General features: G+C 41.3%; 7 protein-coding genes and 1 pseudogene across 16 annotated transcripts in view; 6 read left to right on the top strand and 2 right to left on the bottom strand.

The window, feature by feature from the left end:
- Positions 1-5,200, top strand: part of LOC125084601 (interferon-induced protein with tetratricopeptide repeats 3-like) — a 12,276-nt gene extending 7,076 nt beyond the window's left edge. The window contains exon 2 of the mRNA XM_047702116.1: positions 3,282-5,200. Within this exon, the coding sequence (XP_047558072.1) occupies positions 3,282-4,725 (1,444 nt within the window). The 3' untranslated portion in view covers positions 4,726-5,200. The remainder of the gene's footprint in view (positions 1-3,281) is intronic.
- LOC125084603 (interferon-induced protein with tetratricopeptide repeats 1B-like) overlaps positions 1-12,858 on the top strand; it is a 19,932-nt gene extending 7,074 nt beyond the window's left edge. Inside the window, exon 2 of the mRNA XM_047702119.1 lies at positions 10,222-12,858. Within this exon, the coding sequence (XP_047558075.1) occupies positions 10,222-11,641 (1,420 nt within the window). The 3' untranslated portion in view covers positions 11,642-12,858. The remainder of the gene's footprint in view (positions 1-10,221) is intronic.
- Positions 12,859-24,596: 11,738 nt separating this feature from the next.
- On the top strand, positions 24,597-37,181 carry LOC125084602 (interferon-induced protein with tetratricopeptide repeats 1-like). The gene is made up of 2 exons (XM_047702118.1): positions 24,597-24,784; positions 35,126-37,181. Exons 1-2 carry the CDS (start codon positions 24,780-24,782, stop codon positions 36,567-36,569), a joined length of 1,449 nt encoding a protein of 482 aa, XP_047558074.1. The 5' UTR covers positions 24,597-24,779; the 3' UTR covers positions 36,570-37,181.
- A 10,321-nt stretch (positions 37,182-47,502) lies between these two features.
- On the top strand, positions 47,503-50,196 carry LOC125084605 (interferon-induced protein with tetratricopeptide repeats 5-like). The gene has a single exon (XM_047702121.1). It carries the CDS (start codon positions 47,592-47,594, stop codon positions 48,630-48,632), a length of 1,041 nt encoding a protein of 346 aa, XP_047558077.1. The 5' UTR covers positions 47,503-47,591; the 3' UTR covers positions 48,633-50,196.
- On the top strand, positions 49,139-53,594 carry LOC125085062 (interferon-induced protein with tetratricopeptide repeats 1B-like). The gene is made up of 2 exons (XM_047703193.1): positions 49,139-49,143; positions 51,710-53,594. Exons 1-2 carry the CDS (start codon positions 49,139-49,141, stop codon positions 52,578-52,580), a joined length of 876 nt encoding a protein of 291 aa, XP_047559149.1. The 3' UTR covers positions 52,581-53,594.
- Positions 53,595-56,346: 2,752 nt separating this feature from the next.
- ZNF248 (zinc finger protein 248) lies at positions 56,347-80,801 on the bottom strand. 7 transcript variants are annotated; one of them, XM_047703270.1, is made up of 7 exons: positions 80,663-80,801; positions 79,861-79,932; positions 79,049-79,150; positions 78,907-78,948; positions 68,087-68,213; positions 67,680-67,775; positions 56,347-63,178 (listed from the first exon to the last, which is right to left on the bottom strand). In XM_047703270.1, exons 4-7 carry the CDS (start codon positions 78,919-78,921, stop codon positions 61,683-61,685), a joined length of 1,734 nt encoding a protein of 577 aa, XP_047559226.1. In that variant the 5' UTR covers positions 78,922-78,948; positions 79,049-79,150; positions 79,861-79,932; positions 80,663-80,801; the 3' UTR covers positions 56,347-61,682. The 7 variants fall into 7 exon arrangements, with proteins under 7 accessions (XP_047559226.1, XP_047559230.1, XP_047559228.1 ...); XM_047703274.1 differs by lacking the exon at positions 68,087-68,213; XM_047703272.1 differs by lacking the exon at positions 79,049-79,150.
- A 4,243-nt stretch (positions 80,802-85,044) lies between these two features.
- Positions 85,045-110,434, top strand: LOC125085093 (zinc finger protein 33B-like; annotated as a pseudogene).
- Positions 110,435-127,136: 16,702 nt separating this feature from the next.
- On the bottom strand, positions 127,137-143,415 carry ZNF25 (zinc finger protein 25). 4 transcript variants are annotated; one of them, XM_047703278.1, is made up of 7 exons: positions 143,275-143,412; positions 141,143-141,218; positions 140,926-141,041; positions 132,159-132,285; positions 131,791-131,886; positions 129,362-129,425; positions 127,137-128,904 (listed from the first exon to the last, which is right to left on the bottom strand). In XM_047703278.1, the coding sequence occupies exons 3-7, from the start codon at positions 140,938-140,940 to the stop codon at positions 127,854-127,856; spliced, it is 1,353 nt and encodes a 450-aa protein (XP_047559234.1). In that variant the 5' UTR covers positions 140,941-141,041; positions 141,143-141,218; positions 143,275-143,412; the 3' UTR covers positions 127,137-127,853. The 4 variants fall into 4 exon arrangements, with proteins under 4 accessions (XP_047559234.1, XP_047559233.1, XP_047559235.1 ...); XM_047703277.1 differs by lacking the exon at positions 141,143-141,218 and having other exon boundaries at positions 143,275-143,415; XM_047703279.1 differs by lacking the exon at positions 141,143-141,218 and having other exon boundaries at positions 140,926-140,977.
- Between the last annotated feature and the right edge of the window lie 764 nt (positions 143,416-144,179).

Below are 144,179 nucleotides of genomic sequence, written 5' to 3'. Positions count from 1 at the left end.
TCAGATGGTTAAGCATCTGCCTTCAGCTCAGGTCATGATCTCAGGGTCCTGGGATCGAGCCCTGCATCGGGCTCTCTACTCAGTGGACAGTCTGCTTCTTCCACTGCCTCTGCCACTCCCCCTGTTTGTGCTCACTCTATCTCCTTTCTCAAATGAATAAATAAAATCTTTTTTTAAAATGTAGTCTGATAAGATCTCTCTGGTTTACTGATATGTCAGCCTGCATCACCTCCACAGGGGGAAAAGAAAGAAAGAAAGAAAGAGTGTGATCCAACTGGCAAAGTGGCTCCTGGTTTTGTGGCGGCAAAGACCTCCAAAGTCTCTTGCCCTTCTCTAGGCTCACTGAGAAGTTGGATGAACACTCTCTACCAATCCTTAGAATGGTCAACCTATTATTTCCAGGGCACCTATATCTACAGATACATTGTACTGATCTGAAATTGCCACCTGCCTTCCTCTCTCTAAATGTCCTAACTGGGCGATCAGCACAGGTAACCAGTGTCCAAACACGGAAATACCTTTATCACTTTATCAATACCTTGATCGCGTAACAGTTACAAATATATGTGTTCAGTGAGCATCTTCGTAACTTGCCCTTAGTATTTATTTTCTAATAATTGCTACCCTGAGTTATGATCTGTAGTCCTTCACACAGGGCAGCTAGAATCACCAGATGAAGCCAAATTGGAAAACCCTAGAATGGAGACAAAAAGACATTGGCATTGTGGGGCTCTAGCCAGGGACCCAAGGAATGGGAAAGATTGCCAAGAACAGAGGCCCACACCTGAAAGGCTATCTAGAGAGACAGCAGCCTCCCCCTCTTCCCTGGGCTTGGCTCGATTCCCTCGCCTCTGCGTCTCTCACTATAAAGCATTTTGGCTGCAACCATATCAGGTCAGCAATGGCTCAGCTAGGACTTACTGGAGACAGAAGCAGCTAGAACAGAGCACTCGCAGCCGTGCACGTGGGCTGGTGCTGGTCCACACGGGAAACTGCAAATAAACTCAGCAGCTCCTCACTGAGTAAAAATTATATTTTGACTAAAGAACTTCCCTTGATTCTGATTTTATCTTTCTTCCTTCTTCAGTAATGGTAAAAATGCTTCTTTTCTTCCTCTTTGTTTTAATACAGTATTGGTAAGCATAGGTGGTTGGTGTCTTTGGGGTTACGTTTTTCCCCCCAGTGAGTTGGCAACTCTATTTGGCTCATAACTTTTTTCTGATACTGTGCTACTCCGTGGAATCCGAGACTATCGACAATAACTGGGTTTCATGATTTCTGGAAGTTCTTTCCGAGCTCATGGAATCTACTGGTAGGAAAGAAGGAACACAAACTCAGTAAAACACCCACCTAAGCCCCAGGCAAATATCGACATGAGAACACACTTTGAGAACTCCGAAACTTACTGAACTGAATAAGGCAAATGATCTCCCTTGGTATCTTCCAAACAAACAGTTTTGTTTGTTTCTCAAAATACATTGGTTCTGTCTGGGGATCTGGCCTGTGTCAGGGACTGTGTCTCAGTGAGACTGACCCGGAGCCTCTGGGGATCTGTGTGTGTGATGTGGGGAGAAGTTGGAGCAGCTGAAGGGAAAGATTCGGTCGCACAGCATGGTAGCAAACACCCCTGGGCTTTCGATTCTTTACATGGCTCCTTCTAACCAGTCTGGGAGCTCGTAGGCCGAAGAGGGCCAGGATATCTAACCTTGATTGTTCTTAGCATCCTTTTAAACTAACCAAGTGATGCAAAGGCATAGCCCTGTAAAGGGTCATGGGATGGCTGAATCAACCTTGCCCAGAATGTGAGGACTCAGCCCGACTTCTAGCGGAGCAGGACGAGAGATCCCATCTCCTGTCCTCCCATCCATGTCTGCCCACACGGTGGAGGCACCTGCTCCGTGGATTCTTGTACAGACCACAGCTAGAGGAGATGAAGCCAGGAAGCAAGAGGGAGGAGGGCACCTCCTCTTCTGTCTAGAAAAATGTAGGGTGTGGAGTGCGCAGGGCTCGCCAGAGAAACAGAACTGGTGGGAGATACATATACGTACATAGAAGCTGCTGGGTGATGCCAGGCCCCACCCACCAAGGCTGCGGACAGGTAGCAGGCATTTGCTAAAGGGACTTGTTCCAGGTTCTTCCCTGTGTTTGCTCACCGAGAAGTAGACAACTCTGAGCACCATAATAGAGGAAATTCAGTCAGCCCACTCCAGAGCTCAGGCTTCACTAAGGGCTTTTAGTTCAGGTTCTACTTGAAGGTTAAGACAGGATGGACTCCGGGATGGAGAACACTTGGCTGTCCTGCCATCAACTCAGCCTTGCCCTGGAGCCATCAACTTCGCGCAGATCGAAAGTAGGCAGGTACAAATAGTGAACTCACAGCATTTGACCTCAACTGGTTTTTCTGTCACCTTGTATATTTGTCAACAGCAGAACCAAACTGGATCTTCACAGCTTTATTCCCATTTCTTGCAAGAGAGGAGCCTTTATACAACTGGCCATAGTTTTTGGTTTCCCTCACTGAGAATTTTAACCCTCTTTTTTAATGCATTCTACAATAACTTCTAAGCATACTTATTTTTACCTACTTTTTTTCCTACTCTCCAGTAAAATCAAGGTTAAAATAAAGATCCTCACCTACTGATGCTTTAAAAAAATATGTATGTGTGTGTATAGTACATATATGTTGTATACTATATATAAAATGTATATATGGTATATAATATATATACACACAAACACAATGAAAAAGAGACAGATTTATTATCAGAAATTGACTCACACGATATGGAAACTGAGGCTCATAACCACAGTCCACTGGCCACAAGCTACAGACCCAGGAGAGAGCAGGAGCGTGATTCCAGTCAGAGTCCAAAGGCCCGAGACCTGGAGGGATAAAGCCAGAGGCTCCGGTCCGAGTCTGAACGCCTGAGAACCAGGAACGCCAATGACATAAGCTCCAGTCCAAGGAGAGGAGAAAGCCAGTGTCCAGCTCACAGACAGACAGACAGACAGAATTCACACTTCCTCTGCCTCTGGGTTCGACTGGGGCCCTCAGCAGACGCGCGAGACCCGTCCACACCGGGGGAGGGCGGTCTGCTTTCCCTGCCCACCGAGTCAGCGGCTCATCTCTCCTGGGGACACCGTCACACACACCCAGACCTATCGTTTAATGAGAGCTCGGGCACCTCACAGCCTGGCGAGCTGACACAACCTGTCACCACGTCCCAGGGGCAGTGCCTCGCAGGTGCGTGTCCCAGTGACCGTGTTTATTTTCTCCACAGTGAGGTCAACAAGGATTCTCTGGAGAAAACCCTTGCACAGCTGAAATGCCATTTCACGTGGAACTTACCTAAGGAAGATGGTGTCTTAGGCGATCTAGAAGATAGAGTGTGTCACCAGATCGAATCGGTAAACTCTGAGTGCAAAGCTACGATGTCCAATTTCTTGGCCTACATAAAACACCTGCGTGGTCACCACGAGGAGGCGCTGGAGTGCCTGCGGCGGGCGGAGGAGCTGATCGGGCGGGAGCACCCGGAGCAAGCGGACATCCGAAGTCTGGTCACCTGGGGCAACTTCGCCTGGGTCTCCTACCACCTGGGCAGACACGCAGACGCTCAGATGTATGTGGACAAGGTGAGACGAGTCTGCGAGAAGTTTTCAAACCCATATAGTGTGGAGTGTCCCGAGCTTGACTGCGAAGAAGGGTGGACATGGCTGAAGTGTGGAGCACAGCACAGCGAGAGGGCCAAGGTGTGTTTTGAGAAAGCTCTGGAGGAGAAGCCCAACGACCCGGAATCCTCTTCAGGGCTGGCCATCGCGACGTACTATCTGGATAATAAACCACAGAAGCTGTGCTCCGTGGACGCTCTGAAGCAGGCCCTGGAGCTGAATCCCGACAATCAGTACGTCAAGGTGCTCTTGGCTTTGAAGTTGCAGAAGATGAATGGAGAAGCTGACAGCGAGCGGTTGGTCCTGGAGGCCCTGGAGGACATGCCTCGCCAAGCAGATGTCCTTCGCAGTGCAGCCACGTTTTATCAAAAAAAAGGGGATCTAGACAAAGCTATCGAACTGTTTCTAAAGGCATTGAAATCCATTCCAAACGATGGTTACCTCTGTCACCAGATTGCGTGCTGCTATAGGGCAAAGGTCAAACAAATTCAGAATACAGGAGAATCCGAAGCTAGTAGGAATGGAGAGAAGATTGGAGAACTAAAGAAGTGTGCTATTGACTATGTGATTAAAGCTATTGAGAAGGGAGTAGATCCACTGTATGCATATTCTGATGAGCCCCTGGAAACAGAAGACTACCATCAGCTAGCTTGCAGTAAGGAGCTCCCCGGCACCCGGAGGCAACAACCCCCCCAGCACTATCGCAACTTTCAGGGGAGTCATGCGAAGTCAGAAGACACTGCTACCCAACGTGATTTTGAAGGTTTGCCCACAAGTGCAAAATCAACGGAGGAAGGAAAGACAAAATACCCACCACAGAACTTGGCTGGAAATCAGCCTCCGCAAAACGTACCGAATTCTTGGTATCTCCAAGGATTAATCCACAAGCTGAATGGAGAGCTGCTGCAGGCAGCCGAATGTTACGAGAAGGAGCTGGGCTACCTCTTAAGGAGCAGCCCCACAGGCATAAGCAGCTTTTTCCTGCCGCTGGCTGAGCTTGATGAAGGCGGTGAGGCCTCGGGCACAACCCCACTCCCAGAGCTCCCGGAAGCCTGAGCGGAAACGCAGCAGAGGGCCAGGAGCACAGTCAGGGAACCCGGGACGCCCCGGGATTGCTTTAGGGTATATTTGTAGGGTTGCTTCCTCGTATCTGCTTCCCATTTCCATCTCAGCCACAAACACTCCTCTAGCCTATGGGCCTTACAGTGCAATCACCTATGGACGCAGGGCTTCAGGCCTGCGTGGGACTGGCTGTTTCTCAGTTCACGCTCTGTTCATCAGCTCTCCCTGCTCCAACCTCCTCACCGAGGCTCACCGCTGGTTGCTGCCTGCCAAAGGCTCTCCCGGCCTCTGCCCCACTGCCATCTCGCCTTCTGGAGCCCCTGAAAGACCACCTTTGGACTAACCCTAGAATATTCCTTATCTTCCTCTTGGCTTCAGCCCTGTGTTTATATATATTCTCGATCGCAATACTCCAGTAAATATGTGTTCTTGATAGTGATGTTATAATAAATTTTTTTTTTAATTTCGACTCAGGATTGAAGTAAGTGTGTGGTTTGTATGTGTGACTAAGGGTGACACTCCTTTCCCAAGTTTCTCTTCAGGACAGTATCTAGGGACAGTGGATAAATGATACAGTCGTACCGTACTATTTTCAGCATGCCCGGGGTAGGTCTGAGGAGGAGCTGGCCTGCCCTTGACCCTGTTCCAGGCCAGGCGCTGAGCCCAGGGCCCAGTCAGCAGCTGCTGCTACTGAACAGGGTGGTTCTTCACCCAGAAATATGTGGGCAGTGGCCTCCCTGACTGTGTGTAAGGGGCACTAGTACGAGGCTGGAGGGGGACAAAGATCTTCACCCTCCTGAGTGAATGAAAATATTCAAATAGTCACCTCCCAGCTGGGAAGCCCATAGTGTCGTCCTCCATGCAGCAACCGTCCGGCTCTTCTCACCCACTCCAAGGCCCACATTCGTACGCTTTCCTCGTGGTCTCATCCGATTACCTGTGTGCAGAGGAAGACTGTTGGCTATGCCAGTACCCAGACAAGACAGAGGGCCTGGCATTCCCATCTCCTTTGTGAGTGGAGGGTCAGAAACTTGAGTCTCTCCTCATGCAGAAGGGGAATTCTGGGAAGGCGTTTCATAAGCTACATTGGCTATAAAAGCAGCAGACTTCAGTGAGGTGCCCCCTGCCAAGCCCTGAATTGTCTGCTGGTTCCCGCAAGGCTGAGGGTGCAGCTGGGTGCCCAGCACTGAACTGTTGACTCCTGGCCAGCCTTGGCCTGGAGTAGCACTGTCTCTTGTGTCCAGTTTCAGAGGAGTGGCTGGGCCCAAATAAAGACTATTGCCATGGAAACCAACATTGAGAGCGTGAAAGAGCATGGGGTTAGGGGCAAGGTGGGGACTGCTACCGCTACCTCTGCGGGGCAGTGTGGTGTGGAGTGGCCCGCCATATGCAAACACACACGCTCAAGGACCCAGATTCTAAATAGCGGTGGCGATCAGGGAGATTGGAGGTTTCCCCAGCAGGGGTTACCACCCAGGCTGTCCTTCTATGCTTCGAGTCCCATCCACCTTCTAGACAGTGTTGAGGCTCCCGGAATTTCTATTGACTGGTCCTGACCTACACATGTAAGCTGTGATGTATTTTGCTGCTGGACAATTTTATTGAAAAGATGCCTCTCCATCTACCGTCTACCGTTGTCTGAGGGAACACCCCCAGTCTTTCTGGTGTGTGAGCCTGACCTCGCAAAACTCTACCCCTGGAGACCCAGAGGGAGTAACATAAACTGTTGGTTTCCACTGACATCCTCTCTTCCTTACTACCTGGGGCCATACCCAACCTCACCCAGCCAGGAACCCAGTGGGTATTTTGAGCTCCGAGACCCAAGCCATTTTGCTACCGAGGCTGTGGGGCAGGCTCGACTGGTGACCACACAGCATGTCCCAGCAGATTCCTGGGCTGTCCACGAAAGAGATAATTGGAGGAGCGCGGGGAGGTGGGAGGTGCCAGTCTTCCCAGGGGAAACCATGGGCTCCTCCCCTCAAGCTTACCAGCTCCGAGGAGGCAGAGACTCTAAGTCCTCTGCTCACAACTGTATGCCCGTCCCCAGCCCCATAGTGCCTGGAATGAACAAGGCTCTCAAAAAATTTTGAAGAATATAGGAACACATTGTCTCCACTGAGAACTATGACACTGCCATTATCAGGAGCTCAGGGATCACATCTTCCACAACGACTTCCCTGAATCCTAGAGGAGGGTGCTGGGAAGAGAAAACAGTAAGTGTCCTAAGCTACAAAACAGTAACAATGAAACAAGAGCAGGTTGACATGCTGGCCTCTGAACTACTTTCCAGGATCTGTGCTCCATCCGTTACTAGCATCTAAAATCCGGTGTGGAAGGTAGGAGGCTCAGAAAGGTTGGCTAACTTGCCTGACACTGCACAGCTAGGGAGAGGTCTGACTGGCACTCGAGCCCGTAACTGTATGAAACCAAAGCACTCTGCTCCCGTGTATTTCTGTGCATTCTGAGATGCTATGTCCTGATTCTGCTGGCACAAGCCGAGAGGTTTCAGGCTCTCCTACAAGGGCAGCTCAGAGCCCCGATTTGTGGATTTCTACTAGACTCTTTGCCTGTCATTTTCTCCACTTAGCCCAAACTCCCCACCCTCACATTGACTCCCGTGTGTGATTCCTGAGTGTTCTGACTTTCCATCTTCCTCCTCCTTCTCACCGTCTTTTGCAATCTAGTCTCGGGTTTTTAAATTCATCCTGATCCGGCCAATTCACAGGACCCTGACAGTGGTAATGCTCCTCAAGCTACATGCAGAGAAATTTAGAATTATGTCCGTGCCGGGTGGGAGCAGCCCCTCCAGAACCACCAGCAGCTGACATGGGGAGCTCCATTTTGTCAAAGTCATTCACATCTCAGGAAATACTAGCCTTGGCCTCTAGGATTTTCCTCTGTGGTTCATTTTTGGTTCATTCTCATAGGAAATTGGGAAAGGTGGAGACAGACTCACACTCAGCAATTCTTGGCCTGTCTTCCCTGTCCTTTGCTCCGCTGGATGGAATTACCATTCCCTAATAGGCTGCTACATTGTGTTTTCCAATGAGAATACTAGGGAGTTGGCATCAGGAGTCCCCAAGACACACCTCTGGGTCTGGTGATTCACTCGAAAGACTCACAGGACTCAACATATAATCCTGCTCGTGCATTAGACTTATTACAACAAAAGCAAACTCAGCACAGGGAAATAGAACATGGCGGTGAAGGCAAGAGAAACTCAGGCGCAAATTCCCCAGAGTTCTGTCCCAGTAGAATCCTACAGGATGTGCTTAATTCCTCCAGCATTGAATGTGACCACACCTCTGAAGCTAGTTGGAGCCTCAGTGCCCAAGGGTTTTACTGGGGACCCATCACACGGGCACCCTCTGCTTATTAGCACATATCAAAATTCCAGCTCCCAGGTGGAAAGCAGGTGTCAGCGTTAACCACATTGTCTGCATGAACATCTTGGGCACGGTAATCCAAACTAACCGGTTAGGGAATGGTGAGAACATTCCAAAAATCCAAGTTGCCAGATGCCAGCCAAGGGCAAACCTCGCAGGAGGGTCTTTCTAAGGATCGTAGTCTAGGCCTGATGTGTCAGCTCTTTTCTGCAGCCCCTCCCCTTGGTGTCTGCCGCCAATGACTGCACAGCCACCAGTACCCCTTCTTCCTTCCTTTTCCCAAACAGTGGTCTCACCATGTTCTGGTGAGTGCGGGTCCTTCAAGCATGGAGTGAGGGGACTCACGACCCCCCTCAGGTTTGTCAATATGCTAAAAAGACTCACGTGCTCAGCACGGCGTCAGAATCGCTGGTAAGTTTTACGACAGTGTAAGGGAGGAGAAGAAATCTTTTTCCCCTACACTCCTGGCCTGTCATCCTACCAATTAGGCTGACAAGAGAAAGACCGGCAAGAGAAAAACAGCTGTTTATTAACTGGGACATCCACCCGTACACATGGGGGAGCTCAGGGATGCGTTACTCAAAGCGGTGGCTGGAAGTGAGCTTATATAGTGCAGGCAAGCAAAAGTCTTTCTCCTTCGAACCCACTTTCAGTGGCTGGGCCCATGAATCCAACCGATCAGAGCCAGGTGAACAAGAGAAAAATAGCTTGAATTATATACATCAATGGATTTTTCCTCTTTTCATTTTTTTAAGGGTTTATTTGAGAGAGAGCGTGCACAAGCCTGGGGTGGGGGGCAGAGGGACAAGCAGACAGACGCCCCGCTGAGCATGGAGCCGGACATGACATGGGGTCCTGAGATCATACCTGAGCAAACTCAGATATCCCCCTCCACATAAAGCAATGTTTGGCTGAAAGCCACTCTTCCCTTTAAGTGAACGTCTGCTTCCACTGTGGGCCCTCTTGGCCCTGGTTCCCTTCCTTCTGCCCCCTGGGTACTCCCACTCTCCATTTCCATGCTCCCATTTTGCTAAAAGAGCTTTACTGCTACTTCTATCATCAGAGCATACTTAGGGAGTGGGACTGGGCTTCTCTATATATGGGCAGTCTTGAGACGTGCTGAGTTTGGGAGGAACACACAGATCCAAACCATTTCCTGTGCTTATAAGATGTTAAGAGGGCCTACATTGTTCCAGGAACTAGGAATGGGCAAATGTGGTCTACTGCAAATTGCCCAAGTCCCTCCCTCGATGAGAGATAGAAAGATGTCTTAAACTCATCCAGAGAGAGATCTTATACTATGTTCCTTCTGAAGCATACACTTTTCCTAAAAAAAAAAAAAAAAAAAAACCTTTATACTGGAATGCATGAAATAGACACATTTCCTGTTCGATATTCTTTTTCTGGGTAATCCTTCTTGTCTATATAACCTTCAACTTAAGAAATGTCAGGACACCCCTCTGTGTGCTGAAGCCACAATGTAGAAGTTCCCTGAAGAGAAAGAAGAGCGAGCCCCCACACCTGGGAGCCAGCCCCACACCATCAGCTAGGCCCTGGTGTTGCTGGACAGTGACCCACAGCAAGAACCAATGTCCTCCCACAGCACCTACGCATGACATCAACACTAGATTGGGAACCCTGACACCAGGACAGATCACGACAACCAGGCCACTCCACAAACATGTCTGAACGCAGACAAAAATATGAAGGCCATCCAGCAGGGTCCAAAAATGGCCCAACACAGGGGGACGCTATCTCCACTTTTCTTCAGATGGGCTTAGGGATGTATCAAGCAATGTTAAGAGGGGGCAGAGGGACAGAAGGGTTTTGTAGTGTTGAGGGTGGGGCTAAAATGATGTTGACATTAGCAGAGTTAACCTCTTTCAAGTTGCTTCTAGAGAACACATACCCTACCTGTTGGCACCATGAAGGAATTAGCATTTCCTCAGGCTTTCATGTCAATGACCACAGAAGGCAGAAAGGCAACAGATACTGGGAAGGAAAGAACAGTGGGGGGTAGTACTTGACCAGTCAAAGTGATGGCTTCGTTTCCATTACACTGAGCGCTCCTAAAATTGCAAATAATTGTCGTCTATGTTTTCAGTGACAAATCCCAAGGGAATCTCCTTGAAGAGAGCCTGGTTCAGCTGAGATGTCACTTCACGTGGGAGTTGCTAGTGGAAGCCACCGAGCTGCCCGATTTAGAAAACAGGATCTTGGATGAGATTGATTTCCTGGACACCAGATACAACGCGGGGATCCACAACCTGCTGGCCTACGTGAAACACCTCAAGGGCCAGAACCAGGAAGCCCTGGGGAGCCTGCGGGAAGCAGAAGCCTTGATCCGGCAGGAACAGGCCGCCCAGTCAGAGGCGAGAAGTCTGGTCACGTGGGGCAACTACGCCTGGCTGCATCACCGCATGGGCAGGCCGCAGGAAGCCCAGGCTTACCTGGACAAGGTGGAGGACGCCTGCAAGAAGCTCGGGGCTTCCTCCCGCTACAGCGTGCAGTGTCCCCAGATGGACTGCGAGGAGGGGTGGGCCTTGCTGAAATGTGGGGGGAAGAACTATGAACGGGCCAAGGCCTGCTTTGAGAAGGCTCTGGCAGTGGACCCAGAAAGCCCTGAATTCAGCACTGGGTATGCGATCTCCACCTACCGCCTGGACGGCTTTAACAAAACAACACAGGTTAGCGAGGCGTTGTGTCTGCGGCCCCTGAGAGAGGCCATCAGGCTGAACCCAGAAGATGCGTATGTTAAGGCTCTCCTTGGCTTGAAGCTCCAGGACGTAGGTCAAGAAGCTGAAGGAGAAAAGTACATAGAAGAAGCACTAGGCAACACGTCCTCGCAGACCTACGTCTTGCGGTACGCGGCCAAGTTTTACCGAAGAAAAGGCTGTCTGGATAAAGCTCTTCAGCTCCTAAAAATGGCCCTGCGGGCCACCCCGTCCTCTGCCTTCCTGCACCACCAGGTAGGGCTTTGCTACAGAGCACAAATGATCGCAATCAAGAGAGCCGCCAACTGGCAGCCCCGGGGACAGGACAGAGAAAATGTCCGCAGGTTGGTTCACTTGGCTATAGGTGAAATTCAAAAGGCTTTGGCGATAAAGCCCACATTTGAGTTGGCTTACATCGACCTGGCTGACCTGTATGCAGAAATCGGCCGATACGCAGAGGCGGAGGACGCTTTTCAGAAAGTGCTGTGCAGGGAGAACACCAACGATCAACTACAGCAAATGATTCATTACCACTACGGCCATTTCCAAGAGCTTCACAAGAGATCTGCAGATAACGCAATCACCCATTATTTAAAAGGTCTCAAAATCAAAACAGCCTCCCACACCAGCGAAAAGATTCTCACTGCCTTAGAGAAGCTGGCAAAGAGATGTGTTCGTCAGGATGTCCGTGTGGTGGAAAGTTTGAGCATCCTTGGATTCATCCACAAATTGAAAGGGGAAGTGAGCGAAGCCTTGCAGTGTTACGAGAAGGCTCTCAGGCTGGCCACCGACCTCAATGCTGTGAGTTGAACTGGAGGTCACCATTACCTGTTTAATGTGTTCATAGGAAATAGAACAAACATTTTTGCTGATCACCGCTTTCAGAAACCTAGAACATGCTGAAATACAGAACAGTTGATAGAACACAGACTCAGCTGTCTGCTGACTCCCCTCTTTCTTCCCTCCCCGATCCCCTCTCCCCTTTCTTTCCCCTTCCGTCCATGTGCCTTTGAAAGGAGCGTCCGTTCTTCTGTAACACACCGCTGTACTCATTAGCCAAGACTGATGAATGCTGCTTGGGGCACCTGTGACCTGCTAGACCAACAAGAGCCTTTTTCCTTCTGGCTTTGCATTTGGAACAAGCGGCTTCCATCCTCAGTCTGCCTGGTCTCCTGCACAGAGGAGTCTTAAACAGCGAAGATTTCAGTCCCTCCTCGGCCTGCACACCAGTCACATGCAGGTGTAGCTGCGTGCGCACTCCCGTGTATCTGCAGGCACGCACACACAGGACGCCCATGCATCCATCCAAAGACCCTCCCGTGGCTTGGTTCACACACTCAAGGCGTGAATTCCCAGAGACTGTGATCCTGAACCAAGGGCAGAGGCTGCTCCTGTGCACATGCCTCACGCATCTCTCTCCACACACCCTGACTCCGGAGCTCACACAGGCACACTCCTGCATATTTGTGCATGTATGCATTCTGTATCTGGAAGATATCTGACCATCCACTCAGAAGTTAAAAAGCATAGAAAACAGAAAACAAAAACAGAAAGGATTTCTTTTTCATTGTGGCCAGGGGCACTGACCTACCAGATCGGAAGGCAAAGCGAAAGAGAAAAGATGAGAAAGAAAAAAGGAGAAGGGACTGCAGGGGGTCACTGCCATGTTCCGGCCCCAGGGCCCTTTTCCCAGGGCCCTCCTGCAGCCAAGACCCCCTGCTCAGGAGGCCAAGTCTCTAACCTCAGAAGAAACTCAAACCCTGCTGTATACGGTTATCCAGCCACCGGCAGTCACAGAGGATCTCTGTGCTCCAGACATGCGGCTGGACATGACCTCACATGTACGAAAAACTAAAGTGTACTGCAGGAAAGACAAATAAGGGAAAAGCCTATTTCTGAGTCGCCAGCTAAACATGACAAATACATGAAGGTTTTAACGGCTGTGTGGGGCAGGATATAATCTCCCGTTTCTAACCAGAACATTCTCTCCCAAAACATTCAGTAAAATAAACCTGTTGATAAGCTAACAAAGCTTTGAGTGCATTTTGTGGATGAGATTTTTTTAAAAGATGTATATCCTATGTTTGGGTGGAAGTTGAAAAACACAGAAGCAACCTCTAGAGCAGAAGAAGGTCAGACGTGGGAGAAGCCTTGGGAATACAAACACTACCGAGAATCTTTTTTAAATATTCTACAGGCCACGGAACTGTAAGGTTGGTATTTTCCTGAGAGCTGGAACTGACTGGTGTGGGGGGTGGTCACTTAGGGGACATCCACGGAACAGACAACACGTCATTATCACCCTTTTCAACTTTGTTGCTCTAAACAAAGAACGGGTTTATTATATTTAACCTGCCAAAAACTACTAGAGCAGAAATACTTTCTTTTTCTTGTAAACAAGATGGGACTGAAGTCATCACGGTATGCACACTGATGTGTTTTATCAGCTAATGGTACTGACTGCTTTCCCACACAACAAAAACGAAGATAAACTAATAGAGAACTGATGGGTGAAAACATATGGAATCAAGCAAATTCAGTCAAATGTTACCATAGAATCTAGGTGCTGAGTGTACTGGTGTTTGCTGTAAAGTTCTCTCAGCTTTTCTCTGTTTGCTGATGCTCAAAACAAAACCATTAGGATAGAAAGGTTTAAAAAGGCCCTATCTAAAAGGGACACAAAAATGAGGCAAGGGAACTGAAACATACATGGGCTAGAGGATAAAAGTGCATGGAGAGAAAAGAGCCCAAGTGATTTGGTTGAAGCGCCGGGTGTTTCTCTTCCCCGTGTGTGGAACTTCGCAGGTTCATACCACAAACCACACACAGGCGTCGGCACCCCGGGACAGAGCCGCACCCCTGGCTCTCAGCCCTCAGCCTCGTGGCGCCAGACGGGAGAAGAGGATGGCTTCTCTCTCCTGCTCTCATTGAGGACCGAGGGGACCCGCAAGCAAACTCCACCACCCCTCCCCCCTCCCAACCAAGAGAAGCCACCTTGGTCCCCTGTGTCATGCTAACCATGACGACAAGCGGAGAAAGGAGAGGCCTGTCCCAACTATTACAGGGCAAGGGGTAAAGATAAAGAAGGGGTATGGTTTGGATTAGGCCATGAGAGGGGGCAGGTGAACCATCCAGAAGCAGGTGCAGTTTGGGGGGGGCAGTGGGGTGCACAGTAAGAGGGTCTCTGAGCTATGCTGTCCCTGGCTGAGCAGGAAGAGTGGGGAAGCAGATGGGGTGCAGTTTGTCATGGATGCTGTCTCCCCGTTTGGGCTTGAGGAAGCCGCCCACAGCCGGCTGGCTTGCCAGCTCCTTGCAGCTTGCTCCCGTCCCGGGACCTCCACAGATAAATGCGACACTCCGAGCCACGGCATTGGGCACGTGAGACTCAAGCCAGCCCTGGAGCGTTCCATGTACTTCCTGTGGCAGTCTGACCAGTACCTGTAGCCCAGATGGGCTCATAGGCCTGGACAACCTTGCTCCAGTTCTTTGCATTACCTATGGTGGCCTTGGTTTGCTCAAAAGTGTCCTACTCAGTGATGCCAGATTCCCTCTCATGCAGCTTCTCCCAAGTGCAGGCGATTATGTCCCTTGGCAAGGGTGTGGGCCCCTTTCTGCCCTTTCTGCTCATCTGACTCCCCAGAGACAGGCCTTTCTTCCAAGCACCCCAGGACGGCCAGCGGTGATCACCCGGGGAAGGCCCCGTTTGTCGCTGGGCACCAGTTCTCCCAGCCACCACAGTGCTGGGATCTTGCTTCTGCCAGCCCAAGTCCATGTGACGGTGGGGGACACACAAACTTCCTAGGTGTCTGCCCCAGCTTGGCGGCATTCAGGGTTGTGATGCGTTTCCCCAGACTCTTCTTACAGTTCTCCCCACCACAAAGAACTTTCTGAGGGCACCATGGCATTGGAACCAACACACTAAAGGTCAGTATCACATCCCCCCCCACCTCCAGTGAGTTTTCAGTACTCAACAATCAGACACTATTTTTAGAAGGATCTATCTTATGGACAAAAAGCAAAGCAAAAAAAAAAAAAAAAAACAAAACAAAAAACTTAAACTCTACTCAGCCGTGGTTTTGAAGGTTGTTTTGTTGATTTCCTTACTCTGAGGCTGTTGTAGTGCATTGTGGAATAGATAGTAAGAACATGAGCATCACTTAGACATTCTGGATCAGGAGAAAAAATTCATAATTAGATTAAGTAAAAATCTCAAAAACTTTAATTTGTAAGATGAACTCATAACCTATTTTATCTTTAAAATATACACACAGTGTTGGGGGCACCTGGGTGGCTCAGTGGGTTAAGCCTTTGCCTTTGGTTCAGGTCATGATCTCAGGATCCTAGGATCGAGCCCCGCATCGGGCTCTCTGCTCAGCAGAGAGCCTGCTGCCCACTCTCTCTCTGCCTTCCTCTCTGCCTACTTGTGATCTCTCTCTGTGTCAAATAAATAAATAAAATCGTTAAAATATATATATATATACACACAGTGCCAATGTCACTTCCCTGGTTTTGACCCTGTACTATAGTCATTTGGAGTTAGCCATTGTGGCGGGGGGGGAGTTGAAGAAAAGGCATACAAGTCTCTTCCTACAACTTCCTGTGAGCCTGTAACAATTTCAAAATAAGCCTGAAATGTCAAAAAGGCAATGATAAAAATTCAGTTAGTACTTGAAAATGTTGGAATAGGCCAAACTGGGGGTCAAGGTGGACTGAAAGGACACATGAAGAGCCAAAGATGTGAAATCCATCAAACCATTCACAGCAAAGGATTTCTGTGTCTTTGAGTTCTTCTCCACAGATGTGATTGCAAGTACGTGAGAATAATCCCAAAAGCCAAGAACATGCTTTTCATGTAGTGGTCCAGACACTCAAAATTCCATTCTTCTTCCATGCCATCCTGTGGACCGGGAAGACTGTGGAGTTAATTGTCCACTGTGCAGATGGGGAAATAAGGCACAGAGTAATGAAGACACTGAATCTGGGCCACACAGAACAGGAGGCAGGTCCGGGATGGAGTCCCAGGTCCCTCAGAGAAGCTCAGTTATACAGTAGATTGCAGGGATCATCTAGGCCCTGCTTCCTGCCCAGATATTCATCAAAATCACCCCTGGATTTCTATTTAACACAGACACGGTGGTGGGGGCCCATTCCCAGACATGTACTCAACTAGCCTGGAACAGGGCCTAGTTAGCATTATTTCTTTTTTTTTTTTTTCCCCAAAGATTTTTAAATTTATTTTTGCAAGAGTGAGCGAGAGAGAGAGAGAGAGAGAGAGAGAGAGAGAGCACAAGGGGGGGGAGGGGCAGAGGGAGAAACAGGTTTCCTATTGATCAGAGAGCCCAATTCAGGACTTGATCCTAGGACCCTGGGATCATGACCTGAGCTGAAGACAGACATTTAACCCACTGAGCCACCCAGGCACCCTAGTTAGCATTCTTTCTTTTTTTTTTTTTTTTAAGATTTTATTTATTTGGGGCGCCTGGGTGGCTCAGTGGGTTAAGCCGCTGCCTTCGGCTCAGGTCATGATCCCAGGTCCTGGGTTCGAGCCCCACATCGGGCTTACTGCTCAGCAGGGAGCCTGCTTCCTCCTCTCTCTCTGCCTGCCTCTCTGCTTACTTGTGATTTCTCTCTGTCAAATAAATAAATAAAATCTTAAAAAAAAAAAGATTTTATTTATTTATTTGACAGAGAGAAATCACAAGTAGGCAGAGAGGCAGGCAGAGAGAGAGAGAGAAGGAGGCTCCCCACGGAGCAGAGAGCCTGACGCAGGGCTTGATCCCAGGGCCCTGGGGTCATGACCTGAGCCGAAGGCAGAGGCTTTAACCCACTGAGCCAGCCAGGCGCCCCCCCCGATTGGCATTCTTCTTAAAACTCCGTAGATGTTTCTAGCGTGCAGGGAGGGCGGAGATCCAATCATCTATTCCAAATCCCTGTTTACCAGCACAGGAGCCTGAGGCTCATGGAGGTGAAACGACTCATCCCAACGGGTCAGTCACTCAGGACTCAGGGAGCTGGTCCGAGACTCCTGGTAATGGACTCACCACCTAGTGATGAAATTTCATTTTCTGAAAGTTTCGTTTTCTCCAGCTCTTGTTTTCTTTCTCAACTGTAAACACATACACACACACACACACACACACACACACACACACACACAAACACTCTCGGGCGTTTATGCGTGTGTCCTTTGTTAGCTGTTTCCTCTCCGCTCTCTCTAATGTCACTCACGGGCAAGAGCCTGAAAATCTGTTCATTCTGAGCCAAAGCCTCTTAGAACTGGGACCGCTACCAAACTCACAATAATGACAAACATTCTGTGTGCTTCTCTGCATGCTATCCGGTGCATATGGAAAATTACAAACCCAGTTGCTTTTCTTTGCAAGAATTCCAAAGACACTTGTTTCCCAAAACAGGAGAGCTTTTGTAATTTGTGTGTTTTGGAATTTGCTTATGGCCTGAGCATTTGTCAGAACACATGGATAAACCCATCTCAGGTATTGAAAAGTATTTATTTGCACAGAACTTTCTGGCTAGTTTAGAATGCCTCTGAGGAAGCTTAGATGGGCGGTGAGCTGGGCATTCTTATGTCAAACCACAACACTTTGATCTTAACTCCTGCCCAAGTGCTCAGGGATTAAAGGGCTTTCTTGATATTTGGCTCATTTCCTTCATTCCTCAACCCAGTGGCTTGTTTATTTCTGTCAGGCTGAAACCAAAAGTAAACACCAGAGTCCTGACCATTTCAGTAAAAGTGGGGTTTTATATATTACAGTCGATTCCTTCTATAGTTAGGAGGCTAAGTGACAATGGGGCTGCCTCCTTTAATCCTTCCTTCCATACACAGCCATCTAGAATCCAGTCACCAACCTCCATGACAGGCAACAATGGGCTGAAGCTCTCCTATAGGGTGTGAGGCAGATCTGGCAGTTACTGAGTTTTCACACCACTCGGAACAACCCTCATTACAGTGCCAAGTCCACAGCCATTGGTAATCTGGTTTCATTTAACTCTGTACTCACATGGAGACCCCACAAGATACTGCACACAGTCCCTATCCCTTGACTCTGAATGGTGAAGCTGTGGATGAAAGGCATCAGGACCTTCAACCTCTTACCTCAGTTCTCTATTCTATTATCTCAACCACTTCCTGTTCTTCTCTCTCAATAAGCTTCTTCCTTTTTATTATTTTCAGACCACATGAAAAAACATGGCTGACACTGCTACCCAAATGCCTATGTTACAGGTCCGACATCCCCAGATTTAGCTTTCCAGGGAAGCAAGTCTAACTGTGTCCTCTTAACAAAAAGTTTCTTAAGATTTTATTTATTTATGAGAGAGAGAGCGTGAATGAGCCTGAGTCATGGGGAAGGATAGAGGGATAAGCAAAATCCCAGCTAAGCAGGGAGCTTGATGCAGGGCTCAATCTGAGGACCCCAGGATCACGACTTGAGCCAAAAGCAAACGCTTAATAGACTGAGCTACCCAGGTGCCCTTCCTCTTAACAAATTCCAAGCTGATGGGAGAAGAGAGGTATTTATCCATCATAGGAAGGCTCATTTCTGGTATGTCATGGCCCGCAGAGGAGAAAAAGAGGTGTATGCAGGAGTTGTTGTCCGAAGGACAGTGGCCACATTTGAGCAACAGGGAGACTCAGGGAAGTGGATTTTGGGCTTTGTCCTTAGCCAGATGTATCAGCTGGTCAGCTGAGGAAAGATATTCAGGAGGGAAGGCTTGGCCAATCATTTCCGGTGTCTGAGCTACCATATGAATATTTTGGGAAGAAACAGCAAAAAGGAATAAAATGCATGACACGAATAGTTTGAAGATGCTAAATAAGGCACAAATTAAGACTATGATTAATAGCACAAAAATTTGTAATCCTGAGTCCAATAAGGAAGTCAGCTTAAAATAAATTAAAATCACACCATTTTGATGTAACATGTGGATGTCTCTTTAAGGATTTAACTCATCTGAGGAGTTTAGGGGTTCTGCTTCTACCTGTGAAGAAGTGTTTATCCTCGTACAACATGAAGTGTTAGCAATGGCACAGACCCTTACCTGAGCTACAGATAAACAGTCCAATGCTATTCTATCATCAAGGATCACTTGGGCTAGGGAATCTAAAGATTTTTGCTGGGTCTTAATGATTCAGGCAGTGGAGCGAGCTCTTCTGTTAACAGCTCTTATAATATTTTTCATCAGAACTTCTAAGTCAGCCGTGAATTTATGATCCCGAGGTATAGGTTAAACTGATCCCCAGAATATCTGGAAGGAAGGTCACAGTCTTGGCTATGACCACAGCTATTGTCTTCATATTCCAAAAGTTCCTCATCAGGGTAACCATCTATTATTGATAGAGCCCTTTTCCTTCTTGAGTGAGATTCAGGATTAGTGGTTGTAGCCATTTTGAGAAAGTTAAAGAGGATGTTAGATGCCAAACACACACACACACACACACACACACAAAACAAACAAACAAACAAAAAAAAAACAGGAAAAACACATGCCAACAAGGCCTTCTAATTATCAAGACATTCATAAACCTAAAACTGGCAATCATATCCACAAACAAAAATATAGCCCTTGGGTGCATACATCAAACCAATCTAGAGTCATTAACAGGCAATGAAGGGAGCTGAGCTCAAGCCAAAGGTCATTTTGGGGGAGTGGCCCACGAGTTTCATTGGGCTGGCAAGCTTAGGGATGGGCAGCCATAGGAGGAAGGTTGGATATACGTAAAGATAGGGAGGGAAAAACAATAAGTATACAGATACCTTTAAGATTTAATTACCACCAGTGAAGTCCTACTGAGTGTAAAACAGCAAAAATCATAAGAATTCCTATACAAAGAAACAATAGTCTCAAGATCTCGGTGAGATTAGGAACTTCCATTAAAGTGTGACAATTATGAAAGAGTTATTGTACTGGTTTGGTCCTGACTCTTGGGAGAGTATATTCAGATGTCACCTGCTTCTTTTTCTAGGATGTGGTCAGCTTGAGGTTTTCTTTTTTTCTTTTCTTTTTTTAAATTTTGTTTATTTATTTGACAGAGAGAGATCACAAGTAGGCATAGAGGCAGACAGAGAGAGGGAGAAGCAAGCTCCCTGCTGAGCAGAGAGCCCGATGTGGGACTCGATCCCAGGACCCTGAGATCATGACCTGAGCCCAAGGCAGAGGCTTAACCCACTGAGCCACCCAGGCGCCCCAGCTTGAGGTTTTCAATTGATTTGATCATCCAGTTGGATGTTGGAGCCTTTTTAGAATGAGAAACATGAATCCATGAGTCAGTGCCTTCTAATTTTGTGCCGCTGGATGAAGTCTTTGCGAAGATGTCTTCTCCAATAAACCACATCTCCAGATTGGAGGCTATGATGTTCAATGTCTTCATCTCCAGGGGGAACAATGTGGAAAGGCTATTCTACCAAAGTAGGATTATCCTCTATGGATTTGATTAAGCTTTTGTAAAATTGAAGCATATCCCTTTTTATCAGCTGTGGATCAAAGGAAGCAAGGCAAGCTACATCGAGTGTCCTGCTACAAGAACAGTCTCTCATTTAGCTGCTGTCAGAATGTTAGGAATTGGGGCACCTGGGTGGCTCAGTGGGTTAAATCTTCTGCCTTCAGCTCAGGTCATGATCTCAGGGTCCTGGGATTGAGCCATGCATCAGGCTCTCTGCTCCGCAGGGACCTTGCTTCCCCCTCTCTCTCTGCTTGCTTCTCTGCCTACTTGTGATCTCTGACTGTCAAGTAAGTAAATAAAATCTTTAAAAAAAAAAGAATGTTAGGAATTTCATATAATGTTTTTGGAATATTACATTAACATACTTCATGCAAATACAACATAAAGAAGTCTTAGCATTACTGTTTTCTTTTTTCAAAGTAGGCTCCACGCCCAGGGTGGAGCCCAATGCAGGGCTTGAACTCCTGACCTTAAGATCAAGACCTGAACTGAGATCAAGAATCAGATGCTTAACCGATGGAGCCACCCAGCTGCCGAGGAGTACTTTTTGACAATGCTTCCCATGTAATTTAACATATCAGATAAGACTAATTGATTTAATAGATCACTGTCATGCTCCAGGGACCCTCTTTGAAAAAAAAAATCCCAAGGGGAGCCTGGGTGGCTCAGTTGGCTAAGCTGCTACCTTTGGCAGCCGTCGTGAACCCAGGGTCCTGGAATCGAGCCCCACATTGGGCTCCCTGCTAAGCAGAGAGCCTGCTTCTCCCTCTCCCTCTGCCAGCTGTTCTGCCTACTTGTGCTCTCTCTCTGTCAAATAAATAAATAAAATCTTAGAAAAAAATCCCAGGGGCACCTGGGTGGCTCAGTGGGTTAAAGCCTCTGTCTTCAGCTCAGGTCATGATCCCAGGGTCCCGGGATTGAGCCCCGCATCAGGCTCTCTGCACAGCGGGAAGCCTGCTTCCTCCTCCCTCTCTCTATGCCTGCCTCTATGCCTACTTGTGATCTCTGTCTGTCAAATAAATAAAATATTTTTTTAAAAAATCCCAAAGTTTCTTCCAGGTCAAAAAGACTTCATTTAGAATTTGATTTGGGGAGGTTTATAAAGAATATCAAAAGGTTTGGACACATGGCTAAATAGGATCACAGAAAATTACGAGACGATACTTATCAATTCAACCAAAGTGACAAAAGGATTTCATGGACAATCTTGAAGAAGAAGGAGGAGCAGGGGAGGGGGAGGGGGAGTGGGGAGAAGAAAAGAAGGAAGGAGAAGAAGGAGGAGGAGGAGGAGGAGGCAGAGGAGGAGGAGATATAGTTACAAAAGCCTTACCTCTTTTTGAGGAGACAAGACTTAAATTTTTCTAAGTAATCAATGAGGTAATAAAGATGAAACCCAGATGAAACCCAGGCAGATTATATTAGGGATAAAGAAACCTTGCTTACAGTTTCTTACTAAGAACAGACCTACAGGGGCGCTTGGGTGGCTCAGTTGGTTAAGTGTCCAACTTTTGATTTCAGCTCAGGTCATGATCTCAGGGTCGTGAGATCAAGCCCCACACTGGTTGCTTGTGTTCAGCATGGAATCTGCTAGAGAGTCTCCTTCTCCCTCTCCCTCTCCCACTACTCACGTGTGTATGCATCCTCTCTCTCTCTCAAATAAACAAAGTCTTTAAAAAAAAAAAAAAGAACAGACCTATAATCTAAGAAAATGTTGTTCACCATTGGTAGTTTTATTTTTACATATATTAATTAGAATTTCTAACTCTTAGAATTCTTATTTCCTAGTGAAAACTAAGAAAGCAATAATCCTGGCCTGGAAAATTTATAAACACATTTCATAACTTCTAGAAGTATAGTCCTCCTCATAGTAATTTTAATTATTTTGTCATAAAACCTATTTATTGGGGTGCCTGGGTGGCTCAGTGGGTTAAAGCCTCTGCCTTCGGCTCAGGTCATGATCCCAGGGTCCTGGGATCGAGGCCTGCATCGGGCTTTCTGCTCAGCGGGGAGCCTGCTTCCTCTTCTCTCTTTGCCTGCCTCTCTGCCTGCTTGTGAACTCTGTCTGTCAAATAAAAACAAACAAAAAAAACTATTTATTAATAGACCTGAATATATATAAAGTCTACATACACACACACACACACAATCTCTCTGTAAAAATTTAAAAACCAAGAGAAAATAAACTTACATAGAGACTATATATATAGCAAAAAGTAAAAAGCCAAAAGCAAAAAAATTTATGCTCAATGTCTCAATGTATTATCCTATTAAGAAATGACTTAATGGGCTCTCTGCTCAGCAGGGAACCTGCTCCCTGCCCCACCGCCTGCCTCTCTGCCTACTTGTGATCACTGTCTGTCAAATAAATAAATAAAATCTTTTAAAAAAAAAGAAATGACTTAAATATTTAATAATTACATCATCTAATTTAACTCAGCAAAACTCTAAGGTTTTAAGTTACCAAAAAAGACTTGGGGACACTATTTCTGAAGACATTACTCTTGTTGGGAGATTAATTTATAAACTTTATCTTACAACTATTTAATTCACTTGTTCTTAATAATTATGTTTAGATGAGTCTTGAACATTTCACAAGACATTAAACAGCTAACTGTTATCTTTAACACATCTTTCTTGCTGACAAATTCTGTAACAGAGGTAATATGACCTTATATGATTAGTAAACCCAGGTAGAAGAATTTGTTTATCTGTATTACAACTAATGCTGGTAACTCTGAAAACATGCTTCTTTTAATTAAATCAGTTAGTTTTTATTCATTAAAGATTTACCGTAGGGACGCCTGGGTGGCTCAGTGGGTTAAGCCACTGCCTTCGGCTCAGGTCATGATCCTGGGGTCCTGGGATCGAGTCCTGCATCGGGCTCCTTGCTCGGCAGGGAGCCTGCTTCCTCCTCTCTCTCTGCCTGCCTCTCTGCCTGCTTGTGTGTACTCTCTCTCTGACAAATAAATAAAATCTTTAAAAAAAAAAAAAAAAGATTTACCGTAGTGGGACCTGGGTGGCTCAGTTGTTTAAGTGTCTGACTTTGGCCTGGGTTCCCTCATTTTGTGCTCTCTCTCTCAAATAAATAAATTCTTAAAAAAAAAAAAAGGTGAACCTTAGTGTACATGAACTTGAAAATTATTTAGATTAATTGCTATTATATTTTTGAGAGTCGTTACGAATACTAAGTCTATATAAGCACTTAATATTCTTTTTTAAGATTTTATTTTTATTTATTTGACAGACAGAGATCACAAGTAGGCAGAGAAGCAGGCGGGGGGAGAGGGGGAGCAGGCTCCCTGCTGAGAAGAGAGCCCGATGCAGGGCTCGATTCCAGGACCCTGAGATCATGACCTGAACCGAAGGCAGAGGTTTTAACCCACTGAGCCACCCAGGCGCCCCTTAATATTCTTTTTTAAAAAGATTTATTCATTTGTTTGTTTTAGAGAGAGAGAGAGAGAACACGAGCCGGAGGGGCAGAGGAAGGAAAGAGAATCTCAAGCAGACTTGAGATTCGATGTGCATGGAGCCCGACGTGGGGCTCGATCTCACCACTCTGAGATCACAACCTGAGCCGAAACCAAGAGCTGTATGCTAACCCAACTGCACCACCAGCTGCCTTAGCATCTATTATTCTGTAAGCCAATTAATCAGAGCCACAGGCACCTAGAGAACTTGACAGAACTGGACAGGGCTCCTGCCAGCTCTGAGAGTCAGGTCTAAGAAAAAGAACACTTTAGACCACCAACCTGGAGAGCATTAAGGTCTACTGTGTTCTGTTTGAAGTCTCAAGATGCTAGCACAGACATTCTCCCTGTTCCAATGAACAAGGAAGAGGTTGGACACAGGCCCTTACTGTCACTGGCCATTCTTAGGAAGGGTATGCAAGACAAACGCAGAGTAGAATTAGTGAAACACAACCTCTTGGATAAGTGCAGCAAGTCTGGGTTAAGACTCCAGTTTGGAGATATATATGCAGAATTTTATACTATGGAAGGGACACTTTCTTTCCAGATGAGCCACCAGAGGCACAGATCTGGGGCATGAGCTTGGCAAGTTTGCACAAGCCGATGTTCACAAGCATCCCCGGCTCTGGGCTCCGTGGACTCTACACGCCCGGCATCACCCCCTGCCCACTCCCCACAAGGCCATGTGGAGCCTGAAGGAGGAATTGGGGTTATCAGTGAAACTGCTTTCACCAGCCTCTTCTCAATCCGGTTTTTCAAACAGAACAAAGAAAGCAATCCTTGTTTCATTTTCCCCAAGCAGGAACTCTGCTAACTAGTTTCAGTTTCCACTTTCGGTTTTTATCTTGGTTTCCAGTTTAACTTGGTAACAACACGCCCACAGTTGACACCATTAACGGTTTATCTGATAGAACCCTGTGTTGGGACTGAGTGCAGAACATCCTCAAGACTCGCAGGAATCTCAGAAGAGCCCATCAGCTCAGCAGAACACTGCAGAACCGTTGTCTGACTCATCGCAGCCATGAGGTAAGGATTTCTCTGCTTTCCCGCCTTTCAGTATAAAGTTTTAGAAAAATGTTAATCAAAACCATCTCAAGAGACTTCGTTCAGTAATGTTAACTTTCCTCAGTCTTCTCTCTGAGCATCTGCTTGTGGACTGAGTGTTCGCTAATTCAGGCGAACTCTTTTTTCCTTTTTTCCTTTGTGTTAGCATCAAGCTTACCTCATAATAAAGCCCAAAGAAGCAGAGGGATGCAGTAAAAGAGTTTCTTTGGAAGGGAGAAGATGACCCCCAATCTCTGAAATTTTTTTCCCTAAACTCAGTACTGTCTGACCTAGGGAAGGAAGGGACATTTGGTCTGAAAAGAGACAGTGCTTTCTGCTGGCTCCTCACTGTGGGGGAAGAGTGGGACCCACACAGCTCTATGAGCCACAGCCCTGGGTTCTCTCAGATTCTTGAGGAAAATGCTGTGGGCATGGGGTCGCAGAAGCTCACAGCCTAGAGAACAAGATATTTCTCACTGTACTGCTGGGTTCCCATGGCAGGTCTTCTCAATCTGACTGGATTTAAGATGAGCAGATTAGTTCTCCCCTAGGGAAGCCAGTGCTCCGCAAATCCCTGATATCCTCCGGGCCGTGGGGTTTAACCAGAGTTGTGCTTGGGAACATCCACATCTCCCATAGCTAAAGGCCCTCATGTGGGAATTTCTATGTTGTCCAAACTGAATCTTGATTTAAATCACCTTTAATATCAACAGACTAAAAAATTTTAATTAATATCAACTTGCAAATTTCCCCTCAGTGCTCCAGTGGACAAAATGTGAAGTGACGGAAGTTCCATAAAGTGCATAATTACAAGCCTATGATCAACCCTCCTCCCTGGTCCATAGACAGATGGAGGGGGTAATCACTGATAAAGGAAATAATAATAATAATAATGATAATATAGAAGTAGCTATCACTTCCTTGATGCTTATTAAGTACCAGCCTGGCTTCTAAAAGTATTATGCAAACTATTATATTTAATACTCAACAGACAGCAATGAGGCAGGTACTCAGATCATACTGATTTTGCAATAATGAATCTCAGACTTAGAAACATTAAGGATCATACAGATAATAAATGACAGAGCTGAGACATGAACCAGAATTCCTATTCAGTGATACCTTATTAAACTTTTAAACCAATGTTTTTTTTTTCTTAGATTTGTTTATTTATTTTAGAGAGGTGGGGGAGGGGCAGAGGCAAAGAGAGACTCTCAAGCAGACTCCGTGCTGAGTGCAGAGCCCAGTGTGGGGCTCCATCCCAGGACCCTGAGATCATGACCTGAGCTGAAGACACAGACGCTTAACTAACTGAGCCACGCAGGCACCCCTAAACCAGTATTTCTTAAAGTGTACCAGTGGGGGGGGTTCATGAGATCATTTCAGACTGCATACTTACCAGTTTTTATGTTTTAGTGCTTTTGTGTTTATTTCAACATGTACTAGAGAAAAATATGTATATACCACTTGTAGAATTTCTCTTGGGTGAGTAGCATGATTTCTTTGTGATAACATATATGTATGGTAAAATTAGCCACTGTCACTTATTTTCGAGTGTATGATTTTGTGGCATTTAGTACATTCATGACATTGTCCAACCATCACCAGTATCGCCTTCAAGAATATTTTCATGGCTCTGAGGAGAAACCCCACACCACTTAAGGAGTCAATTTCCACTCATCCTTCGCTCCAGGCTCTTGCAACCATTAATCTACTTTCATTCTTTGGATTTGTCTACTGTGGGTATTTCATATCAATGGACGTATGCAAGAAGTGGCTTTCTGAGGCTGCCTTATTTCACTCAGCACAATGTCTTCAAGGTTCATCCATGTTGTAGCAGGTGTGAGAACGACCTTTTCCATGTTCAGGCTGAACAATATTCCACTATATATAGACTCCATTCATTCCTTGATGGCATTTAGGTTGCTCCCACCCTTTGACTGTTGTGAACAATGCTGCTATGAATGTAAGCATGTAAATATCTGTTCAAGTCTCTGTTTTCACTTGTTTTGGGTATACCCCAAAGTGGCACTGCTGACTCATATGACAAATCTAATTTTTTGAAGAACCATTTTCCACAGCAACTGCCCCATTTATATTCCCAGAAATAATGTACAACAGTTCTAATTTTTCCACATCCTCAACACTTGCTTTTTTCTCTTTTGCTGATAGTAGTCATCCTAATGGATGTAAAGTGGTATCTCATTTTACTTTTTTTTTTAAAGATTTTATTTATTTATTTGATGGATAGAGATCACAAGTAGGCAGAGAGGCAGGCAGAGAGAGAGAGGAAGAAGCAGACTCCCCGCTGAGCAGAGAGCCCGATGCGGGGCTCCATCCTAGGACCCTGAGATCATGACCTGAGCCGAAGGCAGAGGCTTAACCCACTGAGCCACCCAGGCGCCCCGTCATTTTACTTTTGATTTGCATTTCTTTCATGTGTTTAAGGCAACCTGTGTATCTTCTTTGGAGAAATGTTTAATCCTTTGCCCATTTTTTAGTCAGTTGTTGTTTTTTCTTGTTAGAGATTTATTTGAGAGAGAGAGAAAAAGCATGAGTAGGGGGAGGGGTAGAGGGAGAGGAGGAGAGAGAATCTCAAGCAGACTCCCCAAAGAGCGGGGAGTCCAATGGGGGATTCAATCCCAGGACCCTGAGATCATGACCTGAGCCAAAATCAGGAGTCAGATGCTTAACCAACTAGGCAACTCAGTCGCCCCTGTTGTTTGGTTTTTTTGTTGTTGAGTTACAAGAGTTGTTTATGTAGTCTGGATATTAATCTCTTATCAGATATGTGATTTGCAAATAATCTCTCCCATTTTGTGGGTTGTTTTTTCATTCTGTCAGTAGTTCCCTTTGATATACAAACATTTCTAATTTTGACGAAATCCAATTTATCTCTGTTTCCTTGTGTTGCCTCTGCTTTTGGTGTCCTAACCAAGACAGCCAAATCCAACATCATAAGGTTTTTTTCCTATTTTCTTCTAAGATTTTTGTAGTTTGGTCCATTTTGAGCTTATTGTTTTGTTTTGTTTTAGTGTGTAGTATAAGGGTCCAACTTCATTCTTTTGAATGTGGCTATCCAGGTTTCCCGGCACTATTTGTTTTTTTGCGGGGGGGAGGGTTGTTTTTTTTTTTTTAAGATTTTATTTATTTGAGAGAGCAAACAAGCACAAGGGGCAGGGGAAGGAGGGGAAGAGCAGACTTCCTGCTGAGCAGTGAGCCGGATGGACATAGGATCCTGAGATCCTGACTTCAGCCGAAGGTAGATGCTTAACTGACTGACCGGCCCAGATGCCCCCTGGCACCATTCGTTAAAAAAATCTTTCTCCATTAAATAGTCCTGGCACACATATTAAAAACCATTTGGCCGTTGTTATGGAATGAATTGTGTCCCTCTGGTCATATGTTGAAGGGTGGTTGTCATATGGGTGACCATCATAAAGGTGGTCTAACGCCCAGTGTGACTGTATTTAGAGATGGGGCATGTGAGGAAGTACTAAGGGTTAACTGAGGTCATAAGGGCCCACCCTTATGGAAGAAGAGGAAGTGCACTCACTCTCTCTCAATCCATGCACCACAGAGGAAAAGTCATGTGGACACCAGTAAGAGCCCTTATCAGGAAACAAATCAGTAGGCACCTTGATTGGGGCCTCCCAGCCTCCAGAACTGTAAGAAAATAAATATCTGTTGTTTAAGCCAGTCAGTCTGTGGTACTTCATTATGGTAGCCCTAGAAGACAAATGCAACCTTATACTGAGTGTTTGTTTCTGGGCTCTCTATCCTGTTCCACTGGTCAATATGTCGTTCTTTATGCCCATACCCCCGTTTTGATTATTGTAGCTTTGTTGTAAGTTTTGTATGAGACATCCAACTTTGTTCTTTTTCAAGATCATTTTGGTTCTTTGTGATCCCTTGAGATTCCATCTGAATTTTCAGATGGATTTTTCTATTTCTACAAAAAACAAAAACAAACAACAACAACAACAACAAAAAAAAACCACACACACACACACACAAAACGCCATTAGGATTTTGATATGGATCGCACGGAGTCTGTGGATTGCTTTGGGTGGTATTGACATCTGAACAGTATTAAAGCTTCCCGGCCATGGACACAGGATGCTTCTTACTTTATTTGTATCTTCCTTACCTTCTTTCAGCAGTGTTCTGTAGTTTCCAGTGTACGAACCTTCCACCTCCTTGGTTGACTTTATGCCTAAGTATTTAATTCTTTTTGATGCTATTATAAAAAAATTGTTTTCTTAATTTGCTTCCTGGCTTGTTTATTGTTAATGCACAGAAACACAACTGATTTTTACATGTTGATCTTGCATGCTGCAATTCTGCCGAAATCATTTCTTAGTTCTAACAGGGTTTGTGTGAAATCATTAGGACGTTCTATGTACAAAATCATGTTATTTGTAAACATAGGTCATTTTACTTCTTCTTTTCCAACTTAGAATGTATTTTATTTCTTCTCTTGATTGACTGCTCTGGCTAGGACTTCCAGAACTACATTGAAGAGAAGTGGCAAAAGTGAGCACCCTTGCCTTGTTCCTAATCTTAACAGAGAAGCTTTCAGTCTCTCACCATTGAGGGTGATGTTAGCTATGGAATTTCCTTTTTTTTTTTTTTTTTTTAAAGATTTTATTTATTTATTTGACAGAGAGAGATCACAAGTAGGCAGAGAGGCAGACAGAGAGAGAGGGGGAAGCAGGCTCCCTTCTAAGCAGAGAGCCTGATGGGAGCTCGATCCCAAGACCCTGAGATCATGACCTAATCCACTGAGCCACCCAGGCGCCCTGGATGTTGAGGAAGTTTCCTTCTATTCTAGTTTGTTGAGTGTTTTTATCATTAAAGGGTGTTGTGATCCTGTCAAATGCTTTTTCTACATCAATTAGACGATCATATGGGTTTTTTTTCCTTCATTCTGTTAATGTGGCATATTAAAATGATTGATTTTCCTACATTGAATTATTCTTGAATTCCAGGAATAAATCCTACTTGGTCATGGTGTATAATCCTTTTCATATCCTGTTAAGTTCTGTATGCTAGTATTTTGTTGAGGGTTTGGCATTAATATTCACAATGAAAATTGGTCTGTAGTTTAGTTTTGTGTTTTTGTCTTATTTGATCTTGGTATCTCTGCCATATTGGCCTCATAGAATTTATGAATTGGAAAGTGCAGTGTTTTTCCTCTTTCACTTTTTTGGGAGCATTTTAGAAGAATTGGTGTTAGTCTTTTTTTTTTTAAGATTTTATTTATTTATTTGACAGACAGAGATCACAAGTAGGCAGAGAGGCAGGCAGAGAGGGAGGGGGAAGCAAGCTCCCTGCTGAGCAGAGAGCCCAATGTGGGGCTCGATCCCAGGACCCTGGGATCATGACCTGAGCCGAAGGCAGAGGCTTTAACCCACTGAGCCACCCAGGCGCCGCGGTGTTAGTCTTTTTTTATGAGTCTTCCAACTCCTGGTTAAATCTCCATATGTGTCCTGCCAGACAAAGGCTTCCCCTGACAGGCCTCGTGAGAGACGGCTGCCTCCCTTACCCCAGACATTGCACAGCCAGCGAAGTGCAGTCTCTGAAGGGAGCTGCTGTCCAAAACGCACACAGGGCCTCTCTGGCTCATCATCTCTTCACGTGTTTGCAGTTCCTAAGCTAGGACCCCTCATTCCGTGGTCTCTTTCTCTGAGGCCTTGGGTGGAGGTCCTCCTCACATACCTCTGCTGAGACAATGTGACAGGAGGGTGGAGAGGGAAAACTGGAAGACACGTCTCCCCACTCAGACTCAGTACCCAAAACATGAGATGATGATCTAGGTGACAATAGGTATGTGCCTCCATAAAATGTAAAAACTCTGCCAACAAAGAAAAGTTCAGGACCAGATGGCTTCACTGGTGAATTCTACCACACTTTTGAAGTGTCAGGAGCAAGGTGGAGATACCAGATATCAAGGGAGCTAACACGGATGGGCCCACATTTTTACCAAGTAAAAGGCCACTGTTTTGGACTTGGACTTGTTGAGCGTCTTCTTCTCAATTCTCGTTCCCTGATGCTGAAGGCCTGTTGGGCAGGGCTGGCCTGTGCGAGATGCTCTTGGCTGTCTTGTCCAAACACCAGCAGGATCAGTTCAGTATCGCGAGTCAGATCAATGCATCCCCACATCCCCCAATCCAACTCTACCATTTGAAACCTTGGTTGGACCTCTCTATTCTGGAGGTCCATGCGTATCCTACAGAGAAAGAGTAAGAGGACGTGTCCTTCCCCTCACCTAACAAAAGAAATTGCCTTACCTACCGACCAAACAGAGAACACAGGGAAAGAACTCATGAACTTGAAGATAGAATGATAGAAATTATCCAGTCTCATACTAATTTTAAGTAGCTGTGTAAACACCAAAAAGGATGAACCTAAAGAAATCCAAGACATAATGCAGTGAAATTTTTGAAAACTAAAGACAAAGTAGTGGACAGAAATGATGCCTTAACTTTGTGCAGGGGGGGGGGGGAATCCATAATTCTCATGCCAGCTAATTTCTCATTAGAAACCATGGAGTCTAGAAAAAAGAGGCACACCATTTTTCCAGTGCTGAAGGAAAAGAACTTCCAGCCCAGACTCCTATATCCAACAAAAATATCCTTCTAGAATGAAGATGAAATCAAGACATTCTCTGATGAGGGGCACCTGGCTGCCTTAGTCAGTGGCGTGTGCAACTCTTGATCTCAGGGCTGTGAGTTTGAATCCCACAAATTTCTGTCGGGTGCAGAGATTACTTAAAAATAAAAATAAAATAAATAAATAATAATAAATAAGTAAATAATAAATAAATAAATAAATAAATAAATAAATAAATAAATAAATAAAATCTTTAAAAACAAAAAACATTCTCAGATGAAGGGAAACTAAAAGATGTCACCAAAGATTTACCCTAAAGGGATACATAAAGGAAGTTCTTCTCCAATAAGCAAAAAAGAGGAAGTAAAAGGCATATAGCTCAGAAAGGAAAAATAAAACTGTCACTGTTTACAGATGCCATCATGGTCTACTTAGAAAATCCCATCTATAAAACAACTCCTAGAACTAATGAGTGAGCCCATCAGGGTAGCAGAGTGTAAGACTGATGTACAAAACCCAATTGTATTTAGGTATACCAGCAATGAACATGTGGAAATTGAAGTTAAAATACAACAGAATTTTAGGTTGCTTCAAATAAATATTTAATAATAAATATAACATAAAATATATAGGATTTGAATGCCTAAAACTACAAAATGCTTATGAAAGGAATCAAAGAAGGTCTAAATAAACAGAAATACAGCATATTCATGGATTAGAAGACTCAACATACCAAAACTGTCAATTCTCCCTTAATTGATATAAAATTCCTATTAAAATTCCAGCAATGGGGTGCCTGGGTATCTCAGTCAGTTAAGTGTCTGCCTTCAGCTCAGGTCGTGATCCTGGGGTCCTGGGATCAAGCTGCAGACAGGCTCCCTGCTCAGCGGGGAGTCTGCTTGTCCCTCTCCCTCTGCCCCAGCAGATGTTCTGTTGCACGCACACACGATTGCTCTCTCTCTCCCCCAAATAAATAAAGTCTTTTAAAAAAGAAATATTAAAAAATCTCCAGCAAGGTATTTTATAAATATAGACAATATTAATCTAAAATTTATATGGAAAGGCAAAGGAACTAGAATAATGGTTTTTAAGAAGAATAAAGTGAGAGGAATCACCCTACGCAATTTTAAGACTACAGTAAGTGAAATTATATGGTATCGGTGTAGGGATAAAAACATAGCTCAGGGAAACAGAATAAGGAACCCAGAAATAACCCCACATAATTTTTGCCAACTGACTTTTCACAAAGGTACAAAAGCAATTCAATGAAGAAAGAACAGTCTTTTCAACAAATTGTGATTGGAACAACCAGATACCCATAGGCAGAAAATGAGCCAGCAAATTAATCTTCATACATTATGCAAACATTAACTCAAAATGAATCATAGATAGTATGTAAAAAGTGAACCTATAAAATGTGTAGAAGAAATCACAGGCAGGGCCCCTGGGTGGCTCAGTCAGTTACATGTCTATCTTCGGCTCAGGTAATGATCTCAGGGTGTTGGGATGGAACCTCCTGTTGGGCTCAATGCTCAATGGGGAGTCTGCTGCTCCTTCTACCTCTGCCACTCCCCCGCTTGCTCATTCTCTCTTGCTACCTCTGAAATAAATAAAAATCTTTAAAATAAAAAAATTAATAAATTAAAGGGACGCCTGGGGCGCCTGGGTGGCTCAGTGGGTTAAGCCTCTGCCTTCAGCTCAGGTCATGATCTCAGGGTCCTGGGATCGAGCCCTGCATCGGGCTCTCTGCTCAGCGGGGAGCCTGCTTCCTCCTCTCTCTATCTCTGCCTGCCTCTCTGCCTACTTGTGATCTCTGTCAAATAAATAAATAAAATCTTTAAAAGAATAAATAAATAAAGGGACGCCTAAGTGGCTCCATTGGAAAGCATCTGCCTTCAGCTCCAGTCATGATCCCAGGGCCCTAGGATTCAGTCCCATGTAGGGCTCCTTGCTCACCTGGGAGTCTGCTTCTCCCTCTCCTCTGCCACCCGCCCTGCTTGTGCTCTCCCTCTCTGACAAATAAATAAATAATATATTTTTAGAATTAATTAATTAATTAAAAGAAAAAGAAATCATAGGAGAGAATCTTCAGGACCCAGTGCTTGCTACAGAGTTCCTGGACATGATACCAAGAGCATGATCCATGAGAGACCAAAAAAAAAAAAAAAAAATCAATAAACTATAGTTCATCAAAAGTAAAAACTTGGATGCCTGGATGGCTCAGTCGTTAAGCGTCTGCCTTCAGCTCAGGTCATGATCCTGGGGTCCTGGGATCGAGCCCCGCATTGGGCTCCCTGCTCAGTGGGAAGCCTGCTTCTCCCTCTCCCCCACTGCTTGTGTTCCCTGTCTCACTGTATCTCTGTCGAATAAATAAAATCTTAAGAAAAAAAGTAAAAACTTTTGCTCTTCAAAAGACCTTATTAAAGGAAGAAAAGACAGGCTACACCCCAAGAGAAATATTTGAAAACCACACACCTCACAAAGGACTCCTATCTAGAATCTATAAAGAATTCTTGAAACCTGACAATGAAAAAACAAACAATCCAAATAGAAAACAGGCAGAAGATATGAAGAGATATTTTGCCAAGGAGGATGTGTGGGTGGTGAAGGAGCTCAGGAAAAGATTTTCAACAGCACTAGCCCTTAGGGAAGGGAAATTAAGCCCACAATGAGATATCCTATTAAGAGAGCTAAGAAAAAAACATTTTTAAATGAAAATTCCAAATGCTGGTAAGAATGCAGAGAATGGATCCTTCATACATTCTAGTCAGAATGGAAAATGATATGGTCACTGTGGGAAATAGTTGGGCAGTTAAAAACATAAGCACATACTAACCATATAACCTATATACCACTCCTGGGCATCTATCCCATGGAAATGAAAATGAATGTCCACACAAAAGTCTGTGCACAGCTCTTCATAGCACCTTGATCTGTAATAGGTCCCAAACCGAAAATTCTAGGAAACATCCTAGAATAGATGCATAGGTAAACCAACTGTGGCATGCCCATGCCGCGGGATATCATCCCCCAGTAAAAAGGAATGAACCATAGATAAGCTGAACAATGGATGGATGTCAGGGCATTATGAGGAGTGAAAAAAAAAAAAAGGCAATCTCAAAATGTCACCTACTGTATCATTCCATGATATGACATTCTTGAAGTGACCAAATCATAAAGAAGAAAACAAGTGACCGGAGGCTAGGGATGTTTGGTGAGGAGAAGAAAGGGGAAGAGGTGTGATTCTGAATAGTATGAGGGCGGCATTTGTGATGATAAAGTAGTTCTGCATCTTGACTGGGTCGCAGTTCCATGGATTTACTCACGTGGTGAAATGATGCAGAACTGACAGATATTGTCTCACTGTCAGTCATCTTTGCTCTGGTACGATCATTCAGTAAGGTACAATCTCCGGAAGAAACTGGGGGGAAGGCACGCCGGACCTCTGTACTCTCTTTGCAAATATCAGCCAATCTATAATTATTTCCAAGTAATAAGTGCAGAAAAAGACTTGGTTGAACAAATATCATCCCTTCTAGGTGGTCTTCATTTCTTGCAAAATCTACAGACTAAAGTCCTGAAGTAAATAACAGATACTGGGAAGGAAAGAACAGTGGGGGGTAGTACTTGACCAGTCAAAGTGATGGCTTCGTTTCCATTACACTGAGCGCTCCTAAAATTGCAAATAATTGTCGTCTATGTTTTCAGTGACAAATCCCAAGGGAATCTCCTTGAAGAGAGCCTGGTTCAGCTGAGATGTCACTTCACGTGGGAGTTGCTAGTGGAAGCCACCGAGCTGCCCGATTTAGAAAACAGGATCCTGGATGAGATTGATTTCCTGGACACCAGATACAACGCGGGGATCCACAACCTGCTGGCCTACGTGAAACACCTCAAGGGCCAGAACCAGGAAGCCCTGGGGAGCCTGCGGGAAGCAGAAGCCTTGATCCGGCAGGAACAGGCCGCCCAGTCAGAGGCGAGAAGTCTGGTCACGTGGGGCAACTACGCCTGGCTGCATCACCGCATGGGCAGGCCGCAGGAAGCCCAGGCTTACCTGGACAAGGTGGAGGACGCCTGCAAGAAGCTCGGGGCTTCCTCCCGCTACAGCGTGCAGTGTCCCCAGATGGACTGCGAGGAGGGGTGGGCCTTGCTGAAATGTGGGAGGAAGAACTATGAACGGGCCAAGGCCTGCTTTGAGAAGGCTCTGGCAGTGGACCCAGAAAACCCTGAATTCAGCACTGGGTATGCGATCTCCACCTACCGCCTGGACGGCTTTAACAAAACAACACAGGTTAGCGAGGCGTTGTGTCTGCGGCCCCTGAGAGAGGCCATCAGGCTGAACCCAGAAGATGCGTATGTTAAGGCTCTCCTTGGCTTGAAGCTCCAGGACGTAGGTCAAGAAGCTGAAGGAGAAAAGTACATAGAAGAAGCACTAGGCAACACGTCCTCGCAGACCTACGTCTTGCGGTACGCGGCCAAGTTTTACCGAAGAAAAGGCTGTCTGGATAAAGCTCTTCAGCTCCTAAAAATGGCCCTGCGGGCCACCCCGTCCTCTGCCTTCCTGCACCACCAGGTAGGGCTTTGCTACAGAGCACAAATGATCGCAATCAAGAGAGCTGCCAACTGGCAGCCCCGGGGACAGGACAGAGAAAATGTTGACAGAATGGCAAGATTAGCCATATCTCATTTTCAGTTTGCTCTGGAACAAAAGCCCACGTTTGAAGTTGCTTACATACACCTGGCAGGCATGTACACAGAAGTCGGCGACTACGGGAGAACGGAAGACACGTACCAAAAAGTGCTCTGCTTGAAATCACTCGAAGAAGAAAAACTGCAAGAGATCTATTTCCACTATGGTCAGTTTCAGGAATTTCAAAAGAAATGTGAGATCAATGCAATTATCCATTATCTGAAAGCAGTAAAAATAGAGAAGGCATCACTGTTAAGGGATAAAAGTATCAATTCTTTGGAGAAATTGGCTTTAAGGAAACTTCGTAGAAATGCATCAGATGTAGAAAGCTTGAGCATTCTCGGGTTCATCTATAAAGTCAAAGGAGAGATAAATAAGGCCCTGGAGTACTATGAGCGGGCCTTGCGGCTGGCTGCTGACTTTGGGAACTCTGAGACAGAATCCCTAGCCGTGGAAATGTGAACCTCGTTCACATTCTGTTTGACTTTTAGGTAACCCTGAACCTAAACTCTAAACTCTAGTCATTTTTTCTGCTTGCTATTTTCAGAAACATATTAAGTAATTAAGTAATCTGCTATAGTGATAGACATTTTTAACATTTATACTCAAACCTGATAAAATATTGTTTGTAGTCAGTAGTGAAGAGTGAGACAGATATACACACATTTCTGTATGTGAGAGTGAGAGGAACCATTTCTCTGTGAATGTTATCGAGCAGAAAAGCAATTTTTTAAGTAGATTTGTAGCAAATAAAGCAGTGGATTTACGTAAAATAAAATGTTTAATTCATTCATTTTTATCAATAAATCGTTTTCAGTGTTAGATACCGAATATGGTGATGTGGGGGAGGAAAAAATCTTTTTACTCTACCCATCTTAGGTTCACTGGCCAGGACCCCATAGTGAGACTGGTAAGGACAGATGAACAAGAGAAAAACAGATTTAACAACACATGCATCTCACATACACACGGGAGCGCCCAGCAATGAGTAACTCAAAGGGTGGTTTGAACCTGGACTTCCGGGGCACCTGGGTGGCTCAGTGGGTTCGGCCTCTGCCTTCGGCTCAGGTCATGATCTCAGGGTCCTATGATCGAGCCCTGCATCGGGCTCTCTGCTCAGCAGGGAGCCTGCTTCCCAACCCCTCTCTGCCTACTTGTGATCTCTCTTTCTGTCAAATAAATAATAAAATCTTAAAAAAAAAAAAAAAACCTGGACTTCCAGAGCATTCAACAAATGAACATTACATTTAGAGAAGGGATAAGAAAAAGGAAAAGAACCTTGAGTTTCTAGTGTGGCAAACTGTAGGAAGGTAAATATATGGGGGAAATTAATGGAAAATAAGAGCTAGTTAATAATGTCTGTTGTGTAGATTTCTCCAGTAGTGACTCTGCGCTGATAAAGGCCTAGAGTTGTCTCAGGCAATCAACTTCTCTCTCTGGGTGGAAGGGTAGAGAGGGTAAGGGGACACCTTTACAAGGGTATGTACTGCATTTAGGCAGATAGGGGATTGCAGAAAGTTTTCCTTACATCTGCTTCTTCTCAGTTGCCTTCAGTTGAAAATAACCCACATGCCAAGTGCCTCGGTGGCTTAGTCTCTTACGCATTTGCCTTTGGCTCAGGTCATGGTCTCAGGGTCCTGGGATTGGACCCACATCAGGCTCCCTTCTTCCCCCTCTCCCTCTGCCTCTCCTCCTGCTCATGTGCGTGCGCATTCCCTCTCTCACTCTCTCAAATAAATAAAGAAAATCTTTAAAAATAGAAACAATAATCCATATGCCAACGGGATCTATTTTAGGATGGCATATGCTGCTGTCCTGCAGTGAAGAAAGCAGACATTTTCCCAAACCTCCTGAAGTTCACAATCCAGACAGAGAAACAGTAAAACAAGTACACAGTCAAGTCAAGGTCAATTTTCTCCATGAAGTTAATTTATTGCCAAATTGTCCCAAGCGGCTTCTCTTGTTTTATGCTTTATGAAGCACTATTTATTCAGTCATTTTCTGGTCTTGATCAAGAAATTGGAAAAGGATACTAAATGATTTGAGAGACCATCAGTAACAATCACCTTTGAGTATGACATTTAATGAAAGCGGTTGCACGCTGAGCAGTATTTTTAAGAAGAAAAAAAAATAAGGAAACCACGTGATTTTTTTCATTCTTATATTTATTTTGGGGGGAGGATATATTAATTTCACATTGCAGCTGTAACCAGTAAGTAAAACTTGGTGGCTTAAAATCACAGAAATGTATTGTCTTACAGTCCTGGAGGTCAGAAATTTGAAATGGGTTTTGTTGGACTGAAATCAAAGTGTTGGCACAGCCACGCTGCCTCCTGAGGTTCTTGGGGACAAGCCCTCTTGTACCTTTTCCAACTATGAGAGGCTGCCTGCATTTCTTGCTGGGGACCCTGATCCACAAGAATACAAGTCCTCAAGGAATTCACAAACAGACTGCACAGGCCTTTGGATTTCTACCAGAATTCTACAGGAATTGAAGGGATAGAATTTTTATCATCGAAGGGCAGGCATCAGAGTTACAGAGGTGCAATCTTCCCCACTCACTTGTAACTAAAACCAGAGATTTAGAAGAGCGAAAAAATGGCATCTTATAGTGCCTATATATTTGGGGTAGGAGCCAGGTGGTGCTAAAAATGAGTTTGACCACTGCCAACTCTCCCAGACGAGAAATTCTCAGTGTAAAGAACTGTTGGATAATTGGCTGACTCTCGACTAGGCAACCCTTCCCAGGTATTTCTATCCATTGTTTGCTGCCTGAAAACAGAGCTCATTCATGCAAAATAAGTGTCCGGATTATGTGATGTGTTTATGTGAAGTGTGCTTGACAGTCTGCAGAGACCACAGTTATTAGAGTGTCTTATAACCGAATACCATCTCTCTAACTCCTCCCTCCTTACTCTGAAGGAGGTCTCTGCACCCTCAGGGCTCCGTAGCTCTAACCCGGGGAAGAGCCTGGATGTTTGCGGAGAAAAACAACAAGCAGCAAATCCAGAAAAAGAGATGCTTTTTGGTATTGAAAACGCTATTGCCAAAATTACACGTGACCATCTCCATGCATTACCAAGAAGTCTCTAAATTGACAGCTGACTTCTAGAAGCTAGCTACTCCCATGGAAATGACTGGCAGAACCTTAGCTGGTGTGCTCGTTTAGAGTTTCCAAAATTTCTCCAAGTGCCTAGGGAATATCTCTCACATCCCCTAAATCACACCAAGCCACAGCTCCTGCCATTCACTACTGCGAAGGTGCCCCACGCCAGATCTTTGCTACTACTGTCTACACACTACGGCAAGCTTCAGTTCCTTGGGGACCCTCCTGGCCACCGATGTCTCCATTCGCCTGCTGCTGCTCATGCGGGAACTGCATTGGGAATGGGGACCCCCACCCCGTAGCCTGCCTCAGCTTGAATGTCCCACCCTCAGTCTGCATCCACAGCTCTGTGGCTTGTCCCCAGCCACACCAAATGTGCTAATAGCCACCACCACTCTGGAGTCCCATGTGGAAGGGAACAGGCCTTCTCTGACATTCCCTTGATGTCCACGCTTTCACCCAGGCCTCTTCTTGAACTCCAGGGCCATCCCCAACGGCTCTTCATCTGTGGTGAGCTCTCCTCTCCTACCTGAAATCCAGCTCGCTCTCTCTCAGGTTGTGTTGCGAGGATGAACTCAAATGAAGTCAAACAAACACACAAGGGTATTATTTATGGGACTGATTCTCAAGGAGGGAGGTGTGAGGGGAGAAGAGAAAGTTGCCTTGGGGGGTGCGGGGGCGTTGCTTTCGGCAACTTACCATTTCGACTGTTGCAACTGCAGGGTGCTACTAGCATCTAGTGGGCACATGGAAGGATGCTGCTTCCGTAGCTCACGATGCTGGGCAGCTTCCCACAAAACAGAATTACCCAGCCCAAATGGCAGTAGCTCCAATGTTGAGAAACCCTCTCCTACACCTTTCTCTTCCTTCTTTTTTTTTTAAAGATTTTATTTATTTATTTGACAGAGAGAGATCACAAGCAGGCAGAGAGGCAGGCAGAGAGAAAGGAGGAAGCAGGTTCCCTGCGGAGCAGAGAGCCCGATGCGGGGCTCGATCCCAGGACCCTGGGATCATGACCTGAGCCGAAGGCAGCGGCTCAACCCACTGAACCACCCAGGCGCCCCAAATTCATTTCTTTTAATGATAATTATATCTTTGATAATTAAGATCATTGCCCTTCCTTCAGATCACTTTTTAATAAAGATTTTATTTATTTGACAGAGAGAGAGTACAGCAGGGGAGTGGCAGGCAGAGGGAGAAGGAGAAGCAGGCTCCCCCCTGAGTAGGGAGCCCAATGAGGGGCTCAATCCCAGGACCCTGGGACCATGACCTGAGCCGAAAACAGACACTTAACGGATTGAGCCACCCAGGCGCCCCCAGATCACTTTTAATACCTATTTACCTAGCTCTTTAATTGTTTGAGGGAGCCCTAATCATGCTTAAAGAAATAAACACCTCTGCCACTTCTTATCTGAAGCACTCCGTACTGCAAGTCCTAGTGAGAAGTGGCTCCATCTCAAGCAAGCGCAACAATGTAGAATGTTGGGACTTTGCACTGAGGCTTGTATTTGAAACCATTACTTTATTAACCTGAGACCTTTAAGTACTTGGTTTGTCCCTCCCCCCCGGGCAGCCACACAGGAACTGCACCACCAGAAACAGAATTCTCATTCTTAAGAGAACCCTAGGGACGCTGGATCTCTCCAGAGTTCCAGAATGGAGACAGTCCCAGAAAGGGAGAGAACCTGGCTTGTCCTTCCCCCTGGGCGGCCACACAGACCTCTTAGCTGTTCTTTCAGCTGCTCTAAAACCCCTTCCCGTTGTCTTTTTAGGTCCTCCCCAGGCAAAATGAATTTTTAATACATTACATATATCCTATATTTTAAAGTAAACTACTCAAAAAACAACTTCCAATATTTATGTTAAAGAGGTAGTAGGGCGCCTGGGTGGCTCAGTGGGTTAAGCCGCTGCCTTCGGCTCAGGTCATGATCTCAGGGTCCTGGGATCGAGTCCCGCATCGGGCTCTCTGCTCAGCAGGAAGCCTGCTTCCCTCTCTCTCTCTCTCTCTCTGCCTTCCTCTCCGTCTACTTGTGATCTCTCTCTGTCAAATAAATAAATAAAAATCTTTAAAAATAAAAATAAAAAAAAAAGAGGTAGTATAACATTATGGTTGGAAGACATTAGCTTAAAAAAAAAGGAAAGAAAGAAAGACATTAGCTTTAAACACAGTCAGGCAGAATGAGGTCTGAATCTGTGCTCGGCCACTTTATAGCTGAGTAAACTCAGACGTGTAATTTAATCTCTGCCCCCCAGTCCTCATCCATACAACTGTGAAAATAATAAAATGTTATAAAAATTAAATGTCATTTGGAAGTGCTTGGCACACTGCCTGGCATGCATTTAAACTAGCAATGAAAGGCAGCGTCTGGTTTTATTGGGGTTTCTTTTGTTTTGTTTTGTTTTTTGAGTACTCATCTGCTTAATTCTGGATAGAATATTATAAATGGTGCAGCATCTACATTATTGAACCAACTCTGCAGTGAGCCCAGGTCATATGTACAAAGTTGTTTTTTTAAATCTAATCTTGATTTGCCATTTAATTTAGCTCTTCACCTTGAATAAAATAGCAAACAGTTTTAAGTTAAAGGAGAGCTCTAACCTGTCGTGCTGGAGACCCAGGCCCAGTGTCTCCAGAGTTCTGTCTCATACAGGAGCCACAAGTCATATGTGGTTATTTAAATTAATTAAAAGTAAATAAAATTTAAAATTCAGTTCCTCAGCCACCGTACCAAAATTTCTAGCGATCAGTGGTCACTTGTGGCTAGTATCCTTTGTATTGGACAGCACAGATAAGAACATTTCCATCATGGCAGGAAGTTTCTGTTGGCAAGTCTGGCCTAGAACCTACAGTCACTAAAAGGTGGCACTTGTAGATAAGTGCATGTGTATATCTTTTTAAAAGATTTTATTTATTTTTATTTTTTATATTTTATTTATTTATTTATTTATTTATTTATTTTGATACTGGATCATTCCCACTGGCATATCATTAAGTCATTAAAAATTTCATGGTTAAAACTTTTTATTTTTATTTTTATTTATTTAATTCTATTTATTTATTTATTTATTTATATTATTATTATTTTATTATTTTATATATATTTTAAATTTATTTTTATTTATTTCTTTAGAGAGAGAGAGCGCCCAAGTGTGTGAGAGAGGAGAGGTGCAGAGGGAGAGAGAGAGACTCTCCAGGAGACTCCCTGCTGGGTGCAGAGCCCGACATGGGGCTGGATCCCACGACCCTGAGATCATGACCTGAGCCAAAACCAAGAGTCAGTCATTCAACCGACTGAGCCACCCAGGCACCCCTATTTTGAGTTTTTGTGTATAGTATAAGAAAGTGATCCGGTTTCATTCTTTTCCAAGTAGCTGTCCAGCTTCCCCAGCACCATTTGTTGAAGAGACTCTTTCTCCATTTGTATATCCTTGCCTCTTTCATTGAAGATTAATTGACCACGTAAGCATGGGTTTATTTCTGAGCTCTCTATCCTGCTCCACTGATCTCTGGGTCTGCTTTGTGCCAGTGCCAGACTGTTTTATGACTCCGGCTTTGTAGTAAACCTTGAGATCTCGTTTTGTGGATAGCCAAGGCTACTCAGGGTCTTTGTTGGTTCCATACACATTTTATTATTATTTGTTCTAGTTCTGTGAGAACTGTTGGTATTTGGGTAGCGAATGCATTAAATCTGAAGATTGCTTTGGGAAGTATGGACATTTTAACAATATTGGCTCTTCTCATGATACCAGTGCTTTCCAGCCCCCACACTCATTGCTCCTGCTTGGCCTCCTTTCCTGCTCCTACTCTGCTTGACCTGGAGTGTAGTACGGCTTCGTTTTGACCTTCTTCTCTGCCTAGGTGCTCACTCCCAGGGTAATTTCATTCTAGAACTCACGGTTTTACAGTTGATGTGCACACCGGCGACTCCCCATTTTATATCCCTAGTTCTAACTCCCCTCTCTTCATCCCTATTATTTTCTTCATTAATATCCAAGTTCATACATGACCTCTTCCCTTCCAGGTCTAACTGACATGTCAGAATTAACATTTCCAAATAGCCCTCTCCAGTTACCCACTCAGTTTCTAAAGTCAGAGTGTTAAGAGTTACCCTGGATTCCCTCTTCTCCTTCTGTTCTATCCCCCACCCAACCCGTTAGAAAGACCTGTCAGCTCTGTCTCACACACAACCACCCAGACCTCCCTAACCCTCCGCTGCAGCCCCAGCACCAGCTGCCTGGCTCTCCCCTCGGATCCCCCTCAATAGCTGCTTTCACGCTTTTCAGGGAGATTGCTCTGGCCAAGCTATTTAAATGTTAATGACCTATCTGATCCCCTGCCAGCCTCCCCTTTCTCCTTTCCTGCTTTATTTTCTCCCTTATTACTTCTTACCCATCTCACATACTCTATATTTTCAACTATTTGAAAATAGTTCTTCTATTAGACCTATTATAATAGGTCTTCTTATGGCACATCCTCCCCACCCCTGGCCCCTCATTAGAATGTAAGATATATGAAGTCCGGCCTTTTTTCCCTTTTTTTTCTGTTCTGTTCACCGCTGTATCCCAACACTTAAAACAGTGCCCCGATGGGACGCCTGAGTGGCTCAGTGGGTTAAGCCTTTGCCTTCAGCTCAGGTCATGATTTCAGGGTCCTGGGACTGAGCCCTATGTCGGGTTCTCTGCTCAGCGGGGAGCTGGCTTCCCCCTCTCTCTACCTGCCGCTCTGCCTATTTGTGATCTCTGTCAAATAAATAAATAAAATCTTAAAAAAAAGAAAAGAACAGTGCCCTGAATAAATGCTCTGGATAAGTATTTGTTGAATACACACTTCTCTGTCGGATTCCCAACTTCCTTTCTTGAGCCCCCCCTATTGTCCATTCTCCACAGAGCAACCAGAGGGATGTATTTTTAAGACTGTATCAAACATTCTCATTTCCCTAGTGGTTTCCCATTATAGTGAGAGTAAAATTAATATCCCTTATCACGGACTGCAAGCCCCACACCTCTGTCCCCGCTGCCGCCGTGCCTCATCTTCCACTCTTCCCCTTCACCATGTATGCCATGCACTTGCCTTCCTTCGGTCCCCTGAACACGTGGCGGCTGTTCCCACCTCAGGGCCCCTGCACCCACTGGTCCCTCAGCCCAAACCAGGGTTTCTCAACCTCAGTATGACTGACATTTTGGGCTCGATAACTCGTGGCGGTTGGGATCTCCCTGTGTGTGAATAAACTATTTAGTAGCATCCCTGGCCTTGACCCAGTGGGTGTCAGTAACATTCCTCCAGTGTGATGACCACAGTTGTCTCCAGACATCAGCAGATGTCTCCAAGCAGGCTAAAGCACCCTGGCTGAGAAGCAGTGGCTTGGACCATCCTGCCCTCAGGTTTTAGGATTGCCTCTGTTCCGCTGTTGAGATCTATTTCAATTGCCCCTTTCTACATGGGCTGTTCCTTCACAATCTTAACTCTAGTACTTCCCGCCACCCCCCCCTTGTTATACCATTACTCTGATTTTTTTTTCTTTTTAACACTCCTCACTATTACACTGTCCATTTGTTTCCATATTGATTTGTTTCCATACTTCTTTTCTTTCAATTCCTTTTGTTTCCTCCTCTCCCAGAATGAAATTACCATCAAGAAAGGGCATTTTTCGAACTTACTTGCTCACTACTTTATCCACTTCAAGTAGAATATTGCCTGACATGGATGACATGACACGGTCGATAAATGTTTTGATGGAAGTAGTACTACAGTTCCCATAAGCATTCACATGAATACGTGTCGGGATGGGGATCCGTGTGGAAAGGGAAACATGCATGCACGTTCTCACACAGTATATCCTGTTCATCATATAAGCAGGGCACTTCTCTGTTTGAAAGAAGCCTTAAGGGATTTTTTTTTCTGTATATTTCTTAATTGTGGCCAGTGGGAGATTGAGAAAGTCTGCCTCGCCACCACCATCAACAAAACAAACAAGTAAAAGGAGGAGTATTAATCTGGACTTTGTCCATTGCAGATAATAGACACCTAATTCAAACTAGCTTAAACAAAGAAAGAGAGAGTTATTTTTTCAGGTGAAGAGAAGTTCAGGAGTAGACAGGGTGATCCAGGCAAGGCTGTTAAGTCACTATCTTGGGCATCCTGACCTTCTGCCTGTCGAAGCTCCACTTTCCGCCCTGTCAGATTCCTTCTCAGGCAGGCTGTCCTCAAGTTTAGAAAGATGCCCACCAGCAAATCCAAACTGATATTCTATCAGCTTAAAATTTTTAGAAGGAAGAGACATAGTTCTAGCAAAGTCCCATTTCAGCAAAATGATATTTTAATGGGACTATCTCTGAGTAAATCACTGGGACCAGGGAATAGCAGGAAAAACCTGTACCTTCCCAGACTGGAGTGAATGGTGGACAGCCCATCTCAAATCATATGCACCGAGAGTAGAGGGAGAGGATGTTGCAGAAACGAAATCCAAGAGAAGAGATCCTCACCAAATCAAAGCCATTGATGTCCACAGCCCTGGACTGTGTACACTTTCTGGGTCACTTCCATGGACCTTGGCTGAAATGCTGAGTTGTCAGTGACGATGTATGTATAAGCTCTGTACAAGCAGGGCTTTGTCTCATTCAGGGTTCCATCCCCAGTGTTATTTAGAAGACCTTGCACATAGAAGGCCATCCGTAATAAATAAATATTTCCATTCCCTTCCTTTCCCCTTCATCTTCCGAGCTTCAGAGATCTGGTTTCCAGTAGACTCTGCAGAAATTATACTGGGTCTCGCACAAAGGGAGCTCGGCAAATATATGTGAAGTGAATATTAAGGGCACTGATAAGTTCGTAATAGGTCTTAGCCTTTACTCCTGACCACAACCCCAGAGGACAGAAGGACACGGCACTTATAGCAAAGCCTATGGAGCTGGTGTGCCTGGGTGGCTCAGATGGTTAAGCGTCTGCCTTTGTCCTCAGTCATCATCTCAGGTTCCTGGGACCATCGACTCCTGGCTCAGCGGGGATCTGCTTCTTCCTCTCCCTCTGGCCCTGCTTGTACTCTATTTTTCTCTCTCAGATGAATAAATAAAATCTTTTAAAAAAATACCCTACTGAGCTTATTACTCAGCCTCCTTTTGCCTTTTCCTTATCTTCTTTGAAATCTGTTACTCTCCTTTTTACCTACCTCCAACTTCTGCTTTCCCCATTTCTTGGTAGACCTGTTCCTGTTTCTGAGGCTTCTCTCTCTGTGGGGTTTCCTTCCTCCCTCAGCAAAAATGATATATTGGTGCAGCTTCCATATCTCTGTCAGTGTGTTTATTTTCTTATTTCTCACTGTTCTTCTTTCCCTTCCTACTCATAATACAGAAATGGAACTTTTATGTTTGTTATTGACTTTTATGTTTGTTTATAGATCTATGATTCTTAATTTTCAAGGCTATTAAACAAAACATTTAAATTTCTCTCCATAAAAATAGGTGGTATTTGGCAGTTAGTGACTGCCAAAAGGAAACTGATACCCTGCCATCTTTCCGGAACTGGTTTTGCAATAAATAATGAGAATTTAATGAAATACTTCTAGGATACAGGTGTACGCAGAGGAAACTAATATAAAGTTAGAGGGGCCTAGTGCTTCAACTGTAAATTTCGATTTCCAATCGAAAATCAGTTTGGTTGCTGAGCAGAGAACAATTGTTTAAGGTTTAAAAATGGACTTATTTCTTCAAAACTTTAAAAAGGATTTTATCTTCGACAGTGAAATTCCCAAGGACCCCTTGAAGGCCATTCTGTTGGACTTGGAATGTCACTTTATGTGGAATTTACTTAAGGAAGACATTCTGTTTGATGTGGAAGATACAATTGAGCAGCAGCTTGAATTCGTCACCACAGAATCCAGACTTACTCTTTATAACCTACTGGCCTACATGAAACACCTAAAAGGCCAAAATGAAGATGCCCTAGAATGCTTGGAACAAGCAGAAGACATAATGCAGCAAGAGTGCTCGGAAAGAGAAGAAGAGCGACGTCTGGTCACTTGGGGAAACTATGCCTGGGTGTATTATCACATGGATCAGCTTAAGGAAGCTCTGAAGCATTTATTTATTTATTTATTTTTTAATTTAAAGATTTTTTTTTAAGGATTTTATTTATTTGACAGACAGAGATCATAAGTAGGCATAGAGGCAGGCAGAGAGAGAGAGAGAGAGGAGGAAGCAGGCTCCCCGCTGAGGAGAGACCCCGATGTGGGGCTCGATCCCAGGACCCTGGGATCATGACCTGAGCCGAAGGCAGAGGCTTTAACCCACTGAGCCACCCAGGCGCCCCAGCTCAGAAGCATTTAGACAAGATAGGGACTGTCTGTAGGAAACTGTCCAGTCCTTCTGACTACAAGTTGGAAATGCCTGAGATTGACTGTGAGAAAAGGTGGGCACTCTTGAAATTTGGAGGCAAGTATTACCACAGGACAAAAGCGGCTTTTGAGAAGGCTCTGGAAGCAGAACCTGACAATCCAGAATTTAACATCGGCTATGTCATCACAGTGTACTGGCTGGACGATACTGACCGACACAGGTGTATAAAGAGCTTTTCTCTGGGCCCACTGAGGAAGGCTGTCACCCTGAATCCAGGTAATGCCTACATTAAGGTTTTACCGGCGCTGAAGCTTCAAGATGTACAAGCAGAAGATGAAGGGGAAAAGTATATTGAAGAAATCCTGGACCAGGTATCTTCCCAACCTCATGTCCTTCGTTACACAGCCAAATTCTACAGGAGAAAAAATTCCTGGGACAAAGCTCTTGAAGTTTTGAAAAAGGCCTTAAAGGTGACACCAATGTCTTCGTTCCTGCATCACCAGATGGGACTTTGCTATAGGGCACAAATGACTGAAATCAAGAAGGCTACAGACAACAGACCTACAGAGGAGGATAAACTGAGAATGGACAGGCTTATTACAACGGCTGTATCTCATTTCGAAGTAGCTGTGCAACGAGACTCCAAGTTCCCATTTGTCTACACGGACCTGGCCAGCATGTATGTGGAGGCAGGCCAGTGTAGCAAAGCTGAAGAGGTATTCCAGAAAGCCCTTCATCTGGAGAACATAACCAATGATCACAAACATCAGATCCACTACTACTATGGCCGCTTTCAGGAATTTCACTATAAATCAGAAAGTACTGCCATGCGCCATTATTTAGAGGCCTTAAAGATCAGTGACCAGTCATCCCTCCATCCCAAACTGATAAGTGTTCTGAAGAAACTGGCTGTAAAGAGACTTGGTCATGATGCATCAGATGTGCAGAGTTTAAGTGCCCTGGGGTTTGTTTACAAGCTGGAGGGAGCCCGGAGGCAAGCTGTTGAGTACTGTGAGCAGGCCCAGAGGCTAGATCCAGAAAATGCAGAGTCCCTTGCTGCTCTCTGTGAGCTTCGACTTTCTATTTAAATACATGCTCTAGGAAATTGCTTTTAAGCTTTTCTTCCCTTGTGGGGCTCATATATTTTTATTGTTAATTATGGAGGCAATTTTTGTTGAATGTTTACTGTAGACCAGGCATCATCCTAAATGGGATGAACCTTTGGATTTTTTTTTTTAATTAAAATGATGTAATCCATTTGGAAACAAAAAAATCCCAGATGTTGTGTCTTTCAAAAATGGTATGGCCATTATTACTATATCCCCTTTATCTCTGCTATTTATAGTAATTTTCTCATTAGGGGCACTTGGGTGGTTCAGTCAATTAAGTGTTTGACTCTTGATTTCAGCTCAGGTCATGATCTCAGGGTCACAGGGCTGAGTCCATGTCTGGCTCTGAGTTCAGCTCAGACGGAGTCTGCTTGTCCCTCTCCCTCCCCTTCTGCCCATTCCCCCCACCCCCATAAATAAATAAAATCTTTAAATAATAATAATTTTCTGATTAAATTTTGTCAAATTTCCCATATTGCTCACTTATGCAGTGAGCATAATTCTGCATAAGCCTTTGACCCCTAGGTCAAGAACCCTCTTTCAGGAATGCAAAATTATATTAGTAAAGCTCAACTATATAACTTGCAAAAGATGGATCCTATGGGTTCTGACTCTGATGAGGATATTTAACCATTAGCCTGATAGTAACTTAAAGATTCCCTTTTGTTGAAAGAAAAAGTTCGTAACAATAAAGAGTCTGCCATCTATGATGACTTCAATAAAAGGAGAAAAAAACTAAAAGAGGGGGAAAAGTATTTCTTTAAATATAGGACTTTAGGGACCCATGAGAAATCAGAGATATTATCTCCCCAAAATGTTCACTGCGTAACTAGAAACAGTTTTGAGAAAAAAATGAACAATGGAAAATCATTGTCTCAAGATTTTCTGGTCTTTTAACTAGAAGAATAAACCTAACCTAAATGGAACTCATTTTATTCCAACTAAAACTGCAGAATTTTTAGGTTAAAATTAAGACAGAAAGCAGATTAGAAAGCTGATTGAGAAATTGCAAAAAATTATTTTAAAAAATGGGTAAAGTAGATGTCCCCATTCTACATCCATAGATTACTAAGGTTTCAGTGATTTGGTTTTGGGTCTGGGCTGGGTGGTTCTCGTACCCCTAATTTCTGGCCTTTGGTTAACTCCTATAGTACCCCAAACTACTTCTGTGTAGCTTTTTCTTTTGCCTAAAGGTTTCAGACGAACAAGATCTTCCAGGAACAGTTAGATCTTCCAGGAACAGTTAAGCCCTGCTTTTGGTTTGAATATCCACCTTGGAGGGCCTACTGCTTAAGAGCGCTTATGCCTGGGGGGCTTTTTAAATTGAGATCCTACTGAAAGTGGTGTCTCTGCCGTTGTTTCTTTGATCATCATCTACAATTATATTTACCACCACAGTATTAGTGGAAAAGTGGACCATGTGACTTGATTCTCCACACTGCCACTGCCTTGATGCTATTATGTATGTATATTTTTTATTTATTGTTACTACTTTTATTTTAAAATTTCTATGGTTATATTACAAAAGTGATGAATTCTCATTGTAAAAATTTTTTTTTAAGATTTTATTTATTTATTTGACAGAGAGATCACAAGCAGGCAGAGAGGCAGGCAGAGAGAGAGGAGGAAGCAGGCTCCCTGCTGAGCAGAGAGCCCGATGCGGGGCTCGATCCCAGGACTCCGAGATCATGACCTGAGCCGAAGGCAGCGGCTCAACCCACTGAGCCACCCAGGCGCCCCACTCATTGTAAAATTTTAAACAAACAGAAGCATATGGATTTAAAAATAAGAGCACTTCTCCTCACCCTAATCCAATTCCACACCCTCATGGCAACCTGTTAACAGTTTAATAAGTATCCCTCCAGGTATGTTTTCTATGCATATTCAAACATACATCCATACTGCAATGTATTTCATGAATTAAATTTTTTTAAATTTTATTTATTTATTTGTCAGAGAGAGAGAGGGAGAGAGAGCAAGCACAGGCAGACAGAATGGCAGGCAGAGGCAGAGGGAGAAGCAGGCTCCCTGATGAGCAAGGAGCCCGATGTGGGACTCGATCCCAGGACGTTGGGATCATGACCTGAGCCGAAGGCAGCAGCTGCTTAACCAACTGAGCCACCCAGGCGTCCCAAATTTTTTTAAATGTTTGCTTTACTTAAGTCTCTGCTGTTTTGGTTTATTTTACTAATTTTATTTGCTCATTCAAGAGGGAAGAACAGGAAAGGGAATGATCTTTACTCAAGTATTTTTGGAATTCAAGACTGAAGTCCTAACCTGTCAGAAGAAGCATCTGTGGGGCACCTGGGTGGCTCAGTGGGTTAAAGCCTCCGCCTTTGGCTCAGGTCATGATCCCAGGATCCTGGGATTGAGCCCCGCATCAGGCTCTCTGCTCGGCACGGAGCCTGCTTCCTCCTCTCTCTCTGCCTGCCTCTCTGCCTGATTGTAATTTCTGTCTGTCAAATAAGTAAATAAAATCTTAAAAAAAAAAAAAGCAGCATCTGTCACATTTTGCAGCACATATTTTATTTTGCACAAGTCATTTTCCCCCATTGGGAATAACGTAATTAAGGTTATGTTCCCAAGTAGGGACTCTACACACAATAAAATACAATTATGATATCAAAACAATAATATAGTTATAAGCCTCTATATTTTTTAAGATATTATTTATTTGTCACAGAGAGAGAAAGAGAGGGAGGAAGGGCACAAGCAGGGGAAGCTTCAGGCAGAGGAAGAAGCAGGCTCCCCACTGAGAAAAGAGCCTGATGTGGGACTCGATTCCAAGACCCCAGGATCATTACCTGAGGAGAAGGCAGATGCTGAATGGACTGAGCCATCCAGGCATCCAAGCCTCTATATTTAAATATTAGACTTTATAGTCTATTAAACAACTTTAAAATTCACTAGATATTAAAACACTGAAGAACTGCCTCGCACGATATGGAAGCTGAGGCTCATAACCACGGTCCACTGGCCACAAGCTACAGACCCAGGAGAGAGCAGAAGCGTGATTCCAGTCAGAGTCCAAAGGCCCGAGACCTGGAGGGATAAAGCCAGAGGCTCCGGTCCGAGTCTGAACGCCTGAGAACCAGGAACGCCAATGACATAAGCTCCAGTCCAAGGAGAGGAGAAAGCCAGTGTCCAGCTCACAGACAGACAGACAGACAGAATTCACACTTCCTCTGCCTCTGGGTTCGACTGGGGCCCTCAGCAGACGCGCGAGACCCGTCCACACCGGGGGAGGGCGGTCTGCTTTCCCTGCCCACCGAGTCAGCGGCTCATCTCTCCTGGGGACACCGTCACACACACCCAGACCTATCGTTTAATGAGAGCTCGGGCACCTCACAGCCTGGCGAGCTGACACAACCTGTCACCACGTCCCAGGGGCAGTGCCTCGCAGGTGCGTGTCCCAGTGACCGTGTTTATTTTCTCCACAGTGAGGTCAACAAGGATTCTCTGGAGAAAACCCTTGCACAGCTGAAATGCCATTTCACGTGGAACTTACCTAAGGAAGATGGTGTCTTAGGCGATCTAGAAGATAGAGTGTGTCACCAGATCGAATCGGTAAACTCTGAGTGCAAAGCTACGATGTCCAATTTCTTGGCCTACATAAAACACCTGCGTGGTCACCACGAGGAGGCGCTGGAGTGCCTGCGGCGGGCGGAGGAGCTGATCGGGCGGGAGCACCCGGAGCAAGCGGACATCCGAAGTCTGGTCACCTGGGGCAACTTCGCCTGGGTCTCCTACCACCTGGGCAGACACGCAGACGCTCAGATGTATGTGGAGAAGGTGGGACGAGTGTGCAAGACGTTTCCACATCACAACTGTACTGAGTGCCCACTGGTTTCTTCAGTGACCAGAACTGCCTGGGGCCTCTGCAGGGCGGGGGTCCCTGGGAACTATGGTCGTACCGCCATGTGCTGACACTGGTAGCTCCTGCTCGTCCTTGTTCCTAGCCATCCATACATGCTTTAGCTTTGCCAGTGTCTGGGTGGAGCAAAACCAAAGGAGGTCCTTTGCCTGGGGACCTGGAAGGCTCAGAAAGCTGGGTGCTCACCTGGCTCTTCCTTTCCCAGAGAGAACCCTTTCTGGCTGGGAGTTCCCTGTGGGCACTGAGCAGCACCAGCCAGGGCAGGTGGGATCAGGGGGCAAAATGAAGCTGTCCTCCTCTTTTTGACAGTTATTCTCAGGGTTGTTTTGGTTTGTTTTTGTTCCACTGTTGCTGAATTTTGGTAAGTGGACACCTGAGCTTTGCTGGAGCTATTTTTATTCATGAATAAAGTATGTAACTGTGGATCTCACCTGGGGTAGGTGGGTTCCCCTACTTCACCATCTTGGTCACATCACTCTCCAACAGAGTTTTGTGTTTCATTTTCAAATAACTCCTAATCAACTGCAAAACCGTCTGATTCACATCTATTGATTGATAAATGAACTTACGTATTTTATTTTTAAATCTTACAACAACCCCATAAAGTAGTTACTGCTGTCATTCACTTTTTAGTGAGGGAGAAATTTCCGTGGTTAAGTCACCTGTGTAGACCCACAAATGTGCTGAGTGGTAGAGTCTGGACGTGTATGCAGACCAGACTGACCCAAGTCCACACTCCTTGACGGTGTCTCACCGTAAAGACCCCGCAGCCCCAGCTCCTATCGGACAGCCTTTAACAGCTCTCCTCAGTCACAGTCATGGGCCTCACTCCCTGGCAGATGCAGCTGAAGAAGAGACTTTCTGGGATGGAGGCCCATACATTTTACTGCATATGGGGAGCTCTCCTCAAAGAAAGTGACAGAGGCAATCACAGCTCATCTCCTGCTGGGTGCCAGTCCTCATCCTCTCCCGTGCACCTTTCCCTCCACCTTGAAACAGCAGACACATGGCACAGCCTATCCTCAAAGGCCTTTCTCTGAGGGTAAGTCCCGGGCAGGCTCAAAACTACACATACTCATATGCCCAATTGAGAAGCATTTGGAGATTGTGAACATGGCCCACTGCAATCCAATTACAATTCTTTTTCTTTCTTTCTGACTACCAAATTCCATAGAACCCAAAAGAACACAAACTTTCTTTCTAGTTCTCTGTCCAGAACCAGGTGTCCAAAGGATAAAGGCCAGAGCCTCCCAGCTCAGGAGGCTGGAGACAACATGGAACCGCACATGTACAGAGCAAAGAGCTGTGCCTTACCTTCCTGGTGTCATCAGAGGTCCCATTCTTTACAGTTTTAGATTCAGTGCCCATTAGCCTCAATGGCCCCTCCTTCTGAGCTGCCCAAAACAATCTCTTCTCCCTGGAGGTGTTGTTTTTACAATCCCTAAGGACAGGGTTTAAAAGTGGGCTTTAATCATAGCCTGTGTCTGTACTGACATAAAACTACCACAAACAAATGTATATCACAGATATATAATTTATGAACATAGGTAAAACATTTAAGAAAAGCTAAAAACAGAGGCCAACAATTTAAAAATGTCATATCCATGATCATCAAGATTTCTCTTGGGCTGCAAAATACGTTTGCTTGGGAAAATTATATAAACATTAAAAATGGAAAAACTCTAAAAATATAATCCAAAAGAAGACCCCCTCCTCTTGGAGTTAACTTTAAGTGCAAACTCTGGCATTTTTATAAAGAGCATGATGCTTTGTGACTATCTCTTTATTGAATAGTACGTAATGAAAATCTTTATTGGTAAATATATTTTAACAATCTCTAAAATTCCTCCCATATGTTCACGATGATAATATAGTCCGGAGGTTTATGTGTTCAGAGAAAAAAAAACCTAGACATAAACAAGAAATGTATAGTCTGTATGAAGGAAACTTTTGAACTTCAGTGAATAATAATTTAAAAGCTTCAAGTAATAAAGAGGAACAAATCATTTTCCTAAATAAAAAGATGAAGTATATTATGACACAATATTCCAAACAAAATCTCCACAGACTTTTGTTTTTTCAAATTTTTTGTTCTGTTGCTAGAAAAAAAATGTAAATTTTATGTAGAATAATAAGAGGCAAACATTTTGTGAAAGGCAGACTGAAGCTGAACCAAAGTGTCTTTAATAGCTATAATAATCTAAATATTTTAGTTCTGAGTTGTGAAAAAGAAAACATGTAAAGTCCTAATATCATGTAAGAATTTAGTGTATGATAATGGTACAATCTGCAAAAGGTAGAAAGAAATGGGCCTCCAAGAGTAACTGATGGTGTGTCTAGACGGTTAGTAAAGATAGATGTTTACTTCCTATACTGCAATGAATACATACCTGTGTGTATTTCTAACTGAAATATGAAATTTGAACATCAAAGTTCAAAAATCACGAGTTTCAAAATTTTAATGCTGAGATGACAGGACACCAACAACAGACAAAGCTTATTTAAAAGTCTGAATTTATGAAATCTTGACTTCAGAAAGAACCCTTCCATAGACAAATTTGAGGGTGCTTCAAAATAATGAGAAAGGGAATCATATTAATGTGGAATAATATGTTATAAAGTAAAAAAAAAATTATGTTTAGTTCTCATTGTTGCTATAAACAGAGATAAACTATATAGATTCTTATTACCAACACCACATAAATCAAGAAAATATTGTGTATTTCTATGACCAACTATTATAAAATGAGCACCTCAAATAAAACGAGGCCAAGGAACCAAAGGCACTGCAGTCCTACCACTGCATACACCAGAGCTCTGGCAGCCGCAACCAGCCTCTCTGGAAGGGGGGTGGAGGGGACGGCAGGCACAGCAAAGGACCAAGTCATTCTTCCTCTCTTGCTCCCCCTGCTGGGCCTGCCCACGTTGTTAAGAGATCTGGATGAGGCCTTTGCGCTCGGCTCCAGAGGAACCCTGTGCCCTGGTGTCCAAGAGCCCAAGACCATCTGCAGCTTATCTTTTTACAAACCCAGCCTGATGTTAAACAATCAAACTAGACACTTACAAAGTCAATAAATTATAAATAAAAATAAAACGAAGCTGAGGACATGAGCTAACGCTAAGCAAGAAACTGAAGACAAGCAGTCAATAGTGTAGAACTGCTCAATGTCTCTAGAAAATCAATTCAAGGACTATTAGATAAGGTTGGAAAATCCTGTAAAAGAATAGGACTCATTATGGAAATATGTTTGGAAAACTCACATTTCCAAACTTTGGATGGATCTGAAATTCACATAGCCTTTCTGGAGTCAATTTCATCAGAAGCGAAAATGAACTTACTTTTTAATCCAAAAATTAGTTTTAGAAAGAAATCCAAAGAAGAAAACTTGGAGGAGTGCAGAAAGGTATATGCCCAAAGGCACTCCTCCACAACGTTAATTTGTAATAATAAAAATACTGGAAGCCACCTGAGTATCAATAGGTTATAGATAAAATGGTATTGATCCATAAGAGAGAATCCTAGGCAGTCATTAAAAATGAGCACATAAGGGCAGAAAAACCAACACAGACAAAATATTAATCACATATTGTGAAGCGAAAAGTGGGAGTTTACAGTATATAGTTATCCTAATACTGTGTGCACAGGTGTGTATTTCCAAAAAGAACACGGAAACAGAAGAAGCCAAACCAAATGCCAGAGACAAAGCTACAACCCACCTATGGAGAACAATAGGGAGCAGTATTATTATTTCATTAATTTTCCCATAGAAGTAAAATTGAAAAACACATTTCAGAGAATATAAGTCTATGACTCCTATATAATATTAAAGTCATTTTATTTATATTTTCTAAGCATTATTATTTTCTCATCCTTACCTACCAAATTAACAGCATGCTGTTTCATAGGTAAAAGTTTTTCACAGCCTTCTACAGTATCTACTCCTCTAAAGTTACTAAGGTTCAGCTGTGTTTTTCATCACAACCACTAACATTAGCAGTTTTAAAACTTTTGGACACATTTTATAGGAATTTTTCAATGTTTCAAACTATAGTAAGGTAGAATATCTACACAAATCACTAAATCATCTGGAAAGAGAAAACTCCAAGAAGCATAAACAATAATAGTTGTTCATCCATAGACTATTAAAAATTACATGGTTTCTCTTCAGTAGCAATTACAAATACAGCTTGCAAAGCACTGGGCACGATGGCTTTAAAGTTGTCTAATTCCAGGCAACAACATATTATTTGGAAATGGCATGGATACTTTTGATTACAATATAGAATTTTAATATTCTGACAGTATTTCTGATTTGCTAAAGTCAAATGCCCTTAAGCATCCGGTCTATTAAAACTTCTCTGTAGGTAAACAAATATGGATTAAAATGCATGGGAAAAGGCCTAGGGTACATGCTGAACTAAAAACCAACAGTTATTTTAGGAGAGGCAACTGAGAGATGGGGGAGAAGACGATTCCTCTGTTACATTCCAAAGAATATTTATGCCCTCTTCCCCCAACCTGCACAGCTGGTATGGACCAACAGCACAGGAGCACCCAGTCCTAGGAAGGCTAAGGAAGTCCCACTAGCTCCTGGGCACTAGTCACAGTTGCCATGCTTCTCTAAGTTCCTCTTCTAATTTAAAGAATGTGGTCGGACACCCCACAGAGCAGGACATACCTTCACTAGGGCCTGGAGTTCAAATAGTTCTAAACTCCCCTGCTGTCCTCTCAGGATGTGAATGAACTTCTTTGGCAGGAGTGGGGAGGAGGATGGTGGTGGTTAGACAAGAATTTTTGGTCTGTGTGTCACAGCAAGTAAGCTAAAACTAAGGCCTGCTCTTTCAGATGGGGATAACTATTCCCACTTTGTATATAAGGCAAAGGAACCAGGGAGGATCAACCATCCCAAACTATGAATTCCACATACAGTGGAGCAAGCAAGATAGCAAGCGTCACTTTTCCAACTCGCTAAGTATCTGACAGGACCTTGCTCTTGAAAAGTGGTGTCTAAGAGCAGATATCAGTTCCTCGTTGTCTGAAAGAGAAGCCTGGAGATGTGCAGAGTCTGAAAGGAGGGGCGGGTGGGAAAGAGGAAGGAGATGAAGATTACGTAGTGTCCCATCGCTCGGTGGCCCATGAAGGTTCCACGGAATCAGAACAGGCTAAGCCATCCACAGAAACACGGAGGTCGAAGGGGTAGGGCAAGGACAGCTACAACTGCAATTCCCTACTGTGGGCAACAAGTAGGTTGGTTGAGGGAATCTAGGATACCCACGGGTTGAACCTTTCCAGAGGCTACGGCTCTACCTTTCCTTGCCAAGTACAGGCGGGATGTGAAGTGACAGGGCACACCAGGCAAGGCGAGGACACATTCCACACAGAAAATGGGCCCAATTCCCAAAAGACAGGTTCTAGGGGGTTGCCAGGAAACACTATCTAGGCACTGGGAATGTACATCACTTAGTCATTTCAGAAAACCATACCTATGACCCAGCCATTCCTTTTCTGATTTTGCACTTGAGCACTGGTGTTTAAGTTCTGGGAGATGACCCATTCATGGGCTGTGCAATCAGTTTAGTAAATGGGAACAAGCATTTCTTTTAACAGAATGTGGTACAATACAAAATAAAATATCAAAGTATTTTACAGGTAATTAGGGTGTTGTTTCAGGAAACAAAATCATAGGTATGTAAAATTGTTGGTTATACATGTACATGTATTACACAGACACACACGTGCGCGTGTGTGCATGCACACTCTCCAGATAACCAAAAGGTTCATTCCCTCCACAGTAGTCTTCCCAGTAAGGTCGTTCCATCTCCATGCTATGTAGAAGCAAACTTCTGACTTTTCCTATTTTCGTTTTACTTTACAGCATTTATCCCTATCATCTTCTCCCTTACAGACATATTTCTTGAGAGGACTTCTCACAGCAACAAGGACACAAACTATCTGGTCATGGTGACTTGTGAAAAATATTCTAGGATAAGTTCTCATTGGCCTATTTTGTAACAAATAGCCATTCCTGGATCAATACAAATGTGGGTCCAGGAAGAGATGGTATCATCTGGGATAAATGTCAACTCTTGTGTTCACAAGGATGGACTATATCTTATAGGAAGAATGTAGAAAAGTTGCCTCGAGCAGATGAAAAGCAACAGCCACTACTCATAATATTTAAGTACCTGCTAAAAATACCCTATCAGGTGGACAAGGAAAGGGGTAAATTAATCAAACGATGCAGGGACAACTGGCTATTTATTTGGAAGAATACAGAGCTGCTTATCTCACAACACGTGTAACAGGAAACACCACAGAGGGGTATCTGAATAATGTCATTTAACATAATGTCTGCTTCATACATATCAACCAAGACATACCTGGCACAGTGCTCAGTTCCAAAAGGAATTTACCTACTACACAAAAGCACAATGAAGTAGAAATACTTAACTTCCAACTAGTAGAATGTTTATTTCTAATACTGGGACTTTACATAGGAATTTACAAAAATAAAAATTTAAAAAAAAAAAAAAACACTGTGCTGCTTATTATCCATTGGCTCCACCCAGAACTCCTCTCCACTTTCTCTGCGCCCACCTGGGCTAACCTGCAGATCGCATCTGGTTGCGTTCTCCAAAGGGAGGCACCAGCAATTCAGTGCCACGATTCTTGGAGGGACAATATCTTCCAGGAGGTGGTCTCTCCTCCATGAGAGCAGCTCTTATTGGGCTCTGGTGACACTAATTTCCATCTTTGCCCCTTTACGACCTAGAATGCTCACAGTTTCTGGGTAATGCTAGTCTCTAGGTGCTTCAGGATCCCTTGTTTCTGGCCCATACCACTGTAATACATCTACCATCACAATCCTCTTGGTTGGGGTAGAATTCTGTTTTTCATTAGAAGCAGGGCTGATACAAATAGCTATTCTTGTGTTAAGTTGTCAAAAGAAATCATTCTTCCCCGAAATCACTATATAGAACATGAACATTTAGAATGAAGTACTTGTCTGTACCAGCTGGAATGCCTTCAGCTGAAATAACAGACAGCCCTAAGGATAAATAAGCAATCATTATTACCACGGTAATAGAAAGTCCTAGCCGAGAACAGGTCCAGATGGAGTTGTGCAGCTCAACGACGGGAGTCCCCTCTGAGCCAGGCTTTTCCCATTTTGTCTGCTGGTATCTTCAGACTACTGCCCTTCAGGGCCACAAGCTATAATTTGGTATGATGTACAAACATGAAAAAGTCCAGCATAAGAGAGACAATCTCTCCTTTTGTCTTCTCATGTCACAATAGTTTATCACTGAGATCTCTCCCAGAAGTACCGCAGAATATTTTCCAAACATCTCAACAAAATCATTAGAACAGCATCTCCATGATTAACTCAGATTAATCTGGATTTACTCCTAAATCATGTGGGGGAAGAATGGAAAGAGAAACAAAACAGAGCCCAGCAAATCAGCAGCAGGGTGGTGGGTGGGCAGTGTCTCTTGGAACTGCTGATCAGTGTGTTCCAAGGTGGTGTGGGAAAACAGTAGGACAAAGGAGGCAGGGACAGTGCATGACACCCTAGTATTTTAAATACAAATACATAGTTCCTGGGTCACATACAACAGATCATGCCTAAATAGATACAGTAATGAAATACCAAGAGTAGGAAAGTGGCATTCGAGTACATACTTTTTATTTGTGGAGTGCATTGAGTGTTCCTGTTCATAAATGATGTTAACCTTTGCAAAATTCATGTAAATCCCACTGTTACTAACAGTACTTACAACATCATAGACTGACCCAGAGGCAACTGAAAAACCTCAGAAAAATATTATTTGGCTTCTTTGGGAAGTAGTAGTAGATCAGTAACAATGGCCATACTAAATCTTATTTGCCGGCAACGTCAGACGGAAGGTTGGTGGTGAGGTCGTAAAATAACATATACTGGCCAAACTATAAAGAGACTCAGGTAGTATTTACAATTAAGACTGATGCAGAGGTAGTTTAAAAACCTCACAAAAAGAAATTTGGGGTTCTTTACTGAAGAGGCAGTTCAACAATAATGGCCATAGCCATTTATCTATGTCAGGATATGAGAGAGGGGTGTACGTAGTCTGTACTTCAAATTGTTCAGGTGTATTTTCATATATACACAGTGGTGTGCTGGTAAATATTTGACAACAGGTTCTCTGAGAAAATAAGAACCCCGGTTTGTACAGTTTGCCAATTTCCAGGGTGTAAACACTCCCACTACAGCAAGCTACCCACAGGACGACACTGAGTGCAGAGGTGGGAAGAGATGGGCGGTAGCACATTAGACGGTATTTTTACCATATGACTCAGTAATAAAAGTGACCTAAAGAACAAAGAACAAAATGTTTGTTATAAAATAATTAGGAATTGATGAGTGCTGAGAATTTATTACCTTTGTTTTTAATATAATTTAATTTTTAAATAATGACTGTTTAAGTACTGGCTCACAAAATTCCTGAAAATTTAACCATTGGCAGTTGCAAGCCAGTGTGAGCTTACTCTTAACACACCACTAAATACATGTATATTTACATATACACTATATATACATATATAATTATGGCAACTTATAAAGACACTGGTGGTATTTAGTGTGGAAGATACTAATATAGACCATAATAGTTCTTTAATTAAAAGATATTTTCTCTTCATAAGTCTGTTGGACTACAATATGCAAATCAAGCATACATCTAATTTCTGCTATATTACTATACCCACATCAGGCCTGCAAACATCAGGAACTCTTCATAATTGTTTAATGTTGTTGTGATTCAACTTTTTTTAAACTTCAGATTCCACTTGAATATAGGTATGAATGAATACCATCCACTATATTTACAATAAAATTTGGTATCACATCTGGAATATGACACAACATAAATTCTAGACAAAGACTTCTACCACATTTCTTAAGTGAAGAAATTTCCCCTCAATATAAATTTTCTGATTAAAAGTTTCAGTTTTTCTTCAGAGCTTTCACATATTCAAAATATCAGTATGGTTTTATGCTAGTATTAATTGAAGTATGATAAGACATTGCTTTCTAGTAATGTGAGGCATTCTTTGGGCTTCATCTCATTTTTTTAAAATGGTATAATAACTTGAAAGAGCAGGTGAAGGCTTCTGGACATCAGGATGTTGAAAGAGCTTTCACCCTTGTGTGAATTCTCTGATGTTTTGTGAGTACTGACCTCTGACTGAAGGTTTTCCCACATCCATCACACTCATAGGGCTTCTCCCCTGTGTGAGTTCTCTGATGTTTAGTGAGAGCTGATTTTTCACAGAAGGTTTTCCCACACTCATTACATTTATAGGGTTTCTCCCCTGTGTGAGTTCTTTGATGTACAATGAGGTTTGACTTCACACAGAAGGACTTCCCACATTCACTACACATGAAGGGTTTCTCTCCTGTGTGTGTTCTCTGATGGACAGTTAGGGCTGACCTGTGGCAGAAGGATTTCCCACATGTATTACATTCATATGGTTTCTCCCCTGTGTGTGTTCTCTGATGTTCTGTGAGGTTTGACTTCACACAGAACGTTTTTCCACATTGCTTACATTCATAGGGTTTTTCTCCTGTATGTGTTCGCTGATGGTTGGTAAGGTGTGGTTTCTGACAAAAGGATTTCCCACACTCAGTACATTCATAGGGCTTCTCTCCTGTGTGTGTTCTTTGATGTTGAGTGAGGTTTGACTTCTCCCAGAATGTCTTCCCACATTCACCGCATTCAAAGGTTTTTTCTCCTGAATGACTTCTTCGAAGTTGGGTGAGATGTGATTTCTTGTTGAAGTTATTTCCATTTTCATTGTGCTCATAAGGTTTTTTGCCCATGTGTACTATTTGATGTTTAAAAAGGGTTGACTTTTCCCAGGTTTTAGGACCTACTTTATATTCATGGGGAATCTTTCTTGCATAGGCTCCCTGATGGATAATGAAAGTTGAGTTATCACAGAAGGTTTGCCCATATTCATTGTATTCATAAGGAGTCTGTCCTGTAAGAGTTCTCTGATGTCCCAGTCTTAAATCTGTATAGAAGGACTTCCCACAAATATTGCATTCATATGGCTCCATCTCCAAATGAGTTCTCTGAGATAAACTGAGCTCTAAACTGTGGATGAAGGTTCTTCCACATGCATTATATTTACAGAGTGTCTCTCCTATCTGTATTTTCTTGTTTGTGAAAAAGGCCGCTTCCTCATGGAAGGCTTGTCCATTTTCATTATACTCAGAAGGCTGGTCAAAAATTGGCTGACTGAGATTGTGGCTATGACTGAGCACATTCCTTTTTTGATTATATCTATAAGATTTCCCTCCAGGAGTTTTCTCATGCTTAATATCAAGGAGCAATTTCTCATATACATTAAGCTCATCAGGCTTCTTTCCAGAATAGCTCTTTCTACTAATAATTAAGCCTGAAATATTTTTCAAACTCATTTCACATGAGTCACATATCTTATACGGAAAATTTCTTGAAGGAACAGAATCTGTGCCCAGATTGAAAGCTTTTCTTACTCTATCACAACTATCTATATTTAATGTTTTGTTGGTAGTGAAAGCCAGTTGCCAAAAATGTTCATCTTCATTGTCCTGGCTGCTCTCTATCAGGTCATCAACTTTCCAGTCTTCTAGAAATGAGAAAAATAACCACATCTTATGAATCGTAGTACACTTCTAATGAGACTGAACTCCCACAAACACCCTTTCATATAGTTGATTCCTTTGTTTTAGGCTCAGTTTCCTGGCGTGAACTAAATCCAAGCATGCGTTTGCTTTATCCTACTAGTCTCAGTGGAAAGTAAATACAAGCTGCTGTGGAAACAAGGAATGGAAACTGGCAAGGGCACTTAACATTTTAAATACAAAACTTTCAAAACTGGACAGAAAAGGGTGAAAATGCAAAGCACAGGTTGCTGGGAGTGGCTGATTCAGGGACTCATAGAGAATGGGGTGAGCCAGACAGAGACACTGAACGTTGAATAAAGTGATGGTAGAGATGGCTTTCAGAAGATGAACTATGTTTGGGGGAGAGAGAACAGTTCCATCCTAATCCCCTCATGTACAGATTCCTGGGGTAGGATTTCTGCAGGAGCACATGCTTCTACTCTGAACACCAACACCAAACATTCTTGGGTTCAACCAAGAAGTCCTATAGCCCAGCATCTAGTTTTTCTTTTAACTTATTATATAAGAAATAATTATTTTTTTAAAAAGCTGTAAAAAGTGGGCTAGAGAAAGTGAAATAAAATCAAGACATAGTAAGCAAGGATTGGGTACTTTCTGAGAGGTATCCGCTTAGGAAGCAGGAAACTCACAGAGTTGGAAAGTTCAACAAGGGTTTTTTTCCAATAAAAAATAAACTACAAATAGACTGAGAAACACAGTAGAGGAAGAATTTAGAGACAGCTCACAGTTCCCATCCTTATCCTCTCACATCTTGACTACTATGGTAGATTCTCACTAGTATACATGTTGTCAGTCCCTTTTTTTCCCTTCATTTGATATATCAGCATTAACAAAAATTTCTTAAAACACCTACTTCCTCATTTTTTAAGGATCACTGCTTTACCCCAGACTCTCACTCTCTATCTAGCTGTGATTCACAACAGCACAAATATCGAAAAGGAAATACAAAAATAGATGTGGGGCAGGCTATCTCTGCCAAAGGACCGGGTTCACTCTGTTTTCTCACAGCTGCTTATGAATCTCACCATCAAGTCATATGTTGATTTACTTAAATCTGCTGGCTTACTTCCCCCAGAACCATTTCATGCCTGAGACAATGTTGATCTTTAAGTCTGCTTTTATACTTAAGTTTATCTTTTACATCAAGGTTTTCTGCTTTTCTCTCTAGCCTCATCTGTATCTTTTACCTACTTGTGAGACCTGTAAGGATCATGTTTCTCTATATGATTCTAAGATCTTTGGTAAACTTTATCATAAAAATTCTTGGCCGTGTTGCCACACAATGCAATAATGTTAATCACTTGTGAAAAAACTTCTATGGCAGTCCAGAGCCCACTGCTCCAAGGGCCAGATAGTAATAATTATTACCCCCCCCCAAAACAAATCAAAACAAAACAAACTTTCCACCAACTGGATTCACAGTAGGTGAATCCTGCAGCTGGGCCACTCCCTGAGACACAATATAAGTTGCACTCCAGCCCTTGCTCTTTCTGGAACCTGGATATCTTTCAGGAAATGCTGCTTTCTTTCACTGACAACAAACCACAAAAATAATAATAAAAGAATGACCGCCAACAAACACTGCAACATCCCTCCCACTTTCAGCCTTCACTCACGATCTTTAAAAGAAGTTTACTGCCTGTAAAATTCACCATAATGTAAGATTAAGTTCCTTGCTCAATGCTATACCCTTTGTCAAGACCACAGTCTAGCTCTTGGCAGATGTTACCAAAATCCTGCTTCCTCTGACCTCATGAAAGAGACATAACATGAATGATTCATAAATGCAATGTGCATATGAATTATTTCCAATCTGTACGTGACGAGCAGTAATACAAAAGGACAAAATGGGAATGCGTATTTTGGAAAAGTACTTCAGAATGCTTTATGAATGGATGAGAAAAAATGATCTCTTCCAAACTTAGCTGCACAATTCATCAAAAAAGAAATTAGTAAATTATCAGAATTGGGAAAAGAAAGGGCCTTCTCTGTGGGAAAACAAAATCTCATTAAAGAAAGAAACCCTAAGCAAGAGTAATATGATTAGTTCTCAGTTTTGAGGATGTAGCCGCTAGTGGGTTAGGGTCACAAAATATGGGTTATTTAAGTTACAGGGAAAACAAAGTGAGCTCTAACTTAAAATAGGTGAAATAAGCCATTACTAGGTACCATGCAATGTTTAAACACTTTACACATACAATATTAAGTATCTGAAAAGCAAAGTAAACACAAATGAAAGTTGTAGTAGAAGAGAAAGTATTTATATGTGAAATTTAGGATCTAAGACAGTATGGGGTTTAGTGCAAATTCTAGAGAGCAGCTAGAAAGAGACAGGAAGAATAGGAGGACCACATTTTAATAGTCAATGAAAGGAGACTTTAATTTTAATTTCATTTCTTAATAAGCATCAACTCTGCCAGGCTAGTGAAAGATAAAGCAGATGCTTCAGGTAAGAAAATAAAAATCATTTAGGGATTAGATCCAGCCAGGAATGAGAGAACACACAGTTCTGCTTCTGAGTGAGATCAGTGAAAAATGAGAAAACAAAGGGATGCGGGAGCTGGTTTTGAAAGGCAAACAACCCCAGGAATATGAGGACACTAGTAATAAGGGATAATGGGTTTAATGCACTGACCCCGGAGCTGCCATTTAAGGTAGTAATAGGACAGTAGCGTGTTCCTTATCGGATTCCCAGGAAACCAGGCTCTCAGGTTTTCCCCCTGGCTCAGACTGTTCCTCCTTAAGCTCCTCTCGTGATGAGATTTTATGGATTTTCACACCCTGCAGAAGTGGAATTGTTCCAGAACCACTGCTCTCACGTGCAAAGCCACTCTCTAGAAAAGGAGCCTGCAAACGATAACTATTGAGCAAGGGTCCTTAAACTACGAATGTTTTTTTACATTTTTAAAGGGAAACGAAAGAAGAGGCAGTAGGGAGAAGTGAGGAGGAAGAAGAAGGAAAAGGAGAACCAGGAAGGGGCGGGAGGAGCAGCAACAGCAGCAGCCAGCCAGGCCACATGTGACTCACCAAACCGAAAACATGTCCTACTGTCTTTACATAAAAGCCCACCAACCTCTGATCTAGAAGCTCTCACCCAGCCTCAGGCCTTTACCACCACCCACCGCTGACACCTCTCACAGGGCACTTCCGGCTCTGGCCTCTGCCACGTGCACCATACTCACACAGAACCAACATCTTATTCAACACAGAGACTGGGTTCTAGCAGTTCTCTCCCAGCGTCTTGTGTCCAAGTTTGGGTATGTCTTAACTCCCCTATAATCTAATTTCCTCCCAATAAATGGCACCCAGTTTTTATCCAGTTGCTTGAGACAAATCAGTTGAGTCATGCTGGACTCCTGTCTCTCTTCCACACTATCAACAGCAAATCTTATTGGCTTCATCCTCAAGATATATGTACAAACCTTCCACTCCTCAGCACTTCCAACATCACCTAAGTCATTATCCTCTCTCCTCTGGCGTATATAACAGTCTCAATGGTATTCCTTCCTCACTTGTGCCTAAGCACCACCCAACCACCAGACTGTATTTACTGCATAAACTGCTAAGTCAGATCTGATGATTTAATCTGACTTACATTTACTCAAAAAAAAAAAAAAATTACAAGGCTTTCTCATATCACTCAATATAAAATTACCATGGTCCATGCTACTTACTTCTTATGACATCACCTCCTAACACTCTCCCCAACATATATTCACCTCCAGCCGCAATGCCCCCTTGCCATTCTTCAAACATTCTAAGAACACAGCTAAGAAGTTTGGCACCTGCCTGTAACACTCCCACTTTCACTGTACTAGGGTCTCACCCCTCCTGTGGACCTCATGAAACAGGTTTTCTCTGACTTCCTTACCCATTAGCACACCACTCTCCATGGTGTTTATCACCACAAATACTGTATGAACACATTCACATGCATGTACTTCACACACACAAACATGCTTCTTGTCCCTTACTATAATACATACCCTACGATAAAAGGGATGCTAATCTTTTAATTACCTAAAAACACAACTGGATCCTAGTGAGTGCCCAACACGTATTTGTTAAATGAGTAGTATCTCAAGTACAGCATGAAAACAAAAGGTATCCAAAGAGAACAGAGGGAAAGTTAACAATTTTCAAAGATAAACTAACCTAGAAAAATTACCTAAGATGAAGCCAACTGAGTTTGCATTACAGGTATTAGTAAATCACTCTAAAATATCAAAGAGCAAAGGAAAGCATTTATGAGGGAAAGTGACATGTGGAGGAATGTGATTAAGGTAATGGCGGGATATGGGCCAACTGTCCTTTGTCACTTCCAAAGGTCTAAAATTTATAAAAGAAATTTCTGAAGAATATTGTACAAGTGATAAACCCTAAACCAATAGCCTAAGATCTCATTCCCTTGTCTTCCATCTGCCTGCAAACTCACTAACTCACCTTGGTGGCAGTGGCTTGGGAATCCTGCCTCTAATATCCAGGGCTCTTCTCCTTGCTCTATCTTGAAGACCACTTCTGGCTTAGTAATGCAATATCCTGTGAAGAAAAAAATAATACAAAATGGTGGCTAAATAGCCTGGCTTCAGGGACTCTGAAAAAATGATGGCGAGGAAAGGTACAGCCTCAGGAGCTGCCCAAGGGAGACGCCCAAATGAAGCAAGCCCTGAGGAGGCTACGAACACAGCATTCTTTATGGAGGCCAGAGAGACTGTTCCTCTCAGGGCCCTGAATCTCAAGTGTCAAACAAAATTCTAGAAGCAGTTCATATGTTTCAGCAACCAGAAATGCATGCTACCGATAGTCACAAGGGAAAAAAAAACCTTACCAAAGGAAAAAAAAAATCTTACCAACTGAGACAAAATGGCTGTAATTTTCTAGAATCACATCTCTGTATAGTATCTTCTGAGCAGGATCCAGCAGATACCACTCTTCCTGAGTGAAGTCCACACATACATCTTTGAATGACACTTGTTCCTGTAATAGTATATGCCTTTTCTATATGAAGCCATCAGAACTATATGACATGGAGGAAATTTAAAAGAGCTAACCTCTTTAAAGTTTGCTAAAAACTGACACATAGGGGCGCCTGGGTGGCTCAGTGGGTTAAGCCGCTGCCTTCGGCTCAGGTCATGATCTCAGGGTCCAGGGATCGAGTCCCGAATCGGGCTCTCTGCTCAGCAGGGAGCCTGCTTCCTCCTCTCTCTCTCTGCCTGCCTCTCTGTCTACTTGTGATCTCTCTCTGTCAAATAAATAAATAAAATCTTAAAAAAAAAAAAAACTGACACATAGGATGCCTTCTTTTGTGTTATTTACTATGTAGGATAAAAGAAATATCTCATACAAACTGAGTTTCACTAAAGCCCTAGAACCGTTCCCCCTGCTGCAAATAGTACTGATGAAAACACTGTTCCTGTTCTCAAAGTGCTTATGATCTGATGAGATATATACATTAACATTTATTAAGTTATATACTGCAGGAGCTAGCAGTATTCACACAGTAGACTGGGAACGAAACCAGACCAAGAAAAAGTTAGATCTTTAATATTATCATTTTTATGATAGAAAAAAAAATAGACAATAAAACAGACAAAGCAGACCAAAAGGGGACCCAAAAACTGGAAATAATAAACAAGAACTTCAAAATGGATTATGATTAATATATTCAATAAAACAGAGGAAAATATGAACAAAATAAGTGGGAGAAGTTCAATGGATGTATGGTATATGTACTGGTCAGAAAAGAATTACTAGAGCAGGCCTGAGACTGCTATCGTTCCAAAGGTCTGTTGCTATGAGGGTGTCCCTTGGCTGGCATCTGGGAACTTCAATTCCCTAATAAGAATGGTTCACTGTGCCTAAATTATTTGTGTAAGCAATATGGGTTATGCGGCACACACTCATTCCTTCTAAGTCCAGAAGTTTCTGTTTCAAGCAGAGAGTACCAATGTGATCATCTCCTAAAAAAAACCCTGAGCATTGAGCGTCTAGTGAGCTTCCCTGGCAGACATTTCATATTTGTTGTCAATCTCATCGCTAGATTTGGAAGAAGACTCAGGTTTGCTCCTGGCTTCCTCTCAACTATGCTCCATGTACCTTTTCCCTTTGTTGATTCTGCTTTATATCCTTGCACTTTAATAAGTCATAGCCATAAGAAGAACCACCTGTTGAGTCACCCTAATAAGTCACTGAGCCTGGGGATGGTCTTGGGGATCTCTGATAAATGTGTATATAGACACATACATACACCTGTAAGTACATAGATAAAATGGGGATTCTAGAGCTGAGAAATACAACACTGAAATTAAGAACTCATTAAATGGGGACGCCTAAGTGGCTCAGTCGGTTAAGAGTCTGCCTTCAGCTTAGGTTATGATCCCAGGGTGCTGGGATGGAGTGCCACATGGGGCTCCCCATCAGCGGGGAGTCTGCTTCTCCCTTTCCCTCTGCTTGCTGCTCTACCTACTTGTGTACTCTGTCAAATAAATAAATTAAAAAAAAAAAAAGAACTCATTAAATGGGTTCAAAATCCTATTTGAGAAAACATATAAATCTAACAAAAGTATCAAAATATGTATGCATCTAACTAAAGAGTACCAAAATACATACCCCCAAACCAAGAGAACTGAAAGGAGAAATACATGAATTTATAATCATAGTTGGGAGACTTCAACATCCCTCTGTCAATACTGAGAGATCAAGAAGGAAGAAAATCAGTAAGTATACAGATGCCCTGCAGCACACTATCCATTAACATGATCTAATTGACTGTTATAGAATACTCCATCCAAAGCAATAAAACACACATTTTATCATTCTACTCTAGCTCATATGTAACATTCACCATGATAAACCATAGTCTTGGCCACAAAACACACCTTAACAAATTTAAAACAACAGCTACAACAAAATACAACAAAATATGTTCTCCGACTACAATGGAATTAAATAGAAATCAATAAACAAGAGATAGCTGGAAAATCCCTCGAACACTTGAAAATCAAACAACACACTTATAAATAACCTGTAGTTCAAAGAGATCTCAAAAGAAATTTTTAAATACTGTACATGAAATAAAAATAAAAATACCACTTATCAAAATTTGTGGGATGAATTGAAAGCAGTACATAAAGGGAAATCTATAGCAAGTGTATATATATTCGAAAAGAAAAACTTTAAATCAGTAACCTATTCCATCTTAGAACACTACAGAAAAAAAGCAAATTAAGCCAAAAGCAAGCAAATATAAAGGAAATACTAGAATAAATCAATGAAATTGAAAACATGGGAAAAAAATCAATGAAACCGGGGTGCCTGGGTGGCTCAGTGGGTTAAGCCTCTGCCTTCGGCTCAGGTCATGATCCCAGCGTCCTGGGATCGAGCCCCGCATCGGGTTCTCTGCTCAGCGGGAAGCCTGCTTCTCCCTCTCCCACTCCCCCTGCTTGTATTCCCTCTCTTGCTGTATCTCTCTCTGTCAAATAAATAAATAAAATCTTAAAAAAAAAAAAATGAAACCAACAGCTGCTTCTTTGAAAAGATCAATAAATTAATAAACTTCCAGAAAACCTAACCAAGAAAATAAAGGAAAACAAATTGTGAATCTCAGAAATGATAGGTCAATATCACTGATCCTAAGGATATTAATAATAAAAGAATACTATGAATAATTCTATTCCTGAAAAATTAACTTAGATGAAATGGACAAATTCCTGAAAAGACACAACTAATAATTCATACAAGGAGAAAGAAATACCTGGAACAGATCTATATCTGTTAAAATAAATTCAATTACTAATCAAATCACTCCCAAAATAGGAAGTACCAAGCTCAAATGGTGTCACTGGTGAATTCTACTAAACATTTAAGGAAAAAATACCAAGTCTCCACAATCTCCTCCAGTAAATAACACTTACAAACTTGTATTATAATGCCAACATTATTACCCTGATACTAAAACTAGGTAAAGACATGAGAAACTAAAGACCAATATATCCTATTAGCATAGACACAAAAATCCTCAAGTATTGGCAAATCAAATCTGACAACATATAAAATGAATTATACACAATAACCAAGTGTAATTTACTCCAGGAATGGAAGACTGGGTCAATGTTTAAAAAAAAAAAAATCAATCAATACAATCCAGCACATCAATTAGCCAAAGAAGAAAAATTACAAGATCAAATCAATTGAAAAAGAAAAAGCATTTGACAAAATCTACTAGCCATTCATGATCAAAGTTCTCAACAAACTAGAAATAGGGTGAACTTTCTCAGCTTGATAAAGACCATCTACAAAAAACTTACAGCTAATATCATATTTAATGTTAAGACACTGGACACTTTTCCCGTAAGGGCAGGAGTAGGACAAGGATGTCTTATCTCATTACTCCTATTCAACTCTGTATGAGAAGTCCTAGCTAGTGCAGTATGACCAAAACCAAACCAAACCAAACCAAACCAACCCAAAACCAGAAATAAAACATACGTGACTGGCTTTTTATCCTGTTTCATTGGTCTTTGTGTCTATTTTTGTGCCAGTACCATACTGTTTTGATTCCTATAGCTTTGTAGTGTATCTGGAAATCCGGGATTGTGATCAATTTGTGAAACAAATCCAGCTTTATTTTTCTTTCCTAAGATTGCTCTAGCTATTCAAAATAGAACAGAACAGAGAGACCAGAAACAAACCCATAATTTGGTCAGCTAATCTTCAACAAAGGAGGCAAGAATATCCAACAGGAAGAAGACAGTCTCTTCAACAAATGGCATCTGGAAAACTGGACAGTTACATGCAAAAGAATGAAACTGGACCACTTTCTTACACCACACGCAAAAAATAAACTCAAAATGGGTTAAAGACCTAAATCTGAGGCCTGAAACCATAAAAATCCTTGAAAAGAACACAGGTAGTAACTACCTTTACATCAGCCATAGCAACTTCTTTCTAGATATGTCTCCAAAGACAAGGGAAACAAAAACAAAATCAAACTATTGGGACTAAACCAAAACAAGAAGCTCCTACACAGCGAAGGTAACCATCGAAAACAAAAAAGACAACCTACTAAAGGGAGAAGATATTTGCAAATGATATATAAGTTAAGGATTTGATATCTGAAATATAAAATTTATACAACTCAACAGCAAAAACAAAAACAAAAACAAAACCCCAAAAAACAAAACAAAAAAAAAACAAATAAGCTGATTAAAAACTGGGCAAAGGACCTGAATAAACATTTTTCCAAATAAGACATACAGATGACCAAGAGACCTATGAAGAGTTGCTCAACATCACTAATCATCAGGGAAACTCAAATCAAAACCACAATGAGGTATCACCTCACACCTGTCAGAATGGTAAGAATAAAAAAAAGAAAGAACAAGAGTTGGTGATAATGTGAAGAAAAAGGAACCTTGTGTACTGATGGGTGGGGATGAAAACTGGTTCAGCCATTATGGAAAACAATGTGGAGGTTCCTCAAAAAATTAAAAACAGAACTGTCATATGTTCCAGTAATTCCATCACTGGGTATTTACTCAAAGAAAATGACAACATTTGAAAAGATTTGAAAAGATATGTTTATATTGCAGCACTATTTATAGTAGGCAAGATATGGAAGAGCCCGTCAATAGATAAATGGATAAAAAAGACGTGGTGTATATATAGATATATATATCTAATAGAATATTACTTGGCCAGAGAAAAGAATGAAATCTTATTTCATGATTTCAGAGAAAAGAATGAAATTTGCAACAACATGGATAAATCTAGAGGGTATAATACTAAACGAAATAAGTCAAAGAAAGACAAATATCCTATGATTTCAATCATATGTGAAATTTAAGAAACAAAACAAAGCACAAAAGAGACAAAAAAGAGACTCACAAATATAGAGAACAAACGTGATTACTAGAGGGAAGGTGGGTGGGAAGAGGGCATGAGACAACTAGGATGTATCACTGAAAAGGAAAAACAAAACCCTAATTGTCTATGTAGAAAATCTCAAGTAACTTATAGAAAGAAAAAAAAAATCTATTGGAAGTAATGAGGAAATACCAAAACATCATAGGATACAAGGTCAATATAAAAAAGTCAACTATTTTCCTATATCTGAATAAAGAATTGGAATTCCAAATTTTCAAATGAAAAAAATACCATTTACAATACACCCCTAAAAAGGTATAAAATCTAACACAATACATAAATACAGGAAGACAAAACTGATGGAAGAAATCAAAGATCTAAATAAATGGAGAGAGTTTGTGTTCATCAGTAGGAAGACTCAATATGGCTATGACGTCAATTCTTTCCAACTTAATCTATAAATTCAATGAAATCCAAATAAAACCCCCCAGTTATTTTGCAGATATTGACAAGAAGATTCTGAAGTTTACATAGAAAGGCAAAAGATCTAGAATAGCCAACACACTGGACACCTGGGTGGCTCACGTGGTTGAGCATTTGCCTTCAGCTCAGGTCATGATCCCAGAGTCCTGGGATGAAGTCCGAGTCAGGCTCCTTGCTCAGAGGGGAGCCTGCTTCTCCCTCTGCCCTCTCTGCCTGTGACATCCCCTGTTTGTGCTCTCTGACAAATAAATAACCTCTTTTTAAAAAGTTAAAAAAAAAAAATAGAATAGCCAACACAATGTGGAAGAAAAATGAGAATTCACATCACCTGGTCTTGAGACTTACTATAAAGCTACCAAGACAGTGTGTTAGTGCTGAAAGAGACACACAGATCAACAGAACAGATTAGAAGGACCAGGAATAGATCTACCAAAATAAAGTCAAACATTTTTTGACAAAGGCACAAAGGGAATAAAAGGAGAAAAGATGGTCTTTCAACAAATGGTGCTCGAACAACTGAACACTCATGCAAAAGAAATCAAACTAGACACTGATCTTACACAAGTATTAACTAAAAATGAATCAGAGATCTAAATGTAAAAATGCAAGAATAAAGAATACAGGAGAAAAATCTCTATGACCCTGGATTTGGTGATGAGTTTTTAGATAGAACAGAAAAAGCATATTCCACGGGGAAAAACATGGGTCGGATATTATTAAAAATAAAATCTTCTACTCTGTGAAAGACATTTTTAAGAAAATGAAAGGATAAGGCACAGACAGAAAATATTTGGAACACATATATCTAATAAAGGCTTTGTGTCCAAAAAACACAAAAGAGCTCTTAAAGCTTCAATAATAAGAAAACAAATGAACAAATGAAAAATATGCAAAAGATTTGAACAAACATTTCACCAAAGATATAAGGACAGCAAATAAATACATGAACAGATAGATGCTCAACATCACCTCAGTGGGAATATGCAGACAACATGACACAGTTATTGGAATGGTTACATCAAAAATAATGACAATACCAATTTCAGGTCCAGAATCAGAACAACAAGATTCTGATTCATAGTTGGTAGGAACAAAAACTGATACAGCAACTTTGTAAAAATAGTTTGGCAATTTCTTGCGAAGCTAAACATATATACATACATACATACATACATACATACATACATACATAACCAACACAGCAATTTCACACCCTCTGTTTTTGAAAACTTATGTTTTAAAACCTACATGTGAATATTTTTAGCACCTTAATTCAAATGGTCCCAAACTGGGAGAATCAAGCATGTGTATTCTGGAATTGAACTATCAAATAAATGAAATTCAGATGTTAGCTGGATTCTCATTGTTAGCGCGGGAGATTACAGACAAGCAAGAAGAGAAGGTTAGAATGTTCCACCTGGTAATGATTACAAGAGGAGACAACAGTGTGAATACTTAGCTTACTATAGAAATAGATGGTTACATACTAAAATATTTATAGACACATGTATATACATGAGTGAGTATACACATATTTCCTATTCAGTTAGCTGAGAGGGTCTTTGAGCAATAACTTAACAGTCACAGTCACAACAGACACACCTAGTCCCCCAATCTTGGTTTCTCATACTATGCTCCAATGAAAAGAACCAGAACTACTTAGCGGGGGAAAATGGCTAATTCTAGGGCAGGAAAGACATAAGATCAACCTGGAAAGTCTACTGCCACAGAGTAAGGAAGAAGTATTCAAACAATAACAGGGTATGTCAAAAGACATAGGAACCAACAGAAGGTGCTTTTTAAAAAATTTATTGTTTTTGAGAGAGTAGGAAAAGGGGAGAAAGCATAAGCAGCAGGGAGGAGCACAGGGAGAGAGAGAGAATTTCTATTTATTTATTTATTTACTTATTTATTTGACAGACAGAGATCACAAGTAGGCAGAGAGGCAGGCAGAGAGAGAGCGGGAAGCAGGCTCCCTGCTGAGCAGAGAGCCCGATGTGGGGCTCGATCCCAGGACCCCGGGATCACGACCTGAGCCAAAGGCAGAGGTTTTAACCCACTGAGCCACCCAGCCACCCCGAGAGAGAGAATTTCAAGCAGGCCCCACACTCAGCAAAGAGCCCAACATGGGGCTGGATCCCAGGACCCTGAGATCATGACCTGAGCCGAAATCAAGAGTCGGACACTCAACCAACTCAGCCACCCAGGCGCCCCTAGAAGATGCTTTTACTAACCAACCTGGAACAACTTGAGCAAAAAAAGGAACAAGGTATCATTGTACTATAACCAAAATATAAAATAACTAGCCATGAATTCATGCTGATATAAATGGATTAGTAAATAGGAGAGAACAGAAAAATCTTCTATGCAGAATTCCTGATAATGTATGTACATAATTATGTAGATACTCCAACAGGAAGGAGGTATAGTGTAGGTGTATAGTGTAATTGCCCACTTCCTTCCAAGGAGTACAGTATGAAGACAGAGAAAACAAAGTAATAAGTCATGTCCAGAGCACTTACCCTTGATATGATAAGACCAAATGACATTTTATCTCTGTGGTCTTCCTCCAAGAAACCCATAACCTCAGTCTAATCATGAAAACAACAGCAGACAATTCCCAATTGAGGGACATTCTACAAAACACCTGACTGTACTCCTCAGAACTGCCAAGGTTATAAAAAACAAGGTAAGTCTGAGAAACTGTCACAGCCAAGGGGAGCCTAAAGAAATGACTAAGTGAAATGTGGTATTCTGAAACAGAATACCTGCATGGGGGAGAAAACACCAGAGTCAACTATCAAATGACAAATCACATCCCATAAAATAATAGTTTGCAATCCATAAAATGGACAAGCACTAGTATCCCTAATATATAAAGAGCTAGACACTGAAGAAAAAAAAAAAGCCAAAAAAATAAGAGCAAAATGGGCAAAAGATATGAACAGAGGGTTCACAGAAACATAAATACATCTTTCAGATACATGAAAAAATACTTAACCTCACTCATAGTTAAGAAAATTGCAGATATAAACTTCATAAAATACCACGTTTATCTATCCACTGCCAAAATTCCAGAAGTTGAACCACATGTTCTATGGGAGAAGCTGTGGACAAACAAGCACTAATGCAGTGTTGATGGGAGTGACACAAAATGATACCACAATCCCGAATGATCAAGTTATCAATTATATGCACCCTTTGACCTGGCAAAGCACTTCTAGGAATTTATCGGATAGAAAAAACCTATATGTACAAGGTCATTCATTAGAACATGGTTTGTACCCTAAGTGACTCTCAATCTCACAAAACAAACTGAGGGTTGCTGGGGGGAGGGGGTTGGGAAGGGTGGGGTTATGGATATTGGGGAGGGTATGTGCTATGGTGAGTGCTGTGAAGTGTGTAAACCTGGTGATTCGCAGACCTGTACCCCTGGGGATAAAAATACATTATATGTTTATAAAAAATTAAATTAAATTAAAAAAAAAAAGAACATGGTTTGTAATAGCAAAAGGTTTGAAATAGTGCATAACTAATAATAACCAGTTAACTAACTATGGAACGTCCATGCTTGAATTACTGTGCAGTTATAACAAAGAAAGAAACAATCCATGTTCTGTTTAGAGAAAGATGTCTGGGACGGGCTTTTAAAAAGTGACAAAAAAGCAAAGAAAGAACAGAAAATCATGTATAGACTCGTTACTCAAAGTGTGGCTCCCTGAGCAGCAGAGTCAGCTTCACCTGGGAGCTTTTTAGAAATGCAAAACCCAGGGCCCCCACCAGATCCACTAAATCAACATCTGCATTTTAACAGGATGCCAGTGGTGTACAGCTGCATCTAAGTTCAGAAAGCCCTAAAGATGATGGATTCCCTTCTAAATAAAAGTAGGGGGCATACAAGAGTATCTTTTAAATGAAAAAAGAAGCACTGGTAGGACAAACAAGACAGACAGGTATCTACATCAGGATGACCATAACTCCAGTTTGTCTGGGACTGTCCCAATATAGCCAGTTGTCCCATCATAACTTTATGGAACCTCTTTCATTCTCAGTGGAAGTGTCTCAGTTGAGATGAAAAATGTCACCCTTCCTAGAGGGAACATCATTTAACCTTTTAACCATGTTATTACTAATTCAAAAATATTTTATTAAAAAGAGAGAGAGACGACCAGCCAGGAAAAAACACAGACTGAAAAAAAGCAGTGAGCCAAGGATGGTTGAGCAACAAACCCAAGGAGAGGCAACGTCTGGGGCAAAAGGGAAAGACAACTTTGTGAGGAACAATAAGGGGAGGTATCAGAGTTAAGAAAGGAAAACTAGCAGGGAGGTGTCAGAGACAACAGAGACTGAGGATTATGCTGCAGAATGGTCAAGTAAGACAAAGACAAAAACTGGATTTGACTACAATTTGGTAGCCTTTTCCAGAGCTGACTCAGGTGAGTGTCGAAGCAGCAAGAATGCATTCATGAAGTTGAAATGTGAATGAGAAATGCAGAAACCAAAGCCAGAACAGTCAGCTATTCAAGCTAGAAATATGAACAAGCTGACACAAACACTTAGGGAGAGTTATCTGGAGGACTCGTGGTCCCTCCATTCCACCAGATCTTTGAAGTCATATTCCTGGATCAAGCAGGACCATGAGAGAGCTGTCTCTCAAACCTCATTGTTCGGTCCCCTGAAAAGCTTCCATACACTTCTAGCACAATGCTGTGTCTATCAGAAATGATTACAGGCAATTTCAGTGTTGTTATTAGAAAAATCAAAGAAGTTTTACAACTTGCACAACTCTGTAAAATTAAGAGTCCTGCTTCTCATTCTACCAACTGTTCTTTGAATTTGCTTGATATACTTGATATACTTCCCTTCACGTAATTCTTGCCTATTTCTATTTTTTCATTTTTTTTTTTTTTAAGATTTTATTTATTCAGGGGCTCCTGGGTGGCTCAGTGGGTTAAAGCCTCTGCCTTAGGCTCGGGTCGTGATCTCAGGGTCCTGGGATCGAGCCCCGTGTCGGGCTTTCTGCTCGACGGGGACCCTGCTTCCTCCTCTCTCTCTGCCTGCTTCCCTGCCTACTTGTGATCTCTGTCTGTCAAATGAATAAATAAAATCTTTTTAAAAAAAAGATTTTATTTATTTATTTGATAGAAAGCCCGACGCAGGACTCGATCCCAGGACCGCGGGATCACGACCCGAGCCGAAGGCAGAGGCTTTAACCCACTGAGCCACCCAGGAGCCCCTCTATTTTTTTGTTTTAAAAATATGAATCCTTTCAAATTTTAGAAAACTCATTTTAAAACAAAGTGGAAATAAACAAAAAGCTCACCTGGGATCTGTTCATTTTTTGCTCTTAGTGAAGGAGGGAGAGCTAAGGAAGAAGGAAGGAAGAAGGAAGTTAGAACAGACTTGGCCTGCCTTGCAGTTCCCGGATTTACCTGCCTACACAGCTCCACATACAAGATACTTACGTGTCCATGTGTGGCTCCGATATATGTTGAGCTTAGACATGATACTTTTCACTGAGTGAATGTAAACATTTGTTTCTTATTGATTTATTACCAATTTAGGTTCTGTGACACAGAAAAATTAAAAACATGAGAAGATGAGTTTAACATTTAACAGTAACCTAAAGGAGGAAACACTATGGCTTTTTCAGAACTGATGTGGGAAAAATTAAAAATTAAAAATCTCAAGCCACATTGTTAATCTGTTTTCCTGTTAACACTATTAATCCCCTGAGGTCAGAAAATCCAAGAAACCTCTGGAAAAAAGAGATGGGGGTGTTTAAGGCAAAATAAAAGATAAATGTTTAATGTTTGTTTCTTACAACTTTCAAAAGACCTTTAAATAAGAAACTATCTTTGACTTAATTAACAGTGACAAAATGAGCCATGGCCTGCGAATATGCAGACCTGACTTTTAACCATGGTTCTGCCACCAACAAACTGCATGATCTTGGTCACCTTCTCAGACTCAAAAAAATTTTTTTTTCATTTTTCAAATAAGGCCAAAACAGATAACCTCTCACCTGCACTACCATCCTGTATGTCTATAAGGCCAGGAGAGCAGGAACCTCTGCATCTTTATAGATGCCATCAACAATGGCAAATGGGAAATGGAAAATGAGGGGAGTAGGGGGTGTTCAGGGAGAGGTGATGACAGAATTTCCTTCGCTATGGCTGGTGAGCCTTTCATTCCCGACCATGCCCTCAACACACTCTCCAAAGAGGTGACATTTCCTGTGTAGCCTGCGTGCCCACCCCTCTCAGCTCCAGCTCACCTCGCTCTTCTTAAATTTGTCCCAGACCTTCCACCGTCACACAGCCTTCGATGGCTTCAGGATACTGTCATGCTTATACATAACAAATAACAAATGAATACATAATAAATAATAACTGGGGACCTGGGGAATGTTAGAGCCAGGAAAGGGCCTTGGTGGCTAGCTAGTACAGCCTCTTCCCTCTTCCATTGCACAAATGAGTTAACTGAGCAATGAAAGCCCTAGAGAATTGTCAAAGCTCCAGCCGCACGTTATTACATACACAACAAATACAATAGCAGCTAACAAAATGTGAGTGCTCAGAATAATCACGTCGACTATTCGGCCAGAGCAACTCACTCACATCAGACACCCTGCCTGGTTCTCCTACAACCGCGCCCCTCCTAGGAAGCCCGGCGCACTTAAGACGCACACACACACGTCACAACGCCAAGCGCGCGCACACGTCGCGCACGCGCACTCACGCCTACCCGCAGCCCCACCCCCTCCCCGTGGGCCCGGCGCACACGTCACGCATGCGCTCTCACCACCCGCGGCCGCACGACGGCGCAGCCAGGTTACGCGGCAACTGGACACCTGCGGGTCTTGCGAACCCGAGAGCCCACGTTCCCACTCGGGACCCTGGTCCCTCAGGCAGAGACGCCCCCGCTCGCCGTCCCTTTAACTCTGCAGGCGGCGCAGACGCCTGGGGTCCCTCCGATGCCCGCGGGGCTCCGACCCACAACCGGGCACCCCCGCCCCCGCCGGACCCCCGGGCCGCGCAGGGCCCCCTCGGCCCTCGCCCCCATCCCCCGGGGCTCACCCGCAGCTCCCTCGCCGCGTGGACCCGGAAGCCAGGGAAGGTTTCCCACGAGGGGCTGGAGGCCGGGGAAGGACGAGCCGGGAGGAGAAGGCGGGGATGCACATGCGCAGAGGGAGGGAGCGGCGCGGCGCGGCAGCGACGAAGAGCTGGACCTCCGCTCCTGGCCACTTGTGCTGGGAAAGTGCCTCTACGCTTAGGAGGGATATCTCATCCCTAAGTCTTGAAAAGAAACCTAATCGTACCGAGCTAGCAGGGGTTTAGTGAAGAGTAGAGGCGTTTAGGATGTATATCTGGCACATAAATTATTCAGTACCTCTCTTAAGATTTTCTTCCCCGGTGTACACCATGTGCATTTCTTGAGAAACCAGGTGGAGAGTTTCTGCCGACTTGGCTGAGTTGAGAGATTACTATCTGAGATACTCACACCTGCTGCCTGGAGCCAGGCTTTTGTCCTTGTCCTTCGACCTATGCATCAAATTTTAGACGCAAGCCGAGAGAAGGAAAGCTGTGTTTGGATTTCATCTGTGTACCTGCTGTGACCAGCATGGTTATTCTCGAATGAGAAAAGCAGCAAGCTAGCAATTCGGTATTAATACTAAAAACCGTTCATGTGTAAAAAACTGTTCGTATACCAAACTTGAAGAAAGCACGCTCTCATCTCCTGCAACCTCCCATATACACTTCACGCAACTTCCCCCAATGTTAACATTTTACAGAGCCGTGGTACCTTTATCAAAACCGAGAAAGCAACTCGGGTGCAATTGTATTAAGGAAATTACAGAGTTTATTCAGATTCCGTCAATTTTTCCACGAATGCCCTTTTACAGGTCCAGGATTCTGTCCAGATACCACAATACATTTAATCATCATGTCTGCTCCAACCTGTAAGTTTTTTGGTCTTTCCTTGTCTTTCATGGCATTCACATGATTGAAGAATAGTGGTCAGGTATTGTGAAAAGTGCCTCTGAATTTACGTTTGTCTAATGTTTTCTCCTTATTGGACTGAGGTATATATTTTTAGGAAGAATACCCTTGGAAGGATGTGCCCTACCTATGTATCAGGTGACACGTGATATCAACATTTGTCATACTAATCTTTAGTACTTGGTTAAAGTGGTATCAGCGGGGTTTCTGCACTATATATTTAGGATTTTTCCATATCCAGTCTACACTTAAGAGTGGATTGGCTAAGTCCAGTGCACACCCAGGGACAGAGGAAATTCGCTCCATTTCGAATTTATGGTCATATTTTAAAACCACCAGGTGTATTAGTAAATTTAAGGAGAAACTCTCTGAGGCTACCCAAGTATCCTGTTTATATTTAGAGTTTTGGCCACTAATTTTTGCTTTCATTGTTGGGTCTTGCCTGCAACCACTTTTACTGTGATGTTCTAGAAGGAGATTTTTCTGTTTTACTTATATGTTTATTGGGATTCTTCTGTAAAGGAAAGATTTTCTTTTTCCTCATTTATTTATTCCATCATTTGTTTATGTCAGTACGGGCTCATGGATAATCTAATTCATTCTCCATGGTCGTTACTCAACCCCGTCTTTTACACCCAACCCTTTGATCTGTTTTATGTTTTACAATTTTACCCTTTTCAGAATGTCAACTGCATTATATAATATGTATCTCCTGAGTTTGGCTTTTTTCACTTAGCAAAATTCATTTAAGACTCATTTATGTTAAAAAAAAAAAGACTCATTCATGTTGTTGGTCCTTTTCTCAGATCAGCTCGGTCCTTTTCTCAGATCAGCTCCTTTCTCTCCACTCTTTTCATTTCATCCATGCTATTATTATGTTGCTCAAATTGTCCCGGCTTGGGCATTGAGAGCTATCATAGGTTAGCTTTTAGGTCCTTTTAACAAATCCTTATCATAGCTTCTAAAGGACTTCCTTACTTTTGACACATGAGGTGCTACAGGCTCCTTGTATTTTCTGTGTCCAAGCCCTGGAATCAGACATTTTTCCAAGGAGCCCTAGTTCCTTTTATTGGAGAAACCAAGATCTGAGCTCTAGGTGTGCTGATTGGTACTGGGTGAAACTTTCTAGATGCTGTCTGCCTACATATCTAAGAAATAGATGTATGTGTACCAGTCCATGCTAGTCATCTGCCTCACAGTATCCATATTTCTAGATCGATCTGTATACATATAAATCTGTATACAGATGTGTTACATACACATGACTACATATTTGAAAATTAATGAGCTAACATTGATATCTTTTAGTCTAACTGAGGATTCATTCTAGCCTTCCCACCCACCCCTTGCTTATTTTTAACTTCATCCATACACTGAGATACCTGGTTATCATTATCTACAACATAAGTATTCTTTTTGACCTTGTGTATATGGAAAGTAGTTTCAGAACTGCTAACCCCTGTGAGAATTTACCAGCCAGAGTGTTTATGTACAGTTCTTTTTGTTTTCAGTCTTAATGTATCCAGTCAAAATGTAGTTTTACAGAATTATTTAGGTCAGCTCCTTTTCCCCCGTTTTTTAAATTCAGGTTACGTGATACATACATTTGTAAAAATAGAGTCACTTGTCACAGTCTGCTTTATATCTGTAAACTATTTGATTTTTTTCTTTATTTAAATTGAGCTACATTCTGTCTTGGTGGTGTACAGCTCTGAGTTTCCACGAATGCATCACCCTGTACCATGCACAACAATCCTATTACTATAAAAATTCCCCTTGGGTGACCTGTTCTTACTCAACCCCTCCTTCCTCCCTTAGCCCCATCCACTGATTTGTTCTCTGTCCTATAATTTAACCTTTTCAAGAATGTCAAAATAGATTGATACAAAATGCAGTTTTTAGGTTTGGCTTCTTTCACTTAAGCAAAAGTCACTTAAGATTTTTTCAATGGTAGGGGCGCCTGGGTGGTTCAGTGGTTTAAAGCCTCTGCCTTTGGCTCGGGTCATGATCCCAAGGTGCTGGGATCAAGCCCCACATCAGGTTTTCTGCTCTGCGGGGAGCCTGCTTCCTCCTCTCTCTCTCTGCCTGCCTCCCTCTCTGCCTACTTGTGATCTCTGTCTGTCAAATAAATAAATAAAATCTTTAAAAGTAAATAAATAAATAAAAATTAAAAAATAAAAAGATTTTTCCTATGGTAGTGTGAGGCATTAATTCATTCCTTTTTTAAATTACTGAATAGTATTCCACTTATAGATGTCCCACAGTTTATTCACCTATTGAAGGATATTTGAGTTTTTACCTGTTCCAGTGATTATTAATAGATACTATAAACGTTTGTGTTGGGCGCCTGGGTGGCTCAGTCAGTTAAGTGTTTACCTTCGGCTCACGTCCTGATCCCTGAGTCCTGGGATCTAGTCCCACGTGGAGCCTGCTCCTCCCCCTACCTTTGCCCCTCCCCTGTTTGCGCTCACCCATTCACTCTCTCTCAAATAAGTAAATAAATCTTTAAAAGTAGAAAAAAACAAACATATGTGTTAAGGCTTTTGTGTTGACTTAGTTTTCGATTCACTTAGGTAAATACATAGGAGTAGGATCACTAGGTTGTGTGGTAATTACATGTTTAAATTTATAAGAAATTGTAAAACTGTTTTCCAAAATGTTTGTATTATTTTGCATTCACACCAGTAATGAATAAGAGGTGTGTGTGGGTTTTTTTTTTTAAGATTTTATTTATTTATTTGAAAGAGAGCGCGTGCACATGAGCCCGAGTATTGGGGAGGCAGAGGGAGAAGCAGACTCCCTGCTAACCAGGGAGCCTGACATGGGGTTCGATCCCAGGACTCCGAGATCCCTACCTGAGCCAAAGGCAGGTGTTTGACCAACTGAGCCACCCAGGTGTCCCCATGAATGAGAGTTCTTGTTTCTCAAATCCACAGTGGTTTATTTTGTATTTCTAGTACGTAAGCGACCCTTTCTACTTAGATCCATAAGGCACGTTGATTTACATTTTTGCCTCCTTTGGTCGCTTGGCGTTCAGAAAGCAAAGTGTTTGTGATACTATTTCTTTGAGGTATTGAAAAAAATTGGTGCTGCATACAGAAGCAACAACCCCCATGCCACTGTCTCTGAATTGCTGAAGAGAGAACGTTTCCGAAATTCTCAAATCCCGGGCGAGCAGGGTTATGGGAATGGAAGTCCGGAAGTTTGTGAGCCCGCCGCACGCGGTTATGGGAGTTAGTAGCCTGCGGCTCCTTCTGCGCATGCGCAAGACCTCGCAGGTGCTTCCAAATGTTCCTGCTTTCTGTGGGAGACGGTCCGGAACCTCCAGGCGTCTGGCGGTCTGCATGCCGTTCTCCGAGCTCGTGCAGCCGGAGCGGGAGGGTGTGCGAGGCGAGAAGGATGGGGAGATCCGAGAGGGTTCCTGCGTGGCGCCAGGACGCGGTTGTGGGCGACGGTGCTCCGCTGTAGGGAAGAGGCCCTTGGACCCCGGCGGGACCCTTGGCTGCTGTTCTGGAGAGACTGGGTACGAGGAGGCCTCGGTCGGGTGGAGGGATCACGAGACGGGAGACTCTTTACTAGGGGAAAGGTCGGCTTGGAAGGCAGGAAGGCGGGGATTCGGCACCTCGGGAAGTTGCAGACTCCGCGTTGATCTGCCGGCGTGGTTTGTGCAGCAGCGGGGGGCGTGGTGTGGGGTGAAGAGGGAGGCGGGGGAGAGGAGGGGGGAGTGACCGGTGCGCATGCGCGTTGGGTGCGCTCGGTCGTAGAGCGGCGGGAATTGAGCAGATGCTTTGATTCGTGGTGGGCTGAACTATCAAAGTATCATCTGCGAACGGTAAACCTGCGTGAGACTTCACGTCTGTAAAACTGAGAATATTAATAACACTTGTCTCGTGGGGTTCAGAAGATTAAATAACATAGCTCAGTGCCTCGCTGTAAATATTAGTTGCTGTTAATAGAATTATTCTTATCACTCTTTGCATTATGCTTTCAACCTCTCACTTAGGTCGGTATAGCTCTCTCTGCCATAACAAATTATAAAACTGAGGTGGAGAGGAATGTTATATACCCTATGTCACAACACTAGCAGATAAACTAGAAGGCAATTTATTATTTTGTTTTTTAAAGATTTTATTTGAGAGAGGGGGAGAAAGGGAGCATGATCGGGGTGAGGGAGAGAGGAAGAAGGAGACTCAGACTCCCTGCTGAGCAGGGACCACCCCCACCCCCAACCGGAGGACTCGATCCCAGGACCCCAAGATCATGATCTGAGCTGAAGGCAGTTCTTAACCTATTGAGCCAGCCAGGCGCTCCACTAGAAGACATTTTTTAAAAAATTCATTCATTCATTTATTCATTCAAGATTTTATTTGATAGAGTGATAGCCAGAGAGCACAAGCGGAGGGACTAGCAGAAGGAGAAGGAGGCTCTGCACCCAGTGGGGAGCCTGATGCAGGGGGTGGATCCCAGGCCCCTGTGACTATGACTTGAGCAGAACGCAGATGCTTAACCATCTGAGCCACCCAGCCGCCCAAGAAGACAATTTTAGGTGTTTCTCCAAATGACATGGTCTTTGCAGCTTCCGTCTTGGTTATAAAAACCAGCATGGCATCCTGCAGAGCACTTAGCAGAAATAATTAGGCGTGTGAAGAAATGATCTGAACCATTGAATCTTAACCGTGTAGTAGCTTTGTGTATGGGATTTCTAGATGTCTTCAAAGCCTCTGATAGAGACGGTATAATTGTATCCAAGTTAGGTTTGTAACAGTTCTCAGCAGCCTTGATTTGAGTTTATGGAAGGTCTGACCTGAGAGTCTATGGAATAACAAATACTTTGGAACTGTGGGCCTGGGTGACAATTCCAGCTAAAATGAATTTGCCCCTCAGCTGCCTTTCTCATCTATGTTAGAAAAGCACATCTTGTGAAGTAAGAAGGAGGAGTCTCTATGTTAGTTGGAGAGAACCCTCCAACTATTTGAGGTTTTTTCTTTTTTCTTTTCCTTTTTCTTTTCTTTTCTTCTTCCTTTTTTTTTTTTTTTTTTTTAAGTAGGCTCACTGCAGGGCTGAGCTCATGACCCTGAGATCAAGACCTGAGCTGAGATCGAGTCGTTTGCTTATCCGACCAAACCACCTAGGCACCTCTTGAGTGAGTTTTGAGCAGAGTGTAGTTCCCAGAGAGGAGCAGATCCTAGGTTTTCACAGGTGTGTTCAGAACAAGTGAGATTTGAGAATATTGCCCCATTCAGAAGCTCCCAGGCTGCCTAATGGAGAGAAGCCTGGACCAGGGCAGCTGGGCTGGAAGGAGTGAAGGATGGTTAGGTGACCTGGGAAATAGAACTGCACTGGAGGCATTCCAGGGATTAGCGGGAAAGGGCCTTAAAACTAGATGCGAGTCAGTTTTGTCTCACCAATCCCAGTTCAACCCCTACTCTTTGTTTTTTACTCCCTCTTCCCAGATTCTGAGCTCTGCTCACACAATGAATCTGGCATTTAAAAATGTGCTGTTGAGTTCTTTACAAGACAGCAGTACAAGGAGAGTTACTTATTTTTCTTCTTGAAAGTTGAGAAGAAATTGGTGCTGAAAATGTAAGTGAATTTCCCTGTCTTTGTGTTGGGGCAGAACCCAGAGGAAACGTTGAGCTTTCCTACCCCAGTCCTGTGCTGACCACATCACCACTGGTTTAAAAAAAGATAGCCATTTGAGAAACTGCATATGCTTTAGAAAAATAAAAGGTACACTCACTTGAAAGTGCCTCCATCCTTTTTTTCTTAGCTTTGGTTGCCTTCTCTAACTTGAGTAAACAAGGAAATACACATGTAACAACTTCTGTTGTACAACCTTTGCTGAAGGTTTAGTGTTCCTTCATCTAGCGTATTATAATTTGCTTAACCAATTTTTCTCATTGTTAAAATTTCTTTGAAACAGAACAAAGGGGTACAGACATTGTTTAAAAATGTCCTAGACAATAGTTCCATTCACCCAATGAAAAATTGCACACCCAAGCTCTGCATGGCCAAATCACAGTCATATGTAGTCGTGTGGGTGGTTTATCCTATGTCCTTTCCTGCCCCTTCTGCGAGGTGAAAAGGATATTCTCCCACAGAGGGGTATCTCACCCAGGTGATGTTTGCAGCTTTTTAAGAAGGCAAGTCCGGGAACTGTAGGGCAGTCTGTACCTCTAAAGACTTCATTCCTCTTTCTCTATCCCAGCTCTGCCTTCCGAGATTTCTACATTTTTCCAAGGGAGACCGGCAAAATATGAAGAAGTCCTGTGTGAGTTATTGAAGTCATTTTCTGCTTTGTTTTATAATGGAACTTATGAGGATAATGACTCATGTTTAAAATAGAAAAGTAGAAGTAGATAAAATGAACCTGAGGGAAACGGCCTGACACAGTGGTTCTCAGACTTTAGTGTACATCAGATCAAAACTGGGAAGTGTTTTAAACCATAGAGTGGGGCCTGAGAATTTCGTTTTGAACAAGGTTGCAGGTGATGTTGAGGTGTGTAGACCAGTAGCATTGGATCAGCAGATCAATAGGGCAAAGTTGGCACACACACACACACACACACCATATAAAGTTAGATATTTATCAAACTTGCAAATATTTCAGACTTTTAGCCATGACTCCGCCCACACTTCCTCCCCAGCCCGCCCCCCCAAAAACATGCATAGAGCATCCCTATTCCTTTTGGAGCCTAAAGACTTTCTGGCATCAAGAGCTGAATAAAAAACTTCTGTTTCTCCTTATATAAATGATGAACAACCTTCTTGTAGCAAACCACAAACTAAATGCCTATAATTATTCTTCAGTGGAAGCAAAAGACAGATTACCAAGCAGAACCCAGTTAATGAGGTATTTTAGGAGAACATATTACTAAAGCGCATGTAGAGAGATTTCCCCTGGTCTTGGTTTGTTTTTGTTTTCCCTTTATAAAACCTCGAATTTTTATAGAATAAATTGACCGCATGTCCTTAAAATAACTCCAAAATTCTCAGACCCTGGTAACCACTAATCTGCTTTCTGTCAGTATGGACTTGGATCTTCTGGATCTTTTGTATGAGTATAGTCATACAAAATGTATATTTTGTGTGTGTCTTCCTTCACCTAGTGTAATGTTTTTAAACTTCATCATATTGGAGCATGTTACAGACTTCATTGTTTTTCTTTTATGGCTTTATTAAGTTATATTTGACAAAGCTATAAGGTATGTAGTGAACATTGTGATGATTTTGATATTCGTATACATTGTGAGAGGATTCCTCCCATCTAATCTAACACATCCATCACCTCACATATTTCTTTCTTTCTTTGTTTTTGGGGGTTTTTTTTGGTGAGAGTATTTAAGCTCTGCAGTCAACAGATTTTAATTGTGATATCAACTGTAGTCACTGTGTTATACATGAGATCCTCAGACCTTTATTTTATAGCTAAGTGTACCTTTTTACCAAGACTTCATTTCTTTTTATCATTGAAGAATATTCCACTGTGTAGATGGACCTGAGTTCTGTTCATCCACTTACTGGTTAACAGATGTCTGGCTTGTTTCTGCTTTACCGCTGTTGTGAATAGTGCCGCTCTGAACATTCATGTGCAAATTTTGGTAGAATACATGTCTTTGGTTCTTCTGGGTATTTACTGAGAAGTGAAAATGCTGGATCATGCATTAGTTGTAGTTTTAAATTACCGCGGAACTACCTGTTTTTCACAACGTATGCACAATTTTATATTTCCATCAGCAATGCATGAGAGTTCATTTCCCCTCATTATTGACAGCACTTGTTGTCTTATTTTAGCCATCGTAGTGGGTATGAAGTAGCATCTCATTGTGGCTTTGATTTGCTTTTCCCTAATGTCTAACGAGTACCTTTTTGTGTGCTTGTTGGATATTTGTATATCTGCTTCACAGACATGTCCATTCAAATCCTTGGCCTATTTTTAAATTGGATTTATTGAAGAGTATTTTGGGTAATAGATTTCTATCACATATGTGATTTTCAAATATTTCTTCCTGTTCTGTGAGTTGTCTCTTCATTCTCTTGAAAGTATATCCTTTGATTCACAAAAGGTTTTAATTTGGTAAAGTCTTTTTTATCTCTTTTCCTTTGTTGTGTTTGCCTTTGAGGTCGTATCTAAGAATCTGTTGTCATTCTAAGATCATGAAGATTCACTCCTGTATTTTTCCTAAGAGTCTTACTGTTTCTAGTCTCACATTTAGGTCTTTGATCTATTTTGAGTTAATTTTTGTATATGATATGAGGAAGGGGTCCATTTTCATTCATTTGCATGTGGATATTCAGTTCCAATACCATTTGTTGAAAAGACTTTTTTTTTCTCTCATTGAATGATCTCGGCACCCTTGTTGAGTGTCAGTTGACCATAGGTGTATGGGTTTGTTTCTGGACTCCCACTTCTGTTCATTTGTGGATATGATAATATCCATATGTGGATATTATCATGCTGGTTCCTTGTGTTTGATACCATAGCTTTATAGCAAGTTTGAAGTCAGGAATGTGAGTTCTCCAGTTTGTTCTACTGAACAAATTCTTCTTGACAAACTTGTCAGGATTGTTTTGGCTGCTTTTTTTTTTTTTTTAAGATTTATTTATTTATTTGAGAAAGAGCGAGAGCGAGAAAGAGCACACACAAGCAGGAGGGGCAGGGAAAAGAAGAATCTCAAGCAGATTTCTTGCTGACCCCGACATGGGGCTGGATCTCACGACCCCGAAATCGTGACCTGAGCTGAAATCGAGTGCTGGAAGCTTAACCAACTGAGCCACGCAGGTGGCCCTGTGTTTAGAATTTAATATTGTGTTTAAGATCTATCCAAATTGGTTACGTCATTCCTTTTAATATTCTGTTATGACAGCGTACATTTTAGTTTTCTGTTTCTTATGTCATTTCTGTTTATCATTATTATGAATAATTGTGCAGTGACCATCTTTTACATTTTTCTCTCCCTGTATAAGATCAAGCATTTCAAGTATTCTGTAGTGTACACACATGATAAATATTGTTGGGTCAGATAGACTAAGCATTTCCAGTGTCACTTTATGCTGCCAAATTGGTCTAAGTGACCATACGACTCCCACCGGCTGTTAGATGACAGGACAGCTTTCTTTGTCTCCTTGTTGACAGTTGATACCGTTATTTCAAAATTATGGCCAGTCTGATGGATGATGAAAACCTCATTGTTTTGATTTGTATTTCTCTGATTTTGGATAAGATTGGGCCTTTCACTTTTCTTCTGTGAAATGTTGATTTATATGTTTTGTATATTTTTACAACTTTTCCGTTAATTTTGTTCTGTATTTCTTACTGATTGATAAATATCCTTTATGAGTGTTGTATAGTAATCTTTGTTCTATTCATTGTAAATATGTTCTCCAGAGTTTGTCTTATTTTTTCACTTTGTGGTATCATTGGTAATATGAAAGTTTTACATTTTGATGTGGTCAGACTTGTAAATCTTTTTTCCATGGTTTTGTTTTGGTTTTTTGGTGGGTGTTTTGTTTTGTTTTGTTTTGTTTGTTTTAGTTCTTTTATCCTTCAGTGTATTCCCGTTGTGACACAGTCACATTCCTGTGTCTTAAAAAACCTCTCTGAGGTATACCATCAAATTGAGACACAATTCGATTGATTTCTTTCATTTGCTCTTTGTTTTTAGGGTTTTGTTTTCATTTTGATTATTGTTTTTGTATAAGTATTAAAAATATTTAAATTTTTCTAAAGATGGACTGTGAATATAAATTTAGCAAAGTAGATTCAGAGATCAGTCTGGCCTCTCTCTGTCCCCTTATCCTACTCCTGCCCTTACCTAATGTGGGTAGCCATTTTTTTTATTTTTTATTTTTTATTTTACTTATTTTTTTTTTAATATTTTTATTTATTTATTTGACAGACAGAGATCACAAGTAGGCAGAGAGGCAGACAGAGGGGAGTGGGGATGCAGGCCCCCTGCTGAGCAGAGAGCCGGATGTGGGGACTCTGGGACCACTCTGGGACCACGGAGGCAGAGGCTTTAACTAACCACTGAGCCACCCAGGCACCCCTAAGTTTTATTTTAATTCCAGTGAAATCAACATACAATTTCATTTTAATTTTAGATGTGCAATATAGTGATTCTCATTTTGTTACTTTTAATATAAGAAGGCTCATATGTAGATCTTGTTTGTCACATTGTACTTTATTTTTTCACTTAAACTTTGTGGGTTGTTTTTTTTTTTAAAGAATCAATTAATTGACAGACAGTGAGAGAGGGAACACAAGCAGGGGGAATGGGAGAGGGAGAAGCAGGTTTCCTGCAGAGTGGGGAGCCTGATGCCGGGTTTGATCCCAGGACCACGACCCAAGCTGAAGGCAGACACTTAACGACTGAGCCACCGAGGCGCCCAGTTCTTTTTTTGTTGTTGTTTTGGGGGTTTTTGTGTGTTTTTTTTGTTTGTTTGTTTGTTTTTTTAAGATTTTATTTATTCATTTGAGACAGAGAATACAGAGAGAGAGCCTGAGCAGTGGGGGAGGCAGAGGGAGAAGGAGAAGCAGGTGAGCCGGCAGCCAGATGCTGACGCTGGCTGGATCCCAGGACCTGAAGGCAGACACTTAACCATTTGAGCCATTGAGGTGCCCCTAACTTAAACTTTGTTTTGTCATTTAATAGTGTATTATGGAGTTCACTCTGTAGTGCCACAAAGAGATACTCCTCAGTTCCTTTTCCAGTTGCTTAGCACTTCATGGTGTGAGTATAACATAACACATTCCACAAGTTCCTTAGTAATCAATATTTGGGTTTTTTTAGTCTTTTGCAAATATAAATAGTGATATAACCTCTTCTTTCTTTGATCAGTGTGACCTTATGGTTGGTCCCCAGAAGTGGGATTTCTGTGTTAAATGGTAAATTCACGTATAATTTAGCTAACTATTGCCATATTTCACTTAATGGTGGTTAATCTTTTTTGTATTTTGAACAGGATATGAGGATGCTTTCATGCATATAACAAATTAAGTATGTGTGGTTATTCTTTTGGATTTCTGCCAGTCCAATAGGAGTGAAATAGTTCAGTATACTTTTTATTTATATTTTTCTTTTTAAAGGGTAAGCTTGATCTTCTAAGTGTAGTACCATTTGCATTTCTCTTCCTGTGCGTTTTCTCTTCACAGTTCTTGCCCATATTTCGAGGGTTATTGGTTTTTTCCTTTTTAGAAATTCTTTATATAGGGACCCTAACCTTTCATGTAAGTTGCAGATACTTAATTCTGGGTTGTCATTTTTCTTTTGATTTTGGTTTTTCTTTTATTTTGTAGAGGACTTGGTTGGTTGGTTGTTTATGATTTTATGTAATCGGGTCTGTCAGTATTTTTTTTTTAATGCATCTGGATTTTTAAAAGTCTGATGCTCTAGTGACTGAACTATGTGAGCTCTGCATCTGAATTTTTAGTCATAGTTAGGTAAGTTTTATTCTTTCTTAAGTTATGGGGGAACTCACCCATATTTTCTTCTAGTACTTACATAGCTCTTACTTTTTATTATTATTATTTTTTTACATTTAAGCTTGACCAGTCCATTTGCAGTTGTCCTGATGTATAGACGAGAATGAGTTAGGAGTAGGTTAGCTAGGTTTCTTAGGCATTAATGCTGCAATCAAGGTGTTTCTTGGGACTCCTTATCTAAGGCTTGGTTGGGTTCCCATCTGTACATATGTGGCAGAATTTATTTCTGGACAGCTGTAGGATTCACAGTAGCTTGCTTCTTCTTTGAGGTCAGAAGAAGGGTCTCTGATATTTTACGTTCTTTAAAAGACTCACATGAGGGATGCCTGGGTGGTTCAGTTGGTTAAGTGTCTGCCTTCGGCTCAGGTCATAATCCCGGGGTCCTGGGATCAAGTCCCATGTTGGGCTTGCATGGCAGGGAGCCTGCTTCTCCCTCTGCCCCTCACCCTGCTCGTGTGCTCATGCTCGCTTTCTCTCTCTCTCACTCTCTCTCTCAAATAAATAAATAAAATATTAAAGATAAATAAATAAAAGACTCACATGATTAGGTCAGGCCCACCCAAGTAAATCTTCCTTTTAGACCAAAGTCAACTGATTAAAGGATCTTATTTATACTTGCAAAATCTGTTTTGCTGTAGAATGTATCACAATTACAGGGACTTAAGTCTCTTCCATTTAAGAGGAGTTTACCTCACGTTGTTGGATCCATTGGAGGTCATCTTAGATTCTGCCTACCATAATTAGTGTGAGTTTATCCATCCTGTTTTCCAAGGTAGCTTTGGTTATCTTGGCCATTCAAGTTTCTATGTAAGTTTGAGAGTAAACTTACCAGTTTCCACAAAAATATCTGCTAAGCTTTTAATTCTGATTGTCTTGAATTTATAGGCCAATTTGTGGAGAAATGAGATATTTTTGTAATATTAAATTGTCCAAGCCATGAATATAGTGTATTCCTTTATTTAGGTATTCTTTGTTTTTGTTTTTGGTTTTTTTCTCAATAATACCTTATACGTTTCTGGAAAATAGTCTTGTTTTTCCTATTAACCAATTTTTAGTGTATGACATGAACATTGATTAGCTATTTGTTTTGATAACCTGGGAATATGTCTCTGTTTCTTCTTGCTATATTTTCCACAGAGGTCATTTCATAAATGGGTGGTATAAAACCTTTGAACTGTATAAGACAGTCAATTCAGTTATGGGAAGAAAATACTTGGGTATCTCCCTAGATTTATTGTAATCCATAAAAAGAAGAATGAAGAAATCTAGTATACAATGAAATGGAGATACACACTAATGTACTGCAATTATGTAATGTGATAAATACAGCTACATTGGCAATCATTATAGTATATAAGCCTATCAGAGTTACACAATGTTAAATGCCAAATATATTCATTTGAAAAAAATAAAAGTGACTTAGGAAAAATAACAATAATGCAATTTAATATATAAATTGACATCGTAAGTTTACTGTTTATAGAAAAGGGTTTCCTAAAAAAAAAAAAAAAAAAAGAAAAAAAAAAAAAGAAAGAAAGAAAGAAAAGGGTTTCCTAGATGGAACAGTAACCAAACATTTTGGGCACCCTGTCCTACAGGAGTTATGTTCAGAATTATTAAATAACATTTTCCCTGAAGACGACTGTACCTCTTTATGTGAACATAGTCCCAGCAGTCCTTTCCTGTGTGTTCACTTACTCCTTTAACTACATTTTTAAAAAAGATTTTATTTATTACTTTGACAGAGAGAGAGAACACACACACATAGCGGGAGAGGGAGAAGCAGACTCCCCACTGAGCAGGGAGCCTGACATGGGGCTCCATCCCAGGACCCTGAAATCATGATCTGAGCCAAAGGCAAACATTTAACCAACTGGTGCCCCTTAACTACATATTTTAGAAGTGTACATGGTTATGCTCTTGGCCCAGGTTCATGAATGATACTATGTTATCAGTGAAACCCACCCTAATAGCAGGAATAGAACTTTTCTCCCCTCTGTAATCTCACTCTACTTTGCACCTGTTTTTACTGTAGTAGGATTTTATGCTACATGGTAGTTGGATGCTTCATGCTTGTGTCTGTCAGATTATATGCTCCTTGAGAACAGTGACATGGTTTTATTGGTTTTCAGATTCTCAAGGTAGGAGAGTTCTTTATGGCATGTAGGCACATGGTGGGACTCCAGTAACTTATCACACTGGTGAGGAATGTCTGTCATGCTTTCTCCTCCAACCAAGTACAAAGGTAGACACGCCAGAACACATTTTCTAATTGTGAATAGTGAATTCCGTAACAGTTCTTCGACAGCTTTTCCATGTCTTCCAATTGTGATTACTTACATTTGAACACAAATGTGCTGTTTCAGGAATCCTTATCATTTGCGGATGTGACTGTGGGCTTTACCCAGGAGGAGTGGCAGCATCTGGACCCTGCTCAGAGGACCCTGTACAGGGAGGTGATGCTGGAGAACTATAGCCACCTTGTCTCAGTGGGTAAGGATTGTTTCCCATGTAGACTCCTAGTATGCACTTTCTTTCTTGGTTTGACACCTGTAGAAGCTTTGTTGAGTTTAATGATATTTAGGTTTGAGATTTCAAGTATTAAGCAGAAGGATTGTTGAAGCACTGTAAAGAATGAAGTGTTGTAATTGGCCCCTGAAGCTTCATCTTCTGTCTTCTTCAAGGGCCCTGAAGCCCATGAGCCTCTCCCATTTCCCATGTCATTTCCCAATTACAGGGTGTTGCATCCCTAAACCAGAAGTTATCCTGAGGTTGGAGCAAGGAAAGCAGCCATGGATGCTAGAGGAAGAGTCCCCAGGTCAGAGCTACCCAGGTAAGTTAGTATGTATTAAACAGATGGACACTAGGTGACATGGTATGACTTGTTTTTATTCTCAGGTGCTTGCTTATATGTTCATTTTCACATTTAACAAATACTGAGTACCTGCTGTGCCTCACTCAAGTTTTAGGTGCTGAAACACATGATCAAACTGAATTTGTTCCTGACTTCATGGAGCTTACATTCTTTTTTTTTTTTTTTTTTTTTTTAAACATTTATTTATTTATTTTTTAAAGATTTTATTTATTTGACAGAGAGATCACAAGTAGATGGAGAGGCAGGCAGAGAGAGAGAGAGAGAGAGAGAGGGAAGCAGGCTCCCTGCTGAGCAGAGAGCCCGATGCGGGACTCGATCCCAGGACCCTGAGATCATGACCTGAGCCGAAGGCAGCGGCTTTAACCCACTGAGCCACCCAGGCGCCCTGGAGCTTACATTCTGATAGGGAAAGAAAAGAAATAAACACACATACACATACTATGTGCATAATATGTCATAGTATACATAATATGTACACACATACACATACTATATACATAGTATGTCCATAAAATAGCAAGGAAGTTATAAATTGAAATAATGAAATGTAATACTTGAGAAAAGGAGGGCATTCAGGAAGGCATTTTGATGATATCAACTTGAATGAAATGATTATAAAATGCACAGGTTTACATGGGAATAAGCATTTGGTTGTATGAGCAGAGGTGATATAGGGAAGACCCCAGGTTGGAGATACTTGGAAATTAATAACTTATGGTAGTATTTAAAGTTTTTGAATTTAGTATTTGAAGCTAAGGGATCAGGTAACCACCTCTCCTTAGAAGTAAGAATGAACAAATTTGAGAGGTATGAAAGCTGTCCCCTGGGACACTAATGTTTAGAAGTCATGAAAATGAGAGGACTCAGCAAAGAAGACAGAAGGAACAGTCTAGAGATAAGGTGGAAACAGAGAATATGGTGTCCTGTAGCCAAGTTAAGACGGTTTTCAAAGACAAAATGAACTTCTTGAAGAAGAATGCATAAAGTCAGCATTTTCGCCTTTGTCTGCAAATCATCCAGAAGCACTAAGGGAAGTGAGCAAGACAAGCTTCATTATATGACACTGGTGGATATCTGAAATCCCAAATCACTGTAAGTGTACCTGCAGCAGAGCTGATGACGGGATCAAGGAACGTGTGTATGTTAGTAGGTGGGTAGAAAACAAAAGCATTTCTGATGCGCACGGGGTCTGGCAGTGCGCTTTTCATGAACAGAGCACATCCACACCTAAAACTTCCATGAACAACAGTGCCATGAACTAGATAGCTGAGCTCCCTTGGAGACAGTTTCATTCTGCAAAGGAGACATACTGGAGTTTAGAAGCACAAACCACACTTTTCAGTAGCCCTCTGTTTCCATGATGGTGCAAGAGAGACTGTACATGAGGGAAAACCACCTCATAGACACTAAATGTTCAGAAATAATCTTACATGCCATCTTAGTGGGTACTCCTCTGACACAGAATTTGATGCAAAAACTTACTTGACAACGGTTGGTCGGGATTTGCAGACCTACAAAAGTGAGGGAAGCATGGGGGACGGCAAGGCTGGTTAGGAGGAGGGGAAGGCTCAGGAGGGTGATTACCTCGTTAACTGTAGCTCTGTAATTAGCACATCTGATTGCTCAGACTAGCAGGACATGTTCCGAGTCTCACTGAACCACTGTGTGCCAGAGCAGCTGGTCAGAAAGGTGGAAGGGAAAAGGATACTATCTTTTGTCTTGTTCCTCTCTCTCAGATGAAATTGTTCTGTAGAGTTTTAACTACCTTTCTTTCCTGGATTGCATCAGACAGTTGGTCTAGGCAGATGCTGGGGAAGTCGGAGCCTCCATGGGCCCAGTTCAGCCTCTTGGGCTTGTTTCTGTGAAGTGAGCGCAACACTCAGTTTTCCTCGATTTGGAGCTGCAGCAATGCCAGCCCCAGTGAGCTGACTCTGTGATGACCAAGAGAGCAAGCCATTGGGGAGGCTACTCCCACGAGGAAGGCAGGCACATCCTGGTTGATCTGTAAACTGAGACCTACACATGTGCAGAGCACTTGTTCATAATGAATTACCCCTCTAGCCTAAGGGATGACTCTGTTCCCTCTCCCAGGTAAACCTTTTGCAGTGTGCTGTTCCTTGAAAAGCTCACATCCTTTGAGCCCAAGTAATGGAAAAGGAACCAGCACAAAATGCCTGCAAAATTATTATAAGAAAAAAGGGGTGAAAAGTATCAGGAAGAAAGCTAGTTGGTGATAGAATTGTCATCTGATCAAAGTAGTCATAAAGTAGGTAAATTATGTGACCAAATATTAAATCATGAGTTTCCAAAGGGTGAACTAATTGAATTAATTATCTCTGTGATACAGGTATTTAAGAAAGATATTCATAAGGGAATAGCAAACACATGGCAGGGTGTCAAACTGAGAAAAGAGAACAGAAAATAAAATTACAGTAAAGAAAGCAAATTGGAAGAATCCCAAGGATGAATACATACTGTCAAAAATCTGTTCAGGACCGCCCGGGTGGCTCAGTCATTAAGCGTCTGCCTTCAGCTCAGGTCATGATTCCAGGGTCCTGGGATCGAGCCCTGCATTGGGCTCCCTGCTTGGCGGGAGGCCTGCTTCTCCCTCTCCCACTCCCCCTGCTTGTGTTCCCTCTCTCGCTGTGTCTCTCTCTCTTAAATGAATAAGTAAAATCTTTAAAAAAAACTTGTTCAGAAAGAAAGAATAGATGTAAGCAAGAAGAAAACGAAATAAAGTTTGAAGATTACATTAAAAAGAGAGTTCACATACATACCATACATAGAATTCACTCCCCAAAAGAAAGAGGAAAAAAAATAGAACAAATGTTTAAAATATTTCAAGAATACTTTTTGTGGGGGAAGAGATTTGTGATTGAATCTGTGTAAAAGAGCCAGTCCTTAGCAACATTAGGATATATTGTGATAAAGGGACTAGATTTCAAAAACAGTTATTTTGACAACCAGCCAATATCAGAGAAAGGCCAAATAGTCTTGGACTTTTCCATAGTAAAATCTGTAGCTCGGAGTCTGTAGAGCAGTTTCTACAAAATCCTCAAGGTGTCACATTGAGAGTATTACACCCAGTTAAGAAGATACTCTTCAACAAAGACAGCAGGTCTTTTCTGAATAGACAAGAACTCTAGGATCTTTGTTCCTAGAGGCCTCTGTTAGAGAATGAGTATCAGGTAACCAGGGAGTGACATAAAAAAGCACGGTAAAAAGACTGGTAGTAGACTCGGAATTTAACTGAAGAACTAATTTTATGTTGTTTTTTAGTTTTTTTTATTAAAGTCTTACCTGTTTAAGAAGGAGAGAGCGTGAACACGGTAGGGAGAGAGAGAGAGAAACAGGCAGACTCTGTGTTGATCATGGAGCCCGACGAGGGACTCTACCCACAACCCCGAGATCACGACCAGAGCTCAATCCAAGAGTCAGACAGTCAGCCGACTGTGCCACCCTGACACCCCCCAAAGAACTGATTTTAAAACAAATGTGGGAGCTAGGTGACAGATTGTACGAGTTGCAAATCTAGACAACACAGAAAGGGTATATATCTATATAGATAAGAGGAGGCTAAAAACAAACGGAGAGGAGAGAAGGTATTGAGGAGAGAAGGTATACAAATACGGTGACTTCTTTTATAACGTAATGTGTGTTTTCCTAAAAAAGAATCACTGCTCCATATAAAAAAACCAGCATTTAACTAATGCCCTTCTAAAAGCTCAGGGTATACATCAATGAACAAGAAAGTCAAGGACTCTCCCTTTTTTGGGCTTCCATTCAGGAGGGAGGTGTAGAGATAAGGACCACAGAGAAAGAAAGGATGTGAATAAATTAATCCTATAATTTCAGGTCATGCTAAATGCTATGAAGGGTTTTAAAGACCAGAAGATAAGATGATAGTGATAGAGGGTATTGGGGATAAGTAGACTGTTTCAGCCAAGTGGCCAGGGGTAGTTTCCTCAAGATTGTATCTGGAAAGGACCTAGATTATATGAAAAATCTTGACAGCAAAGATCTGTGAGAGAGGTTGGAACGCCCTGGGCAGGAGCACCCTTGACTAATTCAATCAATAGCAAGATGGCTAGTGTGTTTCTATCATGACGAGCACAGTGAGCAGTGGCATGAAATAAAGTTGGAGACACCAGCAGAAACTTGATCTTGAAGTTCTAGGCCATGCTGCAAAATTTGAGTGTCATTACCAAAAAATGGGGGTCCATTGCAGTTTTTAGTAGTGAAAGAGACTGTAATAGAACACACACACAAAAAAGTTTTTGGCTCTTTGCCTGTGGTTCCTGGCACATAGCTCCTAAAACCCTTGGAATCTCTGGCATGAAAAGAGTGTCTTTTGTATACTGAAATAACTGGTGGCTGGGGGCCGCTAGATCACTTCAGGTGGGGCGGGGGTGGCCATCACACCAGTAGCCAGTGACTTAATCACTCAAGCCTAGGTAATGAAACCTCTCTAGGAGCCTCTAAACAACAGAGTTCAGGAAGCTTCGAGTGGTGTGCCCCAGAGAGGGTGTGGGAGTTCCACATACCACACACATCCCCAATCCTTGCCTATATATCTCTTCTCTTTGGCTGCTCCAGAATTGAATCCTTTATAATAAATTGGTAATATAAGGGGCGCCAGGGTGGCTCAGTCGTTAAGCGTCTGCCTTTGGCCAGGTCATGGCCGAACTCTGCATCGGGCTCTCCACTGGGAGGGAAGCCTGCTTCTCTCTCTCTCAATCCCACTACTTGTTTCCCTCTCTCACTGTGTTTTTCTCTCAGATAAATAAATAAAATCTTTAAAAATAAAATAAATTAGCAATATATAAGTGAATAGTTTTTGGGGTTTTTTTGAGGTGTTCTAGTGAATTACTAGTCTGAGGTGAGATGGCTAGTCATGGGAACCCACGGTTTATTGTCAGAAGCCCTGGAGGCAAAAAAAGAAAAAAACATAAATAGTCCCTTCAGCTTTCTTGTAATGTCTATGTGGTGTATCTTTTTCCATCTTCTTACTTTTAATCTATTTATATTTAGAGTGGGTTTCCTATAGATAATATATAGTTGGGTCTTTTTTAACTAATGTGAAAATCTCTCATTTTTTAATGGGAATATTTTAACCACTAAGTGGATGCCTATGGAATACGATACCTTCAGTCTGTCACAGTCTGATTTCAAATGACGTCATTGCTATTTTATAAGAGGCTTACAGTGTTATAATAATATGCTTCTGTTCGTCCTCCCTTTCTGTGTGATATTTTACTTCAAACCCCACAAGGCAGCAGCTCTTTCTGCTTACAGGTCTTCATTGTGCAAGATGTTTTCTGTCGGTACGGAAATCTGGATCGACACTTTTCTGTCCATAGTTGATTCACTTCACTGTCTTCTAAGTTACAAACTACCTTCTCTGATTTTTAAATCTCTGTTTTTCCGTATTTAATATTCTGTTTTCTCTTGTTGCCGTCAAGATTTTCTTTTCATCTTTGGTTTTCAGCTGTTCAACTCTGTTGTCTCCAGATTTACCTTTGATTTGTTTTTTTTAGTGTGTGGGGGGGTGGGTTTCCTGGTTATTTTCCTTGTCTTCTCGGTTTCCTAAATAAGTGGTTTGATGTATTTCATTCTTAATTTTTTCCTGGGACTCCAGTTCCTTATGTGTGGCTATATTTGATACTGTTCCCTAGTTCTTGGGTCTGTCATGTCAGAATTTCCTCAGTGTCTGTGCTCCGTTTTCAGCTTTTGGCTGCCCATCCAAGCCTGTGTCACAGAGGGTTTATTTCTTTACTCCTGTTTCTCTTCCAGCAGTCAGCTGAGCTCATGCTGCTTCAATGAGAAATAAAGCCAGCCACCAGTTAACAGTGATAGATACAGATTTTATTCAGTAACTGTTGGAATAGGAGGTGAGAAGTTTCAGTAAAACTGAGCTCAACTCCACATACTGCTAAGACAGCTAGGGACGTACAGCCAACAGGCAGGGTGGGGGGAACCACTGGATAGAAGATTACTAAGAGAAACACCAATAGTAGGGGGATTCTTGCTGAATGCAGATCAGGCATTAACCCATCAGGGACAGGGTATAAGGAACTTGATCAGATATCAAGGGAGAAGGGACTGTCACTAGACTGACTTAAAAGGGTTCTTGCTGAAACTGAGCTCAGCCCGGATAGACCTGGAAGACCTAGTCAAGGCCTAGTTGAGAATAGGGCTCAGAGGACACTAACTGAGGTGTAGTCAACAGGAGAGTTCGTTTCAGAGTATCATTAAATTTGCGTTGGTAATGAAATAAATTATAGAAGCTATACCTTTAATTATGTAATTTCATTGTAAAATTCTAATGGACATACTACAAGAAAAGGAAATGAAACCCAAAAGAATGCTTGAGAGGAGTGGCAAGTGATAAGTCATGACAAAACACAGAGGTGATTCTGAACAAATGGATGTGTAAAGTAATTATGATACTAATATGTAGGGCCAAAAAAAACATACACAAAGAACTAACTGTATATAAATGAGGTGAGAGGTGATCAAATTGAGTTTGATGCTTCTGTTCTTCAGAAAGGGAGATCTAAGATATTGAATTATTCTAGATTTTAAGTTAAATATTCATGGTATGATGTGATGGATAGCCCCTTAAAGCTGAGAAACAGTGTGTATAACTTTTAAAGTGGTAAGGAAGAAAAAATGGAAAAGATAAGAAATTATTTCAAAAAGAAGGAAGAAAAGTACAGTAGAATTCTAGGTAGTAAAATTGTGACAAATATAAAGTACCAAGTAAAATGTGAGAGATGACTTGATATATTTCAGGAATCACCATAAATAGAGACAGACTACATTTACTTGTTAAAGTACAAATTGTCAAATTGGATCTTTGAAATAAAATAATACCTTCATATAGCTAAGATAATAGGTTTTCATTTATTCTGCTAACTACATATTTATATTTTTAGCATCTTTTGCCCACTTGACATTCAGTGTTATACCTGTCTGTATACAGAAGATACAGGATATCCTGATCCCTTCAGTGTGGGAAGAAGTAATATCACAGTCAGCATTTACAAATCATAAATTTTCCCCACTTCGTTTGTTACGTCCTGTGAGTCGTCTCTTGTAACTGTGTTCTTCTGTCGTGTCATTTTTCTGTCTTCCTTTCTTACTAATGTTAGATCACTATTGTTATATTTTCGTAAACTTTAAAAAAATTCTTTTTATATTCTCAGTTTGTGCTGATACCACCCAGAACACTTGGGCATACTGTTTTACTCTTTCTTCTGATTCCTAAATGCAGTTAGACTTTGCCCGCCAAGGCATCTAATTTATCATGTTAATATCTTGAGTTGTATTTTGCCCAATACATAATATAGCAAATTTATGTTTTTCTCATTTAATGACCCTTAATCTTTTTTACCCTTTGAAAAAAAAGATTTTATTTATTTATTTAGAGCGAGCACACATGAGTTGGGGGAGGGCCAGCAGAAGAGGGAAAGAAAGTATCTCAAGCAGACTGTGCTGAGGGGCGCCTGGGTGACTCAGTCATTGGGCGTCTGCCTTCAGCTCAGGTCATGACCCAGTGTCCTGGTATCGAGCCCTGAGTTGGGCTCCCTGCTCAGCAGGGAGCCTGCTTCTCCCTCTCCCTCTTCCCCTGCTTGTGTTCCCTCTCTCTTTCTCTGTCAAATAAATACATAAAATCTTAAAAAACAAAAACAAAAACCAACTCTGTGCTGAGCATGGAGCCCTACACAGGACTCGATCTCACAACCCTGAGATCACAATCTGAGCTGAAATCCAGGAGTCAGACACATAACCACCCACCGAGCCACCCAGGTGCCCCAGTCACCCTTAAATACGGCTACGTTTCCTCTATGTGGCACAGAACTGGTGCTAATCCTTTTTTTTAGGATTCCCCTCAGATATGCTGTCCTGCCATATAAGTCTACATTTCATTCCTAACATACTTGGGGATTTTTGTGAGTTAATACATGAAAAGTACATGGAACAGTGCTTGGCTCACGGTAATGGTTAGTTTTCTGTTAACTTTTCTTGTTCTTAATATCATTATCATTGGTTTTAAGCACATTTTCAAATTTAAGCTCAGCTTTCCACAGCTTTTAAAATGTTCCTTCACTCCTTTAATTTACATTATCTACTATAGAATCTGATTCCTGGTAGTGTATGGATGTTGAATGAAGAAGCTATTCTCTGGATTATAATTTCTTCAAAGAGAGCATATCTTACTTTGTTACATAACATATAGTGGCTATTGGATCATTACTTAATTCATTAACTGTGCCTCATGATGAGTGAGAGAGCCTTTATATTCAGAAAACACTACAAGGAATTAATTTCTAAATGGACATGTTGGGTTATAAACCTGTAGGTTCTTGTTCAAAATTACAGATTTGTAGAAAACTTGAACTTTATTTTGAAAAAGCACACCACTTGTTAAGGACCATGACTTTCATAATCACTCAGGTGTGTTCAGAGGGAATCAGATATAAATACTTGCCACACCGTAGATCGTAGTTGGAAAAAGACAAAAGATTACTGAGTATTTCAAATTTCGGCCATTAACAGGGTATGTTTATGTTTCAAGGGAGTATTAGCCAACATTCTGATAGAATGAGATGTATAGAATGCGATTAATTTTTTAAATTGATGTATAAGTAGGACTTGAAGTGTTTGTGAAGACTTATTATGAGACAGTGTCATTTTCCTAAAGAGCGAAGTTCTGAGCAAGTCCAAAATGGGAATGTAAGCCAGCTGAGTTGAAAAGTCTTGCTTGAACTTGAATGATTTTTGACAAATTAATAGTCTGGCATTTTTACAAAGAAGACACTTATTATGGATTAGTGAAGTGATCGCTTGAATACCCAATATGTATGTAGTTGAGGACAAGTTCCCCCTCCACCCAAGCATTATAACTGCAATATGTTTCCTTTAATGGCGCTTGGAGACAATGGGCTTTGAAGAGGTTTTTAAACAGGGTCATCATTGTTACATTGTATGTACTGAGCAAGAAGGTAATATGTGAAGTATAGCTGAGAATTCTTAGGGTGAATAAATATATCATTGAGTGTTTGGGGTCAGGTCTTCCATGGTTATAAATACACATAAAACCAAGAAATGTAGAAATCTGGGTGTAAAAGAAAAATTCTTACTAATAATATGTCAGAGCAAGTTTACAGTGGGGAGAAATTAGCATTTGGTGGTAGGATATCTGACCAAATAAGCTTGAATATACCACAACTAAAAACAACGGAAGGATTTGATTGTCTTTCAGTCTTCTTCCTCATCTTTTTAATTTTACTTTTCCTGGTAGACATTTGTATTTTTTATAAGTAACATGAATAGAAGGAAAATTAGAAACTACAGGACTCTCTTCATAGGCACAAAGAAATCAGTGCTTCCAGAAATTTAATTTGGTATTAACAATATACTAAATTAATGTATATATAACAAAACAGAAGTAATTTTAAAGGGGGGAGAATGAAACTGGAAACATGTAAAGTTTAGAAAGAATTTAGGTGCACTAATGTAAGTATGAGAGGAAAATTATATAAAGTCTGATCCTTCTGAACGATATCAAATCGTTCCTCTATTTCTTTAGGGCACTCTTATCTACTAAGTTTCATGGCCTCTCTAGTTCTCTGCATTTCCCCTTTCTAGATGAGCCTTTTTTTTTTTTTTTTCAAAGTCTTTTCTTCACCATGCTTTATATTTATTTGTAATGTATATATTAAGTCTTAAAGTATGTTTTTGTAAATTGCCAAACGTAGATGTGTGTGTTCTAAGGTTTTAATCCCCTTTTCTACCCTTTCAGGTTTTGTTTTTCTAATCCAAACAGATGGGGCAATATGACTGTTTGGATCGCTCTTATTTCACAAAACTAAGTCAGTGATGTAGAAGGGCATTTGTTTTAAGTGTAATTTCATCATAATTAAGATACGATTCATGGCTTATGGTTTGTTTGTCTTTCTCATCTTTAGAAGTCTGCAAAGTTGATAGCCAAGCAGAAGAGACTCAAGAAACCCAGGACAGATGTCTCTGGCAAGCTCCATTTATCAACAACAAAACACTGACTGTGCACAGAGGTAATGTATTAGGAAGCATTTTTAATTTCAGCACAGACACAGTTCCTTCCATAAAAATACCGTGTAGGTGTGACTCATGTGGTATGAATTTGAAATGTATTTCAGAATTAATTATTAATAAGAAAAACTATTTAAGTAAGAAGGCTGTTGGCCTCAATACATACGGAAAATTGTTCCTTCATATTAACCATGAACAAACTCAAATGGGAAAGAAACCTTGTGAATTCATTCAAAATGGAAAATACCTCAGTCATAATGAAGATTTAATCCCATATCAGAGAACTAAAAATATAGAGCAATCCTTTATTGAAAGCAATAAGGAATACAAGGAATGTGGGAAAGCTTTCCATGAGACGGCAGTTGTCATCCCATATAACCAAGCTTACATAGGACAGAGTCCTTGTGAACATAATGAATCTGATAAAACATTCTGTAGTAATTCAACCCTCATGGTCAGTAAGATGGCACAAAGAACAGAAAATCTTTATGAGTTTCAAGAATATGTTAAAACTTTTGAGAAATCATCTCTCTTGGAACACATAGTTCATTTAGAGGTGAAAGGTTATGAGTATATCGAAAGAGTGGATAATTTCAATGGGAAATCAGACTTTCTTGGCACAGGAGAGAGAATATTTGAAAACAACTTGGGAGAACCCTTTTGGGAGAAGTCATTTCTTAATATAACTCAGAGAACACACATAGGAGACAAAGTCTATGAATGTAATGAATGTGGAAAAACATTCTGCAAAAAGTCAAAACTCACCAAACATCAGAAAATACATACAAAAGAGAAACCCTATGAATGTAAGGAATGTGGGAAATGTTTATCTCGCAAATCTCTCCTCACTTTACATCAGCGAGTCCACACAGGAGAGAAACCTTATGAATGTAAGGAGTGTGGGAAATGCTTCTCTAGAAGTTCATACCTCATAATTCATCAGAGAACTCACACAGGAGAGAAACCCTATGAATGTAAGGAATGTAGAAGAAGCTTCTACCATAAGTCATATCTCACAGTATACCAGAGAATTCACACAGGGGAGAAGCCATATGAATGTAATCAATGTGGAAAAACCTTCGTAAGTAACTCAGTCCTCACAATACATCAGAAAACACACACAGGCGAGAAACCCTATGAGTGTAATCAGTGTGGGAAATTCTTCTCTAGAAACTCCTACCTTAGAGTACATCTGAGAACTCACACAGGGGAGAAGCCCTATGAATGTGAGATATGCGGGAAAGCCTTTTGTCACAAGTCAGATGTCACTAAACATGAGAAAACTCATTTAAGGGGAAAGCCTTATGGATGTAATCAGTGAGGGAAAACCTTTAGTCGCAACTCTGGTCTAAAAGTACATAAGAGAACTCACACAAAGGAGAAGCCATATGACTGTAGTGAGTGTGGGAAATCCTTCTCTGAGAAATCAGTCCTCACAATACCTCAGGGGATACACAGGGGAAAAACCTTATAAGTGTAATAAATGTGGAAAAACCTTCTACAATAAATCAGACCTCACTAAACACCACAGAACTCACACAGGTGAGAAACCCAATGAATGTAAAGAATGTGGGAAGTTCTTCTCTAGGAATTCATACCTGACAGTACACCAGAGAACTCACACAGGAGAGAAACCCTATGTATGTAAAAAATGTGGGAAGACCTTTTGCCATAAATCAGACTTTACAATACATAAACGAACACACAGAGGGGAGAAATCATACCACTGTACTCAGTGTGGGAAAACCTTCACTTGCAGCTCAGTCCTCAGATCACATCAGAGAACTCACATGAGGTGAGAAGCCCTATGGATGTAATCAGTGTGGGAAGTCATTTTCTGAGAAATAAGTTCTCACAGTACATTAGAGAATACACACAGGGGAGAAACCTTATAAGTGTAATGCATGTGGGAAGTCCTTCTATCATAAGTCAGATCTCACTAAGCATCAGAGAACACATACAGGAGAGAAACCCTATGAATGTAATCATTGTGGGAAAACCTTCAGTTGCAACTCAGGCCTCAAAGTACATCAGAGAAGACACATAAGAGAGAAACCCTATGAATGTATTGAGAGTGAGAAAACCTCCAAGCAATCAGTTATCACAGTACATCCAAGGTTATACACAGGGGAAGAAAATTTATAAATACAGCAGTGAGAGAAATCTTTCTCTTGTGATTCATACCTCAAAATACCACAGAAAATTCACAAAGGACATGACCCCTATGAATGTAAAGAATGGCAAATTTTTACCCTAAGTCATCTTCCAAAGTAAACAAGAGAATACTCTTAATGGAAAAATACTCTGAATTTGTTGAATGTCTGAAAACCTGTTGAAATAAGACAACTAAAAATGACTGTAGAAGAAACCCTATTAATGCATGTAGGAAATATGGGGAATTATTTTATTATGAAGTATAACTTATTAAATAAGGAACTTACTGTAGGAGATAATCCTGTCAAACATGTGAAAATATTCTTCCAGAATTTGGACTTAAGTAACAATCATACCACACTTGGGGGAAAAGTGTCAACATCCTGCATATTTTTGAGACCTTTATACACAAGTTGTACTCAATGTATGTCAGGGAAATAATAGGGAAGATACCCAAAGAATGCACAAATGTGGTTCAGCCTTTATCGAGAAATACCATTAGTTGAGCAAGACAATTGATATCGGAAGACATCATAAAGATGTTTTGAGTGTGCACGCTTTAACAAAATTTGGACTTTCTTATATCTGAAGATTGTATTGAAGGAAGTATGTCTTTAGGAAATACGGACAGAAATTTTCCTTTAGCTATATTATCTCTGATCTCAAATTTTTTAATAGAAATAAAACTGAATATATAGACATTTATAAAAACATTAACTGTGGAATGTGAAGCTTTTTGAAAAGAACAGATAAACTGAATATTCTTCTCAGACCCCGATTTCACTTTTGGAGAGACATATGTCACTCCATCCCCCTGTCAGAGGGTTTTTGATTAGTCTGTCCCCAACCTATGCTGATACTTCTGCAAATAATGCTTGATCTGGTTCATCCTGGAATCTACTCTAGGGGTTCTCCTCATGGACTAGAGCCAAATCAGAATGTACACTGCCATCAGCCAGGGACAGTTGAGGATGCGTCTGCTTCCTCTTCTTGGGTTCAGGAACCAGAAGTAACATTGAGTGTGTTAATAAAAGTAGAGTACTGCCTAGAGTGCCGGGACTTTTGTGTTCCAACTGAAATTTACAGGAAGCTCCTCATGGCTTAACTTTATTGAATTCAGGCCTGTTGACCCAGTGATAGCCCGCCTTTCCAGGGAGAGAAACTTGGTGGTGTTTTAGTGAAATATTTCATATATGTATCTAATTATGAGGCATATCTTAACCATTGGTGTGTCTGCCGCAGGTTGGAAGTAATGTAGTACAAGAATAGTTGAAGTATCTGCATACCATCCTCAAATCCATTCCATATCCTATAACTCCTACCACCTTCAGCACTTTTCTGAATTTGGTTAGTATTGATCTCAGGTCTTACTAGTTTTACAGTAATATTTTACATATATTTCTCTGTGTGTGTTTGTGTGTGTGTGTGTGCGTAACGTTGTTTTGCCAGTATATCAGTGGGAACTCATGTTTTGCAACTTATTTTTGTCTTCAAATGCATGGTTTTGATATTTATACATACTGATATATTTAGCTTTAGTTGATTCACTTTAATAAAGCTTAATATATGACCATAATGATATTGTCTCTTTTCCTGTTTATGATTTTCAGAATTTTAAGATTTTTGTTATTAAAATAATAGTGCTTCCAAATTTTTAAAAATCAACTCGGGGCAGTAATTGAAATATGGTTAAATATACCCTATTTAAGTAACCAACTTGAGGTTTAATAAGAGTATACTCATATGTCTGACTCCTACAGTTAAGACACACCCATTACCCAGAAAGGTTTCTCATTCCTAGGACTTCCCCCTCCCTCTCTCCTGCCCTCTGGCAACCAGTGATTTGCCTTCTGTAACTAGGTTAGACTGATTTTTTAAAATACCATTTCACATAAATAGAGATACACACTATGTCCTCTTCCTTGTCTGTCTTTCATTCAGCCTGATTTTGAGATGCATCCATGTTTTAGTATCTGTCAGTAACACCTTCATTTTTTGATTAAGTCGTATTTTCTTGTATGTTTAGTACTACGGTTCTGTTTATCCATTCCCTTTCCAGTTTTTTATTGTTATGAACATAGCTGCAGTGAACTTCATGTGCATTTTAATGTAGGCCTGTTTTTATTTCCCTTGGCTAAATACTTAGAAGTAAAGTTTCTCGGATTGTAGGATTAGCATACGTGATGTCAGACTTTTCTGAAGTGTTTGTTCCATTTTATATTTCTGTCACCAGTGTGTAAGAGATGTATTATTTCATGTTTTGGTCAATACTTGGTATTGTTACTTTTTTTTTTTTTTAAGATTTTGTTTATTTTACACAGATCACAAGTAGGCAGAGAGGCAGGCAGAGAGAGAGAGAGGGAAGCAGGCTCCAGGCTGAGCAGAGAGCCTGATTCGGGACTCGATCCCAGGACCCTGAGATCATGACCTGAGCCGAAGGCAGAGGCTTAACCCACTGAGCCACCCAGGTGCCCCTGGTATTGTTACTTTTAATGTAGCCATAGTAATGTGCATAGTGGCATTTCCCTATGCTTTTCATTTGCATGTCCCTGATAAATAATGATATGCATCTTTCACTTACTTATTGGCCATTTGTGTATCTTATTTTGTGAAGCATCTATTTAAATCATTTGCCCACTTTGTAGGTTATTTGGCTTATTTTTGAGTTATAAGGATTTTTTTTTTTTTTAATATTTTCCCCCATTCTGTGCCTTTTCCCCCTCTAGTTTGTGGCTTTTTAGAAGAAGTTTTTCATTTAGATAAAAGTCCAGCTTACCAGTTTTAATCTTTTCTAAGAGATCTTAACAATAGTATCAGAGATTTTCCCCCTTGTTTTCTAAATGCCTTAGCTCTGTGTTAGGTATACAATCTCTTTGGAATACATTTTTATGTATAGTGTTTTAAGGGTTGAAATTTATATTATTCCATTTGAACATTCAATTTTTTCAGCACCATTTGTTCAAAAGACTGTCTTTTCTCCATCGAATTACCTTGGCACCTTTTAAGACCTCCAGTTGATTATTTGTCTTTGTATGTGTTGGGGGTGGTTTCTACCTATGGAAGCTTTATTCTGTCCCACTGATCTGTTTAACTTCTCTGTGTTGTCTGTATTCCCATATCTTTGTTAATAAGCCTTTAAAGGAAACTGTATAAATTCTCCAACTTTGTTCTCTTGTCCAGAATTGTTTTGGCCCTTCCAAATCTTTTGCATTTCTGTGTATATTTCAGAATGAGCCTGTCAGTTTCCAAAAAAAAAAAAAAAAAAAAAGCAAAAACAAAGATTGCCTTAATATTGCTTTTAGGATTTTATTGATTCTGTATGTCTGGGGAAAGTTGACATTTTAATAATACTAACTTTTCTGACCCATGAATATCATCTGTCTCACCATTTAATTCGGTCTTTCTCTTGGCAGCATTTTGTATTGCCTGAGTAATATATATAATATAATATTAATTATATTATATTATATATATTATATAATAATGATATTTATATATATAAATATATATCTATATATAACAACATATATACATGTTATATATATTAATATTATATATATATATAATATATATATACTGTTTTGTTAGGTTTATCCTTAAGTCTCTCTTGCTTTGAAGGCTATTATAAGTAGTATTGTTTATATAATTTCACTTTTAGTAGTTTTTTGTTAATCTATAGCAATATGGTTGATCCTTGCGTATTGACCTTGTTTCCTGTAATCTTGATAAACAAACATCGTCTTGGTAGCTTTTCTGATTCCATAAGATTTTCTAATTGTATATGATCATGTCGCCTGTACTTGCTTCTTTCTTTTCAACCTTTATGCTGTTCACATCTTTTTTTTTCTTTTCCTTTTCTGCATTCTCACTACAATGCTGAAGAGAACTGGTGACAAAAGACACCCTTGCCTTACTCTCTGTCTTAGGGGACAGCACTGAGTCGTTTACCATATGTTTCATGTCAGGTACAGAATGTTGTTTTTAATTCGAGTTTGCTCAGTTTTATATCATGAATAAATGTTGATATTTTTTCTTTTGGCCTTTTAAGCACAAAATCTAATAATCATATGATTCCTTCTGAAATTCTTCTGATGTGATTAATTACATTTACATATTTCTAAATGTTCAAACAACCTTGTATTTCTGTAAAAATCCACTTGGTTGTGATCCTTCATTTATATATTGCTGAGTTTGATTTGCAGATTCTGTGTTAAAGACAGTTGTGTCATTATTCATAAAGAATGATGTCTGTATGATCTGTGCTGGTTGCCCCTCTCGTTTTTACATTGGTAATTTGTTTTCTCTCTTTTCCTTCCTTGGTTTGGAGGAAATTTATCAGTTTTACTGATTATGTTTTTCAAAAGAATGAACTTTTGGTTTCACTGATTTTTCTCTGTGCTTTTTCTATTTCATTGACTTATGTTCACTTCTCTACTATTGTTATCATTTCATTCACTATGGGGTTGGTTCTTTTTTTAACTTCTTAAAATGAAAGCTGGGTTTTCATTGGCTTTAATAATGTTTTCATTTTAATTATAAGTTTTTTAAAGTTCTGAATTTCACTCCAGGATCTAGAAATTCTGGGAAGTTATGTGTTCATTTTCATTTAGTTAAAAATATTTTCTAATTTACCTTAAGGTCTCTCCACCCACCCTACCATGAGTTACTTAGAAAAGCATATGTGATTTCTAAATATTTGGAATTTTTTTCAGATACTCTTTTCATTTCTAACTTGTTTGGTGTTCAGAGAATATAATCTTTATGGTTTTCCTTAAGTTTATCTTTCTTGGTGAATGTTCCACGTGAACTTGGAAAGACTATTCTGCTGTTACTGCACAAGATGTTCTAAAATGTGAGTTGGTTGATAATGTTTTGCAGCTTATACATACTCATGCTTCATTTCCCTTTCAGTTGTTTTATCAATTCCTGAGAAAAGTATGTTGAAGTGTCCAGGTGTAATTGTCATTTTGTGTTTTTTTGTTGTCAGTTTCTCACATAACGAAGCTCTTATTTTAGGTACAGTTGCATTAAGATTGTTGCATCTTCTTTCTCATTGTGAAATTTTCCTCTTTATTCCTGGTGAAATTCCTTTTCCTGAAATCTACTTTTTTTACATTAGTATGACTACTTCAGCTTCTTAAGATTATTGTTTGTATGGTATATCTAATACCATCTTTCTGTAGTTTATATTTCTCTTTTAATGTAAAGTGAATTTTTTTTATAGGATAGAGTTGACTCTTGCTTTCTTATCCTTTCTGATAATCGCTAGCTTCTATTTTAATGCTTTTATTTGGAGCAAGTTCTGAGGTGAACTACCATCTTGCTATTTTTCTAAATTGAAATACTTCTTTTTATGAGAGGACTATAGATTCCAATGCACTTTTAAAAAACGATATATGTGGGGCGCCTGGGTGGCTCAGTGGGTTAAGCCGCTGCCTTCGGCTCAGGTCATGATCCCAGGTCCTGGGTTCGAGCCCCACATCAGGCTTTCTGCTCAGCAGGGAGCCTGCTTCCTCCTCTCTCTCTGCCTGCCTCTCTGCCTACTTGTGATTTCTCTCTGTCAAATAAATAAATAAAATCTTTAAAAAAAGAAAAATTAAAAAAAAAATAAAAAATGATATATGCAAGTCCTGGGAACACTTGACCCAGTTTTCACTAATGGTAAAATTTTGCAAAACTGTTGTATAAATATCATATCCAGGATATTGACATTGATAAAATTTTGGGGCCTTAGAAAGATTTCTCCAGTTTTTCTTCTTTTCATTTGTTTGCATACATTTAGTACAGTACAACTTTGTCACTTGTGTAGGTTTTGTGTATCTGCCCCTATAGTCAAAATACTCTATAGTTCCATTATCATAAGGACCTCTACTGTTGCCCTTTTATAACCACAGCCTCTTCACTCCTGTGTGCTCTGCCACTGTCAGTTCAAATGTTACATAGATTTGTATGTATGTCACTTTGGGATTAGTTTCTTTACCTCGACATAACACCTTGAATATTCATCTAAGTTATTGTATCAATGGTTCATTCCTTTTAGTTGCTGAGTAGTGTTCCATTTTATTTATTTATTTATTTATCATAGTTTGTTTAATCATTTATTGATAGATCTGCGGTTTTGCAGTTTTTGGCTATTACAAATAAGCTGCTATGAATGCACTGTTTTGTCTTCCCAATAATAAATATAAATTCTTTCCCAAAAATAAATATAAATAATAATATAAATCATCTTATTTCTCTGCATCTTCACCATCATTTGTGTTAGGACTATTTTTTTGTTTTAACAGTTCTGATAGGGGTGGCTTAGCTGGTTGAGGGTCTGTCTTCGGCTCAGGTCATGATCCTGGGGTCCTGGAATCGAGCCCTTGCATCGGGCTTCTTGTTCATAGCCTGCTTCTCCCTCTCCCTTTGCCTTTCTACCTGATTCTTATGTGTGTGCACACTCTCATTCTTGCTCGCTCTCCCTGTCTGTGTCAAATAAATAAAATCTTGAAAAAATTCTGATAAGTATGTAGTAATAGCTTGTTGTCATTTTACCCTTTTTTTTTTTTTTTTTTTTTTAAAGATTTTATTTGTCAGAGAGCACAGTAGGGAGAGTGGCAGGCTCCCTGCTGAACAGGGAGCCCAAGGCAGGACTCCATCCCAGGACCCTGGGCTCATGACCTGAGCCACCCAGGTGTCCTGCTTGCATTCCCTAATGGTGTTTCATATGTTTTCGTTTGTTTATTTGCTGTCTTGTGTTGCTCTTTGTTGAACTACTTCTTGACTTTTGCCCATTTTCTAACTGGGTTGTGGTTTTGCTGATGAGTTTCGAGGTCCTTTGTACATTGTGGATTATAGTTCTTTGTCAGATACACGCGTACCTCAGAGATGTTGCAGGTTCAGTTCCAGATCATGACAATAAAGCAAGTGTCACAGTTAAGCGAGTCAAATGCATTTTTTGTTTCCCAGTATTTATCAAAGTTACGTTTATATCCTACCGTAGTCTATTAAAGTGCTCAATAGCATTATATCTAAAGAAAAAAATAGTACACACCTTGATTTTAAAATATTTCATTCCCAAAATATGCTACTCATTGTCCTTGAGCTCTCAGGGAATCATATTCTTTTTGCTGGTTGTGGGTCCTCAGTGTTGTTGGCTGCGGACTGGTCGGGGTGGTGGTTGCTGAAGGCTGGGTGGCCATGGCCGTCTCTAGCAGCAGCAAGGCACATTTTGCTGTATCAGTTGATGCTTCCTTTCACGAACAGTTTTTCTGCAGCATGTGGTGCTGTTTGATAGCATTTTACTCACAGAACTTCTTTCAAAATTGGAGTCTGTCCTTTCAAACTCACTGCTGCTTAATCAGCCACATTCTGTGATAGTCTAGGTCTGTTCTTGACATTTCAGCCATCTCTACAGCATCTTCAGAAGTAGATTCCGTTTCATCCATAAGAAGCAATTTCTCATCTGTTCAGGTTTTATCATGAGATTATAGCAGTTCAGTCATATCCTCAGGCTCCACTTCGAATTCTGGTTCTTGTGCTGTTCCCACCACAGCTGCAGTTCCTTCCTTCCTTCCTTGCAGTCTTGAACCCCTCAGAGTCCTCCCTGAGGCTTGGAATCAGTTTCTTCCAAACCCCTGTTAATGTGGATATTTTGACCTCTTCCCGTGAACCACATGGGAATCTGGAATAGAGAATCCTTTTCAGAAGGCTTTTAATTACTTTGCCCACGTATGTCAGGGAAATCACTTATGGCAGTTATAGCCTTTTAAAATGTATTTCTCTTTTTTTTCTTTTTTGAGAGACAGAGAGGGAGCGCAAGCAGGGGGAAGGCACAGCGGGAGGGGGAGAAAGAGAATCTTAAGCGAGCTCCATTCCCAGCTCAGAGCTGACGTGGAGCTTGATCTCATGATCCATGAGATCATGACCTGAGTCAGAATCAAGAGTTGGGTGCTTGGGGCACCTGGGTGGCTCAGTGGGTTAAGCCGCTGCCTTTGGCTCGGGTCATGATCTCAGGGTCCTGGGATCGAGTCCCACATCGAGCTCTCTGCTCAACAGGGAGCCTGCTTCCCTCTCTCTCTCTCTCTCTCTGCCTGCCTCTCTGCCTACTTGTGATCTGTCTCTGTCAAATAAATAAATAAAATCTTAAAAAAAAAAAAAGTTGGGTGCTTAACCGACTGAGCCACCCAGACACCCCAAAAATGTATTTCTTAAATAGTAAGACTTGAAAATCAAAATCATTCCTTGATCCTTGGGCTGCAAAATGGATGTTGTGTTAGCGGACATGGAAACAAGATTAATCTCATTGTCCATCTTCATCAGAGCTCTTGGGTGACTGGATGAATGAGCAGGAATCTTTTAATCTGGGTGATACATGTCAATAATTGACTTAAAATATTCCATATACTGTGATGTAAACAGACGTGCTATTATGCAGACTTCATTGTCCCATTGATAGGATACAGGCAGAGTAGATTAAGCATACTTATTAAGGACCCCAAGATTTTTGGAATGATAGATGAACATTGGTTTCAATTTAAAGTCATCAGCAGCATTAGCCCCTGCTGAGAGTCAGCCTGTCTTTAAAAACATTGAAGCCATAGGGCGCCTGGGTGGCTCAGTGGATTAAAGCCTCTGCCTTTGGCTCAGGTCATGATCCCAGGGTCCTGGGATCAAGCCCCACATCAGGCTCTCTGCTCAGCGGGGAGCCTGCTTCCTCCTTTCTCTCTGCCTGCCTCTCTGCCTACTTCTGATCTCTCTCTCTCTCTCTCTCTCTCTCTCTCTCTCTCTGTCAAATAAATAAATAAATAAATCTAAAAAAAAAAAAAAAAACAAAAAAACCCCATTGAAGCCAGGCATTGACTTCTCTCCAGCTATGAAAGTCCTAAATGGCATCACCTTCTAGTAGAAGGCTGCTTTGTCTACTTGAAAATCTGTTGGTCAGTGTAGTGCCTTCCTGAATGATCTCAGCTCCATCTCCTGGAAAGCTTGCTGCCGCTTCTCCATCAGCATCTGCTGCCTCACCTGGCACTTTGATGCTACGGAGATGGCTCCTTTTTTTAAGTGTCATGAACCAACCTCTCTAAGCTTCTAACTTTTCTTTTGCAGCTCACTCACCTTTCTCAGCCTTCACAGAATTAAAGAGAGGTAGGACCTTGCTCTGGAGTAGTCTTTGGCTTAAGGGAATGTGGCTGGTTTGATCTTCTGTCCAGACCGACACAGACTTTCTCTGGATCAGCAATAGGGCTGTTTTGCTTTCTTAACATCTACATGTCCACTGAAGTAGTACTTCTAATTTCCTTCCAGAACTTTTCTTTTGCATTCATAACTTGGCTGAGTGTCAGAGGAGGCCTAACTTTTGGCCTGTTTTGGCCTCTGATGTGCCCTTTTCACTCAGCTGAATCATTTCTAGCTTTTTTTTTTTTTTAAGATTGTATTTATTTGCCAGAGAGAGAGAGAGAGAGAGAGTACACACAAGCAGGCAGAGAGGCAGACAGAGGCAGCGAGAGAAGCAGACTCCCTGCCGAGTAAGGAGCCCGATGCGGGACTTGATCCCAGGATCCCGGGATCATGACCTGAGCCAAAGGCAGCGGCTTAACCAACTGAGCCACCCAGGCATCCCTCATTTCTAGCTTTTGATTTAATTTAAGAGACATGTTGACTTTTCGTTTAACACCTAGAGGACATTGTAGGGTACAAACTGGCCTAATTCCAACATTGTTGTGTCTGAAGGAATAGAGGCTCTTGGAGAGAGAGAGATAGATATGGGGGAAAGGCTGTTCGGTGGAACAGTCATCGCACACATTTATGATTAAGGTGATCGTCTTGGTTGGGCACAGTTCTGGTGCCCCCAAATAATTAAAATGCTAACATCAAAGATGACCGATTACATTGCTATAACAAAAATAATAACAGTGAAAAAGCTTGAAATGTTGTGAGACTTACCAAAAGGTGACAAAGAGACATGAAGTGAACAGATGCTTTGGGAAAAATGGTGCCAACAGAGTTGCTGGACCCAGGATCACCACAAAACTTTAATCTGTAACGAACGCAGTATCTGTGAAGTGCAGTAAAACAATGCACAATAAAAGTATGCATGTATTTGAAAATCTTTCAAATTTGGCAGAAAACATAAATACACAGATTGAAGAAGAAAAGTAAACCACCAGAGGATAAATTAATACAAGTCCATGCAGAGACACATTTTAATCAGCCTAAAAACTAATAACACGGGGCACCTGGGTGGCTCAGTGGGTTAAGCCGCTGCCTTCGGCTCAGGTCATGATCCCAGGTCCTGGGTTCGAGCCCCACATCGGGCTTTCTGCTCAGCAGGGAGCCTGCTTCCTCCTCTCTCTCTGCCTGCCTCTCTGCCTACTTGTGATTTCTCTCTGTCAAATAAATAAATAAAATCTTTAAAAAAAAAAAAAAAAAAACTAATAACAGAACAAACCTTGAAAGACATTCGGGAAAAACTGTATTAACTTTCAGGGAGCATCGATACAAGTGGCAAGAATTTCTCACCCGAAACCTTGGAGGCCAGAAGTATGTGGCATAGTATTGTCTAAGCCATTAAATAATTGTCTACTATGAATCTGTATTAAAAAATAGCTTTTGGAAATAAAAGTAAAATATTTTCTCAGGTAAAGGAAAACAGTTTGTTGCTTGGTGACCTATCTTCAAACAGTGGCTAAAGGAGGTTTTTTTTTCAAGAAAATGATAACAGAAGGAGTCTTGGAAATTCAGAAGAAAAAGAAGGAAATGGGTAAAAATATCAGTAAGTATAAAACTATTTTCATAGGTTTCCTAAATTATTTCATATTAGAAGCAAAAATATAATACCACCTGATGTGGTACTCAGTATATAGAGAGAGAAAATACTAAAGACAATTATATTTTGAAATAGGACCTGTAAAGAACATGGGTAGTAATTTTCCATATTTCATTGAGTGATAAAACATTACTACTAGTAGACTGTGAGCAAACAGTAAGAAAATGGTACCTCCTCGCGCCCCCCCCCTCAATACACTGAATGTTAATTTTGCCCCGGTCATCCCTGAACAGGATCTGTTCTGAGGCATGTCCTTTAGCATCCATCATTCAGAGTCCACAGTCGCATTAGCCACTGTCCTCTCCAGTGGCACTTTATTAACTCTCCCTCCTTAACTGTCCAACTCTGTCCCTCCCCTCTGTTTCCCGAGGTGACCTCCAAAATAAACTATCTGTGCCTAATTCCGTGTCTGTCTCTGCTTTGGTGCAAACCTAGTGTAGTTCTGGAGGTGCCCAAAGTGGTCCCTTAAATGAGAACTTGACTTGGAATCTAAAACTCGATCGCTTAGTAGTCACATTTCACTGAAGGGCACCTTGCTGATAGTTTGAGGCTAGCCCTCGTCATCCTGCATGGAGGAAGGTGAGGACGGGTAGATTTGTCCTGTGTAGTTGTGGTGGCATGTGGAACAGGATGGGGCAATGATAAGTTTATGAGTGGCGGACTTACTGACTTTCTGCCTTAGAGGCCTCGAAGATACATGTTCAAGTTAGCTGTCAACTCAGGGCACACAGTAAAGGATAGTAGACCTCCAAAAAAGCATTCAGAAGATTCTCCTGTCCTGAGAAGTGAGGTCGTGTCCTGTTAAGTCCTGCCCGAGGTTTAACTTCAGGATAGCAGGAGACTGCAGCAGGGCAGGCATTACAGACTTCTTGTTCGAAATTCAGGCATCTCCTAAAGAACAAGCAGAAAATTGGGATCTCGAATGGGGAAATTTGCAGCTGTTCACCCCAGACTCTTGAGCCCAGAGGTTCTGTTTAACTCTTTAGGCTCCCCGAAGCAGCCGTTTCTGTTTAATGGAGAGCGTATCCTGCCACTTGCTGGAGACCGTGCAGATGCCTACAATAAGGCCAGTGCCTTTCAAGACCATACTTGGCCTTCTTGAAAACTACCATCCGTCTCCTCATTTCCTTCCTTAATATTTAATGTAGCTATTGATGGATTTAGTTCTGTACTTCCGTTATTTATGTTTGGTCCCTCTTTTTCTGTTCTCTGATTTCTTGCCCTTTTTCTGTTGAATTTGAATATTTTTAGAATCCCACTTTAATTGATCTGTTGGCATTTTAGCAATATTTCTTTGCCTTATATGTATAACCGTTGCTAGAGCAACTACCTCGGTATACATCTTCAACTTTTCCCCTTCTAGTTGGAGTTAACCAGGTACCATTTCACATAAAATGTCAAAAACCTTGTAGCCATAAAAGTCCCATTTCCCTCCTGCCTGGCCTTGTTCCTTTTGTTATAGTTGTTACATGTGCCTTATAAATCCAGATGAGGTCATTTTTGGTTTTCCAGTTGTTATGGACTGAATGTTTGTATCCCGCCAGAATTGATTTGTTGAAACCCAGCCTCCCAATAGGATGGTAGTAGGAGTTGGGGCCCTCGGGAATGAATTAGGATTAGATGTGTTCATGGGGTGGGGCCCCCTACTTGCTCTACTTTTGCTGGTCAGTGCTGCCACTTGCCTTCTGTGGTGTCAGAATTCCGTCATCTTTGGCCTTTGTGAGCAGTTCATAGCAGCGTCTCCTACCATTAGTCTTGGCCTACAGAGGACAGTCACCACTAAGCTCATTTGTTGTACCTGTGCTCCCCTAACTGGTATGCTCCCTCCCACTTTAGTGGCCTCTGGGCCCTACAGAGTTGACGTGGTCACTTTTGAGACGACCAGCCCTGTGACCCAGCAATCCCGTTCTTCTTTAACTCCTGGAGCTTTGGTTTTAAAATTGTAGGATGATATCTGTTAATACACCGTTCTTTCAGTGGATTTGTTCATGTGTTCATATGCAAGCTAAAATAGAAATAAAATAGTGCATTATAAATAGTGAGGGTATCTTTTCAGAAATTTGTTTAGGATATACTTCAATTGTATTTGTATATACTACAAATATTTTGTGTTTCTGCCTTTAATGCTTTTACTCTATGTAGTGACATGGCTCCTCTGATGATATCCTCAGTGTTTTCTCATGTGTAATGTCCTTTGAGGACTTCCTTGACAACCAGCTCCCCCCATCAGTTCTCTAGCTTTCTTTCTTAGGTTTTTATCCTAGAACTTACCACAGTTTGCCATAACAAGTATCTTACTTCGTACTGCCATAACAAGTATCTTACTACCTACCCTGCCTTCCCCAGCTAGAAGTATACCTCTGTGAACACATGGAGGTTTTTTTGTTCACTGCTATAAACCCCATGGCAGGAAAAGTGCCTGGTACATAATAAGTGTTTAAACGTTGTTGAAGGTATGACCACATTTAAGTTCTTGTTGCTCCTGGAGAATACTGCATTGCTTAAAGAGAACTGAAGTTAAAAAAAAAAAAAAAAAAAAGAAAAAGAAAAAAAGAAAGAAAAAAACTTACTTAGAGAAACTTACTTAGAATAAGTTTACTTACTTAGAGTGAGTTTCTTAGAGAAACTTTGTAACCTTTTATTTATTAACAGGGGGGTAGGTATTATTCTGTTGTTATTCTTTCATTATTCTCCATTCTTTTCTGTTTTATAAAGTATTTTATTTTTAAAATGAACAGGCTTCCAGTACCTTGAAAAGGTTATCTGTAGCACAAAACCTGGCACTTCTCCTGGCCCTAGTGCTTCTCTGGGAATTGGACTGGTGACACCGAGGGCACATGTCATGGAGGTTTCCAGAAATGGCAGCTCTTTAGTTTTATGGCATAAACATTTTGCTCCTAGAAGAGGCAGGGGGATGGTCTGAGATACTGGAATCACCCACCACCTCTGCTCTCAGTCTCTTCAGGGGAAGATTTTAGTCAATCTTAAATCTCCCTTAAGGGGTCTGGGATGAAATAGATTGGCAGGCACCATGTGGAAAGTTGAGGCCAGTCTTGTCACAGACATGTGAGATTGGATGGTCACAGTTTTGCAAGGACTCCCCCCAGGGTGTGACAAGAGTGAGGGGAAAGACAATTTCAAGCCAAGGGAATGATGAGATGAGATAGTGTGAGATGTTGCTCATGGTGTTGGAGCCTCTGAACGGATATCTATAATTATGGAGTCCATATTCCACCAAAACGCTAATTAAGAGATATCTTTACACAAATTTACTCATACAATATAGCTGTGCTAAAATACAGGATTCACTTATGAGGATAAATGGGAAATATAGATACAATGAGAACAGTGAATCTTAACTATTCTGTTTTTGTAGGTAAACTTAGTATTTTGGCAGCTAACAGAAATCAGTCTGGAAGTCTACCTTTAAGTAGCTTACCCAGGACATCCAAGAATATATTAATTTTTATGGATTCTCTTAAAAAAAAAAAGTGAGAGTTAAACTGTTAAGTATTACACTCAGGCTGTCTCTGTATAATGTCAGTGTTCTTCTCTTAGCAGCTCCACATTAGTTAGATCTGTATTATTTTCCTCATTAGAATTTCTCAGTTTCCCTCATTTGGTCAAAACGTTTTTGACCATCGAAGCCTTTAGTCTATTCAGTGCAGAATCACCATTTATTGTTGGCTGACCATACCGGTCGTATGGCAACAGTTAAGCATCTGGGGATCAGACAGTAGTCAGCATAAGTGTTATTTCTTTCTCCAATGAATGGATATATTTTAGCCCGTGGGCCATTACGACTTAAACTGTTGTGTCCATTTGTTCCAAAGGTAGAAATAAATAGATCAAATATTCTGGTAGTTTTTATCTGTGGTTTTATTCTTGTAGCATTTATTATTTAGCGTATAAATACAGGAGATGATCCTTTTCAATATGATTTTAAGACGGACATTGATTGGTATCTCTTTTAACATACTTAATCTCATTTTAGAACATATAGAGGTATTTCTGGTGACTTCACTTTTGGAAATGCTGTTCTTACCTTTCAGGCATACACTTACATGACATTAGATATTTGATAATCCCAATTTATAAGGGGAGAATTCAAGCTGTTCCGCAGGTCATTTAGTAACAATTTCATGAGAGTTTATAAAGATTTTAGAAGTATAGATCACATTATCATTATCATGAGGAATAGTCTCTTACCTGAAAGCATCATGTATTGTGTTTTTTCTGTATTTTATGTTGGGCAACTTTAAAAAGCTTGCTGGCCAGGGAGAGTCTGCCTCTCTCAGAGATGGCCAAGGGCTGGTCCTGGAGTACATCTTTCAAATGCAAACCAACTAGTCCCAGCCCCAACCTCCTCCTCTTAACTCTCTCAGGGCAGCCCAGTACTTGCTCTGACCTGTACCAACCAGACAACCCAAAATAACCCTTTGGCCCAGAGCTATAATGCTCCATGAGGGAGGGTCCCAAGCCATGTCTGAACTTCAGAGATAAAGCAAGATCTGGTCACCTGTTGAATCTCTTAAATAGAATCCTTATGGTAAAAAAAATTGTCTGGATAATTTCCCCATCATTGGAGTTTAGTCTTTTTAATTGCCAGCATACAGCTGTAGTTAAGCTGGGATTGCTTCTCTGTCATGGGGGTAGATTGTTGTATGTGGGTAAATCCTTTTTAGACATCAGATTAAACAGTGGTCATTGTAGTGTTATTAATGTGGCAAAACTTCTCAGGGCTTCATATGCTGCATAACTTTTTGAGATAGAAGAGATTAATCAGTATCTACAACAAGTAGATTTGATTTATGGCTCACTTTCTGTTTTAGCTATCTATTACTGCGTAACAAAAAACACCCAAAACTTCCTGGCTTAAAGTGATTGTTTCTTGTAGGCATAGTAAGTGGTTTCTCTGCTTCCCCTGGCATTAGCTGAAGTCTTGTTTGGCCGGCTAAATTCAGCCAGTGATGGGCTAGGCCAGAAGGCCTAAGGAAACTTTGCTCCCATGTCTGGAATTATATGGGGCTTTCTCCTCGTGGCTTCAGTTTCCTTCCAGCTTTGTAATTTCAGACTAGTTGAACTTTCTGCCTGATAATTAGCTTCAAGAAGGAAAGTGGAGGGGCGCCTGGGTGGCTCAGTGGGTTAAGCCACTGCCTTCGGCTCAGGTCATGATCTCAGAGTCCTGGGATCGAGCCCCGCATCGGGCTCTCTGCTCAGCAGGGAGCCTGCTTCCTCCTCTCTCTGCCTGCCTCTCTGCCTGCTTATGATCTCTCTGTCAAATAAATAAATAAAATCTTTAAAAAAAAAAAAAAAAGAAGGAAAGTGGAAACTGCCACACTTCTGAAGGGTTGGTCTGGGACTTCTGCCATATTCTACTGAGTCAAAGCAAGTCACGAGGCCAGGGAAGATTGACGAGGATGAGGGGAAAAAAAATAGCTTTTTAGAATGGAATAGAGAAGGAATTGATATTGTCTGATACTTTCTTTGACCACCATACTAACCAAAGATGGGCTATACTTATAAATCAGTACAAGGAACGTAAGAAGTGATAGAAGCCTAGGGAGATAGATTCAGGGATTGGTGGGCTTTCAAAAAACAGGAATGTTGAAGGACTGACTGCCTGGCTTTCAGTTGTAAAAGTTTGGTCACTGGAGTGAGGTTGTAGCTGACTTTCTGACTTTCCAGAACATAGTCATAGTGAATGCTATTGCTGATTGCCCTTCAGAATTGTGGAGCTGTTGGGTTGGCTGGCCCTCGTAATAAGCATGTGTGCTGATGAAAAACCCATCAGTTGATCTGGTGTTCAGTTGTCTCTGATCCATTGACTCTTGTGGTTACTAATATCATGGATTAAAACTGTGGCCAAGAGGCAGGCAGTCTCCCTCCACCCTTCTAGACTTTGAAGGCCAGGAATATTTTATTCTCATCAGAGTATCTTTAAAGTCTTTTCATTAGTACAGACTTTATTCTGTTTTTTTTTTTAGTTATTTTTAACATAATGTATTATTTGCCCCAGGGGTACAGGTCAGTACAGACTTTATTCTTAATGACAGGTTTGACAGAGTTACTGGATTTTCCTCAAAAAGCAGTTAACTTTTTAATTAACATACAATGTATTATTGGTTTCAGGGCAAAAAGCAATACTTCTTAATTTTTGGTTGAGAAGCCAGGGGAAATTAGGAAACATATTTGCTTTCACAGCAGGTTGAAATAAAGAACTTCTCCAAAGACGTAGCTATAATCAAGATGGCATGCTCATGTCAGTATTGGGTAGAGTATTGGTAACAATCTTTATTGTATTTGAGTATTCAGAAGTTACATAGACGACAAAGCAATTACTGAGTATCACAAGTAGGTGTTCATTAGTGGTAAACAGCAGACAAATCAAGCCATGTTTATGAAGTTGAGCTTCAAGAAAGTCCTCATTTGGAAGGGGCAGAAAGGTGGCAGGATTCAGATCGGAGTGGCGTTTAACAATCATGAAGTTTAGGCAATAAAATAATTTTACTAGTACTCTACTAATACTAGTAATGGAGCTGGTGGAGTTTGGTATTGTAAGGTTTTTGTTACTAGATTATGCTAGTTAAGTATGACAAAGATGGTCATGGGATAGTGAGAAAATTATAACATTATATAGGGAACACTGGCCATTGACTTGGAAGAAAATAAGGGAATATTTTTTAAGTAAGGACCAATTAACAATTTGATTTAATTTAGACAATGTTTATTTTATACATGTACTGCTACATTCCATCAGAAAATGTTTCGATTTTATAACAGTTCAACAAATAAAACACACTTATTTGAAAAAATTCAAATGCTTAGGCGTTTAACATATAAATACAACATACAAAATAAATACACTGCACAAAACCACCCATCCACAAATTGCTGTATGCATCATTTCTGAAACATAACATATAGAAAAGTACATCATAGACATTGATTGTGGTGTTTTCAGCTCTAAGTAACAGAAAAACTTAATTTTGTAAAGTGCCATATAGTAGCTGTGTAGGCTCTGTGAGCCATATGGTCTCTGTCAGAACTACTCAACTCTTGTAGTGCTGAAGGCAGCCTCAGGCAAAAGAGACAAATGATATTTATTAGTGTTCTAATAGTGTTCTAAACTTTATTTATGGACACTGAAATTTGAATATAATTTTCACATGTCACAAAATATTCTTTATTTTTTTTCCACCCACTTAGAAATGCAAAACCATTCTTGGCTTGTAGGCTACAGAAACGGGCTTTGGGTCACATCTGAATATCTGAATCACTTGTGGGAAAATGCACAACCAAGCCAAACCAAGGCACTACAGCAATAAAGTGAGTGGTGAATGCTGGTAGCAAACTTTTTCCTCCAGCATAACTGAAGAAATACAAATTATAATGATAATAGTATCTAACATATGCTTTTCTTGTGTCTCAGACACTATTCTAAGTGCTCTAAAAATATTAACTCATTTATACCTCAAAGCAATCCTATCATCATCACTTCTCTTTTATAGAAAAGGAAACAGAGGCACAGAGAGGTTAAGTGGCATGCCCCATGCTGGAATTTGAGCTGTGGCCATAAAAAGTCCAGAGTTCCCACTCTTAACCACTACAGTGTTGCTTCCACTGTGAAGAAAAAGGCAGTGAAAAACATTCTTAAAACGTACAAAATTCTAATGCAGATAGCTCTGCACCCCGCTAAAATATCAACAGTAAGATAGATACTACTTCTTTACATAGCATTGTTTTTAGCTGTTTTTAAAAATAATGTCTTTTCTTATGAATAAATGTGTCCCTAATGTAAAATTCACTGACCTTTCTTAAGAATCGGTTCAGTAACGTCTATATTCATTCAAAAATACAAAGAAATAGAAAAAGAAGCGTTACAATTTTAAAAGATTATTACATTTAAAATACACATTAGAGTAACAGCAGGAGTCACTGCCCAGACGTAATGTGAAGTATGTTCACATTTGTGAAAACTACTGAACCAAAGCTACATATTTCCTTATGTACAAATACAGATGGATCCACGTACACATAAACATCCACAGCCCGTCTTACAGCACGCTGACTCACATTGGTTCTACATACTAAAGGATTCTTCACATGTGTGCAAGGATGCCACCTGGTTTTTTTCAATGTGTTTGTGCTTTTTAAAAAGCTTCAAATATCTAGACATTGGTAGGTTTCTTTAAAAAAAAAAAAACTCAAAAAACAAAGAAAACCCCTCAGAATCCAATTGCTGCAACATGACTTCTGGCATATCTATTAACCCCACTCAGTACAGATTCTCCTTGAATTTTTGTCAAGAAACTTACACATATTTGGAACGCTTGCAAAGGTTCTAGCCCGGCATCGTGGATCTGCAGTTCACGGAAGCAGCGCTTCTCCATACAGGCTTCTGTATGTGTTGCAGTTTATGCAGTTACACCTCTGAGTGCTCCAAGTGCACCTGGTGTCAGAGGTTTCTGAATGCTCAGGAAGGGGACTGATAGGAGCTTCTCAGGTGAGCTTTGGCTATCTACTGATGGCTGCCCTGTCAGAAAATTTCCTGATACTCATTTGTTTTTATAGGATTTCTCTCATGTGATTTCTGTGTTGTGCAATCTAGTATGACTTCTAAAAGAATGGTCTCCCTCATATTTTATAATTTGTCAGTTGTCTGGTACTTAGTTAAGTCTAACATGCTGTCAAAATCTCTCCCTTATAGATCTAAAGAATTTCTGTGTCTTTTGTTTTCTGTCAAGACAGACTGTGACCAAAATTTTCTGAGATAGATGATATTCCTAAGCTTTTTGTCTTGTGTGAATTATTCAATTATTCTAAAGGATGATTTCTAAAAGAAGTTCCCAATACATACTATTTTTCAGCTTTTTCCCTCTGTGTGTGTCTTTTGATGTGCAGTAAGTTTTGATTTCTGAATAAAAGTTTTCCTACACTCCTGACACTCATAGGGTTTCTCCCCTGTGTGTTTTCTCTCATGTATGATAAAATGTGACTTCTGAGAGAAGGATTTCCCACATTCCTTACATTCATATGGTTTCTCTCCTGTGTGCGTCCTTTGATGTAATCTCAGGACTGAATTCACGGAGAAAGATTTACCACATTCATGACATTCGTAGGGCTTCTCCCCTGTGTGTTTTCTCTGATGTTTAGTGAGGTCTGATTTATAGTAAAAGTTTTTTCCACATTTATTACATTCAAAGGGTTTCTCCCCTGTGTGAGTTCGCTGATGTACTGTGAGGGCTGACTTCTGGTAGAAGCATTTCCCACATTCCTTACATCCATAGGGTTTCTCTCCTGTGTGAGTTCTCTGATGAGTTTTGAGGTGTGAATTTCTAGAAAAGAATTTCCCACATTCCTTACATTTGTAAGGTTTCTCCCCCGTATGTGTTCTCTGATGTACTGTGAGGTGTGATTTCTGGGAAAAGGATTTCCTACACTCCTTACATTCATACGGTTTCTCCCCTGTGTGTGTTTTCTGATGTACCATGAGGTATGCCTTAACATAGAAGAACTTCCCACATTCGTTACACTCAAAGGGTTTCTCTCCTGTGTGTGTTTTCTGATGTTCTACAAGGTGTGGCTTCTGGTAGAAGGATTTCTCACACTGATTACATTCGTAGGGTTTCTCCCCTGCATGAGTCCTCAAATGTCTACTAAGAGATGACAGGTGATAGAAAGTTTTTTTACACTCTTTACATTCATAGGTTTTCTCTCTGGTGGGAGTTTTCTGTTGTACTGTGTGGTCTCCATTTCTAGAGCCAGATTCCCCGCATTCCCTGGGTTTGTCCTTTGAATGAATATGCTGATGTATTACGAGGATAGACTTCTGGCAGAAGGACTTTCCACATTCATTGCATTTATGGATTTTCTCTCTGGCTTGAGTTTGCTGGTGTTTTGTGAGTTCTCCATTCCTGGAGAGAAATTTCCAAATTCAGTAATGTCTAAGGCACACTCGCTGAGAACCAATTTCTAGAGATTTTTCCTGTCTATAGATATAGAATCTATAGAGTAGATTCACAGTTTCTCCACTATGAATGTTCTCTGACACCCACTGTGGTTTGCCATTTGGTAGAAGGAACCTTCCCTTGCATTGTATGCACAAAGTCTCTCAAATCCCTGAGATCTATCTACAGTGCCTCCCTTACTGTGTACCTCAGAAGAATTAAAAGGCAACTTCAAAGTTTGAATCTCTTGGTCCTAAATAAGATCTCCATTATGGAAGAGAACTTGACCATTTGGGTTATATGCTTTGGAATGCACTCCAGTGTTAGTTTTCTCACATTTAGTATGAACTAGTGTTGTCCCACTTCCAGTACTCCCATTCTTATTACAAGGCTTCTAATCTTAAAATCAAAATCTTGGACTTGCCTTGAATTTTCAGCTCGGCTTTCCTGGCATTTTGCTTCTCTGTCATGAATTTTCCAGAGATCTTCTATAAAGAAATCCAAAATTCAATACTATATAAATCTCAATGTTATTATTATGGTTATAGGGTTAATTCTTAGGCTTCAGGCCAATCTCCCCAAATAAAGGAACTCTTTTATTCGTCTAACAAATTTCATCTAACCCACTGGTTTAGAAAAAAACGTAAACATTAAAAACTGTGGTACCAGACCCAGGAAGAAACGTAGTTATAAACCTAAGTACTTCTAGCACTTTACAAAAAATATGGCCTTAAAAACTTCAGAGGAAAAAGTTAAAGGGGGTGGGGAGAATAGGGAGCAGAGAAGAAAAGATATTGAGAGTGCTGCTGAAGACTTCGGAACTCAGAATGCTGTAAGCCCATGACAGACAAGAAAGAGTAAGTCGGGTGAAAAGAAAAATTAGTAGACAGCTGTGTTTACTGGAAATATCAGGGGAAAGATGAAACTGGATGAAAAGCTAACAGGTCTTTGTCAGCTCAAAATTAATTTGCTGTGTTATTTTAGCAGACTGTAAACTTCTGCTTGCTTTCCTCTGTACCCGCATGCAACAATTTGGATGCCAACGCTAATGTGATTTTCTGGGCACCGGTTTCCCCGTGTGTGGAGGAATAGTTTCACACTTTGGGCTCTCACTCTCCATCTAGCAGTCTTAATTTTCACGGGGACAGAAGACCTAAGAACACATATATCCAAAAGGAAAGATGATTAAAAAGAGGATGCAAGCCATCATAAAACACGATGCACTCCCATTTGCAGCAGCAACAATTTTCAAGCCTGATTGCCAAATACTGCATCTCCAGAGTGGTGTTAGCCATGCCTCAGCTCCAGGCTTAGTCTTCTGTTTTCATAGTTTAGTTCCCACCTCTCTACTTCAATTTACTACATGATCTCTAAAGAAGAATTACTCAACATCATTCTGGAACCCTTACTGACCTTCATATTTATGCATCTTTAAATGCTTTACAGAAAGTGAAAGATTATGAGCAGAGGCTTGGGGTTGGAATTTCGTAGTATTTGTGGGGAAGACAGAAGATGCTATTTGATGAAGACCTGGACAAGGCTAACTGGGACACTCAGGAAACAAGATCCTGTGTGTCTCTGGTCTTAGGAAAGGGGGAACCCTTGCAAGAGTTACTGTGAAGGGCACAGAGAAGACAGTGCCTGCCTCTTACTAAAATTCACATTCAGTCTTTCAACAGATATCTAGTGAACAACTACTAAATACCAGACATTGTTCCTGGTCCCGGCAACACATAAGTACACAAGTCAGGAGTATAAGAAAAGCATTTACAGAAGCAGAGTGAGATCATCTTAGTAGTTTTTTTGGCTTGTTTTTAGTTTTTTTAAATCTTCATGTTACAGTACTCCCAAGTAAGATGTGGTAGGTTTTAGAAGTGATAATAATTAATACTTTGTGTGAAAGACAAACCACATGTAAAAGGAGGCATCAGCTCTGAAATAATGTAGTTGATAAAAGGCATAAAGGTTTATAATCTGATATTTCAGAGTTTAAAGAGAGAAAAGGAAGTTAATAAAACTGGTGTTGAAAATAACTGAGGCATCTCATTGTTAGTAAAAGGAGGGAATGACATTTGGAGAAAAATTTATCATCAGATTTGAAATCACAGTGTTCTAGAATTCCAGTAACTGGGAATTCTAGAAAAAAGATAAAAATCTAAGACAGGGTTAGGCAGTGATTAGATTTTGTATATAGGAAAGAGAAGTTTATTTTAAAAAGTCTGGCAAAGGAGGAATTTATGTAGAAAAACGAAAACTGGAGATGTGATTTATGGTGCTTGCATATGCAGATCAAAGAATCCTTGGTTTTTTCCAAAGTATAGGGCATTTTATTTTTTTATTATTTTTTTCAAAGATTTTATTTATTTATTTATTTATTTATTTATTTATTTATTTTTCCTTAAAGATTTTATTTATTTATTTGAGAGAGAGACAGTGAGAGAGAGCATGAGCTAGGAGAAGGTCAGAGGGAGAAGCAGACTCCCCATGGAGCTGGGAGCCTGATGTGGGACTCGATCCCGGGACTCCGGGATCATGACCTGAGCCGAAGGCAGTCGTCCAACCAACTGAGCCACCCAGGCGTCCCAGATTTTATTTATTTATTTGACAGAGATCACAAGTAGGCAGAGAGGCAGGGAGAGAGGAGGAAGCAGGCTCGCTTCTCAGCAGAGATCCCGATGCAGGGCTCGATCCCAGGACCCTGGGATCATGACCTGAGCTGAAGGCAGAGGCTTTAACCCACTTAGCTACCCAGGCACCCCACTATAGGGTATTTTAAAAGATGCCTAAAAATATTTCATAATGCAAAAGGCACCAACCACCTCACTAGCAACAGGCGCCACAGGTCTCACTCACCCGGGTAATTCCGATGTGGAAATTCCACTTCCAATATCCACGGTTCTTTTCCTTGTTTCAGCTTGAAGACTGCATTCGACTTATTCACACGGTAACCTATTAATGGAAAAGTATGTAATATAGATTACTTGGAATTTAGGGATTCTGAAGGATGAGGAAATGCAGCTTTAGCAGAACTATGGAAAGTCCCACTTGGGCTTGGCAGATGTAGGTTCTTTCAGTGGGAGGGTGGGGACACATATTTTTCCTGGCACCCAAAATGGATTTGTCAGCTTTGATCCCTGAAACAAAGCTAATATTATGCAGTCCAGCACCTGGGAAAGGAAATGCAAACTACTGGTAGTTACATATGTGGAAGTTTTTCTCACCCACTGAGACTAGGAGACCATAGTTCTCTTGCATCACTTCTCTGTATAGGGTCCTCTGAGCATCGTTCATTAACTGCCACTCTTCCCGGCTGAATTCCACAGTAACATCCTTGAATGTGACTGGTCCCTGTAACAACATATTTCAGTTCAAATTGAAGTCATCAGAGTAGAGTATCAAAAAAGACACTGTAAAGTAGCTGTTGACCTGCCAGCCACATAGTGTACTCTAGAAAGTTAAGAAACTTTGCTACTCTGTACATAGGTGAAGTGTTCAATATGTATTTACTGAGATACCACCCGTGCCCGGAACTCTGCTGGAGATACAGCGATGAATTGAAAGCAACTATGCCTGTTGTCATGGAGCTTACACTGTGACAAGGAGGCAAAGATGTAAATACTTGCATGTAATATGCATAACAGGTGCTCTGACAGAAAATGGGGATAGATATTTACATTATGTATTATCAAATCAGATTTTACTAGGTAGTCAAGCTAACAAACTTTGGGAATAAAAAAAACAGTTGGCAAAGGCCTTGATGTATGAAAAATGGCAAATTTAGAAAAGTTACAAATAAGACAGCATGATATGAGAATAGGAAAGATTACTTAGAAGGTGATACAGTCCAGTCAGGTGACAGAACATGGAATAATTCAGAGTGTGTCTCTGGGCCATTAAGATATATTTTGTATACCACTTAATGGGTGTCTGCTTATAAATTTATAATAATCTTTATTAAAAATTGACAAGTTCTTTTTCTATTTATAAGAAACAAAAATATGAATAGATGTTCTACTGTTTCACACCATTTTTATACTTTGTGGGGTGTCCTACCACATCTTAGGGATGGTCACCCACTCACAGCTAACAGGGAGCCACTGAAGAGACAGATGTGAAGTGCTAGAGTTCCAGGGGGTAGCCTGGTAGTTGAGAAGAAAACACTGAAGTAGAAGAGGCAAAGACCACACCAGAAGTATGGAGTGTTAGAAAATTAGAGGCATATGTGAACGGAATGATAAACATTTAAAATAGCCACAATGGGGGGAAGAAACATACCTTCATTGGAAATGAATAATCATTGAGAGAAGGGAAGGATAACTCCCACAGTATCTATAGAGTTTGATAATAGCTAGAACCACAAGGCTAATTATTTTCATTCTCCCATTTTTATTGGTAGGACTGTTTAAGGCTATGAAATTTCCTCCAATCATTGCTTTGCTTATATTCCACAGAACCTGACGTGAAAACGTGAAGAACTTCTTTGCTGAATATAAGTTCTTGCTTCTTGTTTTATATATATGTTGGCAAAAAGAATTATGTCAATATTATTCTCTTTCCTGGGCAAGTGATGTAGACTTTTTTCCCTTGTGATCTAGAGGACTTTTTCTCTACTTTTAAGTAAGCCTAGTAGTTTTAGTAGACTCTCTCTTGGAGTTAACTACCCTGGGTCAGTTCTCTCTGGCACACAGAGCCTTTCAATAATGTAATTCAGTTTCTTTTTTTTCATGGAAAGTTTCCTTGGATTAAATATTAGCTCTCTTCCAGTATTTAGGTTTTGTTATTCAGGGATTCTACTTTATTTCCTGTTACTCTTTCTTTCTCTTTCTGGTTGATTCTTACCAGCACTCCCACCCCCCCACCCCCCCCCACTCCATGGTCTCTTCCAGTTCCTCTGCCACATGCCAGTTACTGGACTTTGGATTTCTCTTCTCCTGAGGTACACTGTCATTTAATCTTCTAACCTGACAGGATTTTCTATTCTACTATTTCTTTCCTAAGTTAATTTACTTATATTTTATATCTACTTATTTTTCAGTTTCTGAGTCTTTAATCTCTGGGTTTTAAAGTGATTTCCTATCTGAAACTCCCTAATATCAGAAAGGTATACTCTCCTGTACTGTGCATTTGTTTGGGGAGGAATACTGACATCAGTGGACAAAGTGTTAGTTTACACTTTCTACTTTTTTCTCTTAGTATTGTCTGCATGTTGAGTAACATTTTTTATTCATGATCAAATGAAGATAAAACCTCATTTTATGGTGGGAAGGGATGGAAGTGTTACCCTAGTCCTTAGTTCAAAAACCTCTCTCTGTTGCCAGAGTATATTCACATTCTTGAAGGAAACAGCAGTACTGTGGGTGGTATCTTCAGAGTCTGTGATAATATACTCTTTTCTTTAGGACACCTGGTTTCAGCTGCATGTTTTCTGATTTGCCTTCACTTCCAAGCACACGAGGAATTTTACTTCTTTTCCTCTGTATTGCTGACTGCTTGAAGCTGCCATCTGTTCCTGCACACAGTCTTAAGTCCCTTCCTTTTTTACTCCCAGTGCCAGTCCTTAGATTCCCCAGTCTCAGACTTCTCCTGCATCTCCCCAGTCAGGGTGAGTGCCTCTGCCTGTGCCCACTTGATCTTATGTTGTTCTACAACTGTGACCTCGCCGTCTTTCCTCTTCCATCAGTGCCGTTTTGACTTCCTGCTCTGGAGTGAGTTCCAAGCTGTTTTTGTTCATGACAGTGATCTCCCTAACTTATACAGAAACAGAAGTTTCCTCTCTCCTAGCTATACAGCAGGGGTGGGTTGTGGCATGTTGGAACATTTATACCTTGCCAACTAACATTATTCTGTGGCAACTAGGAAATCCATAAAAGAAAACTGGAAAACAAAAGAATCCATTTGGTAGGAGACAGAGTTGAATTTTGTTCACGCTGTGAAGTGACTAAGGAACAGAGAGCTGGAACTGTCCCATTTGGGCAGATATACATGTAAGTAAATTTCAATAAATAATATTGTCATACATTTTAAAAATGGAGTTCCAGAAGAGTTAGAAATCTGAAAGCAACAACATTCAAGATAATGGTAGCAGAAACTAGGACAAGACTGAAGCCTGGCAGAACTCTAAATAAATGGGCACGTCAGGAGGAGAGTGCTTAGAAGCCAAAGAAAGAGACTCACAACTAATGGGCAGTTCTAGTTCAAAACCGAAATGTAGGGGCGCCTGGGTGGCTCAGTGGGTTAAGCTGCTGCCTTCGGCTCAGGTCATGATCTCGGGGTCCTGGGATCGAGCCCCGCATCGGGCTCTCTGCTCAGCAGGGAGCCTGCTTCCTCCTCTCTCTCTGACTGCCTCTCTGCCTGCTTGTGATCTCTCTCTGTCAAATAAATAAATAAAATCTTTAAAAAGAAAAAAAAAAACAAACGAAATGTAAAAGTCCAAGGTAGAGAAACTTGGTAAGTGCACTCCAAAAGAAGATATATGGGTAGGAAATAAGCACATTAAAACATTTTCAATATATTAGTCATTAGGATGCAAATTAAAGCCATAATGAGATACCACTACACACCTATCAGCATGATTTGAAAAAAACTACTGACAATACCAAATGCTGACAAGAATGCGAAACAGGTAGAACTCTGTACATTGTGGTAGGAACACAAAATCATACAGCTACTCTGGTAAACAGTTTGGCAGTTTCTTATAATCACAATACTGAGTATGAGCTAGGTAAGCACATTCCTAGGTACTTACCCCAAGATAAATGAAAATCTGTGAACACAAAGAAATCTAAATGCAGTTGTTTGTAATAATTTTATAATTGCCACAAAGCAGAAAACCCAATGCTTTTCCACTGGTGAGTGAGTTAATAAATTGGATACATACATATAGCTCAGTACTATTCAGCAATAAAAAAGAATGAACTGTGCATACAATCAGTATGATTAAATCTCAGATGTATTATGCTAAATGAAAATTGGTAGTCTCAGAAAACTACATACTATTTGATTTCATTTATATGATATTCAGAAAAAGGCAAAATTCTAGGGATAAAGAATAAATTGGTGATTGCCAGAAATAGTGGTGGAGGGAACCAAAATAGTTTTGAGGCAGTGAAACTGTTCTGTATTCACTGTGGTGATGACTGTATGCCTTTATGCATGTGTCAAAACTCAATGAACGGGGGGGGGGGGGGGCGCCTGGGTGGCTCAGTGGGTTAAGCCTCTGCCTTTGGCTCAGGTCATGATCTCAGGGTCCTGGGATCGAGCCCCACATCGGGCTCTCTGCTCAGCAGGGAGCCTGCTTTCCCCCTCTCTTTCTCTGCCTGCCTTTCTGCCTACTTGTGATCTCTCTCTGTCAAATAAAAGTTTTTTAAAAATCGTAAAAAAAAAAACCTCACTGAACTGTATACCCAAAAAGAGTGAATTTTGCTGTAAGTTAAAGAGTCAAGAATAAATAAGTTAAAGAATAAAGAAGATAAAAGACAGCACAAAACAAAAATGACTTCACACGCATCAGGATGACTACTTTCAACATAGCAATGACAACATAAAAACCTAGGAAAACAAGTACTGGCAAGGATATAGAGAAACTGTGCATTGCTGATGGGAATGTAAAATGGTGCAACTCCTACAGAGAATATAGTACTTGTTCCTCAAAAAGTTAAAGAATTACCGTATGATTCAGCAACTTCACTCCTATATATCCAAAACACTCAAAGCAGGGACTCAGACAGGAATTCATACGCCAGTGTTCATAGCAGCACTATTCACAATAGGTACAAGGTGCAAAAAAGCCAAGTGTCCATCAAGAGATGACTGCATAAAGGAGAGGTTAGGAAGATGATGGAGCAGGAAGACCCTCAGCTCGCAACCACCCATGGATACAACTAGGTAACACCTCAGCGTAAATAACCCAAGAAAACAACCCCAAGACTGGCCAAATTCCACAACTAAAAGTAGAAAAGAGGCTGCATCAAAGGAGGGAAGTGTGAATATTAAGAGAAGTTAACTGGGTGCAAAAGGAAACATGGACCTCATTAAAAAGTATAGAATCATGATTTTTAATAAAACATGTCAAATAGCAGGGGAAGAAAAGGAATGCATAAATAAAATACGGTATATAGAAACAATGGAGTATCATTTAGCTATTAATGGGAAGGAAATCCGGTCACATGCTACACTGATGAACCTTAAGGATGTTATACTGAGTGAAATATGCCAATTAAAAGCAGCAAATACTGTGTGATTCTACTTATATGAGGGACCTAGAATAGTCAGGTTTATAGATAGAAAGTAGATTGGTGGTTCCTAAGGGAAGGCAGAATAGGGAGTTATTGTTTAATGGTTAGAATTTTAGCTGTGGGACGCCTGGGTGGCTCAGTTGGTTAAGTGGCTGCCTTCGGCTCAGGTCATGATTCCAGGACATCAGGCTCCCTATGTAGTGGAGAGCCTGCTTCTCCCGCTCCCTCTGCCTGCTGCTCTGCCAACTTGTGCTCTCTATCTCTGTCTCTCTGTCAAATAAATAAATCTATCTTTTTTTTTTTTTTTAAAGGAATTTTAGTTGTGCAAGATGAAAAAAGTTCTGGAGATGGATGGTCATGATGATGGTACCATGATGTGAATGTACTTAAATGCCACTGAACGATACAGTTAAAAATGGTTAAAATGGTAAGTTTGAAAAAAAAAAAAAAAGTTTTATGTATATTTTGCCATAATTATAAAATAAGTAAGAATAAAAACCAAACCCTGGGAAAATACACTAAGAATGGCTGTGAGAAAGCATCAGATATTACCATCACACCAAAACTGGAGGGACCAAAAGCCTAGGAAAAAAGAAATTGATTGGGATGAGTCCCATACCTTGAATTTGAATTTTTGGGGCATTTTCAAATTTCATAGGCTGAGCAGAAAGTAGCTTAGAGCTAGCATCTTGACCATAAGGATAAAAAGCTAGTTCTGAATAGAATGTAGAGAGACAAAAGAGAAATGGATCTCACTCTAACAATAACAACAAGCCCCTAACCTAGTTTTCCAGAACCTATCAGAGAACTGAGAATCCAAAGAAGAACAAAGGAAAAAATCCACAAGAGATGAATACTGCAGAAGAGAAAAGAAAACCACAATGACTTTCTCTTTTATGGGCAAGTAGGGGAGAGAGGGAACCAGCCCCGCTCAACAAAATTTTAATGTTTGCTTATGGATTTCTGTAATATATTAGAATCCCTAAGAACTCCAGTCACAGAACAAGTGAACACCAATATGCCCTGTGGCGGTTTCACATGGAAACGGTCACTAAATGGAAGCTTAGTATCTACAGGACTTTTTTTTACTTCCCATCAAATGTCTCAAAGTGATCATTTTATTATAAGTTGGGGAAGCAGTTTCTGGAACCAGATAGAAAGCTCCATAACCAATACGAATGGTCTGAAATACAAAGAGCCACTAGTTTTCTCCATAAGCCTCTACTGAGTACATGGCAACAACCCTCCACAGGCAGCAGAGCACCAGGGTGGGATGTCTCCCAAAGGAAGTACGATAAATCTCATTAGGATAAAGAAAAATCCACACATACACATCAAAGTTAAAGGTATCTTAAAAGTAGCTAGCCCAGAATGCAAATTTACTTTAGAGGTCTGACAAATTAAAAGGTGAATTTTCAGTAGTATCAGTAGAAGACAGTGAATGGTTTTCAATGTTTTAAAATGTAAGACTTGTCAACCAAGAGTGCTCTACACAGTGAAAAAGTTGTATTTCAGATAAACCAAACTCAGAATTTTCCACCAGCAGACCTGCATTAAAACAAGCAAGTGAGAATAAAAACAACATAAAGGATGTTTTCAAACAGAAGAAATGTATGGCAATACAACCTGAAAGATACAAGAAGAAATAAAAAAGGTCATCTCATTTGGCCAAAATGGCAACAAGCAAACAAAAAATTACAGTATCTGCATAAAATAAACCTTTCCAAGAGTCAGTAGTGAGACTCAGTAGTGAGACAAAATTAAAATTCAAAAAACAAAAAGGCTGACTAGTCATTTGTGCTGTCCAAACTCAAATCTCAGTCGGAGATTTACAGAGCATAACATGGGGGAAACGTTGTGGGACCTCTGAATGAATTTTGGATATGGAGGATGTCATGTAAAAGATGTACAAGACTAAACCAGAACTGTTGAACAGACTGGTTTTTTTAGCTTCCTCTTCCATTATTTCTCCCTCTTTCCAGAGCCTCTTTCTCCCCATCATCATGCCCAAAGACTAGGATTTTTAGTTAATAACATAATTACCACCATAAACCACTTCAAAAGCTGCGCTGTAAGAATTACGTAAGACTGACTATATCAAGTGCTTATCAAAGGACTGGGAAATTAATTGGCAAATGCAGTTTTTTTTTTTTAAACATTAAATGATAAAAGCAAAGAAATGGTTACCACAGAAGTCAGGCTTCATGTTTCTCTGGGTAATGAATGGTGAGATGAGAATAAGAAGGGGCACACAGGGGCTTCAAAGATAGTAGTAATTTTCATTTCTTAAGCCAGATAAGGGATACACTTGTGTTTCATCAGTATGCCCTAAATTTTACATATACACTATGTACATTCCTTTGATTGCATAAGTATGATTTTTAAATAAATTGAAATTCAGTGTTTTCTTCAGCCTACAAGGCCCTACATATTCCAGCCCTTTCTCCCTCTTTGATTTTCCCTTTTAGCTCAATCTCCCCTAGATCCGACACTCTGTAGCTTCAGTATTTTGAACCATTTCTGGAACATGCCTTAGGATGTTTGTATTTGCTGTTCTTCCTATCTAGAATGCTCTTCCCCCAGAATTCTGCTTGGCTCAGTTTCTCTTTTAACCAGGACTTTCCTCAAATACTACTTTTTAGAGTGGCATTCCCTAACCAACTTATTTTTTCCTCACTTCTCTATGTCATGCTGTCCTAAACTGCCTCTGAGCACATACTCAAGGGGCGCCTGGGTGGCTCAGTCAGTTAAGCGTCTGCCTTCAGCTCAAGCCATGATCCCAAGGGTCCTGGGATCAAGCCCCGCATGGGCCTCCGTACTCAGCGAAGAGTTGGCTTCTCCCTCTGCCACTCCCTCTGCTTGTGCACACATGCTCACTCATTCTCAAATAATTTTTAAGAAAATATTACTCAAAATGCAGACACATATAAAAAATATATCACATTTGTTAGTATCCTCACCATTTCTCCTCAGAAAAGTCTTTTAAGTATTAGAGGGTATCAGCTTCACAGTGGAGGATACAAGTTTTCCAAAATTCTGTTTCTCTTGAAAGCTCAACTTTTTAACATTAGCAAGAAATACTGAGAATTATTTCCCTTAAAGTGACAGGCTCAGTTTTGCCATTTTTGAGAAAAGGTTTGGTAAATACCCATCCGAATAACAAGTTTGTCTGCCAGTTGCTCTTTCAAGTAAAAATAGTATTCCATGAAAAAGGTGGCTAGGTGAGCTCACGAATCAATCACACAAGTGCTTTTCCTCTAAACAACCATCATTCCTCAGTATGTAGCAAAGGTACTGTATGTTAACTTCCCATTTCGTCAGACTGAATATTAAAGAGATGTGTATTCAAGGGTCAAGATTTAATAAAAATCAGTTTCTACTGTTTCACCAAAGATATACCCTTAAGTAAAGGTAGCAGTTTTTTATTGTAAGTACACTGCAGAGAAATACCGCCACTGGTATCATTGTCTTGATTCATGCCAAACAGGCAGCAACCTGGTCTCCACACTCTCACACCATCAGTGTGCAAGGCAGTTTGCATCCTAGTATTATGTTCTGACCTCACAGGCGTCTTGTAAAGGCCCAGGGGTCTGCAGACTACACTTTGGAACTGCTGTGCTATTCAAACAGCATTTTCCCTTAACATGATTTTTAAGTATTTCCATTTTTCGAGTTTAAAGTTTGGGTTTTTATAAAACTCACTGAAAATACACAAACACACACACACACACAAAGGGCTAAAGAAATGACTCACCTGATACTTGTTCATTTTCTGCTTCTCTTGGGAAAGGACAGAAACTATGAAGCCAGAACACAGAAAGTTGGAAGACAGGAGTCTTAAAAGACCTTGTCTTGCAGCTCAGGAATCACCTGTGACAAATTTCCATACAATTTAGTAAAACAAACTCCTGGGAAAATAGCCCTTTGAGCCATAAAGAGAAATAGAAGGACTGTGATAAAGGAGTACCCACCTGTCCACTGGTGACTCTGATATAATCATGGTGAATCTGGGAAAATTTCTGAGTGAATCTGAATATTTCTTTCCTACTGACTGTTTTGAAAATTATGTGTCCATTTACTAAATGGACCAAATGTCCATTACTAAAGACACAAAATAACTGAAAACTTAAACATCCAAAAAACAGTAGGTTAGGCAATGTGTATAATAAATATCTAAGGTGTATGATATATAACCAAAGTATGGACCCTGATGCTGGCATTACAAATAATGTTGAAAAGAAATACTGATATGGAAGTGTTACATAACCATTTTTCCTATTGATATTATAAACTCGGGGCGCCTGCGTGGCTCAGTGGGTTAAAGCCTCTGCCTTCGGCTCAGGTCATGATCCCAGGGTCCTGGGATTGAGCCCCACATCGGGCTCTCTGCTCAGCAGGGAGTCTGCTTCTCCCTCTCTCTGCCTGCCTCTCTGCCTACTTGTGATCTTTGTCTGTCAAATAAATAAAATCTTTAAAAAATAATAATATAAACTCTACAAAGTTAGAAAGCCTTCAGAGCCCTCAAAAATTAACATGTTCTTCTCCCTAAACTGCAGTTTCTCCAAAATCAGTTCTCCATGAAACTTGTTTTGACTTAAACATGGTATACTGGACGACCTGGAGACTTATTCTGTGTTAGTCTCTGCTATTAACACACTTAGTGACTTTGTTTCAATGCTATTATTTAACAGGAGGAATTAGATAATTTTGAACCACCTTTCCTGTACCATTTTGATTCACTCAATGCTACAAATCCAGACAATACCCTGGAATTCACTGTCCCCTCCAACCTGGTGTGGGCCTTAGGGTAAAAGTTAATTAGGCCTTGTAGAATTTTGACATGATCATCTGCTGATCGTCCGGCAGCCACACAAATCTAAACCTTAAAATAATGTGACACCATAAATCCCAGGACACTTTATGTATGTAGCAAAAAGTAACTAGATGCCATAATGCTGGGACAGCGGAAACCTCTTCCGGCTGGGCTGGTGTGATGCTTACAAAACGCCCTAAGTCCAGACACAACTGGACACCCCGAATAGAGACATTTTATCACTTTTAACATGGAGCCCGGGAGAAATTCCAGTTTCCGTCTTTTAACAAAGTCTGTCCCATTTCCCCTCTCTAGAAACCAGCTTCTTGCTTGGAGAGGATTCCCAGCTTCTCCAATAAAACTTAAAATTCAGTTTCAGTGTATTTACAGCCCTCTGAGAACAGAAACAGGTTGGAGAATGCAAGAAGGGCCTTAATTAACCTTTCGACACAAGAGTTCTGAGGAAGCCTCAAGAATATTTTGCAAATAGAACTCTACGCGACCAGGTTAGGTCTACCGCACTCCGCAGTTTTGCTCACAATTACTGTACTAAATACAGCCGAAGACTGGATTTTACCTTGGGAAGCAGCATGAACCAGAGTAAAACAATGAGAATTTACCCACGCTCCTCCGTTAGTGCTGAGTATACCAATTTATCTCTCAACCTTTAGTAATCGTATTTATTAGAATGGAGCTGATTAATACCGATTCAAAGGATGGTTATGATGATGATGATTAAATGAGCCAATAATGAACAGCATACCTTGTAATCATAAATGCAGCTCACCTTTATTGAGTCCTTATACTTTATATAGACAGCCCTATTTAATACAGCAAACAGCCCCAATGGTTACTGGAATTATTTTACAGATGAGTGTCCTGGTCGTAACCGAGGTTATCCTGCTCGCTTAGTGGCGGGGGCCGGACGCGCACAGGTCCCCCGGGCTTGACATTGCTGCGGCGCCAGCAGCCAAGCCAGCGCGGACGTGGCGGGCCCAGGATCCACGTCACAAAAGCCATCCCCCCGCGTCCTCCCCCGCTCCTCCCGCGCCCCGGGCCAACTCGGGTCGCCCGGCTCCGCAGGTCGTGAGCCAAGAAGGTGGACAGCGGGCAGTCGCCCGCAAAGCCCCCTGCCTGACCCCCCTCCCCAGTCCTTCTCGCGGGCCAGTCGGGCGCTCAGAAGGGGGCGGCAGCGGCTTTCAGGTTCTCCGATTCGGGGCAGCTGCGGAAACCTCACTTTCCCCCGCCCCCCACCCCGGCCTCGCACCCGCAGAGAGGCCTACGACACACCTGCAGGGGCTCGGCCACCGCTCCCGGCCAGCGCAGGCTCCAGGCCCCGCCCTCTGTCACACCGCGGAGACCTGGAGGCTCCAGAGTCCTCTCCCGCCCTGAGGCGTGAAAAGAGATGGCGACTATCAAAAGAAGGTGGAATAGCGCTTGCGCAAAAGGCCCCCACGCCTCACTCTGGAACTACGCTTCCCAGGGGCCTCCGCAACATCTCCATTTTGGACGACGTATGATATTTGGCCTCTTCGAGCCGCCAGAGTAGTGCTGGGATTTTCTGGCTTCCCCTGTGATCACTCATAGTGATCGCTACTTTGACCTGGCACCCCGCAATCTGGGGGCTTGAAAACAAAATTACCACTTGATAAAGAAAGTACTTGTAAGTGAGTACAATAGTACATTCAAAGAACAGTATCCTGTAACATCTGAATTAAAACTTTCAGAATTATGCAAATGATACATGAAACTTGTAATAAAGAGAAAATACGTGTAGGCTAAAACGGAAGACTAGTGCCGTAATACTACTCCCCAAAAGAAAGAAAAAAAAAAGTTTAATGTGAGTGCACAGTCAGATTTTTACTCATTTTATGCTAATGGTATAAAACATACATGAACTCCGTTCACTAGGGAATATATACTGAATACGTAGTGATTTCCTAGTCAGTAACGTCATGACATCTTTCCTGTGCCAACAACAGAAATGAGTTTCCGTTCAAAGTAATGACAAAAAACTTTTGGGGGTAAGATTAATTTTAAAACAAAATCCATTATTATATATATAAATACATTATATATATATATATATATTTATATTTATATTCATATTTGAGTATGTTTATATCGTGTATACATACACAGGTAAGCTGGCATTCAGGGGTGCAGGACCACCTGGCTGTGGGAGTCCCAAACAG

Source organism: Lutra lutra, chromosome 14 (genome assembly GCF_902655055.1).
Source record: "Lutra lutra chromosome 14, mLutLut1.2, whole genome shotgun sequence".
Taxonomy (NCBI): Eukaryota; Metazoa; Chordata; class Mammalia; order Carnivora; family Mustelidae; genus Lutra; species Lutra lutra.
This window is presented reverse-complemented; position numbering and strand designations above follow the sequence as displayed.

Bases quoted from the DNA above. Each gene is read 5' to 3' on its own strand.
- LOC125084605 (XM_047702121.1), top strand. From the start codon at position 47,592: ATGCCTGAGATTGACTGTGAGAAAAGGTGGGCACTCTTGAAATTTGGA.
- ZNF25 (XM_047703277.1), bottom strand. The intron at 131,887-132,158 runs GTGAGAAAAACT...TTCCATTAATAG, and splicing joins TGGTCTCCTAGTCTCAGTGG to GTTACCGTGTGAATAAGTCG. The intron at 129,426-131,790 runs GTGAGTGAGACC...ATTTCTTTATAG, and splicing joins TCCACATCGGAATTACCCGG to AAGATCTCTGGAAAATTCAT.
- ZNF248 (XM_047703270.1), bottom strand. The intron at 67,776-68,086 runs GTAAGATTTTTT...TTTTCTTCACAG, and splicing joins CAGCCATTTTGTCTCAGTTG to GATATTGCATTACTAAGCCA. The intron at 63,179-67,679 runs GTGAGTTAGTGA...TCTCATTTCTAG, and splicing joins CCCAAGCCACTGCCACCAAG to AAGACTGGAAAGTTGATGAC.